Source organism: Anas acuta, chromosome 8, assembly GCF_963932015.1.
Source record: "Anas acuta chromosome 8, bAnaAcu1.1, whole genome shotgun sequence".
In the NCBI taxonomy this organism is placed as follows: domain Eukaryota; kingdom Metazoa; phylum Chordata; class Aves; order Anseriformes; family Anatidae; genus Anas; species Anas acuta.
In genome coordinates, this window is record NC_088986.1 from 7,104,028 (window position 1) to 7,230,145 (window position 126,118).

At 41.7% G+C, this 126,118-nt stretch overlaps 2 protein-coding genes and 1 long non-coding RNA gene across 4 annotated transcripts in view; all 3 read left to right on the top strand.

The window, feature by feature from the left end:
• Nucleotides 1–22,179, top strand: part of FAF1 (Fas associated factor 1) — a 159,308-nt gene extending 137,129 nt beyond the window's left edge. The window contains exons 16-19 of the mRNA XM_068690190.1: nucleotides 928–1,008; nucleotides 1,601–1,678; nucleotides 5,786–6,001; nucleotides 18,972–22,179. Of these exons, the coding sequence (XP_068546291.1) occupies nucleotides 928–1,008; nucleotides 1,601–1,678; nucleotides 5,786–6,001; nucleotides 18,972–19,055 (459 nt within the window). The 3' untranslated portion in view covers nucleotides 19,056–22,179. The remainder of the gene's footprint in view (nucleotides 1–927; nucleotides 1,009–1,600; nucleotides 1,679–5,785; nucleotides 6,002–18,971) is intronic.
• A 13,560-nt stretch (nucleotides 22,180–35,739) lies between these two features.
• DMRTA2 (DMRT like family A2) lies at nucleotides 35,740–37,581 on the top strand. The gene is made up of 2 exons (XM_068690787.1): nucleotides 35,740–36,375; nucleotides 36,556–37,581. The coding sequence occupies exons 1-2, from the start codon at nucleotides 35,883–35,885 to the stop codon at nucleotides 37,431–37,433; spliced, it is 1,371 nt and encodes a 456-aa protein (XP_068546888.1). The 5' UTR covers nucleotides 35,740–35,882; the 3' UTR covers nucleotides 37,434–37,581.
• Nucleotides 37,582–58,219: 20,638 nt separating this feature from the next.
• Nucleotides 58,220–121,572, top strand: LOC137860633 (uncharacterized). 2 transcript variants are annotated; one of them, XR_011099112.1, is made up of 3 exons: nucleotides 58,220–58,381; nucleotides 82,426–82,559; nucleotides 120,609–121,572. It is a non-coding gene; the product is annotated as an uncharacterized lncRNA (long non-coding RNA). The 2 variants fall into 2 exon arrangements; XR_011099111.1 differs by lacking the exon at nucleotides 120,609–121,572 and adding an exon at nucleotides 98,022–99,288.
• The last annotated feature ends 4,546 nt before the right edge of the window (nucleotides 121,573–126,118 follow it).

Below are 126,118 nucleotides of genomic sequence, written 5' to 3' on the forward strand. Positions count from 1 at the left end.
ATGGGTGACGCCTCACTTTGCCATTAGCATATTTTTCATAAACCCTTACTTTCTGTGCTGTGATCATTAATAAGACATTTTGCTAGGTTTGCTGGCTTGAAGTTGGCTTACTAACCTCATGTTTCTCGTCTGCCTGCATCTTTACATTTGAGACACTTCAGAGCACTACTTGTTACTGTCCCATCCTCGTAGAGTATTCAGTACGATATGAATTGAGGCCTCTGGATGATGTTTAATAGTATTGGCCCTGGATGGGTCCTGCTGACTGTGTTTTTACCAGGAAAGGTCCTGGGAGTAGGCCTCCTCTCACGGAACAAACCATTCCCTCCTGTCAGTTGAAGTAGATGATAAATTACAATCCAGCCTTGTCCTCCATACCATAATCTATCCTTCCACACTACAAGGCAGTCCAAACAGTCAGCTGCAGGAGTGACATCCCTGTGAGACCTTCCCCAGTGCTGGGCCACACGTGTCCCTCCAGTGTCCCTTGTCCTGCTCTGGCAGGCTGGATTCTCCGTGCGTGGCTGGTGCAGGAGAAGGCTTTCAGCTGCTCCCGGCCTCTGCCTAGGCCACAGTAAAGGTGGCAGGACAAAGAGCTTTGGTGCCAGCTCCAGCCCTTGGGCCGGGGCTTGGACACACTGTTCACCATACATAGCATGGCAATTGAAATGTAGCCTTAGGTAAGTTGTAATTTTTTTCTTTTTTAAAGCTAAGGTTGCCCTTGAGGCACTTCTGATTTTTTTTTTCTCGTAGCAATAGCTAGATAAGTAAGGCAGTCAGATATATATGTATATTTATATTTTTATTAAGTCATGAGGGTAGAGAATGCTGGTGAACAGAGATGTAAGATATATGTCATGATGGTCACCACATGCTGGTGGTTTCATTTTCTTTTCTCTTCCTTTCTTTTTTCTTTTTTTTTTTTAGGATGAACGTGAAGCCAGAGAAAATGTGAAAAGAGAGCAGGATGAAGCATACCGCATATCACTCGAAGCTGACAGAGCGAAGGTGTGTGGCTGGTGAAGTGATTGTGTGAATGCCAAGATGTGAATCTGTCCATGACTGGTGAAATCTCTCTGGTGCATCACTTCAGTTTTGCTTTTTAATATGAGACCATTGCAGAAAGAGCCATAAGTGGTTATCAAATGGCACTAGATACATTCACAAGATTTGACTTTTTGATCTTTTTTATCTTTTTGCTAAAGCAGTACTGACCCTACATAATAATAGAAGCTGCCAATGGAATGATAGGAAAAGATCACTTAATAAATATCCTATTTCTAATGTTAGTTTCTAACTCACAATTAATGATCATTATCAGAGGTTTCTAGGCCGGGTGAACCTTGGGTCTAACCATATCTGGAATCTTTTACAAAAGAGAAATTCAAGACATTTCAGAATATATGTAACTAATTATGTTAATGTGGTAAATTCTTGAGGACAAAAGTTGAGTTCAGATAAGTTTCCATTAACAAGCTTCATAAGAACTGTGAAGGTTTTATTCACCTGGCTTTGTATTGTGCAAATACGTCAGTCATCCATGGATCTGTGGAAAGCGAAGTGAGTACATGTGTATTTACTATGTGTTTCTTTTTATTAGAGAGAAGCACAAGAGAGAGAAATGGCAGAGCAGTTTCGCTTGGAACAGATTCGGAAAGAACAGGAGGAAGAACGTGAGGTGGGATGTTTTACCTTTTCTGACAACTTTTTGAATTCATGAGGCTTCTGGAGGTTGCAGCTTTTGTTCAACATACCTTGTAACTTTAATTCAAAGTATACTTTTCATCTGAACACCAAATCAGTATTTTTATTAATTTATTATGATATATATATAACAATATAATGCAACTAAATAATTTTCATCTTCACTTAGTTTTTCTTTTCTATCATCTGGCTCTGAATTAGAGCCAGATATTAGATAGGCCCGAGAACAAAAGATCTGTGAAATAAGTTTCATAAATAGTGGAATCTTTGGGAGTCTCAAATCTTGTGTCTGAAGGCACTGCTTTTGAAAATATAATGCCATGGAGCCTTTTCATTTTTTCCAGGAAGTAGCACAAAGCCTAACTGCAATTCTGATCAAACAAGTTGCCAAGTCTTATTTGGGAGACAAAAGACTTTTAAAAAAAATTTTTGAAGAAATCAAAACAAACTAACAACAACAACAAAAAAAAAGTCTAGAAAATTGAATCAATTGTATGTCTTAAAATGTCTAAACAATCTCCTACAGAATCTTCCTTAGGTTGAAAATTGTATTTAAACAAACTCTTGAGGTCTCTAGGCCTATATAAAAATGTAGAAACCATATGCTGTGAAGAGTGCTTGCTGTTCCTCAAACCCTGTTACTTTGTAGATTCTCTCAATTTTGTAGATTCTGCAGGCCCCAAAACCTGCCAGAGAGAGCTCCTGCAGCCTCTTGCTGGATCTAGGCTGGCTCCTGTCCTAGCTGTGTATCACTGTAGGCGTAAATAATCATGTACATGAATTTTACAGTGGCTTCCTGTTTTTCACCTGCTGACAAATAAGTAATATGGTTTAAAAGAGAAGAAAAAAGGCTTTGTTACAGCCATGTTTCTTCCCTTGAAACCCCACCACATTTCAAAGGATAGGTGAAACAGACGAGTCATTAAAGTATTTTCAGCTGTTCTGTGAAGTGATCTTGAAATAGATGTCCTTACAGAACTGCTATGAAACACACCTAGCTCATATTTGAAAGGGACTTTGAAACCCTTGAATAAAATGTTCAAAATAAGTGACGTACACATAAATGTATTGACTGAAATTAGAGTTGACTGAGTGTTGTCCTTTGACTTCTAGGCATATAAGATTTTGTGAGGAAGTTGCTAATGACTACAAAGCTACATCGACATCCCTATTGAATATGTATTTCCTGAGTATATTTCCAGTATTACTGCAAATATAGATAAAATATATTTTCAATATTTATTCATTTATATAAAATATCAGAGTTTCGGTATTTTTAGTGGAGTTTATATAACTCTTCTGCTCTGACTCCCAGCAATGATGGAGATTTGAAATTTGGCATTATATTCTCATTTAATTTTCCATTTAGTTAAAAGTCCTTGGAACTCACGGAATCCTGATAAATCACAGCCTTCCTCATCGGCCCCCCGCCCCAGACTTAAATATATATTTGACATTTCAGTCTTGTGTACTTTGCTGATGTATGAAAAAATTGCATTACACAACTGCAAAAAGTTGGCTACCAGTGCAGCTATTATTCCCAGAGACAAACCCAATAAACAAACTGTATAAGCAATGCATTTGCATATATATTTTGACCAAGATAATTGCCTTAAAAAAGTCTGAACCATTTAAACATTCAAGAACGTTTTAAACAGTGCCGTGTTGTAAATACTGCATTCCATCAAAGCAGTAGAATTCAATGATTTAGTAAAAATGCAGTCCAGTCTTCTATATTATTCCACAGTATCTGATGGCTTTCTTAGCTCCTGTTGTTAACATAAGCCAAGAATAAGAGGATAAAAACACAACTGGATGAGCCGTGCACAAAACTCAACTGTGAGAATTTTGTCGAGTAGTCGAAAGCTGGCAATTCTGTAAGGTCAATAGCAATTAAAAATAAATCAGTACTGTAGCAATAACAGACTATTGGGCAATCGCTTATAATCAGATTCAAATAATAAAAACATTTTTGTTATTTAAGTAATTTCATATGCATAGAAACAATAATTCACTCTGCTTTAGTATATCTGCTCCTGAACCCTTTCTAACACCTTGGCCTTTTGAAAAGTGTTTTCTTACACAAAGCCTGCAAAGCTAGTCCATGTTATCAAAATATATCTGGGCTTCCCTGTTTCACTGTAGACTGCAGTAATGAAAATAATAGGATCTGTTTGCTTAGTAGAACAAAAGGGATTTTAACAATAATGTTTACTAACACTCCCATTTTCAAGTATACAGATTACTTATACTGAATTGTTCTGCAACAGTGTTTACTTACAGAAGTGCCTCTATGTTCAGTTCCTATATTTAAAATCAGGCTACTGAGCTATTCACATACTGAACATCTTTTTATCAACAAAACTGAAATTGCTTGTTCAGATCCAAGAGTTATTAATGTGATCCATCTCATCATTGTTTTCTGACTTGGTTTGCTGGTACAGAATATCCATTGTAAACTGCCGTTTTACATTGAAGCCTGGGAGACTAGTTACTTGAGGGAGCGACGCATTCTTTGCACAAAGAAAAGAGCTCTAATGAGCTACTGTTGTTTATTTTTCTATAATATAATTGATTGGGTTCAGTAAATAATGTAGCATCTGTTGTTATACTGTGTGGGGAAATGTCAAAACAGAAAGACAGTAAGCAGGTGGTTGAGTATGGAGAGAGAGAAAATTAAAATAGAATCTATTTAAAATATAATCTCATAGTAGATGAGCAAAAATGAACTCAAGTTCTATGTATAAATATTTATACTGAGCTATAATTTGCTCAGAGGTTCGTGTGCAAGAAGTAGACTATTTAAAAGGCTTCTTAATCTTGCTTTTGCCCATTCCTTTCTCTTTACTGCAATCATCCTCCATCAATATCTGTTACTAAATGACCTTGGGGAGATTTTCAAAGGCATAAATAGCAACTGTGTATTATGAAAGTGCCTTTAAATTCTAGGTAAAGCAGTGCATGACTGCAGCATTTTGGAATACTGTCTTTTAGGTGTATTGGGAAGGAATTGTTATTCTGCTTCTAGCGCTTGTTGAGATTCTCATTAACTGCTGCCTGAAGTAAGGTGATACGGTAACAAGGCTGCTTTCTAAACATGATCTTATTTTTAAAAGAAATCAGCCTCTGTCTGAGGGCGCCAACAGCATTCAGTACCCATGAAAATCAAGCCCACCTATGGCAGCAGTCTAATATTAGGCTTTTGTTGCTGTTGTTGTTTCTTTGTTTTTAATTCTGATCAAAGTGTAAATGTTGTAGTTCCTGGAGGCAAAGGTCAGTGAATACAGACTTGGTTCCTGCTTGTAAAGTCTTGACATCAGCAATACACGCAGTGTTAGCAGGAAGGCAAGCATCTGCATTTTTAGCTGTGGAGTGCAGCCTGGGCATTACAGTGCTGGCTGGCTGCGTGCAAGTTGTTTCAGAAGATGTGCACACCTGTGCTTGGAGTAGTCTTCCTGCAAGTAGTAATAATAATTGCTTTCTTTAAACCTTAAAGTTCCCATGTCTCTCCTCCCAATTTCCTTCTTTGACTGTTCCAAATTTTGTATATACACTATATTTAATACACATTTGTGATATTTTTAAGCACATCTAACAGTGTTTTAATTTATTTATAGTAAATCTCTTGCACATATTTCTTTTTATTCTGAACTGCCACTGAGGGTCTTGTCTTTGGTACAAATGGTCAATTACTCTGTATAAGAGGAAGGCAATTTGATAATAAGTGCATTTGAAGAAATACTTTTACTGCCTTCAATTTATACCCTTTTAAGGAAGCAATTGGCCACTTGACAATTATTCTCTCTTTCAAATTTTTCAAGGCTTTCTGCCAAATGATTAAATTACTTATCCCCATCGTGCATTAACTGTACACCTAATAATATGTGTTATAAAGAAGGATTTATTTTAATTAGTTGTCTGGTGAGCTGTTATTAAGGAGTGAATAAAAATGATTTTGTCGTTGAGATATAAAGCACAACTATGGCACATCATGAAATTCTAGAAGACATGAACAGAAAAGCTCTTTCCTTTTCTTCTGTTGTTAAGACTGCAACCTGAATGGTTATTTTTCCATCCTCAGGCTATCAGGCTCTCTCTTGAGCAATCTTTGCCTCCAGAACCGAAAGAGGAGAGCACCGAGTCAGTCAGCAAACTGCGTATTCGGACACCCAGCGGAGAATTCTTTGAGCGACGTTTCCTGGCCAGCAGCAAGCTGCAGGTTGTCTTTGATTTTGTAGCTTCCAAGGGATATCCTTGGGAGGAATACAAGCTGCTGGGCACCTTTCCAAGGAGAGATGTGAGTAAATGCACCTTCCAGGAATAATATCACTACTTCTTAATTGTGTGTGTTTGGATGACCAGTATGTTTTAGCATAGAAAATAAAAGCTGTGCCTGAATATGTTAGAGTGTGGCCCAAGCTCTGTGGCTGTGAGCAAGCCAGGTGCTAGCCTAACAGTGCTATCATATGTTGCATACAAAATTGCACTGTGAAATCTGTTTCCAGTGACATTTTAAAAAATCCTTCATTTCTGATACAAACAAGTTGTGGATCACATTCAGTGAAAAATGTCCATGTGTTCTGACTGTGAGCCAGCATCACTCGCTTCATGTTGCGAAGGAAAGAGCATCAATATTAGTCTGCTGTTTAGGTCTGATATAGATTAGTATTTCTCTGGTCATTGTTTTTGCCATTTTATTCCAATTTTATGTTATGACCAGGAAGGCTCAGTGTCAGATAACAAATGGTTACGAGCTAATCAGTATGCTGTAATGAATTATTCATCCACCTGTTACATCATACAACCAAGTAATCATTTATACCTTCTGCGTCCAAATTCTAGTGATGTACTTGCTGTGACTGATTTTCAAAGTCAATACCACTTACTGCTTACAAAAGCAAGTTCAGTTCTGTTGGTTTATCAACAGATACTTATGTGCTTGTTACCAGGTTTCGCTTAAGATAACTATGTGTTGTCTGCTCTTTTGCAGTTTAACTTTAATTTAACTAGTCATGGTTACAGCGAAGGTAAAAGTCAGTGGATCCAACTGTGCAGCAATTAATATGAGGGCACTGCGTAAAAGGGGGAAGGTAATGGGGTAATGCAGAGGTGACAGTACAAACTGAGCCAAGCAGTGATGGGTGAAGTTCAGCAGCTTTTTGGCTGTGCTAACTCCGGTACTGCAAATGAGTTGGGCAGCTTTGGGCTGGAGCAGGGGTTTTGTTGTCCGGGGGAATCTCCAGGTGACTGGTTAAGCCATTTTTCATCAAAGGAGCTCAGTATCTGGGTTGCTTTTCCATTTTCTTTCTCATCACTGCCTGTGGAGGAAGTTCACTAGGAGCAGAGCTCTGATTGGCGTGTTTACAGTACTGTTTTGTAACAGCAGCCCATTGCTTTATCATCCTATTTGTAAGTTATTTTAAGTGACACAAGTACTCCAAAAGGGGAAGAAAATAATGTCTTTAACAAGCTATGACCTTGAGAGTGGATGTGATTTCTGAAGATTCATGGCATAATTCTGTAAACAAGATTGCAGTGCTTACAGCTTTTCTTCCACCTTGTCTTATATTGAGAATCCTAATCAGTCAGACTGAAAAGAAGCATTTTGGGAATCTCATTAATCACTAATTAACTTTACTCCTTAAGCATGTGATATCATTTCCAGTGGAACCAAGGACTGGAAGTCATCTAAGTTTCCAGTATCATTCACCTTACTCAACAATCTTTCACAGTCTAAACAACGTTTTCATGTGTTTTAAATATTCTGCAATCATACCTTCCTGCCTGTAACATATTAATGTCCTAGCACATTAATACAAAAAATTGTTATTACAAAAAAAAAAAGAAAATCAACCTATGAATATATTACCTTTTTTTTCCTACACTTTAAATTCTCTCTGTTTAGACTGGCTGTTTCTGTAAATAATCACATCGTCATCATTATTAATTTTAGTCCTCTGTAAACTCAAAAATTGATCAGATGGCTCAAATGAGAACAAATGAAAAAAGGAATGGAAAAGAAAAAAGACCACTAAATTACAGTGGGATGGTAGTGTCAATAAATTTGTAAAACTTCAAGGCAGAAAATGCTGAGGCAAAGGAAGGAGAATTTTATGGCAGGATACAGAGCTGTTGGTCTGTTGCACTGGACGCGAGACCCTGTCATCTTTTTTCTATGATTCCAACCTAATAATGCCATGTATGAGGAGTCGCATAAATGATTCATGCTGATTTGACTCAGTGGCCGTGTATGAATCCGGTTGCCATTGTGACCACCAGAGCTACAACAGACAAAAAATAATCCCCAGGGGTTTGCTAACTATAAATGACATCTGCCATGTTCCACAGATTTGGAAAGATGGAATTGTGCGACTCCACAGAGAGAAGAGTTCTGTTTGTTTGCTTAAAAAAGGAAAAAAAAATCATGCTGATGAAAGTATTGCAAGTGTGGTACAAGTATAAATTTCTTACCTCAGGCTTCATGCTATACAGCCTCTTAAAAATACACTGTAAGTTGCAATCAAAACCCTTCTGCTATACGATATATATCACAGACGTCCATTCAAATTTGTGAAAGAAGAACAAAACACTTGGGATGCTTGTGCTCCAGAAAAAAATAGCATTTAGAAATATCCTTTTGTATTTAACGTATAACAATTTTGAGAAAAAAAAAAAAAAAAAGTTTTGAAAATGTCAGAATTTCTTTGCTCGAATTTTTGCTGCAGTAAGATGAAAACATTTCTTCTCAAGTTAATCAATTTTCTTCTATCCTAATCTATATTACAATAACATACACACCCCCAGAAGTGTTTGTCTTATCAAAATGAGGGGATTATCTTCAATCAGATGAGCATTTTCTTATGGGAAACTTGTCAGAACATTTTTTACTTGCTTTTCAGAATCTTCTTTTCAAAGCCATCAGTCCTGATACAATGTTGTTGAAGTATTTTTACTTCTTTGGTAAATAAAAATTCATTAGTTCTTGGTTCTATGTTCCAGTTGCTTACACAGATATCCTTAGCTAACTTAAAGTTGGTATCATAACCCTACTGTAAATACAAACTTCTACACATGAGTAAATACACAGATTAACCTTTTCTAGACACTACTTGTAGTTTTTAAAGCAGTAGTGACATTCCAAAGCATTTAAGCACATGCAGTGACTTGTTATTGGGTCTTTGTCACTTACTGTGTTCTTCCTACTAGCACAGAAATTAGATATTAACCACCTCCTTTCTCAGTACCTTAACCAAAGCAGAACTACGTACTGTACTGACAAGCATATTCCACACAAATGACCCTGTGTCAGCAGGTAATTTCTACCTCTAACTTTGAAAACATTTGGTAAGCACATCTTTCTGAGTAAAAAGCTGTATTACCAGTCCTTAGCCATATTCTTAAATGCACCTGCAAAGGCTTTATGGAAGCAAGCGTATGTGCCGGTTAAATTTGTGTGCTGATTTTAGAATTATAGTTCTTTTTCTTCCAATGGTCACCCTAATCTTCAAAATGCATTCAACTCTAACAACAAAGAGCTTACACCAAGCATATTAGCATGCTCAGTCAACCTTCTCCCTTTCAAGTAAGTCCCTTTCTCCTGAAAGACTTCCCAAACACTAATTTCAGTAGTCCTCTCAATCTGCTTTCTGCAAGGCCTATCTTCTCCCAGCACCCTGTAGACCTTCTGAGTGACCAGTTCCTCGCTTCCTTCAGTGGAGGTCTCCAGAAGTCTTCCAAAAAATTCTTTAACATCTTATGGCCTGGGCATTTGACCACGCTGTAGGAAAGGAGCCAAAGTGTCCCATATCTAGTTGAAACTGAATGTGCAGAACAAATTCACCCAAACTGGTGCTACTAGGATTAATGACACGTTTGTGGAAGTTTTATAGTATGTGACAGAAAGTGAGGTCCTGGCATGCTCTGCCGAGTCCATCTCATTTGAAAGTCTGTTTTTGAAAGACTGAGCTTGCTGATTTGGTCTGAAAAATCAAAGCTGCAGTCTTCAGTTTCTTCTGCTCATTTCTCCTTGAGGTGGAGCACTAGTTATGTATTTGAGATATGGCTTTGCAGACGCTTTGTTAGAGACTTAAGCTTTTTATTTACTGTATCTGGAAGCCCTGGTAAGCCAAGACTTCTACAGTATTTCACATTTCATTTTTCTGAGCCACAGCTTAGGATCAGGTGGCAGTTAAGTCACTTAAGGTTATTTAAATGCATCTAAAATGTTGCTTAATAATTCAGAACCAGTTTGCTCTGTTTAGAGTATTAAGATTTTTTAAATCCTTTTAATTAACCAATTCCAACAGCAGTTTAAATAAACAGAAACAAAATCTGTCTCCCTTGAAACCATAGAAAATGAATTTAACTCAAATTGCACATCAATTTAAATTAAGTACAATCAGGATTTCCGTAAATTCAATGCCAGACTATTCTTAATATTATACAGAAATACAGAGTAAGATATCCCCCCAAAACCAAATGTAATTGTTCATTTCCTGCATTCTGGCAGGAGTAATCTTATTTTGACACCCACAGTGGTGGAAATAACACCAGGGTATGGTGAGTTTAGCTGCAGTGCTCTGCACGCATGATCATCCCAACATGTGACTGTGCTCTGGTGTTGTAATGTTATGGTCATGATGCTTGTATGACTGAGTTAGGTGTAGGTTAGCAATTCTGTGCATCTCAGTCCATTCTAGCCTTTGTAAGGATTTTTCTGCATTTCACCCCGTGCAAATAGTACATTCAGATAATCTAAACTCATAATGTGGCATTCAAACTCACTGAACAGGTTATGAAAGAAATACATGTTCAGGACCATGTCTGGCTCTTGATGTTCTTTTCCCTAATCATCATCTTCATGGAAAGAAGGAAGAAAGATGTGCTTCTGAGAAAGGATTCACGCAGTATCGTAGCTGTACCCAATAGCATTATTAGTAACTAGTCATTCACATAAATTGGGAAAGTAGCTTGAACAGCTGTCAAGGGCCAAGGAGGATTTCAGAAAAATAAAGTATTTTTCTGATAAGTTCAGAAACTTGGATACTGTTTTTATAAGTTCAGGGAAAGTTTAACATAATTCACCAAACTTATCCAGTAATCTCAAGTTACTGGTATTTCTATCTCCTACTTCACAAAATAGTATCCATCTGTTTAATTGCACAATCCTTTAGAATTATTCAAGGCAATGCACCTGATGGTGTCATGTAATTATCAACTATGATCTAGTTTACAGAAGGTCACAGCCACTTACAAAGGTAGGCATCCCTCTTCTTGTTGGCTGAAGCTGTCATTAAGTCAATACTACCCGCCCTTGCCTTTCCTCTCTTTCAGGATATGTTATTTTATTTATTCCAGCAGTTGTGTTTAGTTTAGTTAAGACACAGAGAATTTGTCTAAGTAAACTGACCATACCAGACTAGAATATTCCCGTGCCTCTTCTAAGAGCATGATTTCTGATCGTTCTTCTGTTGACTGGTAACAGTAGAACAATTAATTGGACTGATTAATTTTGAATTCCAGAGGACTGGAGCACGTATAATTGCAAGCAGAACACTGAAGTGTGCAACCCTTAGGTTTTGTTGCTTTTGACAAGTTCGTTGCTCACACAAAGTAGTGTCCTGTTTTGGTCAGCAGCTACAAAGAGAGTAGTTGATATTCTTGCCCCACTGAAGTTGATGGCAGTACTTGTAGGACATCAGAAAGTATATTTTCGTCCTTGAAATGTAATGTCCACTTTTGTGCAAATACAATTTCTATGTATGTAGTTAAAAAAAAAAGTATTGCAGAAAGGTTTTTTTCATAATATTTTCTTCCAAGAAAGAAAGACTTGAAGACTTGATCTGCCTCTTCAGACCTGGTGTTTGCTTAACTGATATACAAAGAGAAAGATTAAATTCCTTCTTGTATAAAGTCACTGAAAGGATATGGAAGGGAATAAATGCCTTCCTCGCCCCATAGATGTAAGTTTCCTCTAAAAAGAATTACATTCTATACGTGAACATAGTTTCTGATCTTGTATGACAACTCTACTTGAATACAGGGAATGTTTAACTAATTTCAGCAAATAGGTGTGTTTCAGATGAGCTGCTTTACTTAAGACTCACTGAAGTTAGCATTCAACAGAGCACTCAACACTCAATGCTGTTTGTGAGCTCTTAGTTGAGTCATCCTCATTAGTTAACCCAGTGACTAATGCCAACCACGTGATTAATATATTCCACCCAAGCACATCCCTCTGACCAAAAGTGTTCTTTTATTCAGCACTGCACCATTTTACAAACATTTATTTCAGGGAAGGCATGTTATTGTTCACAGGAAGATGCCTTAGTTAAGCAGCAGAGCTTTGCTGTTGGGTATGGCATCATCCAGCATAAACTAACCCTAAGACATTTTGTACTTTTTTTCCCAGAGTTCATGCTTTATGTCAATTTTGTGGTTTTCTTTTTTTCCCTTGTAGGAAGAATATGTAATGATAAAATACCAATAAAGAGCCTTTGTAGTAGTATGATACTAAGAAAGCTGTGTCTGGTTACCAGAAAATTTAATGATCTCCTGCTGTTTTGGTAATTGCATAAGTAATACATCAGACTCAATCACCAAAGCACTCTTAGGCGCGCTTTTCATTCTATTTACCTATCTACCAATCACAATGTTATACTGTAGTTATCATTGTGGTATCTGAACATCTTAATCCTTTGAACTTGATAAAAATCCTTTTGGATCGTTTTTCCATGCAGTTATAATTACGTGCACATGAATGCAATCATGGATCGCTCTCCGGTGAGTGGCTGCGTTCCTATCCATTCCCTTTGGGACCTACATATGCAAAGCAAAGTTCTTGTAGTACATTAGAGGCACTAAATGTATTTATATGTTTTCAGACTTCCAGGAGGTGTGGCTGTCTTGCTTTCATTCAGCACATCATCAATATCCACAGTGAAAGCTACAGTATTTCTGGGGCCAGGATCTGTCGTCTCTGGAGCTAGCACGTTTTTAAAATAATTAAATGCATGAATTGTTTGATAAAAGCACATTGGCAGCAGTGCCCAGAAATAACAGACTGTTTTGCTCCTTGGCACAGCAGAAGGGATGGTTAACATACAAATGCTCTGATCTGTAAATGCCACTATTTAAATCTTTCCTCTGCTCAGCAAGAAAACTGAAAGTAAATAGTGTGAAGGTGATGGAGCTCCTCTGCCTGTGGGTCCTTTGTCAGGGAGAGGGTTCCATCAGCTTCTCTTTTTTTCTGAGAAAAAAAAAAAAAAACAACAACAAAAAACAGATCATCGATATCAAACCAAACAGAAGGAAAGGAGGAAAACAGAAAATCTGAGGAGAGCTTTACAGCATCTTCCTCTTCCCTCAAAGTCTGGAGCCCCGTGGTGCTGGTGTCAGCATTGTTGGGGCTGGGGACAGCAGCACGGGCTGTGCCCTGCTAGCAGCTCGCCCCTACCACTACCTTCTTCCTCCATGCAGAAGGCAATTTCGGTGATATTTTCATGCCACTAATGCTGCATCAGCAAAAGCCGTATTATTCAAAGAGAGTGTAATTAGTTAAAATACCTGGATGTTTTCATTTCTCCTGCCAAGAAGAAAAAGCCCTGTATGTATGTTTGTTACTTTGTCACTGAAAATATGGCTACAGGAAGATGCAGTCTTCTAGTAGTGATTTTTTATAGACAGCAGTTCTTAGAAATAAATACAAATAGATACTCAGTAAGGTTAGTACTTGGGTGTGTTCTGGACATAACAGGCCAGGCCAAAAAGGGGAAGGACTGAACATGAAGCAAGATTTCAGATTTTAGGACTAAGTCACATAGACACTACAGCTACCCAGGTGGGGTTGCATTTCCTAATGGCTTTTATTGGAAGACAGAGCATCTGTAGTCACAGCTCTCTCACACTCTCAACTGTTAAAAAGCAATACGATTTTTGTAAAACATGTTATTTTTTAAACATAATTAGCATCCAGGATTTTATTTGGTGTAATAATGATTTGTGTTTGTGTTCTCTTAAACTTTGCTCTACAAACAAAATAAAAAATAGTTTTCCCAATTAAAAAAATCAAATTTTACGTAGAATACTGAATTCATAATGTTGAACTTTTAAAAGCACCAAATAGTCACTACAGAAACACAGCAATGTCAGGGTTATTATTCACACTGCCCTGTCATTATGCTTGTTACTTTTTAAAACCAAGGAGAACACAGTTGCTATTTTTCTTAATTTACTTTCTGAAAAGACAAGTAATGCAAGTCAGGTTTATCATATAAGCCTTCACTGCTTAGAATCTACACAGCAAATTCTTTTCTTATATAAATGATGTTAAGTCACTGATGATTTCTGCTATGTAAAGATAAATGTTGTCTCTGTACGGCTTTTCTAAGAGTGGAAAGCACGCTCAGAGTACAGGATACAACATCACAGTTCTCTGTTTTATCAGTATCCATTACTTTGCTTAGTAAATATACTTTTTAAATATGCTGAATCTGAAATACTGTTTTTCTCTTCGGTGAAATAGGATCAGGAGTGTGGCATATCAGGCTTAAAGCTTTGTACTTAGAACGAGACTTGAAGTCTTTTACTATGACATATTTTTCCTTATTTGTGACGGCTTTCTTCAATTCAGATGTAAATTATCTTGAAGTTTATTCAACTAAACCAGATCTAATTGCATATATTTCTGTGAAGTAACCCTACTTTTGTTTGTGGCACCAGTTGGGCATATTATCCCTATAACCCGTAGATATTTCAGTATGTGACAAGGGTTCACTGTATTTGTTTGTGTCATTCTGAAAATATAGTTTTTTAAACAGATCTGGTGCTTTACCAGGTGTGCCTTTAAGTAATTTCTATTGCATTTATACTTTAGGAGGATTAGGAAACAGAGTAAAAGAACTCTTTGTCCGTTAGATTCATTAAATGTATTCATGCGTGTGTAAGTGGTATAGAGGCTGTGCTACTCAGGAATCAGATCCTTGTCCTAGGGTGGAGAGAAAGGTGAAGGGTGTGATATTTACTGCTTGTGTAAGTGTCATAATAATTGTGTATTTGATTCTTTATTTTTAAATGACCTTCCTGGGCATTAAGCCATTTTTTCTTGTCTTTATCTTCTCCCTGCAGAGTTGGGAAGGTAAGGAACCACACCTTTGAAATGGTAAAAGTACAGCTGTGCAGGATGTGAGCGTGTAGTAGAGCAGATAGGTCAGCAAAGGTGAAGAGAGAAATAATACAAAAATGATTCTGGAAGGAACAAGATGTTGCTACAAAGATCCATTAAAATGTTGTTTAGTAACAATTTTCACCATGTTTAAACTAGTAATAATTTTCACTATTGGGTCCTTAAAAAGGGGGAAATTTGTTGAAAAAATCAAGTGTAAGTAGCTACTACAGTCTTACAAGAGAAATACAAGAGGTAATAGTGCTGTCTTTTGGTTCTGTGCAGCCATAAATCATGCAAACTTCAAAGTGCTGCAGGAGTACTTTAAACCGACTAGCTAGTGCTTAGCTGGAATAATGACCACAGAAGTCATTTAAACAGATACCTGCTACAATAATACATTTACTGTGCACCAATCCAGCATAGGTTATGTAATGAAACTCTTTAAATGAAAGTCTTAGCTGCAAAAAAGCAAGAGGCCCTGTAAAACTGTATATACAGTTGGAGGAAAAATACCATTTAACCAACTGAAACATATTTCAGTGAAAGTGATTGCGCAGTGGCAAGATAAAATGCCGACAGAAATAAGGGTCTGTTACCACTCACTGGTCACCTTGCTAGAAAGTCCATCCCTGAAGAGTGTGTCAAAGTTTGTGTAGAAAGTCATTTGCCCGGAGATACTGTTACCTTTGGCTCTGGGACAACCCTAAATGTGTTATTCTACAGAATCCTGTGAGCTTGCATATTTAACAATTTTGTTGTCACTGAAATCATACTCTATCAGCATCTGAACATCATGTCTTTCTTCCCTCATCCTCCACACTGTGTAAATGTGAAACAACTTAGAGTCCCTTTTGAAGGGTTATTATTTTATATTTCATTATAATGTAAATATAATACAAAGCATTCAAATTAACAAAGCCACAAAATATGTTTTTAAAATACATTCACCTCACCAGCTGTTATCACTGTGGGATGTATGAGCAGGCTCTGAGAATGCGTGTGACTGGTAGGAAGAGAGACATTGTAGGACCTGAAAATACAGAGCACCATTAGGCTTTCGGCTGTTGATTAACAAATGCCTAACTTGGTGAATTTTGCAGCCTTAATCAAGAAAGCGTGTAGCTGAGCACCACGGGTGAGTTCAATAGGATCAAACCCGATTCAATACGTAAACACATGCTTAAATGATTTCCTGCATAACTGCCAATAATATGCAAAAAAAGAAAATCTTTAAATTATAAAGGTGTGGGGGGTTGGGGCAATGTAACATATAACGTGCAAGGCTCTTTAGGAAAGAGCACCATGCAGTGACATCAGAGCAAAGCATCATCAGCACCAAAATGGATTCCAGAATTTGTCCTAACACTAATGCAATGAAGTAGACAAATTTAAAGATACTTTAATACTTTGCTTTGTGAAACAACCCACACAAATTTCCTGAAGTGAATACAGTTCATTAAGACACTACACTGGGCACACCTTTGTGGGTTATAGTTCTTCCCTGGTCCTTTGATCTCTATTTTGTATCATTCTTTGGTTTCTAAGTCTGTTCAAAAATACTGTAAATTACAAAGCATCTTAGGTCTTACATTTCATACATATACATGAGAAACCATTTCTTTTGGTAGGAGGTGGATTCGCTAATAAGGCTGCTATTCTTTGTAGTAAACATCATATTTACAAACCACAAATAACAAAGTAGAAGCTGCAGAAGGGTTATGGTGTGATAATTAAGTACAATGGCGACCCATATGAACAGAAAATGCCAAGGAGCTAAAACAAAGCAACAACAGCTTTGTTTGTTGACAGATGCAGGAGCCATATTGTTAGTTAATTGGGTAATGGTGTAAACATTTGCAAACTCTGCTGTCCCTCAGTGAATTAAGCAGCACACTGAAATTATGGTGCAAAGCTGCACAATCCTTTTGCTGCAGGTACTCCACAACGCTTTTAACTACCCTTCTAAGCTTAAAGACTTCGAGGAAAGGACATCATGCATTGTTATTGAAGTACTTGAAGCTTGTGAAGCTCAGAGTTCAGACTAGGGTATGCACCTTGAACTACACTTAAGTGAACAGTAGGTTTACATATGGTTACAGTCTGGAAGTTTGTGTTCATTGCCTACATTTGCTTTTCACTTCTGTGTGTGTATGTCAAATGTAGAGAAGACTTATTTTGGTTCTCTCCTGCCTTCCTTTTATTGTAAAAAGAGATTGCAGGATTTAATATCAGAGAGGTCTAATTAGATAATAGCTTTAACTGAAAAGAGAATGAGAATTGCTTCTCTTAGGTGCCCAGTACCTCATGTGCTGTGAATTGCAGAGACCCCTGTTTACTTCCCTCCCTGTGCTGAAGTGCAATGGACTGTAGCAGAATACTAAAACATAAAAAAATGCAACAAGATACTTAATTAGCATACTTCTGTAATCACAAACTTAAATGCACTACTTTGGCTGTTTTTTACATAACAGATTTGCTTTCTAAGATAATAACCTTTCAATAATTTAAGCAGCATCTGTGCAGGAATGCATAATTGGACTGTAGATAATAGGAATCTAAAATTGAGCCTGGTGTTTTTACAAATTATTTTTCTCTTCAGCCACTTAGCAATAGCTCACCACGGTACATGAAGTATAAGAAAATATGTTCCTGCTTTGGGAATCAAAGTAATGCATCTATTATTACTATTTAATTCTGTTGCAGAGGGGTGAAACTACTTTGATTTCAGTGGACTTAGGAAGCGATAAGCTCTTTATATTTGTTTAAATATTGAGTTATCTTGAATTATCCAATAAAACAATGGAAATAGAAATATGTTTTAAATTTGCCTGGTTTAACTAGGGAGAAGAGAAAGGGATGTGGTACTGTTTTCGGTAATCGGTGACAGGTTTAGTAAGTTATACTTTTAAGAAAAAAATACATTTAGCATTTTATAATTCATAACGTTTGGTTCTCTTTACACATTTTTTGTTCCAAAAAATAATTTTAGAAATCAATGGCATAATATGATCATAGGTATAAACAAATTTAACTTCAGAAAAAATACTTATCAGTGTGGATTTGTGTTTTTTATACTCGTAGCGTGAGACTAATGATCTATTACTGACAGACAAGCTCCTGATAATTAGTGTGCTCACACAGCAAGGGAAATTAAAACAGAGTTACCAAGGAAAACAACTTTAACAATGAAAGCGAAGTATTTCAGAAAATGGTAAGATTGAAAGAAACAACGTTCAGCTTTCTACGTGAAGCACTGCAGTAATCTTCTGAAAGGTGTCACAGTGCTGACATGTAAACATGAATGTCTGAGGGACCCAAGGAAGACACTTGTCTTCATTATTTTGCATGTATAAATAATCATATTATGTAATATATATATATATATATATTTTTTTTTTTTTTTCATAGAAGATACTTTTCCTATAGGCAGCAATCCAGTTTCTAAATAGGATCCTCAACACAAATTTTTCTAACTGTAAACTGGGAATTGCTCATGTACCTGAAGTGAAAGTTAGTTAACGGTGATGAACAGCTTGCAGGGTTTGGTGCTACAATACAAATTATGAGGAATTCTACCACTAGTGGTGCCAATAGTGCCTGTGTTAGTATTTTCCAAGTTGCACAACATTTAACTCTCAGTGGAATTCTGCTGTGTGCCCGCCTGCACAATGATTGCCTGCATACCTTTACAAATCTGCCAAGGAGTCAAGACTCAAGTGAACAATGGAAATTTTAGGATACTTACCTGGGACTATGGTTTGATTTTTCATCTCAGTTTGTGATCCAATTAACCTTCCAAATGACCTTAACTTTCCAAAAACAAATATATTCACATGTTGGTTTGTGGGAGAAAAACAACTCTTCTTGGAATTAACTTGATGGATTCTGCTTAAAACACGATATGCAAAATAATATTAATAACATTAACAGAAAAATACAAAATGCAACACGTTTCTTCACCACGCTCTGGGAATTCATGCTGACAATTTCCAGTATCACTGACTGGAGGGATTCAAAATTCTCTGAGTGAAAATCTGCACTGTGAAGATAAGCAGTTCATAAAAGTCTACTTACACCTGTATTTTCATTCTTATCTTTACAGGTGACCCAGCTGGATCCAAATAAATCATTACTGGAGGTAAAACTGTATCCTCAAGAAACCCTTTTCCTAGAGGCAAAAGAATAGATCAAACAAGATTGTAGGACTAATCATCCTTTGACAAGCCAGAGGCACAGCATCGAGAGGAACACATCTATCAACGCCATCTTGTACTATCATCCAACTCAACTCAATGTCACAACTTGGCCTCTCGCAAGAATCCTGAAAAAATTGAAAAAAGATAGCTACTTAAAGTTTCAAATACATGAGTATATGTTTCCAACCTCGTTTAAATGAGCAGAGGATAAAATTCTGCTATGAACACTGAACGTTATGACTATGTTGCTCACTTATCATCCAGCTTTTGTTATAATTAATGCACTGTTAAAATGTGAGTGATTGTTAAGTAGAATTTTTACTCCTCAAATGCCCCTTTTTCACCAAGAAATCTTGGACATTTCTGCCTGTACTTTTGACACTAGAATGCTGTATATTTGATATCTCGCCGAGCCAGTGCTCTCATATATATGCATTTTATTTCTGTGTTTGAATTTCTACTTTGTCACCTAATTTAAAAAGGCAGAAAAAATTAACGGGACATTCTCAGCCATGGAAATTTAACAGTATTATAGTAGAAAGCATATAATTTTTGTTAGTACTTTCTGACTTCTTTGATAAGATGTAAGGTTTTGTTTGAAGAATATAGTTTGACATATATGCAAGGTATTTATTTACTGGTTCTGCTTTGGGTCTCAATTCTGATTCAGTTTAGGAAGTATTTTCCATTACATTGCAGTGTGTGAAACTGCTTATTGCATGATGTGAATATTTAAATAACATTAGAAATGGCCAGTACCAGAAACCTGGTATCTCGCCAACACTTCAGGAATCAGCTGATATTGAATATCAGCTGTTAAAAACCTTTCAAATACCAGATACAAAAGTTCTTTATTTCTCATTGTGAAAGAAATGGCAGTTCCCATTTTAGCGGTTTTCCTTCATTCTGGCACTTGTTTGTATCCTATTACTCTGCTGTTTTAAAGCACCTTGTTTGTTTCATCAAACAATGAGTATCTTAAAAGATGGTGTAATAAGAAATCTGCCTTATTATTGCACACTTCGGACATTTTAACAATAGATTACTGATCCCGTCTCAAATTAAAGAAATCCTAGTTCTGTTGTCTGAAATGTATGCACCAACTACCTACTATCTGATGTGGAAAAATCTGGTACTTTAAACAGCACAACCAGAGAAAAGCATACTGAGGCTAAGATCTAAAGTACACTTCATGCCAAACCTGCATCAAAAGTGGTAGGGTTTTTCGCCCCCCCCCCCCCCCCCCCCTTCCTCCTCCTTTTTTTTTAAAACCTGGGCTTACAGGATAGTGCACAATAGCACTACAGAATTGTCATCTGCTAATCAAACTTCCTTTGTAGCGCCTGGCGTATTGTTTTCCACATGTTTATATGTTGTAATTCACAGTGCTTATCGTAACAAAATGAGTTCTGATTTGAAAGTTTTCTACTAAGCAAGAAGCAACTGCACACATCTTTTAGTCTTTATTTTTTTCTTTGGAAGGATGGTGATATAAAATTCAATGTATGCCTATTATTAGGGTGTTAGTGAAGCTGATATATTGTTACCTTTACCAAAAATGCAAATTTCTGAGCAGGGGAAAGCCTTATTCTACCTTTTGTAATTCTGTAATTAGTGAGTGCTACATCAGACACATTTAGAAGTGAAGTATCTATGACAAACAAAAGGCTTGGAAGTGTAAGCAAATCCTAATCATTTGCAGCTCACAAATAAAAGAATTCATAGCCAATAGAACGATAAATGTATGCGTAATGGAAACCTGAATGCAGGTGCTTCGTTCTCAACTCTTGTTTTCTTATTAAAAAGATCTACTATGTTTATTAAATACGAAATTAACATAGGTTGCAAATTGGGGTGACTCTGTTTCTGCAAACAATCACAGTAACACATACAGCAGGATTTGAAAGTGACGCATATCTTTTTTTTTCAGATGAGCTCTTCCTTCTAAGCTGGCTGTAGAGGAAAGGAATTGCTGTAACTGCTACACAAGCAAAGCAACCTTTCAGTGAACTTGTTACATTAACTTGTTCTGTTTAACTTTTGTTTGATCTCATCAGGCTGTTTTCTCTCGCTCAACTTTATTTCTGTATTTTGACTATATATTCTTTACTTTGATACTAGTTTCATAAAGTTATTAAATGTGGCTTGAATATTTGTTGACCTTGTTGAAGTCAGTGCTCCCAGGGTTTGTTTGGCCTTTCTGTTCTAAATTCTGATTTAGGGCTCTTTTCCCCCATTTTGTTCATATTGCAAAATATCCTGTCATTATCACAATGTTCTGGTGAGAATTAAGTGGAAGTGTTTGAAGGGGTGGCATTACTGCCCCCGATACAAAGATACCAAGATCTCTATATAAGGATCATTCTGCCACAACAAGTGTATCACTCAATTTAAATAAAGCTTTTATGGTTTTGGTCCTTAAATACTTTGGGCCTGATTTCAAGAAGCAACCATCTAGTCACCATTCCAAATTACACCTGCAGTGCAAACCAGTCCCTGTGTGGAAACGTTAATGTTCTTTGCCATCGTTTTCTGCTCTCCTAAACCATGGTATTCACTTCGTGTGCTCTGCTGACATGGTTAATCCTCTCATCATTTTACAGGCTAATTTTGTAATTATTATTACCCCAAAACTGCAACACTTGCTACAGAGCATATGCCTGATTCTGCCTTTTTTCTTTTTTTTTTTTTTTCTTTTTTTTTTTTTTATCTCCAGGTTCTTCACATTAGTGGATTATCATTAATGTGGTTAATGCATTAGTTTTAAGTCTTAGGAATTACTGTTAATGAACGGAAGGAATCCTGTACGATGTGTTGGCTTTCGGTATTGGCCTTCAGAGCATGGTGGTGAAGGTGGGGCTCTCTGGCTTCGGAAGAAACGTCCTGCCTGTAGACATTGCTGTTCTAAGTCTTCATTGGAGAATGCGCAGAGCACTGGCGTTTGCTCTGTGTTCTCTGCATACGCGCTCTTAAATTTAGTGAGGGGGGTTTCTAATGGAGCTGTGTTGGGGGTTTGTTTATTCTTTTTAATGTAGCAGAAAAAGACTTTGGCTTTCATGAACTGTACGTACTCGGTGACGTTAGAAATTTAAAATAAATTTTCAATTACAGTAATATTTCTACTAAAAAGTGATATGATTTCACTCTTCCATATGTGGGGAAAAAACAAATCACCGTGACCCAGGTTCCCAGAAGGACTGAAGCACTTTGTTATTGAAGCCTCATGGCCAGACTCCCTAAACAATTCACAGGAAGATTTAGGTGCCTTAGAGTGGGATCCACAACAAACAACAATTAAATAGGTTTCCAAACAAATCAGAGCAGCCCCCCCACAGAATACACGTGATGAGTCCCTGCCAGGCAGAACCAGGAGCTGGTTGCGCTGGCTGATAGGAAGGCTCAGGATGGAGATGGTTTGTGGGCACCGTTCCTTGCTGGAGCTGAAGCTTTGGGCTCTGTGCTAGCCCAGGGGGCCTTCCACCACTCGGGCTCCACAGCCTGGAGGTCTTGTGTCAAGGTAAGCACCGCGTCCTTTCTTCCAGCATCTGACGAGGCACATGATACCTCTTTAATACATCTTTATTTCAAATCAGTGGTGGTCATCTTTGCCTGGGTCTCCCCTGGGGTTTTTAACTGAGCTGTACTTCACATGGAAGGTTTCCTGCATTGTGACTGGCACGGGCCTGAGGAGAAGAAATTCCGAGTCTCCAACATTTCAGAAGACTTCTGCAAGACCACTGTAGCACAGGCTGCTTTAAGCATGTGCTCACTCCCTGCCATCAGCGCTGTTTGACTGCCAAAGGATGGAATTATTTAAGCTTGTTCAGAGGGAACGTGCGAGCAGGGGCATGAATTCTCAGACAAGTGGCAGGGCACTTGCCTGGGATGAGCTCTCCTGTCCCTTTCCAGGGACTGTTCATTGCAGTCACTGGAACAGTGAATAGTCACTTCATGTTCACTCCCTCAACACCACCCATGGCTTTGAAGACCTCTGTCATAGCCTCGTAGTTGTCTCCTCTCCAAATATGAGGAGCTCCGGGTATCTTCTTTAAATTAGTCCATTTTGTATATTTGAATGGTTTTGTTGCCTTCCCTTTTGCCCTTTCCATTTCTAATATGCCCAATGTCATGTGAACAGACTTCATGCCATCTTCCAGGAGAGAGAGGACTCATCAGGTTCCTCTGTCCTCGTGACATCTTTTTCCTCTCAATTTCTTCTCCAGTAATTCCTTATTCTATTTGCCCTTGATTACTACTGAGCCTCCTCACTGGAATAGCCATGACAACTGCAAGATCTCTTCCTTAGGTGGTAACAGCTGGTTTAGGAGAGAGGCCCACCTGTAGAATCAAGGTTAGTTAGACTGGGTCCCAAACACACAGCATTTAAGCAAGTATGCTACATGATTACTACACCTCAAAATATTATTAGGATTCCTTGTTATTACCTTTAAAATTAACATTCACTTTTGAATTTCAAGCAAATCAGACAAGTTGTATAAAGGTTTTGCCACCTGAAGTTTCGGTGCGTTTTGTGAAGGTAGGCAGCCCAGCTGCTGAGAAGTAGGAAGCTGGGAAGAAGATGCTGAGTGTCTCCCATGAGGGCAAGGCTCACTGGATCTAACACTTAGCAGTCATTGAAGACTTGAGAGAGCAGCCTGAGTGTCCTGCCTGCAGGAAAAAGTTTCTATGGCATCTGATGCCTCATTAGATACCAGAGAACTCGCACCTTAGCCAGGGTTTTTCTCTGTGTATTCTTTTATGTGTAATGTAAAGATAAAAGTCACACTGCAGCTTTAATATAATTCAATTAAAATGTCATTCAACTGCTGGTTATAAGAGTAGGCTTCATTAGTTCCTGTGCTTGCAAAAACTGCTGGTTAAGGCAATCATTATTTTGTACTTACTACCAATGAATTTGATTTACTGATTTTCCAACTTTGTGTTGTGACAGCCTTCCACAGTTCATTGCTGTTCACTTCTGATCCAGCCATCTGAGTGAGGAACCCTCATCAACAGCAGCACCTCACTGCTGGGAGCATTTCCCAGTTATTGGACGAACACCCCGAACAGCACAGGTTCCCACAGAGACCCACGGGAATGCTGCTGATAACCTTTCTCGCTATGAACTCTTGGTTACTGCTTCCAGCTACCCATCTCTGAGCAACACTCCCTTTTCTCACAAGAAAAGATGTTTCCACTGCAGTAAACATTGCTGCAAATGACTGGCTTAGCTCACCTGCAATTGCCCTACTTTCGTTAAGTACTCCTTTTACACCCTGAAAATATGTGAGTCCAATTATCTTTCTGGCAGGCTTCCTGTTTCTCATAATTTTAATTATCTTTTGCACCTTTGGCAATTGTTCCTCAAGGTGTGCAGATTGTTTAGTTTTGCTTCTACATCTTCCAAGAGTTGACGGTCATGTTCTGTTCTCCTCATATGAGTCTTTCAGTGCATCCTTCAATGTGCTGGCTGATGTGGCTCAGGTACTTCTGGTGGGCCTTCCGGAGGCTTTTTAAAATAAGATATATGTGTAGGCTGAGGATCTAAGCCAGTATCTTCAAACAGGTTTGAAGACGAGCTTATTCTTTCAACTGTGGTTTAATTTCCCTTTGGTATCTTCCTCTTCACACAGTTTTATTTTCTACTGACAAATTAAATGTGGTGATTTTTTAAAGTAAAATACTGTATGTTTTTCATTTACCATAAAATGTGTTTGCTATCATTTTTTTCTGCCTCTGTGATTTATTTAAGCTATCGTCACAGTCTCTGAGCATGACTAACATTCATAGGCATTTTACAACTTGTAACTACAACATCCTATTCATGATCTTGCCTTTCCAAAATTTACTGAGACTGCAAATGTATTGCTGTTTGAAGGCTCCCATTCTGTTTAAGCCATCTTAAAACTTTTAAAATTATTCTGATGTGTACATAGAAACACTTTGCATTTTGTCAGGTCTGTTTGCCCTTTTCATACACCCTGATTAATTAGGACTTCCGCTTGTATAAGGAAAAGCAAGCATTTCCAAAAAGAGGTGGTAACTGAGAAGGGATTTTAGCACCACAATTACAAATTCACATCTATGGAAGAAGTTAAGTAAATTGTTTAGTGGATCTAGTTCCAAAAAAAAAAAAAATTGAGTTTGAATGTTTTGTTTGTTTGCTTGTTTTATTTTATCAGGTTTTTTTCCCTTTGTTTTATTTTAGAACTTAATTATAATCTGAGGGTTGCAGAGAGCATTAGTTCATGAAAAATACTTATAGATTTTTGTGGTTTAAACTAAAGCGAATACTGAGGCAGTGTGTGGCTGTTGCAGTATCCTATAACATAGTGGGGGAAAAATGAACAGAGGTTTTCAAGATTCTGGTTCCTTGTAAAGTTTGTTCAATCCATTTTGACTTTTAGTTTACCGATGTTCACTAGTCACCTGTAAAAAGATTTTATGCATACGAACTGACAACATTAAAATACTCTCAGCTGGAAAGTCTTAGTAGATACGAGGCATTCCTTTCATTGTAAGAGCAATTTCAAGGAAAACGTGGTTTACTCTTTTAACAGTTCTACTTTGGCAGGCACAAAATTCCTTTCTCATTCCTTGTATTTTAGATGTTTTCAAGTGTATTTTTCCCTTCAGCTAAACTTATTATCATATTTGCCTTCTTTTCATCCAGTAATCACTATGCAGAAGCAATATTTCTTATCAAGCAAAAAGCACCAGATTCAGTAGAATATACATTATATTAACCTGTTGAGAATTCCTAATTTTGCTTCAAAAGCACCTTTCTGGTTTTATTAACATTTATCTAGCTCCCATTGTAGTCTACTTCTGGTATCAAACCAATTCCTTCTGCACAATTACCACAACTTTTCAAAATTAATCAAAATCCAATAATGCTGTGTTTTATTGAAACAAAAAAGCTACTGGTAAGATAAATACCTGTTAAGCAAAGGGAAGTTATGTTACCACCAATGGATTCCATAATCCAGTGGCCATTTGATGCCTTTCTCACTGAGAACATACCAAAAAAATAGATCAGGAGCTTCTCAGCTGCTCTAGAAATGACATGGCAGTGCTGAGTGCCCTGCACTCATGTCATGCTCTCTGTGCTGGAAGAGGTGATAGTACTAGGAGTTGCCTTTACACCATCCTGTAGTAAACTAATTTCCCATAAGCAGCCCCCTCTCCTTGGGAGACCAATTAAAATAACTTTATGGCAGCCATGCACTACTCGGCTGGTGAGAAGGGGCTGGTCTCAGCAGGGTAAGAATCAAGCTCATAAATGAAGAGCAGCCGAAGCAGAGTTGTACGGGAGAAGCACAATGGAAATTATACTGCCAAAAAAGCTGCTAAAGAATAAAGTGTTGTTACAGAAATATTGTTTGATCTTTCCCTTTAAAGTCTTCTGATGGGTTTCTTCTTTCACTGGTTAAAAATGGTTAAAAACATAAAATAAAGATATTCTATAATTACTTGCTTACAAGAATCTTATCATGAGGAATTTAACTTCCGAGAGAAACTGGAATTGGTTGCCCTCAAAGAGTATGTGGATTTAAAAAAAATATCTTAAAAAAATATCATAATCGCAGATATTTTTAATTACAGCCAATTCACTTATTTCAGAAAAATGGGTTTTCAGGATATTTATATGCCACTAAGAAAAGGGACTAATAATTATTATCAAAGTTGGTAGGATTCGTACGATTTTAAGCACAGAATAAGCTTGAAGACTTTACACACTCTATGACATATTGCATCACTGCTTAAGCACTCTCAACTAAAGAGGGAATAAACGATTTTACATAGGAGAAATCGTTATTAATAACGAAAAAGAGGTCCGGTTCTTACAAAACAGACCTGGAATGGCATGAGATGGCTACATTTAAGGATAGACCTACTGTAATGTTATTCTCAACGAGAACAATAAATTCTTAGCATGTTTCCTGAGGGGAATAACATCGTTACTGCAGCACTGGTCCCACAGACCCCAAAAGCAAGCTCCCCGCCTGTGGATGGGGACTTCTCGGCGGGCAGTGTGCTGACAGAAAGCTCCAGAGCCAGGAGAAATAAGCTTAACACTTCTTCACCCTAAGGAAAATAACGAAAAAAAGGGTTTGCAGGACTTCTTCAAGTTGTCCTGACTTGGTTTGGTTTGTTTCGGTTTTCTGTGGTGACAATATTGCTCAGAACCGCAGGAATTCACCTTTTTTGGAGCACCCCTGAGGCAGCACGCTGTGGGTGTGCTTCAGGGGAGAGCGCAACTTGGCTGCGGCCGTTCCCTCGCGTTTCGTCTCAAGGGTCCACAGCAAACACCGTCTTGCCGCGTCTCCCAGCCTGCAGGAACCAGCTCCAGTTCCTCCTCCTCTTAATTAATTAATTAATTAAGCTCCCCTTCGGCAGAGCCCCGCACACCCCGAGCCATCGCTGCCGCCTCCACTTCCACACCCCCTGAGGAGCCGCCATCGGGGCCTTCCCGCCCTCAGCCGGTGCGAGGCCCGGCTCCCGTGTGAGGAGCTCGACGGCGGCGGCCACCGGCAAGGGGAAAACGGCCCGGGGAGCCCGCAACGGGACGGGACGGGGGCCGGCATCCGTGTGAAGGGCACCGAGGTGGCCGCCGGCTCCCTACCGGGAGCTCTCGGCGGGGGAAGCGCCCGGGCGCTGCGCTGAGGAAATGGCGGCGGCGCCTCAGGCGGGCTCCTCGCCTCAGGCGCCCCGCGGGCGGCGGGCACGGGACGGAGCCCGAGGGCTTCGCACCTCGCTGCCTCGCGGCATGGCGGCGGGCACGGAAAACGGACCCCGGCACCCCGGGCAGGACCCGGCCGCCTCCCTGGAGCCCCTCCGGGGCTGGAGGAGACCGGGGGGAGCCTGAGGGGAGAGCAGAGAGGCCGTGGGTGACTTCTGAGGGAGAGCCTGCGTGTGCATAGGGCCCCGTTAAACAGCGCGCGTTCACCGAAAAAAAATAAAATAAAATACAAGATTTTTTTTTTGGTCTTTTTCCCTAAGCGCCCGTGGTTGTTGATGGTGCTGCTAAAGCAGCCCTCTCCTCCCGCCCCTCCGCCGCCGCTCGATATGTCTCTTTAACGACATAGGTTGTATTTATCCATCGCATTCCGGCAGGGCTGTTAAGCTCCTGAGCTCCTAGGGCAACAAACACGGGGCGGGGGGTTGGAGGGGGGGGTGGGGGGGAGATCCTCCGGCAAATCCGACCGGAGCTGTCATCGTCATGAATAAAAATAAAAGGCTTAATCTTCTGCTTTCGGCTAATGGAACGATTTAGGCTCCCAAACGTGGGCGCGCTGCGAGGCGCGGGCAGGGCCGGGCCGGCAGCACCCCGGGGTGCCCGCGCCCCCCTCACGCCCTGCCCCAGCAGGCAGGAGGGCTCCGGGGCTTTTAATTACACTCCTTCCCTTTGCTCCCTTCATTTTTTCGGCACCCTTTGCAGCGAGACACACTTGGAATCAGAGCGGTTGTGACATTTTGGTGGCAGCTTATTGTGCGGAACACTTAAAGTTTAAAAAACAAGCCCCATAGAAGTTGAGGGGCTTAAAGCAGCCCCCTTTGTGGGGCAAGACATAGAGTTTTGATTCTGGACAATGGTGTTTCTCAAATTTCTTCCAAAAACCTGCACCCCATCTGTGATCTCAATGAAATCGCTTTTCTCTCTCCCTTCAATTCATTTGGCAAAGGCGAAGCAGATGCATGGGACGGGGTCTGAATTTTAATTATTAGGTTTTACCTGAAACAAAACGGCAAATCCTTTTTACCATGTGTTTGAAGTTAGGGGACGGGTAGGGGAATATAAAATATAATTAAAACGCTCTCGGATCGTTAGGGAGCTGACAAGAGCCGTTTTAATGAACCTCTCGGAGTGCCCTGCAGTAAATTAGCGGAGCGGGGCTTCCCCGAGTCCTGCGGGCTCCGAGCTGCCGGCTCCCCTTCACCTGCGGGTGCGTGCGTGTGCATGGCCGTGGGTGTGTGTGCGTGTGCACGGCCCTGTGAGTGTGCACGGGCGTGTGCACAGCCCTGTGAGTGTGCACTTCCACGCCGCCGGCCCACGGCTGCCGGCGAGGATGCAGCAGGCGGGGGCTCCCCGCGGCAGGGACCCCTCTTGCAGGTCGTGGGGGGACTCAGGGGGCCAGGGCCGCTATCTCGGGGTCCTTTTCTCTCCCCTCGCCCCCCATCCGGTGCCTGGGGAGCCCGCAGAGCTCCAGGGAGCCCCCCCCCTCCCGCTCCCCGCCCTCCAGCATCCCCGAGTGCATTTAGCCATCAATAAGGTGCGAAGGGAAAATTGTCTGCCGCTGTAATCCATGCCCGAGGGGCTGGGGAATAAAAAGGGAGAGAGAGAAGGAGGGAGGGAGAGAGAGAGAGAGAGAGAAGGAACGCTCTTAAAGAGGCTAAAATCCATACAATAGCTGTGGGAATGCCGGAGCGCAGGGTCCTCTCCCGGCCGCCCCTCTACGAGCAAGGAGAGCCCTGGACGGGGCAGCGCAAGGGGAGAGCATCCTCCGCCGTGGCTGCAGCCTTGGACCCCTGGGACACCCCCTGGGGTGTCCCCTTTTCGGGTCAGAGCGGGGCTCCCACCCGGGTCCTCCTCGGTGATGAATCCCTAAAGGCACTTAGGGAGAATTAGGGCGGCCCCGGCCCCGCAGCATCCCAAACAGGTCTGCCCCCACAAAGCTCACGGTCCCTTTCTGCCCCTTTGGGGACCCCCGGCCCGAAAGGGGGGCACCAGGCAGCACCAGAGGTCCAGGGATTTCGGGTTTCAGCTCCAGCAAACGGGGTGCAGGGGGAACAGGGAGCGGGGGGTGGTGTGTGTGTGCTTTTCTTCTGCTTTCCGTGTGTCTGTGCGTGTGTGCGGACGGGCACAAGCTCTCAGAGAAAAGAAATTTTAGAGTAACAACTAAAGGCTTTCTTGTGCAGTTATTTTAAGGGCTTTGTTCGGTGCCTGAAGGGGGATGCGCCCATTTGTTCGGGAGGGGATTCATCACATGCCCCTTTCATGTGAACCAGAGGTTAACAACCTAATGAGCACTTGGTGAAGAGATGAAGCGTGTAAAGAGCCCGATTTTCCCAAATCCTGGGCTGCTGTCTTGGGGATGTGCTACTCTAACCTCTGCCGGGCTAATAGTCTCCGCACTTCCAGCGGGGAGGCCCCGGGAGGCAGCCGGGGCCGGCAGCGCTCCGGCAGGGCAGCAGCAGCCGGGCAGCCCCTTCCCAAAGCCCCGCCGGGGAGCCGGGGGGGGGGCCCGGCCCCGCCGCTACATATGTTGGGTCAGGTCCCCCCATTGTGAGCGTGTAAAAAGGTGTAAAAACTCAATCATCTGTAGCTTTTTTTAAAGGGAGGGCTTACCCTGGATTTGTTGCATAATGGATTGTTAAAAAAGTAGAGGGTTGAATTAAAACTGTTCCCTAGTCACTTTTAATTAGACCGCTCTATTTAATTAGCAAAGTTGAAACATGCAATTAAAATTAGCTCAGTTTAGCACATATTAAAGGAAATGGGGGCCGTGGCTCCGGCTCGCACCAAGAGCGAGAGGCAGGGAGGGGACGTGGCCGAGGAGTTGGGGTCGTAGCGAGGTGACCCGGCGGAGGAGGGGGGACACATCTGTCCGGCCACTCGCCCCCTCCCCAAATTCGGACCCTGCTCCTCAGCCCGCTCCTCCGGTGCCGTGGGACGGGGAAAATCCTCGGAGGGGCAGCCCTGGGCTCAGCACCAGGGCTCTGGGGGCTTTCCAGAAGCCCCCGGGGGGGCTCCGCGCCGGCCCCGGCCGCAGCCCCGAGCCCCGTTTTTCCCGTGCTTCGGCCTCAAACCTCTCTCCTCGTCTCTCTTTCCTCCCCCACTGGGAGCGGGGAAATGGAGTTAATCACGTCGCAGCTACTCGAGGAGCCCGGGCCGGGGGGATCCCCTGCAGCCGCTCCCCGCGCCGGGCTGCGGGAGCTCGGCCGGGCTCGGCGGAGTGTGCCGCCTGCCTGGGGGGAGGTGGGGCTCGGGCTTGTAATATTGGTTTGGGGATAATTACTTTTAATGTCAAAAAGATTTAGTTTAATATCATCTCTATTAGGCTGCTGGGCGGATAATTAAAAGTGAAGATGATAGCAGCAGGGAAACAGATGGCATTTGCTTACTTTGATTCAGTAGGTAAATAATGAAAAAGTCAATGGCAAACCCCCTAGAACAATTGAAACCTTAAAGAGCACTAACATTAGCAGGTACTTACAAACTGTCTTCCGCTAAGAACGAGATGAAAATACACTAATCAAGAACTATATTTCTCGGGGATGCTTCCGGGCGCTGCGCTGCCTCCGGGCGTGCGTGTCTGCCTTCCCCCGCATGGCAGCCAATAGCCGGGCTCTTTTTAATTAAGATTTTACTACTGTAATTGGGGGAAGATGCAGCGGCACCGTCGCATGCAGCCCTCTCAAAGTTTTGCACGGGTGCAGCGATGCATAGGGAGGCTTTTAGGGAGATCAAGGGGGAGCGAGGAGGGAGATAAACACGGGGAAGATTGGGTCTTTCTGGGAAAAGAGGGAAAAAAAAAAAGGAAAGAAAGGAAAGGAATAAAAGAAATAAAAGCAGCGTTTCGGGTTGTATCGCGCAAGGCGCCGAGGCTCTCCCGTCCCGCAGCCCAGCGCCCACTCGCGGGTTGTGCGTGGGGCCCCAAATCTGCCCAGCCTCGGCACCCCACGCCGGGACAAAGCGGGACAAAGTCCCAAACCCCCACCCCACTAAATGCGGGGCTGCTGGCCCGGGCTAAGCCGCACCCCGGCTGGGTTTTGCTCGGGTGAAATGCACGAAAGGTGCGCAGCGCCTGTCCCGCTTCCCAGGGCTGGGGGACAGGCAGAGCCTCCGAAGCGCACCAAGGATGGGGTCGTTGCTAAAATACGCAGACAGGAGAGCCTCGGGGGGCCGGGCTGTGCTGGCTGGAGGCACTTTGTAAAGAAAACGGCAGGAATCGTTGGAAGCCGCTCGGAAGTGGCCGCTCCGGCGGCCGGAGCTAGGCAGGGGCTGGAGCCGAGGAGTGGGGGGGCCCGGAGCCGGCAGCAGCTGGGGCTGGAGCCGGCGGGCTCCTGCCAAACGTCCTCAGCACTTGCTGAACCCCGGGGGTGCCTTGTGTGCTCTTGCGATAAACATTTTATTTATTTTTATTTTTTTTTACGGGGTGGGGGAAGAACCCCTGTGTGTTTCCCTGTTGTCTGCGTGCTGGGCGTGATGCTCGAAAATACAGCATGGGGGAAAGGGGGTCGGGGCCAGGGGCTGAGGTGGGACACACGGAGATGCTGGGGTGCGCAGCGCCGGGACGCGGTGCGTGAGCCCGCTCCGAGCAGGGCGGTGCGGGACCCGTGCGGGACCCGTGCGGGACCCGTGCGGGACGCGGCGGGGTCGGGGTGCTGCCCGCTGAGCGCTCCGAGTGCTCCAAACTTCCACCCCGTCCTTTGGGGTAACGCTAACGGGACGAGGCTCTGCGCAGGAATCACGGCGTTTCACTGGCTGATCAGCTGCTCGGTGGCTTTATTTTTTAAAATTTATTTATTATTTTTATTTATTTATTTTTTGGAATTGGCTGCTTGCAAAATTTTTTGTCGTTTTAAAAACGCCGTGAAAGGAAAGGAGGACCCAGCCCTTTCATTTAAATCGAAGCTGAAAGAAAAAGGAAGCGGGGAAATCGGCGGAACCCGTGTCCCGTGTCGGTGGTGATGGCAGGCTGCCTCGGGGCGGAAAGGAAAAGGTATTTGCAGGAAAAAAAAAAAAAAGTCACACAACGCAAAACCAAACAAAACTGCTAGGAAGAAGGGAGAACCTTTCCTCCGTGCTAAGCCCACACAAAGCAATACTTTAATTGTTTCTCTTTCAGTCTGATCGAGTTCTACGAATTCCCAATTAAACCAGATGATCTGAGTAATTCTCCCCCGAGAGTAAAATTAGTGCTTGCAAATAAAATTAAATCGGATATTTTGACTTCTCGACTGTATTAAATAAAGGTGTCATAACACCTTCATCACGAGGAGCGGGTGGCAGCTGCACACACAGAAAGTCGGGTGGGGAAACGCTCATTTCGTAACAAAATACAAGTAAAAAATAAATATATAGGAAAGAGGAAGAACGACGTAAGTGCAACAGCAAGAAATATCAGAAGTTTGCGGGATCTGCAAATTTTCTAAGCACAGGAAGGGGACAGAGGGGACGGGGCAGCGGCCGCGGCTTGTCCTGCAGCGGGGAGCGGCCGGGGGCCCTGCGCGGAAAGGGCACGGGTGGGAGCACCCCGGGGGGAGCCGCGTCCCGAGCAAAGCAGGGCAGGGCAAGGCGAAACGAAGCAAAGCAAGGCAAGGCAAGGAAAAAGAAGCAAGGCAATGCAAGGTAAAGAAAAGCAAAGCAAGGCAAAGCAAAGCAAGGTAAAGCAAAGCAAAGCAAGGCGAAGCAAGGCAAGGCGAAGCAAGGCAAGGCAAGGTAATGCAAATCAAAGCAGAGCAAGGCAAGGCAAGGCGAAGCGAGGCGAAGCAAAGCGCTCTGCTTCTCCCCGCGGGCGCAGAGCGGCGAGCCCAGGGGTGCCGATATCGGGAGGGAGCCCCCGGAGCTCGTCCCGGGGGGCTCTGCCGAGTGCCGCCGAGTCCGGAGGCGTCCCGTGGGAAGGCAGCGGAGGTGAGAGCCCTCGGGGAAGCAGGCGCCGTTATTTGCCCCCAAAGCTCCCAGCCCGTTACCTCCTCCCCAGGCGGGCCGGTTCCCCGCGAAGGTGACGTCAAGGCGGGGTGGTTAAGGCTAAAACAAAAGCTTTTGGGTTCACGCACGGTGTCCGGCCCGAGCCGTCCCCCTCGCTGTAGCTGTCCCCGCGCAGCGCCGGGCCCGGTGGCGGCGGTGGCACCGGCGGGGGTGGCCGGGAGCGGGCTGCGGAGCGAGCACGGAGCGGAGCGGAGAGGAACGGGTCTGAACTCACCTCCGGTGGGGCCTGGGGCGGCCGGGAGTGAGGGTCTGGGGAGAGGGAAGGGAGAAGGGAAAGGGGAAGGAAAGAACAGGAGAGGGGGAGAGGAAGGGGGAGAGGGAGAAAGAAAGAGAAACAGGGGAAGAAGAAAAGAAAGAAAGAAGGAAAGAAAGAAGAAAGAAGGAAGGTAGGAAGGTAGGAAAGAAAGAAATAAAGAAAAGAGAGAGGAAGGGAGGAAGGGAAGAAGAGAGGAAGAGAGGAATAGAGAGAGAGAGAGAGAGAGGGGGAAAGAAAGAAAGAAAGAAAGAAAGAAAGAAAGAAAGAAAGAAAGAAAGAAAGAAAGAAAGAAAGAAAGAAAGAAAGAAAGAAAGGAAAGGAAAGGAAAGGAAAGGAAAGGAAAGGAAAGGAAAGGAAAGGAAAGGAAAGGAAAGGAAAGGAAAGGAAAGGAAAGGAAAGGAAAGGAAAGGAAAGGAAAGGAAAGGAAAGGAAAGGAAAGGAAAGGAAAGGAAAGGAAAGGAAGCAGGGAGGCATCGTTAGGTTCTGTTAAAACACCAAATCTCCAAGGGGAGGGGGAGACCATCAGCTGAACGGTCACCTTGCACACTGCATTTCCCCTCCACCCTTTGGACAAGTGACACCCTGGAGAAAAAAAAAATAAAAAAATAAAAATAAACCCGAGCAATTGGCAAGGCGACTGCGGCTTCAAGTGGGATACGGGGAGGAAAAAAAAAAAAAAAAGAAAAGGAAAAAATGAAAAAAAAAAAAGCCAAACTCTCAGGTAGCGAGAAATCGGCCACATTCTTACACACTCGCACAAGCCCTGCGAGTGACAGAGTGACACTCCCAGTGACACACTCCCAGTGACACACTCACTCACACACACACACTCACACACACACTCACACACTCGCACACCCCCGGCCCCGCCGGCCGCGCTCTCCCCGCTCCCCCCGGGCGCCGCCGACTCCCCGCGCTCCGGCAGCCGCCGGGCGGACGCGGCGGGCCCGCGGGCGGCCAATCAGCGCGGCGCTTCCCGCCCCTGGCCAATAGCAGGCGCCACATTGTTGTCAAATGTTGCCTAATGGCAACGCGGGGCGCAACAATAGCGCGAGTGGCGGCGGGCGGCGCGGCGGCCACCGCGCTCTCCGGGCAGCTCCGGCCGCGCGGGGCGCGTCCCGAGCCCGGCCGAACCGCGCCGAATCCTTCCGAACCTCGCCGAGCCCAGCCGAGCCCTTCCGAACCGGCCCGAACGGCTCCGGCCGCGGGTCCCGCTGCCCGGTGCCGCCGTCGGCTCTGCCCGCTGCGGGAGCGCGGTCCCGGTGCGGCCGCTCGGGGCGGTTTCTTTCTTTTCTTTTCTTTTTTTTTTTTTCTTTTTTTTTTTTTTTTGTTTTGTTTTTGCTTTTTCCCCTCCTGGATCGTTGCCCTCGTGGCGAGGGGCCGTGCCGCCGGAGGAGCCGGATTGCTCCGTGGAGGGACGCTGCTGACCGGTGATAACAGCGCAAGGGGGGAGCGGGGAGCCGAGCCCGGCGGTACCGGGGCTCGCCGGCCCCGGCGGGCGGCACAGCTCGGCGGCGAGCCCGGCGCCATGGACTCGGCGCTGCCCCGCCAGGTGCGCCCGGGCAGCGGGGCGGCGGGGGCGGCCTGAGCTGCGCGCCCAGAGCCCGGGGGCGCAGCGGGGAGCGAGGAAGGAAGGAAGGAAGAAGGAAGGAAAGGAAAGGAGGGGGGCGGGAGGGCGCGGAGGGGCTCCGGGAGCCGCGGCGAGAGGCGGGGGGGGCTCGCATGCCGCCCCCCGGGCCCCCGCCCGCGCCCCGTGCCCGCGCCTAGAGCCCCGGGGGCGCTCCGCGGGTGCCCCGGCCCCTCGGGGGCCGCCGTCGGGCTCGCCCCTTCCCCGCGGCCGGCGGCATGGAGCTGCGCTCGGAGCTGCCCAGCGTGCCCGCCGCGGCCCCCCCGGTGCCCCCCAGCTCGGTGGCGGCGGCGGCGGCGGCCGCGGCGGCGACGCTGCCGGTGAGCGTGGCCGGGAGCCTGCTGCGGGCTCCGCCGCTGCTGCTGCGGGCGGCCGAGAAGTACCCGCGGACGCCCAAGTGCGCCCGGTGCCGCAACCACGGCGTGGTGTCGGCGCTGAAGGGCCACAAGCGGTACTGCCGCTGGAAGGACTGCATGTGCGCCAAGTGCACCCTGATCGCCGAGCGGCAGCGCGTCATGGCCGCGCAGGTGGCGCTGCGCCGCCAGCAGGCGCAGGAGGAGAACGAGGCCCGCGAGCTGCAGCTGCTCTACGGCACCGCCGAGGGGCTGGCCCTGGCGGCCGCCAACGGCATCATCCCGCCCCGGCCCGCGTACGAGGTCTTCGGCTCCGTCTGCGCCGGGGCCGGCGGCGAGGGAGGCGCCGGCGCCTCAGGTGAGGCTGCGAGGGGATAGGGCTGAGGGTGGGGGTGTGGGGCGGATGGACGGACCGACGGACGGGGGGTGCGTGGCTGTGTGTGTCCGTCTGTGTGTGTCCGTCTGTGTCCGTGTGTCTGTGTGGGGCTGGCGGCCGCGCTGACGGCTCTCTCCCTTCTCCCCCCCCCGCGCCCCGCAGACGCCAAGGTGCAGAAGTTCGAGCTGTTCCCCAAGACGCTGCTGCCGAGCCGCGCCGTGACCCCGCAGCAGGCGGCCGGGAAGCCCCTGTCCCCCGACGGCGAGGCCGCGCCCGGCACCTCCTCCCCGGAGGCTCGCCACGGCTCGGGCTCGGAGAACGGGGACGGCGAGTCCTTCCTCAGCTCGCCCGTCTCCAAGGGCCCGAAGGAGGGCGAGGAGAGCCCGGGCTCCATCAGCCCGCTGGGCTCGGACTCGGGCTCGGAGGCGGACAAGGACGAGCAGGACCCGTCGCCCTCGGCCGGCGGCCGGCAGCGGACTCCCATCGACATCCTGACGCGCGTCTTCCCGGCGCACAAGCGCAGCGTGCTGGAGCTGGTGCTGCAGGGCTGCGGCGGCGACGTGGTGCAGGCCATCGAGCAGATCCTCAACAACCGCGGCCCGGACAAGGGCCCCGAGGAGGGCTGGGCTCGGGAGGGTGCCCTGCAGGGCCTCCCGCCCGCCCCGGCCGCCGCCGCCCACCACCACCGGCCCTTGATAGCCGGAGCCATGGCCCCCGCCATCGGCACGCTGGGCAGCCGCTCGGCCTTCTCCCCGCTGCAGCCCAACGCCACGCACTTCGGGGCCGAGGCCAGCGCCTACCCGCTGGGCACCCACCTGGGACTCAACCCGCTGCGCCTCGCCTACTCGGCGCACAGCCGGGGACTGGCCTTCATGACCCCTTACTCGACGGCCGGGCTCATGCCCACGCTCGGCTTTCGGCCGCCCGTGGACTACGCCTTCAGCGACCTCATGCGAGACCGCTCCGCCGTGCACAAGGAGCAGGTCTACTCCGGCGGCCTCTACGGGCCCATGGTCAACAACACCCCCGAGAAGCAATAGCGCGGCCTCGGCGGCGGGGTGGGGGGTGCCAGGATGGCCAGGGGGCTCGGGTGCGGTTGCTGCCACCGCCCTCGGTGGCACTTGGGGGTGGGCAGGGAGCTGGGCAGAGCTGGGTGCCTTCAGAGGGCCAGAAGGTGCGCTTGGGTTGGGGAGACGCGAGTCGCTCTTTGTTGCTTATGGCCATAAGCATGGATATACCCTGGGTGTGCTGCGGGGTGGGTACGCGCACACATACCGCGCACACACACACACACACTCCCCCCATACATTTATATATATGTATACTAGCAAGTGTATAATGTTATAAAATGGAAATCTAAGTTATTAAAGTAACTCGTAGGTGAACTTGGTATTAACGTTAAGCTAAAGGTTAGACAGCTCATTGTAATACTTACCAGGCATATAGATGAAATATATTGTCAAATTGAAAGCCCTTCTCCTCCTGCCCCCGGAAATGTTACGACCTGTATATAACATTGGAAAGTAGATATATTTGTAACTGTCCGTAGGACCCAGGCGCCAATGGTGTATGACGGTTTAATAAGCCTCCTTCATTTGTGACCTGCAAGAAAATTGCTTTCTCGTTCCAATGTAGCAAACTTCTTGCTGTTTCTAACAGGTAATTCTGTGTTTCCATTTCATAGAAATAAATGTTATTTTCTATTAAAAAAAAACAACAGTGGTATAAGTGGCAAGTGGTATTTGATCAGGCGGTGAGGGTGTGTTTTGGGAGACTGGTTTGGCAAGCATGGTCTGAAGGAGTTTACAAAACTAATACAAATATGTTTATTACATTTTTATCATCGTTAAACCAGGTAGACTCCGGAAAATTTGCAAATAAAAGCGAAGCCTACAAACGGGACCAATTTCCGTATCAACTGAAATTGTTAAAGAACTTTATTTCCAGTTCTGGTCTTTATCTTATTCACGCCAGAAAAAAAAATAATAAAATAAAAACCGGAGATGCAAGTTGAAGCGGGAAATTTTCCTTACAAATCTTGCCGATTTTTTTTCCTTTTTTCTTTTTCCTGTGATTTTCAGAAGATCTGCCCATGGTGTGCTGGCACTGAACGGCGCGGGGGCTCCCCGGGGCAGCTGCTGACGGCCGCCCAGGGTGCGGGGGCGCGCCGGAGGCGGGGGCGCGCCCGGCTGCTGCTTCGGGAGCACATCTCCGCTTTGCTTTCGGGGTCTGGGATGGCTCTTGGGTGCCGTGGGGCTGGCGCTGCCCCGGCCCCATCCCACTTCGTGCCTGCGCTCGGGTCGGCCGGAGGATGCTCACGCACCCAGAGCGGGCGCGGTGCGGGGCTGCACGAAACCCGTGGAGGCTCCTAAAGTTGGTTGGTATGGAAACCTAATCCCCCCGAAGCGCTCCGTGGCACAGCTGGACTGTTTGCTCTCGCACTGCAAACAGACGCGGGTAAACACGGGCTGCCAGCTGCCGGGGGCGCCCCGCAGCCGGGGACAGCTCCGTGTCGCCGGGGGCTGGCGGCCAGCCCCGGCCCCAAAAGCTGGAGGCAGCGAAACGCCCTTCTGCGCTCCCCGGCGCGATTGATCAAGCTGGATACAATTTTCAGATTTTCTTCGGGGAGTAAATATTGCAGATTACACCTAGGTAAATACTTTTGACCCCGATCCACCCCGGGAGCAGCCAAATCAATATCACAAGGGAAACTTTTTAGAGTCTCGTGTTCCAAGAGCGGGTGAAACTTAATATTACTACAATAAAACGGTTTAATAAAGAAGGGCTTTAATAGTGAGCTAATTTGATTGAGTTTCCTAATTCCACTTTAATTGGAAAAGGAGTTGTCTGTTTGGTTATAAAGTGCCAGGGTTATGTTAGACTGGAAAGAAAAAAAAAAAGATGGACTTTGAGCATCTGAATAAACTTTTTTTTTTCTTTTTTTTTTCTTTTTTTTTTTTTTTCTTTTTTCGTTTGGCAGCTGACTTTGTGCAGGATGGGTTTCCATATCTAGCATTATGAATGGGCTACAAAGAGCTGCTACTTAAAGAAATCAGGTCGCCACATTTCTCCCATTCTAGCCCCGTTGAGAAGGGCTTAGGAGGTGTTGATTTAACTCGACTCCCCTTTTAATTATAAAAGCCATTCTTGTGTAGTTGGCCGGGCAGGACGATTTATCCGAATTGTTGCCGCGTCCTGGAGATTGGCTTGAGCTTGGATTTATACAGCCGACCGTGGGGATCACGACGATTAACTTTCATATGGATAGTTTAGGATGTCAAACCGGGGGGAGCAGCAGGAGGGGGGAAGAGAACCTGATACATTGTCCCTATTGATGTAATTCCCCTAGATTAAAAAAAAAAAAAAAAATCCCCTGGGCTCGAAGCTGCCTCGGAGAGGTTCGTGCACAGAAGCCTCTGGCAGGCCATAAAATATTCAGGTCCCTTTTAGAGTAAAATAAAATGCTGTCACTTGAATAAAAATCCGCGGGACCGAGTATAAATTATTTGTAAAGCGGCGAGGCTGCAGGCGAGCGCTCCCAAACTTCCCTGCTAATTAAATCTTAATCCATTGGTCGCGGGCAGCGGCGGGGCTGTACCGGGGGCTGCCGCACAGAGCCGGCCGCGTTCCGCAGCGATATTAACGGCACCGCTGCTGGATGGGAATCAGCCCTAATCCGCGCCACGATAAAGATCAAATTAGACTAACAGTTTAGTAGCGAAACCACATTCCTTCACCCAACGTGAACCTCTCCGCGCCCCGCTCGCTGCCAGGCGGCCTCCGAGGCCGAGGCCGGCTTGGGAAGGCTCCGGCACCCCCCCAGCCGGCTCCCCTCACCCCGTGGGCCTCGCCGGCTTGTCGCGGGGGCCCTGGGGGATAAAGGAGCCCCCGGGCGAGGTCGCTTCCCTCCGGCTCCGGCCCTGCCTTTTGCTCCCGGCTCTCCCCCGCCTGCCGGTGCCCCGCTGCCGGCCTGGGGAGCGCCCGCGGCACGGCGCTGCCTCCGCGGGGAGGGAAGGAGGCAAGGAGGGAAGGAGGCAAGGATGCAAAGAGGCAAGGAGGCACGGAGGGAAGGGAGTGCGGGCGCTGTGCGAGCAGAGCCGCTTGCCGTGCCCGCCTCGGCACCGCTGGGGTGGTAGCGGCCCCCTCCCCGTCCCGCCGGCCTCCCCTCGCCCCGCTCTCCGTCCGGGACATCCCTTCCTCCCGACGGCCAGCCCGGGTATCGCCCTATCCCGACATGTGTCCAGCGGGACGCCGGGCGAGGCGCCCCCCAAACTTTTCCCCTGCCTCCCTTCCCCGAGCGGGCATCCCCCCCGCGCTGTCATTGCATCCCCATGGCAACTGCGGCAAGCCCTCCCGTGCCGGGACGACACCGGGGAAGTATTCACTATATCGAGACGTGAGCCAGCAGGTGGAAAAAACGAGGAGGAGCGGCTCCGCAGGGCGAGGAGGCTGCAGCCGCTGCCTCCGGGAGCCTCGCACCGGGGAGCGGCGGCGGCGCCCGGAGCCGGGGCGCGGGGACCCGGCGGGGCCGGAGCCGCTCCGGGGGCACCGGGGGAGCCGCGGGTTCGTTCCCATCTCGGTCTCCCCGATTCAGTCGGGTTTCGGCAGAAATGCTCTGCTGCAGAAATGATTCCTGCTCCGTTGCTGTTCCTTTGCAGACCACCCCTTTCATTTCCCCTCATCTTTTTACTGGAAAAATGAAGAAAACGCGATATTGGGTTTGAGGTAGAAAAAAGAGACACGAAACACGAAATAAACTAAAGTTGCACAACGTTTTTCCTTTTTTATTTTTAAAACAAGCTTTTCGTTTTCAGAAGAAAAAAAGAAAGATTTTTAAGTGCTTTTTCATCTAAAACCGATCCCTTTTCAGCCAGATCCCCTCGTTTCTGCATAATCCAACAGTAAATGGAAGAAACACTCTGGAGCTGTGGCACCCTGTGCATCACCAGCCCCTGTGCACGGCACCATCCGAGCATCAGTGCCAGCTGAGCATCCTGCCCTGGCCTTGCCTTCGGGATTTGGGAGACCCATCGAAGGGAAGCAGGGTGTGGGGAGAGCGAGGTATTTCTTGGGGGGATGGCCAAGAAGAGCCTGGAGGGCAGGGGAAGATGTTGGCTGACCCCAGGCAGGTGTGAGGCCCTACCTGGAGTGGGGTGATGCTGGGGGTTAAAGGAACAGCGCGCAGAGGGCAGGCAGGGCCTTCACACAGCTTGCAGGAACCAGGGGGTGAATTCCAGCACACCAGAGGGGGCTGGCAGGGCCTTGGGCTCATGAAAGCTCACAGGGAGCTCGGTGCAGGAGTGAGGGCTGTGGAAGTGCTTGGGAATCCCTGGAATAAGGTTTTGGTGCCCGTATTATGAGAGCGCAATGAAAGTGCTGTGTCAGTCTCTGGGCTGAAGGGCAGCCATTGCCATGGGACATGCCAGGCAGCTCCTCAGCCTGCCTTCAAAGCCTGTTACAAAGCACCTTTCCTGAGGGAGCCTTTGCACTGCACAGGCTAAACAAGAGTAAGAAGGTACTGCGTGGCAGGATTCACATTTTCAGGGAAAATACGAGAAGCTCTTAATTTCTGATATAGTGATAAGAGGAGATCAGGAGATTCAATTACATGCATGCTCACAGTGCTGGCTGAGCAACTTGCCATCGGTGTAGAACGGGGATGGGTGTTTTTACAGTGACTCATTGATTGTTCATGTGGAAGCGAGTAAGTCAAGGGAGATGGAAATGCTTAAAGACAGGAAGACATTACTAACAGTCCAAACTGCAACAGGCTGATTGCTAACCACGTCTAACACTAACAGAGGCTGAGGCTGGCTCTATCCAAATGGGATAGTGAGCTCCTGTTCGGCTCTACCCCAGGTGTGAATTCAGCAGACACGTGGACAAGGGCATGATGAGACACACGCCTGGGGGATAATTCTGCCTGGAATGTTGTTTTGTGCAGTGTTGGATTTACCTGTATGTGGGAGCTAAAGTCTTGGATTTTATCTTAACTCCTTGCAAACTTTAAACTAGAGGGAAAAACAGTGCTTCCTGACAGGCCTGTGTTGATGGAACAGCAAAATCTTGTCACCTACAATCTGTGGGTACCTTTTCTGTAAGAAGTGGTGATGTGTGGGATGCACTCTGGTCCCTGACTTCACACAGAACATTTCCTAAATGAACTTTGCAATGCAGATCTGTGTGTGTGGGTAAGGATGAATCCTTTCACATGACCTCAATGTCTGTATACTTTCAGTGAGTCAGGATTTGGATTTTATTTTTTCCCTGCCTTACATTTCCTCCTTTCTTTTATAACTATGGTTTTGGATCTTAGTAGCATACTGTAAAATTTGTAAGAGTAATGAAAAAGGTTGTTTCTTTGTGGTGGTGATGATGATTTTTTTTTTCCCAATTACAGGAAAGAATGAAAAATGTCTGGAGAGAAAACCTAGATGAATTTAAGATTTTCAGAAAACAATGTAGAAATTCATTGAAAACATTTGCCCAAAGTCCCACTGCCCATCAATAATTACAGATCTGCTGTGCATATTTTCCGAAAGTAGTTGACCATTTAAGTTGGTATATATAACAGATGAGAAGGATCTGTGCAAATCTGTGTAGGTTTGTGACAGCAGGGAAGACTCTTGGGGGGAAGAGGGAAATGGAAAGGAAACCAGAAACAGAGTGAATCTTTTCGTGTGGTCTGACAGGCAGATGGAAAGCATGAATTACAAAGGCTTTTAAAAAGATCTGTTTGGGGTTTATGTTTACAAGGAGACTTAACAAGACTGGTTGGCCTTAAAATGCTGAGGTCTTTGCTAAAATCAGATGTTTGGAAGTGGAATGGGTTACTAGTCCTGACCCAGAATATAGAAGAGGTTCACAGAGATTCAACAAGATAGGAGCAGGGGCAGTACACCCATAAACCGTTCAGCAGATTTGGAAAAGGGCTTAGAGGTCAGCAGGACGTGGAGTTGGGGAAGGGAGGAGGGCATGGCCCTTGCTAAATGGAGCTGGATCCAGAGACCAGTAAGACCAGGAACTTCTGACTGAGAGCAGCCACGGCACCAGGAGAAGACACTGCCAGAACAAGCTTGGATTTGTGCAGCAGGGACTGACTTGCTGATGAAACAGATTTATAGGGAACAAAGGTATCAAAATATCACCTCACTTTCTTGTAAGTGGGATACGGGATATTGATTTCTTCTCATGGCCTGGGGAAGCCCGTGATCTACTTGGGTAGAACCTATGGATTTCCCCAGTTTCCTAAATCTCCTGCTTGAAAGGTTAGCCGTAGATATTTACAGCCAAATGAATGGAGCTAATAGTGGAGATTATAATTTAAAGAGCTTTTGCTTTGCAAGGGAAGACTCGGATATCTCACGCTGGTTATGAGAATTTAATTAAAGACCTGTTCAATAGGAGTAAATGGCACATGTTCATGCACACAGAAGATGAAATAAAACTGCGGTGCTCAGTCTAGTGCACTAGAATGAAGTTACAAGATGCCTGGCTTTTTCATGCTTGGAGGGATGAATTATAGTTAATTTCTCTAATAATTCTTTTTGTCCACATGATGAAGCTTTGCTTTGACACAGAGAAGATAATCCTAATGCAGTGGGGCCAGGAGTCAGAAGATGTTCTCACAGATCTGGCAGGCAAACAGGGCTGGCCCCTCACTAAAATCCATACCCTTTTTTTTTTTTACATCCATCAGAACATAATTTTGAACATGCAGAAAATAGTATAAGGCTTGTAGATTTGGGGATTCATACATCAGGTAGCTTACAATCTTCATCTCCTGCACAGCAGACTAATGAGTTAACCCAGCTCTAAACTACTGAGAGTGTAATGGTATCAAAGTATCCAGGACCTACCCCACAGCTCTGGCAGATACTGGAGAAACTGGAAAAGGCATTATGATGTGTTTCACTATTATTGTGTTATTCTTTAATAGTTACATCAAAATGGCTAAGGATTCTGATGTCAGGCTGAAATGTATGTTAACTACCCCAGTGGGAATCTGTGAATCTTTCATTTTGGCTTCCTAATTCTCTCCTGGGAGAGCACTCCTTTTTTTTTTCTTTTTTTTTTTTTTCCTTGTACCTTGGTCACCAAATAACTTGCCTTATCTCAGCATGGAAAGATACGTACATCTTTGATTTGCAAAGAGTTCAAAACCTGTGCAAGATGTGTTCATCGGCATGCTTAGCTAGCAGAGTTGTTTCGAGCTGTAGAGCAGAGCTGGCAAAATTGTGTACTCAGCTATCAGGTGGGAGATGGCTCTGTTAAGCTGGAAGTCTGTGGTGATGGGGACAATGAGCAATAGTGTGTTTTTAAAATCAGGGATGACCTGGGAGCCTTACCTCCTGTGTTATTTTATTAGTCATCACTGAAATGTCAAAGCAAAGTTAGTCCTGATTAGATGTGCTGAACTGAACAGGAGCAAATGATGTTTCATAAACTGTAAAAAGCTGAGGCTGATCTGGTGAAGTCATTGGTAAAATCTCTGTTTTTCTTGGATGCCTCAGCAGGGTAGATGCTGCAGCTGATGGATGTCAATGATATTGGGCAGCAGCTCTCTCATTAAGAAATTGCCTGCTGGAACTCCCTCCAGCCATCTGGCATCCAAAATGCAACAGCGAAAGGGATCCTGTTGGTGATTTTCAGTAAATGTTTTGCACAGAGCCATCTTTGTTGACTGTGTCTATTGTTTTGCAGATGTTTATGGTATCATGAATCTTTTTTTTTTTTTTTTTTTTTTAACCCTAATTGAAACTCATGCTTCACCAGTCCAAGGATTAACTTCATCATAACAAAAATAAATTTTGCATGATTTTTTTTTTTATCCCAAAGTGTACATTTGTACATTTTTAGATGGCTTCTCAGATCATGTTTGATTTTAAACATTTACATTTTTAACTGTTGTTAAAAATTAACTAACTACTGTTGTGCTTTAAAAAAAAATATCAAAAATTATGTATACATATGATAACCTTTTCATGGTTTGTTCTCTGTTTTTTTTTTTTTTGGAGATTTTTTTTTTCTTAAATAATAGACTGTAGTTATTTTTCTTAAAGTTTCTGAAGGCTTTATGAGCAACAACAATGAAAATATTAGTGTACTTCACCCTGTCTGGCTGTAATCGGGTTTTATTTTGCCACAAATGACAATCACTTAGTCTCTTTTCCCCTCAGTTTAAATTTTGGTGCAATTGGGGGTCTCAAAAGTTACATTTATAGATTCTGGTCTCACCTGGGCAAGTCTTTGTTTCTTCACAAAACCAAGCACTGAGTGTTGTCTTGAAGCAGGATGCACAGCACAGAAGTGCTGTGGTAGCAACATGCTGCTGGTGCTCAGTGGGTGTGGGCCCCCGATCTGCTCAGAGATTAATCTGAAAATGAAGTGATTTATGAAATAGGTAAAATTGACACTTCAGCTGAGTGTGGTACATTTATAGCAAAGCATATTTATTTCGTATATCAAGTCTTTTGAAAGGTACAATTATCCCTTATCGTTAGAGGTTGGTTTGTTTAACTTTCAATGGATTATTCTCATGGAATAAGAATGAGACATTGCTGTTGCAGAGGAGCACTGGGACCTTGTAAATGAAGGAAGCTGTGAGGTTTTGTAGTGAAAACTGCACATGGGTCTCAGAAGACTTGGTTTGTGTACTAAATTCTGCTGCTGATTTATCAACACTATGTGACCTTGAGCTACTCAAAACAATTTTTATTTTTTAAAAGTCACTACTAAAACTGACAGTCTCCTGTTTTAGTAAGAAACACACAGGGCTTGAATTGCAGACTTTTGTACTACTTGAGTATTTATTTTTAATAAGGGTCCTAATTAAGTGTGCAATCTCTGTTGCAGGAAAGCTCTCCTGGACTCTGTCTTCATTCATTAAAATGTGTCAAATTCCTCAGAGTTTAGAGCAGAGCTCTAACAATGGCAAAAGAGACCCTATGTCCTGACTATATACTAACATGTGCCAAAGAATAAGCTTGTTAATAAGTACTTGTTCAGTGATAAAGTATAGCAACAAGGGGTTATATATTTCCTCACTTCCCACTACATGAGCAGAGCCCCTGAGTTTGCTCAGGAAGCTATACTGTTGTGAGACATGGAAAAGTAAAATATGCTCTGCTTTATAATAAGTCATTCCAGCTCTGTCTAATTAACACTTCCTAGTGTTAATTGTAACCCCCTGTTCTGTGTTTTTCAGGGACAATATTTCCCAAGTATTGCTGATGAAATGTCAGGCAGAGGTAATAATTTTGTTTTCCTTGCTATTATAACATTGTGCCATAGATATAGTTATATACAGAGATACATGCCAATCAACCAACAGAGCAAACAAGATGAAGGAGTACAAACCTTTTCCTTAGAGAGCTCCTTAGGCAGACAATGAATTATGAGTTCTTCTCTGCCTAGAGAACTTGCATTGAAAATGGCTATTCCTACTGGTGTACCTCACTGTGATTAAAAATGATAATTGTAGGTGGCTTGTTTTATTAAGTCAATAGACTTAACAGGATGGAACATGGAGTACAAAAATAATAATAATAAAAAAATATATATTTTTTTACATTCCCACAGGTTTCTAACATTAATGCTACATAAATACTTTTGCTCAGTTTCTGCAGAAAGGCATTTAATGAACAATAAAGGCATTCATGTTGTTGAAAGGGGGAAAATCCTGTTGGTGCTCCAACAAACCTATCTGTCTTGGTTTTGTAGTCTGAAGGAAATAAGAGAGTGTTCAGAGAAAGTAGGAACAGGAGAGACACTGTTAAAACATCACTTGAGTGCTGGCAATGCCTCAGAACTATTGCGAAAGACAAGTAAGAAAATAAGGATATGGGGCCATTGTATGCCACTGAAGCTAAGTAGGATTTTTCTTACAGAATAAGACTTAAAAATTGAAAGTGGAGTTTGGTCTGCTTAAACAGAATGTAGAGAAATCATTATCTCCTCCCAATAATCCTGTGTGTGATGGCTGCTGACAAAATGGATGCTTGCTATTAGACTGTAACTGAACTAAGCATTGAAAACACTGTTTAATTTCTCTATGGCACCTAATGTAACAGTTGAAATTACTGAAGATTTAATGGCCCAGTGAAATGGGCCAGTCTGGAAGCACTCTGAAATGTTACTCTTGGAAGACCACCAGTGTTTCTACCTTTATGGCTATTTTGCAGAGTTTTATGATGTATTCCTGAGCATCGGGGAGAAAGGAAGGAAAATGATGAAATTATCTTTCGCTGATATAGCTAATAGGCTGATGCAGCTAATGGGAAATTAGACTGATATAGACTAATATAACTAATGGGAAAAATTCAACACAACTTTTCGTACCTACACTTAAATGCACTGTTAACTGTGAAATACAGAGTAGTTTAGAGGATGAGAAAAAACCCTACAGCATTCATTTTTGAGTATCCCAGGTGACTGTTACTTTATCATGAGAGACATTTTCTTCACCTCTAGAGAAATTTATGTTTCCTTTTTGGAAATTTTTGTTTCCTTTTGGCCCACCATCCTCAGTTTCTGCGGTTATTCTATGGTCATGTTATCATGAGGTGAAATAAGTCATCAAAAGGAATACCTACAGATCAGGGACAGCAAGAGTGGTTTGAAAGAGGAAAACAGTACTAAATGCTCAAATGCCATAGAAGTAGAACCGAGAGTTCAATTGCTTCTACGCTTCTAATAGTATTAATAATTTCAGGTCTAGATACTTCATTATGACCACTATTTTTTTCTTTCCATGATATTTTTGTTTCCTTTTGGGGATGGTGGTGGTGATTTTTGTGGGTCATTTTACCATCTTGATGGAGCCAAAGCAACCACTTTGCTTTTGTGAGGCACAAACGTGTGGAGGCCGCCGCGTGAAGCTGAGGCACGGCAGCAACGTGCCCACCCCCAGGCTCCTGCCTCAGGAGGGGAAGGCCCCTCAGCGACACCCCACCGGACTGCACCTGACCAGAGTCCCCTGTGGATGAGGGTGGCTGTGGGTCTCCCAGCAGCATCCCAGTGCCTCCTGCTTGATTCAGCGACTCAGCCCCTGGTCCAAAGCTACCTCCACACCCCCTGATCAGGCTCTTGGAGGAGCGGCGGCCATGGCCAAAGCATTGGGTTCGTTTGGAATCCGATGTCTTGAGTGAAACAAAATGGCGGCGAGGAGGCTCTGGGCCTTGGCTCCCTCAGCACCTCTTGCCCCAGACGGAAACTTCCACCTGGATAACACCAACCTTTGCAGCCCAAAGGACCCACTCCCTCCTCTTGTGAGTATTTGATTCATTTTCATGTGCATTGGTTCATTTCTAGGTTCTGTTAAGCAATTTTGCTTAAACATGGGTGTGGTTTCTTCACAGCATTGTAGAAATGTACTGGGGACATTCGACTGCAGAGGGCATTGCTTGGGTTGGACATAGAGGAGCTGGTGAAAGCAAGATGTGTGGATCCTTTTATTGGATATTTTGGGATACCATTGTCACACTGTTGACTTAAAAATATCTTAGAGCATCAGCAAGCACACTTATTGTATCTGAAATAAGACAAGCCTGGTAAGAGAAATTGACTCTTGAGAGACATTGAAATTACATTGAAATTACATTGTTAGTTTCTGTTTTCATTTTAATTTTCTCTTGTGAAAACCACTGAAGTCAGTGTGGGTTATTGCCCGTGTCTTTGTGTAGTACATTTCTGAGAGACTTTGTAACCAAACGGTAAGTTCTATGGATCCTTGCAACCTCATGTGGATGGTCCTGACTGGATTCAGTGACAGGAGCTAGCACCCCTTGAGGATATTGTAATTTCTTTTTCTTTCTTTCTTTCTTTCTTTCTTTCTTTCTTTCTTTCTTTCTTTCTTTCTTTCTTTCTTTCTTTCTTTCTTTCTTTCTTTCTTTCTTTCTTTCTTTCTTTCTTTCTTTCTTTCTTTCTTTCTTTCTTTCTTTCTTTCTTTCTTTCTTTCTTTCTTTCTTTCTTTCTTTCTTTTTTTTTTTCTTTTTTTTTTAAAATGTATTACTGCCAGTAACATGAAATGTAGTATATGTGTGCCCATGTGCTGCTGATATAAATTGGAGTATAGCAAGGGTCTAGGTTATAACAAATGTATTCTCAGGAGATCAGTGAGAAATAGACGTTTTGTAAAAGTTTGTTTTGTGTAGATTAGGAATGTAACATACGAGAAATTAGAATGTGACAATAGTACGAAAATCTATACCTGAACTAGATCAATGAGATGCACACTGCAAAGGCAAGACACAAAACTAGGTCTCAGACCATATGCCTCTGTAGCTAATAACCAGTTTTAAACTTGAAATACCAAAGGCAGCGTGTCAGACATGAGCTTGTGAACTCCTATCTGTGGTATTTTTTTTTTTTTTTTTGCATGTGAATGGTCTGAGTGACTTTCATACTGATGTATGTCCTGTATCTTTAAAGAATTCACAGTCCAGACAATCAGGACTGCTTTTTCTGTGTGTCTTGGACAGCTCCAAGTGTTCACCAAAATGCAGTAACAAGTTAGAAATCGCTTTGTTTGAAATACTGATGTGGAAAAGCAGGTTGGATACTAGCCTTGTAAATATGCTACTTGAACATGGAAAGACTAATGTTATAGTTACCATGACAGTAGAATTGCTAGTGAAGAAAGAAATAATTTATAAGAAAGAGATTATTATTATTATTTTTAAAGCTCCCTTGGGACAGATCATGTTATTTTTCTGCCAGCAAGGAACTGAGAACCATAGTCACTGGTCTAATTTTTCTTGCATCCTTCATCCAGTTCTTTCTCAATGACCAGTCAGGTTTATATGAGAATAACCCAATGGGTTCCTTATCCTTCCCAAAATGTACCCCTGTGTATAACCAAGGGATGCAAAAGGGATGCACAATATATATATTGAATTTTATCTTAACGGGAGCTCTGTAAAAATGAAATCTGACTTATTTAGGAGAAATAATTCCTCACTAAGGAAAAAAGAACAATTTTGGCAGGCCTCGTAATACACATCTCAGGATTATCTACTAACAACTAGAAAAACTCATGTGTCTATAAACAGTATAAAATGAAGTTATGGGCATAACTTCTGGCTATGGTCCCTATAAATGATCTACCCTGGATTAAGCTGAAGTTAAGTCATCTTAAATCTTATGTTTGTCTTTCCATTACACATCTGTTGTTTAAAAAGTAAATTTCTTCATTGTTTTTACAAATATTTTTCTCTCCCCTCGCCCTTTTTTTTCAAAAACAGGAAACTGCATTCCTAGAAAAATACCATCTAAAAAAAGGGGGATAAATCTAGGGAAAAATTTCCTTCAGATACATCACAGTTCAAGAGGAAGGAGGTTCAAGAGATCTGGAACCCCAGGCCTTTTGAGAAGTTTGGATATAAGCATTGTAGTTTAGACCTTTCTTAATTTTAAATTATCATCATCACCATCATCATTATTTTGAATAATATTGCCATGAAAGTCAGAAAACTCCATGTCATGTTTTAGACAGAAAATTTTTAACAAACAACTCATAATCTGACCAAAAGAAGGGATTTCTTTGTCCTTCTGCAGCAGTTCTATTTTCTCTTCCACATGGTTTGTACTTTAATTGGCACATCTGTCTTTAACAGAATCTCTTCCAAAACAGCATCCCTTGCTCTGCCGCTTAAAACTTCAGCCCTTCTCTCTAGATTAGGTAGCAGATTCCTGTGATTGCATGTGGTACACATGTAGTTTTCAAAGTGTCTTCCACCTAATTACCATTAAAATCCTTTTGAAAATCTCACTAGGCACTGTGCGTCTTCAGCATGTTTTTCCTGAGATTTAGTCACCAAGTAGTTCTGCAGGATGTTTGAAAGGGCTCAGGAAGCAGCCTCTATCCTGGGAAAGGCTAAAAGGGTGATTAGGAGAATGCAGGAGATTGGGTTTGTAATAGTGGTAGTTTATCCTAAGCCTCTTTGTTTTAACAATCATGTCTAAAACCTTAAAGGTGCCGGCCACGCATGCTGAGCTCTTGTTCAAATGTCGGTAGTGGAAGTGCAGAGGTTAAGAGGTGCCTCTCTTGCAAGTAAATTCAGAAGATGCTGCTGTGGTCTGGGCATCTGGCTGCAACTCAGAAGGCTTTGGTTAAACTTCCTCTTTGATCAAAGAGTTACCACGTGCCCAAGGGGGGTCGCTTGGGGCTCAGGTGAAATACCATGTTCTCAGCCCAAACTTCTGTCATGTGCAGTAGCTAGTTGGAGTTTGAAAGAGAGAAACAAGAACAAACACTGCATCTGGCAAACAAGAACTGTGAGTATTGGCCAAGCTTAGTGACTTACTGAGTATTTTGTAGCACTGAAAGGATTTTTGTAAGATCTGATTCTTGGAGTCCTGGTGTTCCTTGGAAACCTAGGAGTTTGCTTTTAAGCAAGCTTTTAGCCATCTGGGTGAGGAATTAAATATGTTGTCACCAACCATAGGGGCTTGACAAAATGAAAGGAATTACACTGCTGGTCAAATGTTATGTGTAAAGCAGCCCAAGACCAGATCTGGTGTATTGGTTAGTCTTGGTTAGGCCTCCAGAATGAGCACCAGAAGACAGGCTTTGACCAGCCATCAGGAACTGAAAGCAGTCAGTGTCTCACACTGACTTCCAGGATCCATAGTCTTAAATTTAAATAATTGATGTGGTTAATGAATAATAAATTTAATAGTAATGATTAAGGCAGATGATTCCCTGTTCAGTTAAATGGTCACAGCCAACTGAAAAGGTGTGTGGTGCATACATGCTGCTCTGCTCCTCTGAAGTTTGCATGCGGTTATTCCCCAACAGCCTCGTTTAACGCTGTGGCAAAACGCTTTGCCCTTAGACAGTGCTTCACCACTTCCAGCCTCACACCTGGCTGCAGCAGTGTGCTTGGTGTAGAGGAGAACAGCTAATTAATGTACAGTGTTTTGCCCTTTTGTGCACGGAAGCTCTGAAAGCCACGTTTTTTCCTTTCTAAGAGCTGTGGAAGCTGGCGTGCTGTACCCTGCTCTCTCGGGCGATGTTGCCTGCTCAGTGGCAGTTTTCTAGGAGAAGCACAGCATCCTAGACACTCTCTCCTTGTCCCTGCAATCTGTTAGCCCTGAAGCCTGTCCTGGTGGGAGCTGGAGCAGCTCAGCAGGGGTGCGCAGAGATGGGCAGTGCTGGCTTTGGAGCAGGGTCCCTGCAGGGCTCTGGAACAAGAGGGAAAATTCCCCCTCTCTTGTCTCGCCCTCCCCTCCCACCCCGGCCATTCAGCCCACTTCCTCAAAGAGGCTTTGTGGAGTCCGCAGACCGCAGAGCTTTTTTCTTCCTCCCCACCCTGCTCCGCCATTCCATCTGGTGTTTGTTTTGCTGTGCCGCCTCTTGTTGGCTCCATCTGAATACTGTAGGAGTCTCTCGCTGGATGTTTTGACAAGTGGATGCTGTGGAGCGTGGGCCGTGCAGCCCGGGGAGGGGACCTGCAGGCTCCAGCTACATTCATTTCTGCTGGTGTACGACGGCGGGGATGCGCTGCTGTCATGGGTTAAGATCTTTGCACAAAGGGACTCTGGGCTGACCAGGGACATTGCTCTGTTGTAGAAGAGTGGCTGCCTGGTGGCCAGGAGGGGGCCCTGTGCTGTCATTTTCTGATGACAGCAAGGAGTGGGCCAGGGCTGGCCTCGCGCCTTTGCGACTCCAGGTTTGTTGTTGTCCCATCAGCTGTGGGTGGCACACAGACACCGAGATGGTTGCTCCTGAATTACTCATGCAAGTGGGCTCAGCCCCGCTGCTTATTCTTCTTGTCATTGCTTATTTATTAATTCTGCTCTTAAGGAAGGTCGGATTTTACTTTCATCCACTCAGCAGAACACCTTTTAAGCCACAAGAGCCCTGTGCAATTAACTGGCCTGGAGCCTTTTGCTCCAGAACATTTCTTGAAGGCTTCCAGCACAATGGTGACAGGATTTCCCTCTGCTTATATATGCAGTAGTTTGTGAAGAGAGTGAGGACCCACGTTTTATTTTCTTCACCCTTTCTCTGGAGCACCTGGGAGGCACGCAGTGGCTGAGCTTGTTCTTTGGCACAGCTTTCAGTCAGGCCCAAAACAGACATGGGGTCATTACAGCAAATGGTCACAGCAAATCCTCAGGTCATGCATCACAAGTCAGAACTGAAGAATTTAGAGCTTAAACGCTGGGAAATTCTCTGCAACTGTATGTGATGCATCGCCTCTAATGTGGTTTTGCAGGGCTATTTCCATTTTTCCCAAATAAGAGCTAGTGAACGTTTGCTACTGTGGCACTAACAGTGGATCACATTTGGATAAGGACTTGTTTGAGCAGTGTCTTGATTCTGCTGCCACTGTGTGGTCAAACCCGGTCTGGTGCTTCAGGTACTCCAGTTTCTTACCAAGATTTGCGTGGAGCCAGCAGAATCCTGCACCCAACCTGTGGTTCTCCTCCACACCGCTGAAGATGAGAGTAAGCCCAGGAATTAATGCCCTCTTTATTTGTCTTACTGGAGCAGCCAGATGCACCTGCAGCAATAAGGGGCCATTGAGCTGCGGAGGTATTAGGGCAGGGAAAAACAACAAACAGTCCCTTACTCAGCTCATAATTTGATACTATGACCATATGTAACAAGTAAATAAAACTGACGTGGCAAGGATAAACCTGCTCATAGACATGTGCCTGAACTCAGGGCCTTGATGAATAGCTGCTTTTGACCGAGCTGTTTGAAATATAAGCAGAAAGGAAGGACTGTTAGTAGGATTTCAGTAATCCCACAACTCTCCCCCACCCCAAGATGATGGCTTCTGCTTGTGTTTTTAGGGCTGAAAAGTTGTAGATCTCTCACAGCCTTTCACATTGTTGAGGCTTCAGCAAAGCATGCTACAGAACCTTTCCCACTGAGCAGCAAAGCTCTGTAACAAATAATCAAACACAGGTTACTTTAAAAAAAAAAAGAAAAAGAAAAAAAAAACCATTATATTAGCTTTCCTTCAGAAAATAATATAGTAATCATTTACATTTTGCCAGTTCAGTAATATCCAGGAGGTTTCTCAGTCATTAGTTCACTTGAGTGAATTAGAAATGTTTTATTGTAGTAATAAACAGTGATATGTCTTCAGGGACTTTCAAAGCAAGTAAAGTACAAAACGTAAATTATTCTGTGGTTTGGTTCTGCATTCCTTGTTCATTCAGGATTTTTGCTGGCTTCAGGGAATGAAGGAGCAAAGCCCAAATATTTGTAAGGAAATCAGGTTGAAAAAATTTGCCCTGAGCGCAAAGATGAAAAAGAGTAAAATGTCAGCAGGAGAATTGACAGAGGGAGAGGATTCCAGCTATTAAGGGAACAGTGTCTGAGAATGCCATGCGGTACTTTTATTAACACAGTACAAAAGGCAATTTAAATAAGTAAAAAGGCCTCTTTCTGCAGTTTTGGAAAGTCCTTCTTTAATTTAGGTGAAACAAACATATGTTAAACTGACCCACAGTCATACGATGACCTCAGGTCCGGTCTTGGCTTCACACTTAACAGCAAAGCATGTATGTACTCTCTCTCCCACCTCCTACGTTCTGTGCTATTTAATCCATGCTGCTTTGGGGAAGGCACCACTTCTGGGGGGCTGTGTGATGTCTAGGCTAACACAGACCTGGGCTAGGGTGGGATTTCCCCACTGCTGGGACACTACCGGCAACACCTGGCCCTCTGCTGCCTTCTGCCATACCTCATTTCTTTCTTGTGCTGACCCATTTGCTCTCTCTCCCCACTGGCTTTGAGATAAAGCGTGTTTATTGCTCTGTGTGTTTGCAGCATAATGGCATCCCGGCACAAATTGGTAAGTTTGATTCTTACTGATCGAGTATTTTTATTTATTTGGCATCTACATGGACTGTAGACTTAAGCATGCAATGAGCTGCAGATCCTGGCTGGAAATTGTGTTGACTGCCCTTTGATATTGTAACAGAAAGAGAAAAGGAGGAGTTAGCACCAAAACTGCAGCCTTAGGTGCAGGTTTGCAAATAAGAGTCACTTGCAGGGACTCTCTCTTCTGTCAGCCTGCCTATATTAACCAAGTTCCCGGGAATTTCCATAATTTATGAGGCTTGGTCTGCAGCTGGCTGCTTAGGCAGAGCAGTGATAGTAGTGAGGGTGACAGGCACACAGCATTTGCACATAGGATGATTGCATAAGCCACATTTCCTTTGGAAATTGAGCTAAAAATAGAAACACTTTCCAGTGCCAGACCTGTCTGTCGTAACTAGTAAAGGCTTTTTGTCCATTCATGAGTGTGCTGAGCTCCTCATGCCTCTTCTGGGCTAATGTGTTTACTTGGCACCTTGGCTATACTTTAACGGGATTTTGTGAAATACTTTTAATTTACCATGATAAGGAATATTGGTGGGCGAGTGAATGGAAACGTGAATTTATCACATGAACCACTTTCTAGCTCTTTTAAAAGAAAATCACTATTTTTTGTTGTTTTAGGTAAGCTTTGGTCTCATCTTGTGTAATATTTCTCATTTCATGGATTGAAATGTTGTATTAAAGCGTAAATGGGTTATAATGTGTTGTGTTATCCACTGAAGGAGGTGCAGGCTTAAGGCATGCTGCAGTCAGGGTGTGTCTGTATGCACAACAACAAATAAATATTGCACTGACCTTGCACAAATTCTTGCATGGAGTCTCTTTGCCTTTTCCCCTCAGATCCGAGTCTAGGAATGGAAGACAAAGGGTGGGAAAGAATGAACCTGTGCTTTGGGACACTGAAAACCACCCACTAGGTCTGAAAATCCACACACTTCTAAGTTAACAATATTTAATAACAAAAGTTCCTAACTGAGGCTGAAATGCTGCTGCAATGACCATTTCTCCTCTGCACCAGCCCGGGCTGCTGAGCTCCGTGCCTGCTGGAGACGCCACGAGAGGGCAGCAGAGACTGTGCTAAAGCCACCGCCGCTCCTCCCCTGCCTTAAATGACTTTGAAACTAGGACAGCATCTGACAGTTGAAGGTTAGATGGCAAAAACATGCTGTCTCTTTTCTAAGAGACCCATTTTTCCCGTTCTTTTGCTTAAGGGTCAGCTTTACGTACGGCCAGGTTTCTCTGGCAGTGTTTTCCCTCTGATGTACACTTCAGCCCTGTGCAGTCCATCAGAGCGTCTACCTTTCTTGGCTGGGTTTTAACTGCAAATAACAAGTTAGGGAAACTGCTCATCTAAATATGCTTTGGGGCGTTCATGATGCAGAACCCAAACTGTATTTCTTAATTTTTTCCCTTTACTAGAAATGTCTTGTGTGGTGGCTAGTGTATTCTCACAGTGAGTCAGCCTGCAGTGACACCTCAGGGATTTTTATCCCTTCTGTTGAGTGTTCTCAGCAAAAAGACAATGAAAGAGCCTGAAAGGAGCAAGAGTGTCCGTACTTCTAAAACACCATTGCTGCAATTGCAGGGGCTGTCAGTGTCTTTGGCAGCAACCAAAGAGACAGCAGGTGAGTGCAACAAGCAGGGAACGGGAAACAGTCCTGTGTCTGCCATGGTGTGGGCTCTGGACGGGCAAGTAGCATTAATTCCTGGCCCCAGTCTTGCAGAGGTCAGTTCAGACTTCATCACAAGGGGCAATCTGAGGTGCTCTTTTATCTTATTCCTCAGTGTGCAGAGAGTGGGTGAAAAAGGGTCAGCAGGGCACATTTGGGTTTGGCACGCAGAGATTCTGTCCCATTGAATGATGGAAATGAGTGAACAAAATGGAATCAACAGTAATACCATGCTAACCAGCTACACTGGGCCCCTTTCTTGATGCAGACACCGGTTAATTTCTTAAATGGCTCATTATGGATTGTGTGGAAGAACCAGATACTTCTTAAATGGGTTTTGATGTGGCAAGAGAGATTAGAGTGGGTGAACTGATCAAATCTTGTCCAGTATTTAACTGATTAAAGTAAGTACTATTATAATTACAGAGAAGTTATTGAGCATTTTGGATGACAAATCACGGTGCTTACTCCCCCAGACAGCGCATTGCTGTACCACCATCCCTGTGCAGAAGGATTACTGAAGCACTTTTAATACAGGAGATGTCACAGACCTTGTAACCTGCTGGGGGTGATGCCACCACAATATATGTGCGTAGGTCTGACAAACTAAGAATTGATTTACAACTCCTGTTGATTAGGTGGGAGTAAGAGTCTGGATGGTTTTGAAAGTCCCTACGAGCTTTCTGCACATTTAGGTACTTCAAAACCTTTGAAAGTCCACCCTGTAGCATACTATAACTTGAGATATTTGTTTCAGTTTTGAAGAAAACCAGCTCCAAAGTCTGCAGAAGGTAACCGTGGCAGCATTATTATTGGTGGCATTTATTCTGTATGAGCAGCTGCAGATTACATTATTTAATATCTGTTTTATCTGTGTTTCAGAACTGATTTTAGTGTTACAACAAAGGCAGGCTTGTCTTATGAGAATCAAAATTATGCTTAATTGAATTCTGCTTTGGGAGTTTCTGTCAATCACACAGCTGTGTGAATTGGAAAAGACACATGATTGCAACTATGATTAACTTCTCTGGAGTCGCTCTGAGTACTGTATATCACATTTCATAAAGAGATGTAGTATCTCCAAAATAATTGCATTGTTCTGAAGGGTATCTTTTGAATGTCAAAAATAACTCCATTTTCTTTGAGGGGACATAACGGGGATAAGAGGAAGAGACATTCTTAAACTGAAGGTTGTGAAGATTTCTAAAATAGGGTCAGCTGAAATAGGGGGTGACTTGACACATGTAAACAATTAAGGAAGAATTAAAGAAGGGTGTGTGTGACAGCAGGAAGGAACTTAGGGCCATGTGGTGCAAATTTTCAGAGAGATGAGTGTTTTGCTTGAGGGCAGAATGGATTGTTGCAGGGATTGACTGTGACACCTGTGTCAAATGAGAGTGAGGAGAGCATAGCGAGTTTTATGGGCATTTGTAATGCTCTGAAGATTACTTGATTTAACTTTGGAAAAGTCAAGGTGAGTGGCTTTTTTCCCCCCTGTTGCATTACATGGATTCACCAACAGAAGTTCTGCATTTGTGTCTTAACTGATTGGAACATCAGTAGAGACAGTGAAGTTAGTAAGAGGCAAAGAGGTGCCCCATGTTGGTCTTCGTCACCATTTAAAAATTGGCCTTTTAAGTGTAAGGGAGAAAAGTGTTCTAACAAGAACTTAACTTCTGTGAGCAAATCTCCCTAAGGCAGGGCAGTTCTGCAGAGAAGCACCTAAAGGAGAAGCTCCATCTGAAATAGCCTTGACCACCTTCCTCCATGGGTGCTTCCTGCCACCACATAACAGCAATGTAAGCCAACAGAGGGTTCCCTCCCCAGGAACAGCCTGCCTGCAATGCCAGCCTGCATGTGAGCTACCTTCACAGCATCTAGAGGTGGGCAGGTGGTAAATTAGCAGGAGGTACAAACTGTCAGTGAGTAACTGAGAGTGAATATTCATGGAGCTGGGGTTTTTGGGCCATGCCCTGGAAGTACACATCAGTGCTATGAGTTTTACTGTGCTTATGCAGTCAGGTAAAGGAAATCTGTGATGTTGCAAACAAGGTTAGTCCAAAAGTCACTGCACTGGAGATCTCTAAATTTGGAGGACGGGCAGTAGGATTGTGCACTCCTGTAGCTAGTTACCCAATGCTAATATTCACTTTGCTCTTATCTCTAAATTGCATCAACTGTCTCCAGTGACATTTAACTTACATATGTGAAGGGATTGGCATTTTTAGATTGTCAGAGTGTTATTGGATGAAAAAGCTGATTTTGTCACGGGACATCTGTTTTATTGTTAATTAGATGAAATAGGAAAGACATCAGAAGAGTACACACAGAAACTATTTCATAGTTCCTGCTTAAAATCTTGCTCTAATCCCTTGAAATTAATGATGCTTTGCAGATTTTCACATTTTGATGTGAATTTCATTTAGGAAGTTTCAGGAACAAATGACAGAGAGTTGTTATCCATCTGTGCCTCTGTCTTTACAATTCAATTGCTCCCTGCCATTGTACAGTCTCTCCTTTCAAAACTATCAGAAGAGAGAAGACAACCAAGGAGTTCACTTATCATTAAAAAACAACCGAAGCAGCAACTTATATCATCATCACAGATCATGTTTTGTGCTTATCAAAGTAAGAATCACTATTTACATTGTCCCATCAATCTGCGTTGATCTTTTTGATAGTTGTGAGTCTGTGGGTGTTGAGATCCTGTCTTCTGGTGATTACTTGGCTTCTTCTGCCTTCCTGCTATTTATTTATTTATTTATTTTTGGGCAAAGTATAGTGTAAAGACTCAAGCAAACGATCTTTGTTTTCAGTTGTTAAAGGTCTGTTGTGTTGATGAGCTGCAGAAGAGGAAGCAGGTATAAAATATGCTCCCCAGGAGAGACAGAGAAATTGTCATCTGTGATAGCTGGTGATGATATGTCATATTATTTCAGGATGAAAGCTGATGAGGTTTCTCAGGGGAATAAGGGAGAATAAGGAATTAAGAGCAGCAAATGGGACTACTGTAATGATGTGGAAGGTAAACAGAAGATGGGGAGAGACACCAGGTAAGGCTGAGGTGGTCGCACCTTGCTCAATTCCAATAACACATCTGCCACTCTGGTACCGAGTGCTGGGTGGATATGGAAGATCAGGGAGGTGTGCTGTCCTGCAGGAAGAAGCAAAGGATGCATACCGCCTTCAGCAGGTCCCTGCTGAGTAACTTCTAGAGCTGGAAAGGAGAAAAAGCTCTTCTGTGGTCCCTGCTTTAAGAACTGTAAGGAAAGGAATATACAGAGACTGCAGAGCGAGTCGTGGGCTGTGCGCTTGGCGTTAGACTCTGTTCGCTCAGTGCTGGTGCAGGGAGGAGATGAAGTAGAAACTAGAAAAGTAGAATTTGACTGGGGGGGGAATGGATTTTAAATCCCTAAAGTGATGTTAGCAGAAAAGTGAAGTGACTTTAAAAATGTCATCCTCAGCTGTGCGCACACGGCTCATATTAAATTAGGATTACAGGATGGAATTAGACTTTATCACTTTATTATTTAACTTTTTTTTTTAATGTAGCATCTGGCCATAAGATGTGCAGTGTATTAAAATGAGAATGTTAGACCATGCTCTTGGAAATGTCCTGAGCTGAACAAAACTAGGCTGACTTTTCCCATTTGCCTAATTAACTAATAAATTAAATTAAAAATGGATCTTTGGGAAGATAAGAAAATATCTGAAAATTGGAAAATACCTTCTATAAAAGAAAAAGTGACATGAGAGGAGAAATTTCAATAATGTCAAAACAAAATATTCTGATAAATAATAGATGAAACTTTTTCAGAAATACCAAAGTATTGTGGCATTTTAGCAATTTCTAAAATAATTCTGTAACCTTATTTTGGAAGGATACTTTAAAAATTGAACTGTTTTTTTTTTTTTTTTTTTTTTTTTTTTTTTTTTGTCCTCCAATTTTGTAGAACAGCAGAATTTAATGAAACCTATCAGTAAAGCCAGAAAAAAATCCCCTCCCCTCCCCCCCCCCCCCCCCCCCCTTAAAAATGTGGATTGAATAAATTGTTTCAGTTGAATTCAAACTGATTCCTTGTAGTAGATGTGTAAGACATAGGGACAAACATTATTTGGCTGCTTGTACTATTGTGCATTGCATCTAGTAAGTTCTGTGCAGCAGGGGAGAGGAGACCCATTCCAGAGCTCTCAGGTATGTGAGCACCTGCTGAGGCACAAGGAAGGAGACAGGGTCAGGGTTGCAGGTGGAAACCCTGATGCAGATAGGACAAGGTCCATGGATCTGTGGTAACACCATGGACCTGCTGATGCTGTTCACTTGCTCTGTTGTCTTTTCCATCTTGCCCATCATCTTGTCATTCCACCCCATAGTTTGTTCATTAATATTTATGCCTCCAAACTCCTAATATCAGGTGTACATGCACATCTTTGGCACTCCAGCTCTGCTACGTGTTGTAGATTTCACTGGCTTCTGTAATGAGAAACAGTCAAACAGTCTTTGTTTTCATTGTATTTTACTTTTTTTTTTTTTTTTTTTTTTTTTTTTTTTTTGTGTGAAGCTTAAAATCTGCAGTGTGAGTGTTTGGTAACCTTGCTATTTACTCAGTAAATCACCCCCTTGAAATCCTCGAACTAGAATATAATCACAAAGAAAGCAGAGCTTCTTGCTTCTCTGCATGTAGATGTTTTGCAGTGAGCGGCCTGCCCATCCTTGGAAGTAAACCCCTTGTCTCCTGAAGCAGTTCACAGAGGCTCTATCCCTCCTTGTATTCCAGGAGCTTGTGTGGTTATTAGAGGGAGGTGCAGTTCTGGAGTTGCTGTGCAAACAGAGAACTGTCCCATTAGGCATTTATTTTGTGATAAATATCAATAGTGGTTACTTTGGTGGAATGCGAGAGAAATTCTGAAGAAGGATGTCTGAGCTAGCTATGTGCTGTTCTCCTGGCTTTGAATGTATAAAACCCTTTTAATTATGGATCAGAATTCCTACCCCACCCCTCCAAGACTCTCATAGAATAGTCAGGTAAGAGTTGACTTCTACACTGACCTCATGAAAGCATTGCAGAGCCATTATGTATGCCACTTAGAGGGAGGGTCCTGGCCCTCTGTTCCAAGTACAAAGTGCTCATTATTATCCTATTCCTAGCCCTGGAAAGGTTCTTACTACTTCTAATATGTAGTATCCATTAACTAAAAATATAGCTCCATTATTCTCAATGCTGTACCCCGTCCTTCCTCACTTTTTGGTCTGGGACTCATGCTAGGGATAAACTTGGCAAAATACTTTCATTAGTGTGACTAAGAGAAGCTTACAACATGTTTCATTTAAAAGGGAGCAAGATTGATACCCTTTATTAGTGAGCTGGAGCAATCTCTGCCTTTTCTTCTAAAACAGCTCCATATCTGTTTGGCTCCGGAGTGCACAATCTTGATGAATTGTGAGTTAACTTAATGGAGAGGAAAATGTGTGTAGTGCTGTGTGAGGGCAAAAGGGAGAAATACAGAATAAGAATCGATGGAAGAGAAAAGAGACTTGATGGAAAATGAAATGGCCTCTTCCCAAAAAAGTTGATGAAGAGAAAATAAACAGACTGGCAAGCAGGCTCAGAGAGGGAATAAGAGAAACAAGACAGTCATTAAGGTGAGAGATGGATCACAGGCACAATGTATAGATTTTGATTTTGAAGAGCAGAAAGTGTGGGAATACTTGGATCACAGGCTTTGGTTCTGGCCCATCTTTGCTCAAATTAAATAAGAAAAGTTCAGAACAGGAAAAAAAGTGGAAAAAAAATCCCCTCCTCCCCTGAAGTATAGGATCTGAAATAAACAACACTAGAAATTTAAACTCTATTGGCAAAATGTCAGGATATTTTTGAACGTTAGTGTCTTTTCCTGTTGTTCCTGATTCAAAAGCAATTGCTTATGAATGACAGTTTCTTTATTTTATCTTTTTACCCTATAGATGTCAGCTAAATCTGTGTTGTTACTTCTGCCAGGACTGCTGTGACAGTTCAGACTGTCCTGATGGCTTATTAACTAACCTCTGATTTCACAAAATCTACCGCTACTAATAACACAAGCCAGAAAAGACCTTGCTTGGCTTTCAGAGCTGGGCAATTACCAGGAGTGCCTGTTGGGGCTGAGAGGGGAAACACGTGAAAATTGAACTGACTTGATGAGGAGATTGCTGAGAGATGGAGCAAAAGAGCAGGGCCCTAAATATCAACGTGCTCTCATGGCTGTTCCAGGGAATTTTGCTTGTAGGAATGAGTAGAATATAAAGACACATCCCAAACTTTTAGATGCAATAAATCAATCTCAAATTCCTTTTACTAACTGATGTGTATGGGACTGTTCCTCAGTAGGAAAATGTATATAGGGGTGTTCCACAGAACCTGAATATTTGGCTGTTCACATGGGAAGTAAGGACCATGGAGGATACAAATGTATTTTATGGAAATCATAAAACATTTTACTTTTTTCCATTTTATATATGTGTACTATATCTTTATATATAGTCTTTGAAATTTAGAGGTTGTGACAGGAGACTAAAACAAAAACTATCAGCTACATGATGTTCAAATAAGTGTACACGTAATGGGCATTAACACTTATCTCCATGTTACACATAGAAGTTCTGCACCTCAGTGGGATACATTTGTTTATATAGGGAGAAATATTTCTCATTAAGTTGTGCTGGGGCAGGTGCTGGTGTAAAACAGTGGCAGCTGTGTTTCTGAATCAGGGTGTTGGATATTTGAGCCCGCAACGGATGTTGTGTTTGTGTCCAGTGCTGGCCAGTATGCCGACATTAGGAGCCATGCCATGGCTTTTGAGGTTGAAATTAAATCCCACAGAAATCACTTCTATTTCTTTTCCTCTTTCTTTTCATTTAAAAAAAAAATAATTCTGGACATTTTTCAAGACCCTTTCCTTTGCAGCCCTGGGAACTAGATATTAAATGTGGTGAGATTCCTATGCAAAACCTAGGAATTTAGAAGTACTAAGTACTTCAAGATCATGATAAAATCAGACTTTTGGCAACAGAAATGTTGTTGATCATCTAGTATTTGTGCTCAGGAAGTAAGAGCTGCTCCTTGAGCAGCAGCATGGCTGAAGGCAGTGGGGAGGAGGGCACGCTGTACGCATGTCTCAAGCTGCAGTGTCTGTGGTGTAAGGAGAGATCCTGCTCTCCTTCTTAGGCTCGTTCTTGATTTGAGTTGCTGAGACTGGAAGAACAGCAGGGATCAGGGACTGCAGGGGAGCTGTGGGTGCTGCTGCGTCTGCAGATTGCCCTGACCAGGGCTGCCATGAAGTCAGGGCTGGTTACAGCCGATTGCTTGGGACTTTGAACAGAAGGGAAGACAGCCCTGAGCCTGCTGGGCTGAGAAGAAAATCGCCCCACCATCACAGAAGTGGTCTGTGCATGTCGGTTGTCACAAACATGGATTTCTAAGTAATGGGAAATTGATGCATGAGTTTGAAAGCCCTTTCTTCGGAGGACTAGCAGCTATCATTCAGTAACTCTGTGGGTGTATGCGTGTAGACTTGTGTGTAGTGCAGCAACGTTTAACAAGCTCTCTAAGAAACATGGTAGGAAAGAAACAGAGCTCAAAATAACTAACAGAAGGTGGAAAGGTTTAAAAAAGGGAAAAAGGAAAAAAAAAAAGGAAAAGAAAAGCCTACAACCCCCCACTCCTCTTCCAACCACCCCCAAAGCAGATGAAGAGAAACTAAATCTTTAAAGATAGTCTTAGATAAAAGACTAAAATATTTATATCACCTTTTTAGCCTGAATTTTATAGCAATGAAGTTTAACATATATCTTCTATTACCTTTGTCAAGTTTATGACTATCTCTCATTTATGGATCCCTTAAATATGTATAAGACAGTTTTAGTTGTCTTGTTTACACGGGTTTTCTCTTTGGGCATTTGTCTCCATCACTGGGTAGCATGTTTATGGTAATTTACTGTAATACATGTATATCAGAGGCAGTTTAAATGACACTTAGCCTTGAATATATTTAAGATTTTTTTTTCCTTTTAGCCACTAGGAAGTCAAAAGATATATGAAAAGCTATTAATTTTCAAATGATAGTAACATAAACAATATTAAAACTTGTATTTGCTCTTTGAACAGTGTGAGGCAGAAATATATAACAAATGGGGCATCACACAGTCAGTTATTAAAGAAGTAAATTAGAAGTAAATTCAATCTTTTCTTTTCACTTGTCAAAGATAATCTGGACAGTAGCTTGATGATTAGAGAACAAAATGTGTCTGATTATTTGGGTTAGCTTTAATCAGTGAACAGACAGCTTTGACTCCTCAGTAAATGTTTGTTTCCAGCCCCGTGGAAGGAGACTCCCCTGTGTTGTCCAGAGGTGTCCAGCTGTGCGCACAGCAGGTCCTTGCATCATTGCTGCTGTGCCAAAGGGATCAGAACAGATTGCCTCCATGCTAGGGGCTGAAGCTGTGCATGGCACGCACCATGCCCATGTAGCAAGGAAGAATTGTGTTGCAAAGGTATTTCTGTGAGTAGACATGGAATAAAAACCCCTGCATGGTTGGGAGCCTGTGCACAGAGTCCCAGCACTGTTTTCCCAGAGCTGTGTTGTCTGGGGTGGCTGAGCTGGAGCAGAGCACAGGCACCGTGTGGGCCTGGGATGTGCTTTACCAGTAGTCTGCAGGGCTTTTGGCTATGTGGAAGGGTATGATTTGGCCTGAGGGTCAGTGTTTTGGGGTGGATGAACTGTACTGCTGCTGGTTTTGCACTAGTCTAGTTCATTCCTGCCTGTAAATAACATTTATGTATCTTTATGAAATATAAAACAATGTCTGGGAACAATGGAAACTGGATTCCCTGATGCATCGAAAAGTGCCTCCAGATGCTTATCTGCTCTTCTTGGTGCTGGAAAACCTTTAAAAACCTGCTCCCTAATCTTAATCATTTAAAAAATATTGCCGTTAGAGAGAGACTATTGAAAGCTAACAACTCGTCCAGCAATCAAGCTCTGTGGCCTTTGGTGGAGTGATCAAGAAAGACTTGCTGGCACTAGGGAATATCAGAAAGCCCAGCTGTTAATGATAATGGAGGTAGGAAGCCTACAGTACTACTGAAATTGCACAAAAACCAGTACTACCCCTTTACTCCAGCCCAGGCACTTGTGCACGCCGTGATGCTGACAAGAGAAAAGCTTACTATTAGAAGTCATTTCCCTGGGATGTGTGTTTAGAGCAAAGTATGATGCCTTTGAACTAATAAAATTAATTTCTGCTGTTTGAAAGTAAAGGTGGATACAGCATCCACACTGCACGTATGCAAATATGTAATTGTGGATCATTGAAATATGCTATATTGCAAGCGCAGAAAGAGCCATCGTGTTGCTTCAGAGGAGGAAGCAAGGAATGAAATTCTTTTTATGAATAAACCCCAATTGAATGTTTGTGCATATGCATTTGTATTTGCTTTCTCTTTGTCCTTTGTTCTTCCTTTAGCGCTGCATTTCCATGCAGACTGCTAGTGATCAGAATGCAGAGCTCCCGTACGGCGGAGCTGTGTGCTGGCATTGATCTAGTGGTCTGTGCCAGCTCAGTGGTGCAAGATTTACTTTAATTTCCTCTTCCCTTTGTTCTTTTGCCTCTGTGCTTTAAATAAAGACTGTTATTACTTCTGGAAATCTTGAGCAGTCGTAGCTATTTTGTATCTAAATAACCATGACACATTTCTCCCCGATCAGTAACTGCAGATCTCCCAGTTTGGTGAGTGCCATTCTTATACATGTTTCAACTTCTCAAAGCTGTTAGCAGCTTGGGGGAAGTTTGAGGTTTGATTTTTGGTTAGACTAAATGGAGAGTGAGCATTTTGAAGCTATCAGGGTGTGCAGCTGGAGACTGTGTGCTTCTGGGAAGAAACCTCTGACATGGTTTTGATGGAAGGTCCCAAAACAGAGTAAGGACAGACTAGGAATGTTTGCTCTTCACTTAAATACCAGAGCTGATCAGGATCATGGAGGAAGTTCATGGGAAAGCTCTAGGGAATGATGTAGCACATGTGGCTTGGCCATCCTCTTTTTGTATTGTTAATAACATAGGGCAGGCAAATAATACACAGCAAAAACTATCTTTAGGTGTCTCCTTTACACAGCAGGAAATAGAATAGAGGTTGCCTTTTACTTACTCATTTTCCTTGGCAGGAGCAACACAAATTCTTTTATAAAGGAGGAAGATTTCATAAGTGCTGCAGTAGTTGGAGTGTATTTGGTATGTGCTTTTCTTTCTATACTGTAATTGCATAACTGTGCAGTGGTGCAATGTGTATTTACATGGATTGATACAGGGTCAGGGGTTTCAGCCCCTTTGCCTGCTCTCGGCGTGGCTTTCTCCAGTGAATTTATTTGGAAAATGTCCTGTTAAAGAATCAGTAGAACTCATTAGTTTCTATTCTTTAACTTCTTTACAAAATGCACACGCGTTTTCTGCAGGAGCAGAATATGAAGATTGCACTCATTTTCCAACTACATTTCATAGTGATCATTTTCAGAGCTGCCTTTAATAAAATCTCATACAGGAAAAATGTGGAGAATGTTCTTGGGCTGCGGTTATTTTCTTTTTTCTCTCCCTGAATTTATTTGTAAACTGTAGTTTTCTTTGTGCTCATTTCCTTTATGCTGAGATGCTGACAAGCTCTTTTAATATCCTTGCATAGAACCCTTCTCATCACTCCACAGGTGTGCAGCAGCTCAGTGAGCCAGGCCGTGCAGAAATCCTCCCTCCAGCTTTCTGTATTTTAGGAGGTTATGTCAAAGGCTGGTGGCCTCACCTCATGTTTGGAGCTTTCTGACCTCCTCTTTTGCAGCTGGGATGCTCGAGCTGTCAGCTGGTTTGTGGAGGGGAAGCAGATTCCCCTTCTGAGCTGACAAAAGCACAAACCAGCATCTCCCCACACAGCAATACCCTCGTGGCAGCACGGCACCAGGCTTCCGGCACTCAGCAGCGTTACGGCCCCGTGCCGAGCTGCACTGCCTGGCTAAGCTGTGGTTGTTCCTCTCATTGCAGGACCCAGTGGCAACTAGAGGGACTGTGACCAGAGTGGTGTGCATCTCGGTGTTGTGATGCAGGTGAGCACAGCGAGGAGGGTTGTCTGCTAGGCAGTCTGCAGTGAGGGGGAAGGAATGCTGCTTTTAATGAAGAAACTGAGTGGAATTACAAGCAGCAGATTAATTACTTTCCTCAAAAGGAAAATGTGCTTAGTTTCAAACTGGTTGTTCCAGTGAGCCTTGTATTGTATAACACTCACCTGAGACAGAGGCTGACAGGCTGTCCCAACCTTTAATTGACTAATTAATAGTTATTAATTAGTATTCCCTGCAGTTGTAGTCTCAACCATGAGTTAATTGATTCTGATGGGGAATTAAATGTCCCATGTCAGAGATGAGTGCCCATAACAGCATCTGAGGCAGTTATTTCGTGTAATAGACTAAAACAAACCTGTTTTATATGTGTGTGTACACTGATACCAAATTGCACAAACCCTTGGTTTTGTTTATTTAAACCTATTGCTCTGTGCCTGTTGGATAATGTGGTTTGTAAACACTTAATGGAGACACTTAATTCTTATGTAATGGGGAGAAGCGGGGGGAAATGCTATTTTCAAACCCTGTGCTCTGGTACGGGATCTATTTCTCTCCAAAAACCATTGTAAAACCATCTGCTTTTCCAATTCACTTCTGTCATGAGCTAAAATCCTCTGGAGATGGGAGCTAACTGGTAGATTTGGTAGTCAAGTATTCCAGCACTGACAGGCTGCAGTATTTCACAGGAGCATAAATATCATCGTGTCTATTAAGTTTATTAGGTTAAGAGATTTTGGAAAATAACCTCTAATGGGCAGCATGACTTGACAGGCAGGTGCAGCTGACAGAGCAAACATTAGTTTTCCTGTTCAATTTACACCGTTTTTGATGGTTGAGCCCTCTGCCAGGCAGCAGCAGCGGGATGGCACTGGCTTTGGTTTGCTGTTGTTGTGCTGTCTGAACCTTCTTTTGGAGCAGTAAAACTTCTGAAGCCAAAGGAAGCCTTACTAAAGGCTTTTCAGCTGAGTTATCTGTAAGCTTCTCATTAAATTCAAGCTGTCTGCTCTTATTTATATAAATAAGTAAAGCTGATATTTATATTTATCAGCTTTACGGTGTTGTAAGATCTCCTAGCACATCTTTTAGAGTGTAAACATGGCAAATATACATTCATATATTAATAGGAACTATTCAAACTCTGGAGCAGTGCGGGTCACTGTCGTATTCTAGGCAATGTGCAAAGCATACAGGATAAAATCCTGACCCTGTCAAAGCTGATGGGTGTTTGCCAAGCAGTGGAACCAAGATTTCACTAGGAACATGCAAAGAATATCTGATAACCTGGTGTGCCGGAGGTGGTGCTTGCTGGGATGTGGAGCCTCATGACTGAGCTGTTATACAAGAGGAGAGTTGATTCCTGGTTTTCTCATGACAGCTGTGAATGGTAGACCCAGAAGTGAAATTGTGCAGTCCATCCTCCAAAGTCTCAACAAAATCTTTCTGTCGCCCAGGCACAGAGTATTTTATATTGCTTAATATCCTTGGTTATTGATTAGAACTCTTGGTGGAGGAGAACCAAGGACAGTTTGATCTTCTCTAAAATGATGATTGAGAGATGAATGGGGGTTGAGAGAAGCTGATAAATGGTTCTGAATTTAACACTTTAGGCTAAGACACTGAACGCCTGATTTCCATTTAAAAGGAAGAGGTACCCTGCAGGTGAGAAAACAGGGTTCTAAATTATTTTGAAAAATTCAGGTGTCAGGCAAAGATGGGAAGATTTACATGTTAATGGGATCCTCAGCAGGGGGATCCTCAGCACCTTAGAGTGGTGATGGCAGAAAAATAGATGCACCCATCTGGACCTTCAGATGTTATCCCATAAGTTCAAATAGTCCCATACATTTCTGAGACAAAAATAAAAGTGAGTCAAAAAAGATTTGTGGTTGGACAGATGGCCCACAAAGGAGCCTCATGTTACTTTCCAAACCTTTCCCTAGGACAGGCTGGCCCACCTGGCCCAGCACTGCAGCAGTTCAAGCCATGACCTCTGTAAACTGCGGTGTGGGAACCAGTTTGGGAGCTTTGGGTTCCCACTGCTAAGGCTTGAACTCTGGGGAGGGTGCTGGCTTCTGTGAGCTTGAAAAGAAGTGACAGAGACCAGGAGCGTTTCTGATGGGACGTGACACACGCAGCTGAGCCCAGCTCAGCCTGGCTCCAAGTGAATACTTGCTGCAATTTCTGTAACCGAACTGCAGGAGAATATTGATCTGGTGAGACTTTTTTGGCCATAAACCATATATGTATGAGCTGTATATCTATACAGTTTATTTATGTGTGTGTGTATGGCTTATGTAAATGTATCAAAAACCAGAATATGTATATTTCTACTTATTATTTCACATGTTTTTTTCTTTTTTTTTTTTTTTTTTTTTCCAGTTGGAAATTTTTAGAGTGAGACAGGTTTTACAGTGAAACAATGCAGACTGCCTGTGTCTCTTCTTGAGATGTACCTTGTCCTGAAGCATCCCATCAAGGGAATGTATAAAATAGTTGCATTTTATGAGTTTATTAAATTTCTGACTCCAGCTTACTTTAATAAACTTTGAATTAAACTCAGGCTGGTGACAGAAGCAAATAGCAATAAAGCATTCTGCTGTCATCTTTGTCCTGAAAAATGTTTTACATGAAGGATCCAATAGCCATGGCAATAGTTTTTTTTTCCCCTTTCTCTGTTAGTACGCAGGGCCTAATAAGCTTGCTAAACATTTCTGCAGAATTATCCGCTATAGCTAATTCGGGCTAGGCAAGGTATTTGGGCCTGTGGAGAAGCTCTTAGAGATGTCAAGCATTTTATAAATCAGATAATTTTCTTGGTCAGTAAAAGCCGTGGAGATCCAGTGCCTGGGCAGATTGCACTCTTCAATTGAGACGTTAAACTTTGTTTCCTTTCAGAAGCAGTGTGAGTCAGCTCCAGGCAAATCTAAGCATTACGGCGGAACTAAAACAAACATAAAGTGGAACCAATCCTAAATATATTTGCATCTAGATTTTGGCAGACATTGTTATGGCTTTCTGTATTTTATGTGCCTTTTTAATTTCCCTGTGAAATATTTTTTGGTAAACTTATAAGTTTTTCAAACCACTTTAAGTTGTTGACTCTTCCACTTATGCAAATGATGTCTCTTGCTCCACGACTTTAATTTTAAAGGGAGAGAATGACTTACAGCTTTGCCTCTGCATTAACCTAGACATCTGCTAGCGAGAATTTGTGCTCTTGTGAATGCAAAACAAAACAAACAAACACAGATTTTTTTTTTTTCTTAACATGTGAGGATGTGTAATACTGGAGAGAGATTTACAGAGTGACCCAGCACTTCTGACATTGAAAAGTCTAGTATTTAACTTCACTATAAGTGGGACAGGAGCTTGGCTGAAAATAGGAACCTATCCCAGTTGCGTGCACCTTGTCACTATAGCAAAATTTGTAGGAGTTGATACAGTTTATATACACAGGAATGTAGACATTCCTTCCAAAGTGAGTTAAGATAGCTTAAGGACTGCTCTGAGCTTGTCTTCCTCCTTGCTTAGCTACCCGCACAGCAGCAAACAGCTCACTGATGGGAGTTTAAATTAGTTTGAACTGACACTAAACTGAGCCTAACCTCTGAGCAGGCCCAGAGTTCTTAGGTTGAGCTCCATTATGTCTGTACTCATGAGATTAAATGTCTTGGGCTATTAATAAAAACAACAAAACAAAAAAACTGGGTGGTTATCCAGTTTGTTAGAATGACCTTGGTGACAGTGCAGCACAGTAACGCACACTATTGTTAGCATATCTTCTCAGATCACACCCTTTTCTTTTAAACTTTCTTTAATCTACAAGATGGCATTCAGCTAGTGCAAAGAAAATGGCTAAAACATCTCCTTCTCCCCATATCTTTTAAAATAAAGATGCATCAGGCTTTTGGATTATGTGAGCTTTTGATAGTGATAGGAATATTTTTCAATTATTATGAAGAATGCATAAAGAACACTTTGATCTGGTCATCTGAGTAGGTACATAAAATACCAAATCTACTTCTCTTGTGATGATGAAGTGGTTTCGAAAACTCTTGGTGATGTATTTTTCTTACAGCTTTCAAGGGCAAAGCTAATTAAGAGTGCCATGTGGTTCAGGTACCCTTAGTGAGAGATTTTGTTTTATTGTTGCTTCACTTTTTGGAAATATGTTGCTGGCCATAATTTGCATACAGTTATAGAAGCGTCTAATGAATATACCTTTTTTGGGGGGTGGGGTGGTAGTGTATATAATAGCTGAATGATTTGTCATTGGCTATATGTGTTGTCTTTGAAGATGGCACAAATACAGGTTATTTTCAGTTAATATTTTAGAAGAGAGCTTCAGTCCTTCAAGCATTAGGTGCACAATCTATATATATTTGATGAGTGGCCTTGTTTGACTTTTGGCACTACTTGTATGAGTAAAATTACTTGTGCATGCCTGCTGGCAGGGTAAGAAAAACACAGGATAGAAGTGTTACATATTTATAACAATGTCATTGTAGAGATGCTTGGTTAACATGTAGACAATATTTCTCTAATAAATAGAGCAGTAAGAAACAAGGATACTTTCCAGTTTTAGATGATCAATGACAAAACTTTAAGCAAATATTATAATACAGTCCTGTCACTAGAAATAGCCGTGCTAATAACTGGTGATTTTTAAAGGGGGAAAAAAATATAAATATGAACCATAGCCTCAAAGTTTTGCTTAGTTAAACCAAGCCTTTGCAAAAACGACTTAGAAGATACAGTTACCTGAATTCCTTAGAGTTTTCTGTCAGAGAGGTTCCAGAAAACTGAGCTTTTACTCCACTGTTCTCAAGATTTCTGTATTTTTATGGTTAGGGCTGGGAATATGGATCCCATATTATTCACCATTGAATACATAGGAGGTAGTAGTTGACATGTATACTGTGAAAAAAAATCAGAGGTGCTTGAGCTACCTATAAAGGAATATTAAAATATTTTTGCTGTGACTCTAATACAGATCATGTGCAGGTTCTAGCCATTAATAAGGTGCATCCCTGGATAAAACTATGGCAAACATACAGTCCACAAGACCTCTTTATGCAATACCATCAGGCAAGGCTCGACGTAGGTTACTTGTATGCACTGTAGATTCCTTTATGCTGCTAGGAATGTGCAAAGGAACTGATATAAATGATAATACAAGTCTAATGTATTTGGCTCTGTTATATCTAGGAAGCTTTTTGTGCAACAGAAAAAGTTCTTTATGGACATGAAAGCTTTATTATTAAAGATCGCTCTATTTTGGTACTAATTTATTACTTTTTGACATCTTAATTATATCCTGCCCCATAAAGATGTGATTGGTAGTGTCAAGATTCCTAATCTGTGTCCATAAAATACATTTTCCTGTTTTTTCCTCATTTTCATTTCTGTGTGAAACTCATTCATGCAGTCAGACATCAAATTGCAGACAGGAGGGCCACATCCAGTCTTCCTTGTGCAGGAGGTGCAGAGAATACGGTGGAAACCTTACAGAACGATTCAGCCTCCAAAAGAGTTAAGGGGAGCAGACTGAAGCAGTGCCCTGTCCTCTTTTCAGTGGTGTGAGGGATAAGAGGTAGTGTACAAAGTCATAAGAAATTTTGTATGAGAGTTAGTGTTATTAGGTGCTACTTCAACCGTGTCTGGTGTTCTGCTTTATGCCCCAGTGAAAAGTCCTTTACATCCCTGAGAATGCTTTGCGGAACAAGGGGAGAACAATAAAAATGAGCCTATTAGTTTCTAAAAGGCCTTATTCCCACGCAAAGAAAGATTTTTAAAGAATTTGGCTTGTTCCTATGAAAAACTGCTCTACTGAAGTTTCACAGATCAAATGTACCGGTCTACAGCTGTACAAATTCTCTTTCACAGAGTATGAATGCTGCAATTTGCTAATGTACATTTTGCTTTTCATAATATTCACAAAACCAGTTTACGGTTCAGAACATTCACAAAGCTGCCATTTTTAAACTTTGCTTCTGAACACATGGCATGGTTTTCCCACTTTTTAAAGCCTTTTTTTTTTTTTTTTTTTTTTTTTGCAGGTGTCTTTTTTACATAAACAGAATGCTCTTTAGCCTCAAATGAAGCAAAAGTTTGAAGGGATGATCCAAATGCCTGAACTCCCTGGCCAGAATGCCACACTTTTCTATTTTTATTTTCAGTATTTCTGGATGTCCCCGAGAGCATGTTTACTGTGACTTTATATCCTCTGGGTTAGTGCATGTTTTAATGCAGTTAACAGGACGAATGAGGGATGACACAGTTAATACCCTAGCACTAAGCAAACATTTCTAATGTCTTCCTTAGGTTACATTGGCCATTGTATAAAATAATCAGTGTGATGGTCTTTGTGCAGATCAAGAAGAGTTAAGTCCTGTTTGGCTTTCTTTTAGTTGATTATGACTTACCACCATGAATTCCAAGCGTAGATAACCTTGTAGCTTGCTGTGAAAATAGCTGTAGTGGAGAGAAACTTCTTCTGTGAAAACATAGATGAGTATTTTCCATAAATCTATACTTGTCACAGGAGAAGATGAGCAGTACCTCTCTACTAATGCCTAGCAAAAGATAGTGGAGTGTTTTGCCCTTACTGTTGTTGCTTCTAACAGCAATAAATAACTATTGCACCCTCTCACAGTTCATCCCCGTAAGTGCTTAGAGGCAAATGACTAAGAGGAACATGAACAAGGCAGAGGAAATAGTTCCAAAGCAAAGTACTGCAAGAGCAGCTGCTTGGATGCCCCATTGCAGGAATTAGTGTATTGTTTTAATGATTCCAGGGTTTGGATGCATTTCTTTGAAGCGCACGCTTGAACTGTTGTTTACTAAACTGTTGCCAAGGCGTTATGCATTGGGGATATTGTTATGGAGGGAAAAAACACATTGCCACAGATGCAGTGTAGTTTATTTTATTTTATTTTGTCTGTCTGTATTGACTCAGCACCATGGCAGCTGTTCTCTTTTCAAATAGCTTTGTTTTCCTGAGGCATAGTCTATACTTATTGCAGGAAGTTGTAGGGGAAGGAGAGCAAGTAAAGGACTCCAGATGAATTTCTGAACACAACCATTCTCACACTATTTCAGAGTAGATTTTACATCTATGCATGCTTTGCAGATGGCCTGGAAAGAAGGGGAAACTTGAAAGTTTTAAGACAGAGCAGAGTTCTGAAAGGATGTAGTGCCAGCACCTTTATCTGTGTGTGTGACCCAGGCCTTGAAGTGCTGCGTGCACAGGGGAAGTGTGCCCATTTCACAGGTGGGCAGCAGAGGGGTTGCATTCTAGTGGTTTGCCCAGCATTTCAGAAAGCCTGTGACGAAGTCAAAAATGGGATAAACTCAGCCTAGCCATTAGTAAACAATTGTGGGGAGTGTCTTTGGGGTGAGATTTGCATTAATCCTGAGGCAATCTGAGTAAGGTTTGTTAGATCTGCTGCAGTGATTTGTGCTCTCACTGGGCTGTCTGCTCCGGTCTTCCAAAAACATGGTACCTTCTCACTGAGGTAAAACAATACAGACTTTGTTGAAATCTTGTAGGGGAAGCTCTTAATATTGGAAGGGTACCTCCTTGTCTGTATAGTACATGCTCCAGAAAGAACATTTCGTATCTGATTAAGGATTATTTTTTTATAGTTGATTTTTTTCTTCTTTTTGTCATTTTTTGCTGTTCAGGGGTTTTCCTCATATGCACACTTTCTACATGGATACAGAATTCCCAAGAAGTTGCTGTTCTTCCTTGGAGAATATTCTGTATCTTGCGGTGGGCAGTGAGTGTCTACTGGGCACTACTTTAGAGATGTCACCAACAGACACCCAATTTTTTAAATACTTGTATCAGTTAAATGTCTCAGTAAATCAGGCAAATTTGAAGATGCTTGTGCTGAGCTCTTTGTTTGAAAACAGGGAGAAATGCTAGGTAGCCTCTCTCTTTAGGTAATTTGTATTCAGTGAATTCTCCCTCGGTGTCCTGTTATATTCCGCCTGAGACACTTGTCACAAGTCAGCCAACGGATTAAGAGAGAAAACTTTGAGTTGCTCAGAATTTTCTAACCATATGCTTGGCCTTAAAGGATGTGTTAAGTACCAGGTGATTCAAATTGAAAAGCTCAGCAGCTTTATAATCTCTTGGTCTCTAAAGTCACTCCAACTACTGATGCCAGAAGCAGAAGCTCCAAGACTGGCTCATTGCTGTGAGCATTCAGTACATCTCACCACTGCTGCTTTAGGAGCAAAGATCCAAAAAGGAAAGCTCTCAGCCATTTCTTTCCTGTCATAGAGTAAGTACCTGAAAATAATTATACCCCCTTACTGGAAACATTTGGCATCAGTGCTGTGGCTCCACCATTAACATTTTCTGCAGTTTCTTTCCAGACTGCCAGTTCTTTTTTATTACTGCCTTGTTAGCGTGATGAAATGATGACAATCTTCTATCCTTGCTGTGGATGCAGCCAAATGGCATAAGAACATTTGTCTACAAAAGTAACTGAATAAAAGACTGAAATGGCCAATTAATAACAGCATCTGCCTTATATTATTTGTAGAGACTGGCCATGCATTCACCACAATCTCTCAAGATTTTGTACACTGAATCTAAGGAGATATGCTTCTGTTTTAACTAAATCCAAGTACAGTTCTCCAAAATATGATTTATTCTTTAAGCCCTCCAACTTCACCCGTTTCCAAAATTTCTAGTGGTTTTGCTGTTTGGATATCAAGTCTTTGGCAAATCTGTCTGTGTTTAATGGGTCTCCGAATGGAGGACAATCTATATAATTGAGGGCTGATCTTAAGCCATATTCTCTTATCACCATCACAGAAAAATACAGCAAATACCCAAGGAACGTTGAATGGGACTAAATCAGAGTCTTGGACAATGCAGGTCTGGATCTTACCTTTTATAGCTGGTTTTTAATCTGTATACCATTCTTACAGATAACTTTTAAATTATTCTTGACTTTGGAGAAGCTCGTGCCTACTTCATCCTGGACTCTATTTTATATGAGCTAAGCACAAATGACTGAACATCTCCGTTAGCATGGCTGTACGTCTCTACATTAGCTGACTCCATAGGTAAACAAACCCAATGCTATTGAATCACTGTCAGGAAATAAAAAGTCATTTTACCATCTAGAATGACTGTGTGTGTACCTTTCACTCTTTTGTGGCTTATTCACTTTGCTGATCAAAAGCACGTTGAGTTGTAATGTGAAGTCAGGCATCTGAGGTGTCCCTTTTTGCTTCTGTTAGCTCAGTGTTGTCTAGCTCTTTATCCTTGTTCTACCACAGATACTAATATTAAAAAACAAAAACTGACAAAAGGTGTATGACTTGCTTTATACTACCCAGCTTTTGTCTCTTCTCTGTTTTTCTTTATCTACTCTCATGTTCTAGATTTGTCCAATTTAAACTGCATACCCTTAGGGCAGGGCACGTCTTAGTGTGCATTAATTAATGTTTGAACCTTTCTATTCACTGCAGCACGTCGAGCACATCTTCTACTGGCTGGCTGAGACCTGATGAGCACTAGGAAGGTTATAAAGCACTGTTTCAAATGGGTCTCTGTGTAGTCATTAAAGTGCATTGTCTGTCTATCTGCCTATCTCTTTTCTTACTGTTTTTTCCTTCAGTTCTCCTTGACCCAAAATTACACTCTCATTTTCCATCAATTTTCACTTCTCTTCGCCTGGCCAACTTCCTAATTTAATTCTGCAACAAAATATTCAGTGGAAGAGAGAAACATTTACCCTCCTGTCTTGAATTCAGTCTAGTTCTCTGAAGGCCTCCTGCTGGCCCTGCCACTGTCTGCTTGCAGATGTAGGGGAGAAAGACGGATTTTTGTGCTAGATTTTCTTATTTGTAGTAATTTTCTGTAGTGAATGCTTCTATCCTGCAGATCCTCTCCTGAAGGATATCTTCTGGAAAAAACGTTTTCTTGGGACTGCTGGACATACCCTCTTACATTCCTGTTGTTGGTAGAGGTTCTGCAGAAGCAGGCTTGGGATGACGCCTTCTTGCACCTCTGCTGGCTGTGAGAAGCATCTGGTCTGCCGATGCTTTCTTCCTCCTCGCTGGCATTTATTTCCTCATCTTTCTCTGGGTGTGGTTTTGGTTATTCAGCCAGTCATCCCAGGCACAGCTGCATTCCTACAGTTGTCAGGCACTTTCCAGCTTTCTTACAGTAACGTACTATCTCAAGAGTTTGTTCGAAGTGTTGAAAACTATAGCAGTGAAAAATATTTTTCTGTCTTTTATTCATTTTTGAAAGCCTCCACAGAAGTAAGAATCCTGTAAAACTGAAGCAATCATTATGCAGACTAGATGTGTGTTTTGATTTGCGGAGAGGAAAGGACCACAGAAAGAGAAGGCCAATTTAGCTGCATGATGCTTTTTGTTAACTAGGTCTGCTGCAGTATTTTGATGTAAGCCTAGTTAAATGTTATCACTGAAGCCTGTGTGCCTTCGATAATGTTTCTTGGACCAGAGTGATATTTTAATTGCCCTCCTGCTTGTCTGATGCTTTGGCCAGGTATTGGCAACGAGAGTCAAAGGTACTGATTTGCCAGTAGTGATGCAGCTGACAAGAGAACAACTCTGCTTGTCTGAAGAAGTAAAAATTGGGTTTCCTGCCCTTAGGAGTGTGGAAGAGGAGAAAAAAAAAAAAAGTTTGTTTTGAGATAAAAACGTAGGAAGATGTCTCATACCTGGCTTCACTGCATGCTAAATAGTCTGCTCTTGACCTGCGTCCCCAAACACCTTCACGTAACTGTCTGCCTCTGTAAGTGCTACAGTCAGTCCTCCATTTAAGGAACACTTTTAAAGCAGAGTAAGCAGAGTTGTTCCCTAGCCTTACAGGTGCCTACTTTTCCTCAGGCTGGCATTCCCAAAGCTGCTTGTGTGGTGATGCCATTCCACAAGCTACCTGCTGCTCCTGGTCAAGCCCTAGCCCCAGCGCCCTAGCCCAGGTTTCTGAAATGCAACAGGAAAATGCCTGTCTTGGGAATAGGTGCAATTTCCATTCCCTGCATCCAAAAATATAAAGACAGAGTGCTGAGTGAAAGGACAGCAGTGTGGCTGCTTTGAGAAGGGACATGTAAATACAGCGAGGGGAAGAGGGGTATTGTGTATGCCAGGACATGGTCATCTGAAGCAGCTGACTTGGCCTGAGCATTGAATTGTGAAATAATGGATGCTTGGTGAATGATTCCAGGCCAAGGGCAAGGGGAGCGGATCTATTTATGGCCCCTCGGTCTGAAATATTGAATCACCTACTGAAGCACTTCAGCCCCACTCTTCTCCTCCCCACCCTCTCCGACTCCCCAGCACGATGTGCATTTTGCAGAGCCTGAGTGCCCAAGCTGGCACTGAGTCTTCTAGGCAGCAGCCTCAAGGCTCACAAGTACAATGCTGAGTGGGAGCTGGGTCTCTTCTGAGAAAATGGTGAGGATGAGGATGCTGATTGTGCTCCTCATCAGATTTGCAAAATCCTTTCAGTATCTGCAGCATAAAACGTGCAGTTGTGCTGTGCTGTGCTGGGTGGAGCAGCCTCGTGTGGCAGTCAGGCGCTGATGTGTTTTCCACATTCGACAATTTGTTGGTGCCTAGCAGATGCACTTCCTGACTTCTCCACTTTACATTTTCTTGCAGACATAAATGAACTGCTAAGTGGCAGAGAATGGGTTTATTTCTGTTAATTTCAACAGAATTCCCTCTTCTGCCATCATCTGAGAAAGAAATCATAGCCACTAGATTTTATCTGAGAATAACTGTAAATTGAGTCCTTTAAAATTCGAGCCAGTAGATGTCAGCAGCTCCTTTTCAAATGCCTCTGGAAATGCAGCAGTAAAAAAAAACTGACTTGTTCGTATCCAAACTTCTCTGTGATATAAAATATTTGCAACCAAAATGAAGAACTGTATAAAATATAGCCAACGGATGAGGATGAAGTGTCCTCCTAGTTATTTGTGAAGGTGGCTTGAAGAATTGTGGAGAAATCTGGACTTGATAGCAATAAAATATTAAACAGGGTCTATTTCAAAGAGTATTATTATTATTTTTTGAAGATAATCTTTGATTGGGCCATTGTATGATATACTTTTGTGAATGTGAAAACTCTGGCATAGTCTTCAAATTGTGATGGCTGTGATTTTACATTTGTTTTTTAGGGTAGGTGGTACAGTAATCCAGGTGTGTGTTACAGCTGATGAAAGAGATGGTAGGTGTCTGCCTGCAGTCGGGTATATATTGTGTTCATACCAAAATTGAAAGACAACATCCCATATTCTTGTAGTGATAACAGTTTTAATATTTAATATTTCTATTTTTTGGGAGCATGAAGTTTGTATGAAATGATTTTATTCTGTTACTCTGTAAATCAGGAGGTTTTTCACTGAAATCAGAATTGGTAGCTGCTGTAAAAGCATCCTAGTGGAATAAAAATAAAGCACAGACCATCCTTGTTGCTAGCTTTCAGCCTGTGCTGTTAACTGTGCTTAAATTAACATCCTTACACTGGTCCACTCCTTTGACCTTGAGCCAATATCAAAAGGCTTTGCAAAGCCTTCTGAAGAGGATTCTTTATTTTGCCTTCTGAGTCAGCAGGGGGAGCTCGCACCCATTTGGTTCAATTTGTCAAATATTGGTTATTAAAGACATTTTAAACTAGGCCATTTTATTTACACACGCACACCCACCCACACACCCACTCGTATGTGTGTATATATGGCATTCGCAGAGCTTGTACGCTGTACCTCAGCAGACTGTTTAAAAAGTCTCGTTCTCAGAGCTTCATCACAGACGTTGCATCTCAAAAAGAGGGGTCAAATGAAAGCATGTTTAAAACAGTCCTGTGAAATGATTCTCTCTTACTTATTATCTCAAGGCAGAGGGAGGGCAAGAAGGTTTTACCCCATCCCATGGTCAGGAGTTGATGCTCGGGCGAAGAAATGCCATGAGCCTGGATCTCTAAGGCAGCTGGAGGCTTTGGCAGCAGGCATTGAGAAGGAAGTTAAAACTAGGCTGTTGACAATATTTTAACGTGAGAATAATAAAATCAGCTTCCCCCCTCCCCCTCCATTTACTTTATTTATTCTGATTCATCTGACTGCATTTATGCTAAGCTGCTTCTTTTCTGTTTTATGTGAATAAAAATTAGACTTTCACTATAGGTCCACAGCATTTTCCAGAATATCAGTTGGATGAGTTGGTGCAAGCTGGAGAAATCTCTGGGAGATCTTTTCTACTACAGCCTCGTGCTAAATGGTGTCATTTTATTACGTTATGCATACATTCCTAATGTTTAGAGGATTCTTAACTAGGCTAGAATTACTGTACATAGGAGAAATACAATTCCTACACACAGATTGTGAGGCAATAAGCTAAAGAAAAATTTTTAATTCCTGATGGCAGGGGGCAGCTAAGTGACTTGCCCAAGGTCACAGAGCAGCTAGCTGGCAGCGCTGGGAGCAGCCACCCTACCTCCTCCGCTTCCTGCATGGTGCTCATCTATACTGCCATGTCTTTGCCTTGGGCAAGCAGAGAGATTTTCTATTTCCTGATGGCCTTTAAGTTTTCAGATGTTTGTTAACGTATCATGTATTATTTCCCCAGATACTTTTTCATTGTAACTGAGAATGTTTTAACCTGTTGATTGTATTGATTTTTGATGTGGAAATAGCAGGCTGCTCCATTTCAAACTAAATTTCAAGGGCATGAAGATTGTTAGAATGGAAAAGCCACTTAGCTCAACACGCTTGTTCCTTTTATTTTTATCTCAGTCAGGCATAGAAAGAGCCGGAGAGGTCCTAGCCCTATTTTCTCTATCCTGGATGGAATCCTGATTACTTTAGGTACTGGTAGAATTGGGAGGAAAAAGTAAACCTAATCTGTGGTATAAGCAGCCATGTAGTTGGCTGTGTTGTGCCAGTGCTACCTGAGAATATTGTGTACACTTTCGGCTGCCCTACCTTTGCATTATCCTGGCTGAGTGCTGCTGCTCCACTTTGAAGGCAGTTGCAGTGACATATTCCTCTCTGAAGCAGTGACAAATGGTGACTCCCTCTGAGGGTCCTGCTCGTACCTTGTAAAGCAACAACATCCTCATGTGTTGTATATTCTTCTCAACTCTGAAAGCATTTCTATATCCTTTGTCTGCCAGCAGCTATTTTAATTTGTTACTATTTCAATATTTTTTCTTTAGTTGAGTTCTCTAAGCTAGGACTATAGCTTTTAGGACTAGTCCTTAAGTCCTTTCCTTTGGCCAAATGCTGCATAATTTTTTCATTTAATATGGATTTCTTGTTTTGGTCAATTGCTCCTAGTTCTATTACTTCATAGTCATCTACATTTGATATATATTTCTCCTTACAGGCCCAGTCATCTCCCTCAAAGTCATTCCCTGTGCATGGCTGGCCTGAGCCAACATACTGCGTGGCAACGTGCCCATTGTTTGCTGTGAATTTAGAACCTGAAGCTAAGGATGAAAGCCCTTGTCAGCTGTGCAGGTTAGTGAACAGCTTTCATGCAGACCTCGGGTTCCTTCGTGGAGAAGGAAAGAACACTTGGTCCTGTCACCTTGGTGTGTTTCTGTATCACTGCTCATTATCTGCTGAAGAAGCTGCAATGATTTTTTCTCTCACCAGAGGCTTTTGCAGTAGTTTTCCACACACCCCTTTCCTGAAGCCACAGGAAGAACCACTGGTGTAAACACAGGGCTCTGCTCTGTGTAGCAGAGCTATTGCAGTTTTGCTGTGCATCTAGAGCTCTTGGCCTGCTGGGGGCAGGGTTTTTCAGCTACAAAGGTCCTCAAGATAGAAATGTAGGAGAGTGTTATGCGTTGGTAACTGTCTCTAGTTCCTGTTGATCTCCAGCTGCTTTTGGTGAGCTTGGTTCTCTCCCTGATGACAGAGAAGTTTTATTTTATGACTGTAAAGCAATCAGAGGGAAGGAGTATGTCAGGTGAAGGGGCAACTGTAGCTAGTCTGGACATATCTTCTAGTCTTTTTTCATTGTGTACAGCATTGCCTTAACATTTAAAATACAGACAAAAAAAAAGTTGGTAGGTTGTGATGGTGGATAACGTACCATTTACAACCCCCCCCCTCAATCCTAATCCCCATCAGCCAGTTCTTAAGCCACTGAGCTGCTGGCAGCTGTGGTGTGAGAAAATGATACTGTTCAGGGTAGCTCTCTGGCACAGGCTGGGATGATATTGGGGAAGACATGAAATTAAAAAGAGCTTGTTTAAAATTGACTGCTGATTACTCACTTCCATAAATACATTGGAGCACAAGAAATTTATTGCACTTGGACATATTTGCAAGCTGCTTTTTGGAAATGGACACAAATACACTCTGAATAATACACTTTTGCTGCTTGATTGGCAGGCAATCTCTCTATGGTTCTACTGAAAAGCAACTTAGGCTAGTTTTTTCAGTAGGATGGATGTCAGAGCCTCATTTTCATTCTTCCTGTGATGCTTAAGAAATTTTGGAAAGTAGAAGAGAACAAAAGAGAGTGATTCTACTGTAAAATGCAAAGTCCTGGTATTTTTCATCAAATTAGGAGTATAGAAGGTGTTGGTCTGGATGTTAAATCACAGAGCAGACTGAATTTCCATATGCAGTAGGATGAGTGAAAAGGGTATAGTAATACAGATTAAAATGTTCTACATAAAAACTCCTTCTTGACCGTAGAACTATTAAATCAAAGAAGTAGATATCTATTAAAAAAAAAAAAAAAAAAAAAAAAGGCATAACATTTCAAATCCCATTGTAGAAAACTGTGAGTGGGAGAGTCCAGAGTTCTGAACACAGATACCAAGATCTTGGTAACCACAGGGTAAGAAGTCTGTGGTTTTATTTCCCTCCCCCAAAAAAGTGATACTGTTCGTGAACATTCCAACTGAAATTTGACAACAAGCAGGAAATTAAACAAGTTATCTCTGAATTGTGTGCAAAATACTCTAAAATAAAGGAAGAAAACAGAAACCTAATTACAGAGTGACATTGAGCCTTCTGATATCACACAAGACATCATTTAAAAACAAAACCTAACACGGGTCTATGATGGACCACACTGTAGACTGAAAATTCTTCTTTAATTGCCTCCAGAGCATGAAGAAAGTCTAAAACTTACCCTTTAACACTGCCATATTCTTAACCACTTTGTCTTCGTATGGAATGCTAAAATCCCTTATTTTCTGTTTTTACATAATGCACTGAATTTCTTCTGTACTTATATAAAATTGTACACAAATTATCAAGACATGATAATTCACTTTGTCTGGAAATTGGGTATAATCTGTATAGGTTTTCTGTACATAACTAACATGGATCTGTAAATGAGGGCAAAGAAGACTGAACATAAAGGACAAAGTCACATAACTCGTGCAGGCAGTGACAGAACTGGGAACAGAACGAGTGGAGCTGCGTGCTCAGTCCCTTCACACTTGGAACAAACTGTTCCACTTAAAGGCAGGGGAGGAGCCTGCCACTGAAGTGGCTTACTAGAAGTATTACAGGCACTTAGTGCAACTCTGATAACACCAAAAAAAGTTGGCATTTTACCTATTCCATGACCGAAGAGGTTTTATTTAGGTAGCACTCTCTGATTTCATCCATTTCACTGCTATGAAGGGAAGTAAAGGTGGAAATATGTCCAGTAGCTGCCATGGCCATTACATGCAATTCATCTGTTTATCAGAGCAAGTACCTTTTGAAAGCTCTGTTAAAGTGCAGAAATAGAGAAGATACATTTCTACCAAATATCAGGGATGTCAGCTGATATTTATTAATGACTTAAATCCACGTCTCCATCTGCATGATTTAAAGTGTTTATGCAATTGAAGTTCTAAAATTTGTTTTAAATCTTCTGCAAATTATGGCTCCATCAGTGTATTTGTTTTCCATTTGACCTGTAACGTCAGGTATCATTGCACTGAGTCATGCACTGCATCCGAGCAAGAAGGCAAATTCTGGCTCCCTATTTTTCATTGACATTGTTTAAACGTAATAATTTTCACCAGCCTGGTGCTGCTGTTTGTAATACTGAATGATATTTGAAAGATAACTCAGCTCAGCATCTCACATCCTGTTAGATCCCACGTGAATTAAACAGTTTCACACAGCAGTCAAAAGAAATGTAAAACTACCGTGATGTACTATACAAAAACCCAAGAGAAAAAAAACATCAGTTCTCTGTCCTGTGGTGAAAATGCCAATGCATATGCATGGTATAGATATTTTGCACATTTTACAGACTGGGAAACCTTGGTGTATTGTGATTATTTGCTGAAGATCACAATAAATTAGGCCCAAAGACAAGAAAAGAAGCTGCATCTCCTAATGTTTCCTCCAACCCACTGATACCTGTAGCTCTTTGTAATGGTTTGGATAGGCTCATGACCATATCTGATCTAGCCTTGGTGTAAGCATTGATCTTAGAGAACAGAATTCATTTTTTTATTCCTCACTGCACCTTTGGCAGGCTCTGTGTCATGTGGCAGAGCACTTCAGTTCTGGAGAAGTCATTTTCTTTTTTTTCTGTTATAAACTGCAGTTAATAATGGTTACCCAGAGTCATGACATGTTCAAATTATGTGGAAAAAATCAGAAACAAATGCCAGGTGGTATTACTAATTGTTAGGCTTTTATTTTAAATATTGCTTGGATATTAGTAGAAAGTACTTCAAGCTAAGTGAAAAAAACCACCTCTGTTAACAGAAAAAGCAAATGGTTCATTACAATTTGACAGATTAAAAGGTGCATCACTAAAACTGTGTGGTTAGCCTACTTGAAGGTAGCATACTACTACCACAGAGAAAGAATGTTAATGTCTAAGCATATAAATGACAACGTTCCAGAAACCTTCAATTTCACATACCCTACGTATGATCTTCCATTCAAATGAAAATGAGACTAAGGCAGGAAAAAGTACAGATTTCCTGGGTTTCATTATATCTGTGAGAAAACTGAGCCAATGGCAAGAGCTACAAAACCTGTTGTATAGTATCAGTTATACCATATAATATTGAAGAGATTAGAGAGCAGAGAGAAATGATTCGTTGCTGAAGGGTAAATACTCTTTTGATGTGCCAGGAGAGTGCTTGAGCAGCTTTCTAGCATTAGGAAAGGACCCCTAATAGGTGAAATAATTTATTATTATTTTTTAAAACCACATGATTGACCGTGCCCTGTTTATGATCTGTTGTAGTAGTGATTAAACTGATCAGCATACTAACACATCTGGAAGAAGTAGGAGGTTCGGACCTGGGAATAAAACTGGGATATTCAGGTCAGCTCAGTAGCGTGCTGGGAGCTACACAGAGAGAAACAGAGTGCTATTTATACGTACCTACCTTTTCTGGGACAGGTAGTGATTTCATTGCTTTCATTGAAGGAAAAAGCATGTGCACAGGTTAGTTAACTCAGGGAAATTTGCATCCTAAAATCTCCTTTGATGTGAATGTAGATCATTGGCACAGAGATCTACTCTTGGTCTTCTAAAGGTGCTGCATAAATCAAGCAAATGACACACTCTTTCTATAGTACTTTGAAAAGCTGAATTTATATTCACTCATGCTCAGGAACCAATTTGTTTCAACAAAGAGGTAAATTGTAGTGATATTCAGTCTGAGTAGTTTCTGGGGTGGAAAAATATTTTTCCCAGCTTTCTAGAGAAATCTGCCTTTTTCTTCATTGCTTGGTTGTGCTGCTTGTGCCAAAGGAGAGGATGCTGAGGCCTTTGGTGGAAGTTTCACTAGAGCAAATTGTTCAGAATCAGAGAGCAGACTGCCAGTGGAATTATTTGCTTTCTTCAGTGAGCATAAACAGAAGCAAACCCTTGACATTAATTTGAGAGTGATGGTTAATGTCTCCGATGAACGTACCAATGCTGTAATTGTGTGACTCTGACTTGTTTCTGGATTATTTTCCAAATGTTGTTAAAGGATAACTGGGGCATCTTGCTGTGCCTGTGTTCTGCTGGAAGCTTCTATGAGATACTTTATTGGTGAAAGTCTGAAGTTTCTTACCTACTCTGTCATTGTCTAGAGTGCTGACTGTCTTCATCTGGGATACGGCAGATATGTGTAAAGTCTCAGAAAAGAGAAGGACTCAATGCTTCAGTGAGAGTAGCATTTCTTAGTAAGGAAAATGAAGGAAAGATAGTCAAAAAGAGAAGAAGAAAAGGGAGAGCAGGCAAAATAGTCAAATAGGAGACCTTTCAGTAGAAAGGTCTTGGTCTGAGCTTTGAAGACAATCAAAGAAGAGGCTCTGCTGAACACATGGATTTTCAGACAGGGACTTGAACTGATAAGACCCTGCTTGCAGCTTTAACTTACCCAGTCTTAATTTCCTTTGAGACAGCTAACAAGATAGAAATGTATCTGAAGAGATGACAGCAGTGACCTGTGTCTGGTGTTTGGTGCCAGGGCCCCAGCACTATCAAGGTCAATGTCTGCATGAGTTAGTTATCCATCCCATAACTTCAAACTTTCTGGAGGCAGCTTTAACTTGTGTGTTTGTCTTATATATATACACACACATATATTCATATTCATATATATATATATATATATATACACACACACACACCTGTATTCGTGTGTGTATATATATAGATATACACACATGCCTGTATTCATATATCTATATATATTCTCTAAAATATGCATACATACATATTCATTCTTAACATTTCTTTCTGGACATTGTGCTTTCCTTGTTGATGTGTTTGTGTTTTCCTTACCTCTTTGCACCGTTTCCTGCAGCAGGTGCCCCTGGGGCTGTGTTGACCTTGCTCTCTGCATGGTGAAAAACTTCTCATGGTGCTGTTCCTTGTGCATGGGGGGAAGTCCAGTGGACAATCTTTACTGGACCTAGAGACAGTCTCCTATGATGCCTGGTGTATGCCCTGAATGACATATTGTTGCTCTGGCTTAAGCAAATCTGTGATAAAATATAGCAGTTAGGGAAAAACAGGTAAAATGGCCCAAAATTTTCATCCCCAAATGACCCCCTCTCCCCCCATTTAGAATTGCTTTTGATGTGGTTGATTGTAATGTTTCAAAGGCAGTAGCTGGTAGCAACTGGGAAGAAAAGCAGCAGTGAATTAAAGAAGATTTGAAGAGATAAAAATGGTAATTTATAGGTGAGAAAGTCTGATTAGAGATGTTGTTACTTTTTAGTTAATGAAATGACCTATCTAGTCAAATTGGATAATTCTCATAGTGAGATATTTTTTCTTTATTGTCAGTTTAGCAGAATCTCTCTCTTTCCTCAGTGTAAATGAAATGGCAATTTTAGCATTCTTAATTGGTTTGGTTCTTTTCCACAGTAACAAGTGAACTGAAAAAATACTGCTTATGAACAGGTTATGAACTTAAGTCTAAAACCCATGCACCGTCTGCATCAAATAAAAAGTAGCTAATGAAACAGTGTTCAGTTTCTAATTTCACAGAGAACTGATGTTGCTTTAAGGTGTAGTTCCTGCGTGGAATGCATGCAGTGAATGAATATTAGTAATGAGAAGCGGAGGTAATTTGTGGTTGAATGGTGTGTCTGTACTCAGTGACAGAATGCATAGCCAAAACTATATATTATACCAAGTTCCATTGAAAGCAATAGTAGAAGTGTAGGAAAATGTTAAAATGGCTTCTTTTAAATAATCTTTTTGTTCCCAGATAAATCTGAAGGTGAAGTAGAGGTAATGTGTAACACACTTGCAGTGATTCATAAGAAAGTTAGGCACTAGGAAGAATAGGAAATATTAACAGTAAATTTTTAATACAGTAACTTAACTCATGCAAGGAGAGGTGAATTAAGCAAATTAAGCTATAGGTGCCAAGTGGGTATTATTTAAGAACAGCTAAGTTTGTCTAAGATAAAAATAAAAGAAAACCCAGAAAGACAAGATTTTTGCTGTCTAGCTGTTCCTCCTGGTGACATGTGCAGGTGTCACTTGTTAGACTTCTGTGAGCTTCTTTCTGGCTGTGGAGTCATGTATCTCATTCATTTCTCTGATGTATTCCAAAATTCAGGCAGAAATGATATCCTTCATCATCTAGAATACTTTGTTCATCATGGATTATTTTTTCTTTGTACTTGATACTAAAGCTGACCCTGTACTTCTTCTGTTACCCCTGCTAGCTCTGCTTCTCTCCATTATGACAGTTTAAAAATTCACATGAAAGCCCTATAGTTTTGTTCCATTTTCCTCCTTTTTTTCCCAAGCATACACTTCCTTTATCACATTTCTTTCAATGAATTTATCTCAGACAGGAATATGAGATTTCTAGCAGTCAAGTTCTCCTTATAGTTCCATTTCTTAGAGTCTTACAAATGTAAACAAATGATTAAAATTACACTCAAATACACAAAGTAACTATGGGAACTCTGGAGCACAGCTTATTTTTTGATGCCTTTGTGTCAGACAATGCTCTGTGTCAAGACTCCTTTTTTCCTTGGAAAGAGGGTGTTTGAAATTGGATGCTTTTGTTACATAATGTCTCCTTCCAATGGTTTGTCCTCAAAACTACTCAATTCACTGCAGTGTGACAGTTCTCCACTAGCTCAGGTTGTAGGGAGCTATATTGGTAGTTCTGAAAAATGAATTCAATTTCTGTCAACAGAAAGAATAAATGTGCATCTGTGCAGGTAGTCATGGATTACTGCATTGTCATAAGCCATTATGGGAATGTGGATATGGTAAACTTGAGAGAGAGCGCTGTCATCATGAACTGGAGAAGATCAGGTAGAGTAAATAGTCACATAACCATCTATTGTCTGCAACACTCTGACAGGCTGGCACATTTTGTTTATGGAAGGAAACTACGCTTTTCTAACCCTCACTGCACCTATCTAACCTCAAAATCCTGGTAGGCCAGCTAAGGAGGTAGGTTGTTTCTTTTCTACCCATAATGTCAGCACACATTCCTGATTCTCCTAGTTGCTGATGATAAAACTCAGCTTTGTTAGTTTTTATCCTCTTTTGTATAAGAGGAATAGATGGATACTACCACTTATTCTGAAATGTGTTCCTTGCAGTATTAAAGGATATTAATTCTATCTTCTTGTTGCCTAAAATATCCACATAGCCATGGGAAGTGAAAAGAAAATACCATTTGTATCAATCCAGTGTTTTTGTAAATGGATTTGTTTTTCTTGCTATGATTTGGCGGGGGTGTTGTCAAGTTATCTGATTTATGGATTTTAGTAACCTAGAGACAACTCATCTCTTTCCTAATTTAACCAGCTGAGAAAAAGTTGACCTGTCTGCTAAAGAGTGTTTTTTTTTTTTTTTTTTTTTTTTTTTTTTGGCACGAATTCCAGAAAGCACTGCAGCTTTTCGAGGGACTGGGTGATAAAGTGTTCTGCACAGTATAGTAATAGCAGAGGAGAAAAGAAATGCACACATCCTTTAAAATACAATTGTTTTTAGCTTTCATTCTGAGCCTCTCTTGGTCATATGTACAAGTGAGGCTGGCCCAGGTCCTTTCTTGTAAAGCTGGTTTAACTGATTGATGTAAAAATAATGCTTTTGTAGATACTGGTGCTGTAATTCCTAATTATTATTATTATTATTATTATTATTTACCATGAGGAAACACTTTAAATCAATGAAAACACAGCGAAAGGGTCTTTTTGTGTTGTCTGATGCTACATCAACACCCACTTCAGATACAGAGTTGTGCTTTGGCTGCTACAAATTGTACAAGTCAAAACAGACTTGGATTGCAAAGTGTTCTCTGATCTTGTTGAGTGTAACTCCTGACCTCAGTTATCTCTGTGGATCCTAGTAGATAATCCTGATATTTTTGCATTGCATAACTTTCCAGAAATTTAAAAGTATATGACAAATATTTTAAAACATACCTCTGTGTTTGGCCATATCTGAGAGCTTCAGTTTTTACAAGCCTTAAGGAAATCATGCAAATTTCTCTAATAAGTGTAAAAAGTCCCTCTATCTCAGGGCCAAACTGAGACCCACAGAATAAATGACTTTCAGAGTTGTGCTGTGACTGGCACATGGGGGTTTGAGAAATCTCTGAGTACTACTCAGTTGTTTTTTTTAATGAAAAAGCACTACTAGATGGAGTTAAACATAGTAGGAAGAACTGAGCACTCTGGGTTATGATTAACAATATTTGCCCAGTTTCTTTGTATTCACTTCTGTGTGCAACAGCCTGGCATTCCCTCTGCTTTTTCTTGTCTTTTTTTAGATTACCTGTTCTTTTGGGAATTGCTTTTTCTACCCGAGCTTGAATGGCAGCTAGCAAAAATGGAGTCAGAATCCTGAACGTGGTGTTTGTGGATTAGGCTAGCACAAAAGCTGACAAAGAGGATAACATAGTTTGAGAGATTTGTCCTGTGATAGCTGGTCTACATTCTCACAGTTTTCCCTTTAACTTTGATTTATAGGGCCAAGCTATCACCTCATGCTTACGTTTTGGGTGGGTTTGAGGATACAGCAGTGAGACCAGATAGGCAGTGATGGTGCTGGTTTCCCAGTGCAGTACCTCGTAGGAGCTGAGGCCGTCAGTGCTGTCAGTGGGCACCATTTGCCTGCGCTAAATTTGCTGTTGAAAGAATGAACCCACTATTGATCCGTATGGATCTGTGCTGCAACTGGAGAGCTATACGTTCAACATATGAACTTTCCTTTCAGTTTCCTCACTTTGGTAATGATTAGTGATGAGGGGCAAAAAAAGAACAGCATGAAGGATGCCCGTGTCTCAGAAGAATCTAACTGAATCAACATTAGTTTTCCTCCTGTTGTCTTGCCTGACCTGCAGGCCTATTATGGTAGTGACTGATGCCTGTGAACTTGGATTTTTAGCTAAGTCATAGCATCTGTTAAGTGTGAAGGATTAAATCATGACCTTCCCAGGTAGAATGGCCTCTACTTTACAGTGCTGTTCTAACCCTGGGGGTGTGGTGCAGAAATGTCTGATGTTAGGCATCTCAATCAAGCATGGCCCACTTCAAAACACATTAAATCAGCTTTAAAACATTTGTTGTGAATAGCAATAAATAAAAGGGTTGGTTTCTTATAGTAATTTTTTTGGGAAAAAAAAAAAAAAGACAAAAACTCAGCAACCCACAAGAATTGGTCGAGAAAAGTGGTGACTAAAACTGCACAGGGAGAAAAGTCAAGCCCTCACCTTGTTGCCTTTGACATTCTCATGTCAAATAGAGAATCAGGGCACACTGTGTGAGCTATGCAGAGGCAATGATTATCCTGACTTAAATAAGCATGGATGCTACTGTGAGAAGATTTGGCCAGTCACGCTCCAATCTTTTGAATGTTTTTATATTTGCAGCTTTACACTTAAATATTTTTTTTTCTGGCTTGGGTGGGAAGAGGATTGCTATGAATATTTATAACAAATCACTCCTACCAGAGGACACATTAAGTCTTGCAGCATAACAAAACTGAATTACCATGAAATAAACTTTCTTAATTAAACCAATTAAATTCCTTCCCAGTATGTAATTTAGAAACTCTGATAAACCCTGGTTGAAAAGGTTTGTTCTAGCCTTAAGCTGGCCTAAGAAAGAGTGAACATCTGGCCTGTATATGAAAGGCCTATTTAGGCCTTAGGCAGTGTGCAAAACATTAGCTGCTGTCCACGGCATTGAATACTTTGTGTGGCCCCAGGGCTTTGCTAAAGGACGGTGGTATCATTAGGACACAATCATGTTTATGGAATATGCTGTAACTAAGATAAGTCAGTCCTCAGACTTGTGCTGCAGCGCTTATAGCTGAATGAGAGAGATTTTTGCTTTTTCACATTGTAGCTGTAATTCTACCAGAAGAGATGCATTTAAAAAAAATTATCTTACACTTTCTAAATGTTGATATTGGCAAGCAGCATGAGGTTTTACAAAATAGTCTTTCACATTTCTTTTCCATTTCACATTTCAATATTTTTGCAGGTACTGGTACCCTCAGGGAGTATTCCTAGAACTCTTAAAAGATCTTTTTTTAAGGCTACCATATAGAAACAATGCCTACACATCACTGCATGACTTCTGTAACAGCAACTGTCAGTAACGGGGATGGTAATCAATAGGAAAGAAATACTCAGTGTTTAATGTGTCTGGAGGAAAAATAAAGAAAACATAATGTGGCAAAACTATGAAAACTACTCTCCAAATATTTTGGTTGGCCAAGGTCAGTGCCCTAATTTTGGATAGTTAGCAGGTTTACCCAGATTTGAAGAAAGACATGAACTGCCAGCACTGAGGATGTTTGTAACCGTTTCTCGTGAGTCTGTCCCCCAGATGGGACTTTGGGAAATGATATCGAGGAGGTCCTTCCCTTTTCCAGTGTGTCAGCAGGTGTGGGTTGGAGATAGTTACCGAGTTTCCTGCTGATAACCAGCTTGGGTTGGGAGGGACCTTAAAGATCTCCTATTCCAACCCACTGCCATGGGCGGGGATGCCAACCACCACATCAGCTGGGTGGCATAAGAGGTGTTTTGTTTTAGAAATATGTTCCGTGCTGTTATACATCTGAAAGTGCAATAACTTCTGGTTTACATCTGGATGCAGCTGTAATTATTGGCTTGGCCATTGGTTAAGGATCTCATTGTTGCCTCTCATCTTCTTCCTTCTGTAACTGCAAAGATGAACCAGCCGTTCAGTGAGGTGAAGCCATCACGAATCAAGGAGGATTTTGTTATTTGAGAGTTTCTGCTTTGAAGTCATGTTCTTGGTCTCTTTGCCAGAGTCTTAAATCCATTTTATTTAAGGGCACAATAAGAAGTGCCTTCTATTCAGTTTGTCCTCTATCCCCTTTCTTTCGGATTTTCTGTTTAAACATAAAGATTGGTAGTGTTAGAGCATTGTTCCTCTATTAAATAAACAGAGAAGCATGAAGAAAAACAAGCAGGGAGAAGGAGTCCCCTTAATAAAGATATGAAGGAGAGCACATGTCAGTGGCTGGGGGGCCAGCTCAGCCCTCCTCAACTTCTCCCCCCGTCCCTCCCACAAACAAAACAAAACCAACAAAAAGGAGAGCGAGAGAGGAGGAGAAAACAAAGATCTGTTAAGGGCTTTTGAAAGAAGCTGCCATTCCTTAGCTGACATTTTCATGCTTGTTTAGGAACAACTTTGTCAAGAGAGAGGAAACTCTAAGGTAAATGCAGGGACACTTGAAAATATGCTGTCATCTGAGATTGAAACATAATGTGACAACCAGTAGCCTGCTGCCTTAGGAGGAAGCTGAATGCTTCCACCGAGGAGATGCAGTGCCTCAAAACCCAGTACTTAAACACGGAAAATGCAGTGTTCACAATTTATTCTCAGAAGAGCCACATATATGTGTACAAAACCCTGCCTGGTAAGAGAGAGAAACAGCTCTTACAGAAGGCTGGAGTCTTGCTCATTAGGATGCAATAGTGCTGGAAAAAAACCCTGTCAGCGTGCCAGAAATATTTCAGAGGAGAACTGCTACAATGGTCTGTTCTTCACTAATCAGGAGATAGAAGGGATGAATATCCTCCTCTCAATAAATCTGTGATACATTTGATGAGGAATTAGTCTAGTTTCTACAAACTTAACTTATGCTGGTCTTATAACCATGGAGGTACTGAAATGCATAATGCCTGGCACTGCCAAAGCTGATGAATGATTTACAAGTATCTTTCATTAATTTCTATCTTGCAGCTTGAATTGAAAAATACTGGCTTTTTCACTGTTCCTCAGGATGGGAAAATCATCCTGTTGCTCACAAAAAAATCCCCACATTTTGAACAAAATCATAAATAAATCTTAACAACTCTACTGTTGTCTATTTCAGCTTGTTAAGCTCAGCAAATGCCTGAGACAGAATACAGTTGCATAGTCCAAAAGTATGCCTGATATAACTTGACATGTCTTAATATAAAAAGAATTTGTATTTCACCAGCCTATGTTTTCCCCACCAAATCTTGTCAATGATTTCCCTCAGCAAAACCAAGGTCAGTTTTTTGTTGTGTTTTATTTATTTACTTAGTTATTTATTTTTTAAAGAAAGGCTGGTCCTGCTCTGAGGCAAGCTGAGGCAAATGCATCACAAACAGTTGTATGGTTTACATTTTGGATTCTTGCAGAGCTGTCTTGGAAAGTCTTGTATTCATTTATTACTGTTGTGCCATAATGCTATTTAAACATTATGAAAGAATTGCTTTCTCATGGAAAGAAATCATCTAACATGCACTTTGTTTCACTGACCAAATGATTGCAGGCAACCTCATGGATCATAAAATAATTGGATGCTGTCTAATTAAGTAAGCGTTATTGGTTACAGTGGCTTTTGATTCCCACTTCTGATCCCTCTCTTTTGCCTTAAGACTGCTGTGAAACACCTTTGATAAATGAGTTAAAGATGGCATGCAGACATCTTAAAATAACGGCAGACACTGAAATGACAGTAATAATATTTTTTATGGAAGATGTCTTAAAGAGAACAGGAAATGTATATAAAAAAGGGTGGGGGGATGATAAAAGGGTGATACATAGATAATCCAAACAGATGCACATTAACATGGCTTGTTTAAGCCAGCACCACCCCTTGTCTGTGCTAGAGGCTCCTGACAACTTTCTCTAGCCCTACTTGCCCTCTGCCTTGGGCTTGTCTTCCTTTTTCCCAATTTCTGGCTGCTGCTGACTTCTTTCCTCATTGTCAAGAAATGCATCCTTGACCGTTCTCTTTCTTGAACCACTTTCATAGGTTGTATGTCATCGTATGGCTCCGTTACTGACTGCCTTCCGTCCTAATTTGTACAGAATTGCCATGCTAATGGTAATTACCAGAATAACCAGAGTTATTTCAGTCATGTAACTGGGGAGTTTCAGGCAGAGAGCAGACGACTCTGCAGATATACCAGTAACCTAACTCCCACTAAGGTGTCTTTTGAGCAGGCCATGGGAGGGGCAGGAACTCTTGTTCCGAATTTCTCTTCTGCAATTACATCCTGGCTCAGGACCCAATTCTGATGGACTTTTTCCAATATCTCAAGCAACCAGTTCTTGGCCAGCCTTCCATATCCAGCCTTCCTGATTTTTCTGTGTAGTTCTTAAGTCTTCTCAACATCCCAGCTTCCCTTGGCACTTGATGTTCATTTTTCCTGACCCCACTTAGCAACTATTTTATTCTTTATTTCTCTTTTCCTATATTTCCTTCTTAATTATTTTGCCACTTCTTTATTTTGTCTGCTTTCTCTCTGGATGATCTTGTCCGGTCGTATAATTTCACCCTCTCTCGTTACATAGCTGGGACGCAGCTCTATTCCTCTGCTTCTCACTGGTCTCCATCCAATCCCATCTGCTTGTTTCTCTCTCTCTGACAATTGCTCCTGGGTATCATGCCATCAGCTTAAACTTAATTGTATGCCTTTCTTTCTCCATCTTCTCCTTGCATGTCATTGTCGACAATGACAATATTGACACCATCATTGTGACTTGCAACCTGAGGCAGGTTTGTTTTTGTTTTCTGAGATTCTGTTTTCTTCTGTTGCAACAGACAAGTCCTGTATAGAAACAATTACAACTAACAAACAAACACAGAAAACTATATAAAACTGGGAGCACGCTGACATGATGTAGAAGAGAACAGTGCTGTCGTACCGCTTAAATTTCAGCAGATTATGCCTGTGGCAACCACAGTCAAAGAGAGAACTGTAAATGTGTTAAGTACGAGGACTTCAGATGCTTTCATTATTTAATTTAAGACTTTGGGAAGGCTAAGTCAAGTGGTTTGATGTTGTGCACAGTGTTATTCTAAATTAAGCAACATGTAATAAAGGAAGAGCAGGTACAAATTTGATTCCAGTAGTTCTTGTCCTTGCTAATTAATTCTGAGCATTGCATTAGAAGGGTTAGGGGATTGCTTGGTTTTGTTTGTTTTGTCTTAGACATGTTTCTTCATTTTATGAACACAAACTATTTTCAGAGTATTTGCCTTCTAAACCGTACTCTTAAATGTACAACTTCAGCCTCGCCAAGCTGGGGTGTGTTTTGATAATAAGAACTGAATTTGTCTTGACATCTTGTTTGGAATATTTCTAATCAAATATTAACATTAGCACTGCCACATGTCTCTGTTATTTCCTTTATCTTTTCACTCAGTCCCACAAGCCTTCTCTAGATAAGAATAACACTAATGCATTACTTAAGAGTTCTTTTACTGGAAAGCCTAAATAATATAGAGCCCAGAATGAGTAGCAGCTATGGATTTCTGCAGAAGAAGCATGTTTAAAATTCTCCCAAAAGAGACAGACCCTGTGGAGACTGACTTCATTCTTTGGCTTACGTATCTGTGTGTCAGTAATGATACGGGAAGGGCTCAGCAGTGACAAATAACTTTAATAGATATGGAAAAATCACTGTTTTATTGGGATTATGTGACAAAATTGAAAGTAAAACAGAATGTTTGATGTTGTTATAAATCTTTAATGAACGTTCCATGTTTTTGTGATGTGTCAAAGATAGGCAAATGCAAGCCTTTGCTTACACTAATAGGGAAGCAGAGATGGGTTTTGCATTTTAAATGTGGTCAAAAAGGAGAAGAATAAGGGTTAAGTGGTACTGTAAATTTGTCTTGCGTGCATAGAGACAGCCTTGACTTGGCTACAGTATGGATGGAGGGAGGTGAGGATGGCTAGGCTGTACAGCTAGCTGGGAGCCTCTCCTTGTTGCTGGTGCCCAAGGTGTGTATGATGCCCAGCACCAAGAGAACAGGAAGGCTGCCTGCCTTTCCCTTCATTATTCCCCTTGCCTCCACCGAGAAGTCTGTGCGTGAGATATGTGAGTTAAACGTCTTTCGTGTCCTTAAGTTCTCCCTTCGTCCATGTTTGAATCAATGTGTTATACTTAATTATTTACCGTTTGAATGCCTGTGTTTGAAGTGCACAGCCCTGAGTCTGCCTTTTGTAAGAGACTGCTGAAACCACACCGGATCCCATTTTCTCTCTTCCGCAGTACCAGTGGTCAGATGGTCTGTCGCATCTTGTAGGCTTAACAGTTTTGCTGATAAATCTAACTCGATGCTAATGGATGTGCTGTAATACAATATGGAACAGAAGCTAGGACCCCGTGGCCTGTCATGGACCATGTAATTTATGACTGAAACATCTCAGATATTTATGCTGACAAGAGAAATACTTGATATTTCCTGCTAATGTGCTAGCCCACTCTTCTGATTCTAGATGATTTTTTGGCCTGTTTTATTCCGTCTCCTTTACCACTCCTGCCATCTACTCTGTCACTTAGAGCTGCCAGGGCTCTTTTGCTTCTGCTGCCCCATTTATTTTAACAGAGAGAGCAACTGGATGACTGCAATGGTTTGCCTGGAAATAAAATAGATTCTATCATCAGTTAAAGCCAACACTGGTATCCTTCTAAAAGTAATGATATGTTCCAACTTCACATGACTGGGCACAATTTAGAAATCAGAGTGAAATTCTCTGGCCAACATAATGTAGGAAACTGGACTGGAGAACAGACAGTCCCTGGAGCCCCCAAAATCTATGAAAACATGTCAATCTTTTCTTCAGATGTAGTCACTTTTGCTCTCCGAATCTGGCATTAGAACTTGCATTTCTTCAATTTGCATTAATCCTAAGAAGCCTCTGTAAAAATATTGATTTACAATTTCTTTTCCATATAGACTGTAAATATTTTTTTTTTTCCCTCTCTCATTTCTGATGCCTTCTTGTGTGGTTCCAGCAATGTATAGATGGAGTGGCTTGGATTGGTAAAGCAGCAGTTTTCACTTGATTTCCATTTTATTATTTGAAAGAGTAGCCAATAATTTGGCACATTTTTTTTTTAAAAAGAAAATATGACATGAATTTCACCTTTTTAACACATTGTTCTAAGAATGAAAGAAACCTGGCTATGTAACAGTAGAGATAGGCAAGCATTGCACAATATTTGATAGTCTTTTCTGTGTTAAATTCTGCTTTTCTTTTAAAATAAGACAAGGACCACACTGTGTTAAAGTATGGTTGTGCAGGAACGTTAATCTTCTTTTCTTTTAAATTGTGTGTTACTAATGTCTCCCAAATTTTTGCTTGCTTTTTGCTTGTATTCATCAATGTTTTAATGGTTTCATAAAGTACAAATCCTCACTGCATTTTAACCATCAGTCATGTGTACAAAAATCCTTTAATTTTACCCTGCATAGACACTGAAATAAAGAGGAAATTACATATTTAAAAATAAAATAGGACAACAGAATTCAAAATTGCATCAGCCTCAATTTGTTTATATGAGCATGAAAGGGAAGAGGGGGAGACTTATCCGTTGGGACTGTAAATGGCACCTCCTGCTGCGGTATTAAATTCACCATTTGCAACCTCCTGTGCTTCTCTGAGTGTAGAGGGTGGCGCCTGACTTCTTGGCGCCAGAGAGTCAGCAAAGGTGTCTAATAGATGCAGACACAGAGATGAGGGCTGCTTACTTAACCTTGCCCCAGCTCAGCCCCACTGGGGACAGCCAGCTGATCCCCCCCAGCCTCGCTCAGGAGAGCAAGGAGGCTCCAGAAGCAGTTTATGGCTTTAATAATTTACATATCCTCCGTTAATCTCCCTTACAAGCAAGCAATTAGTTGGGGAATATTCATACTGCCTTGATATATATTTTTTATATACTGATCAATTAGTGGGAAAGTAATGAGGTCATAGACTAGCAGGTGTGACTATTAATCTTTGCTCTTGAGAAAAATACTTTTGTATTTCTTGGTAAAAAGAAACAACAGATTTATTTATTTATTTACTTATTTTTGTGTTTTCCGATACAGTTTAGCATTTCCTAAAAACACTTTAAGCCAGATACTCGATACCGAGTTTGATCATCAAGACTCTCACCACACAAGCGTGTGTTTAAGAGGCTTGAAGCAGGATTGCTCATGTGAGTAAACTTATTCAGACACATAAATCTTTGCAGGACTGGGTTCCTTAGTGATTTAGGATGAAGTACCATTGGAAAAAAAAAATGTTTATTCTGTTGCACCTGCATGATGCAGCAGATATTGTGAGAGCACCATTAGCTACTTAACGTACCAACTAATGACTGGCAGGCTTAAACGAGTGTAGCTGAATAGTGGGCAGCCTGGTCCAGGAGGGTTAATGACACCAAATGGCTTAGTTGGTATGAAAACTGGAGACAGCTTTGCAGTCACGCAGAGCTTCAGTAGCGCCATGTCATAGAACCATAGATGTGGGAATGACATGATGAGAATTGTTGACTGACCTTGGAATTGATATTAATACAAGGGGAGAAAAAAAACATTGTCTAGCATGTGAAGTTTTTTTTTTTTTTTTCTTTAAGCAGATAACTGCAGTGAATCTGCATGTGTTCTGGTGTGTTAATAGTGATATATTTCTACTGTCCATCTAGCCCTCCTTTGCATAATTATATTCCCCCCTCCCAAATGAGGAGAGAAAACCTATGAAATCTATCACGATGTCACCTACTAGTATGAAACAGAAATCTAGATAAGAGTGGCTGGAAGGAACTGCAGCTGTGGCAGATTTGTCTTTTGGGTGCAACCACACTAAAATAGGGTGAGAGAAGAAAAGCAAAGGAAAAGAAAACAAAAATGATCTTGGAATACATCAAAGATACAGCAGAGAAACACAGAATAGAAAGAAATACTTTAAAAAAAATTAAGATCAAATGCCAAGCCTAGTTTTTACCAGAAAGCACCAAGCTGATTTTTCATAAAATAAAAGAAGTCCCTGAATTGAGAAATATGTGTGTCTCTTAGATTGGATTGTGCAGTGAACAGTATCAAGAACTAAGCAATAATAAATCATCAGGCTGTATGTCAGAGTGAGCGCTACAAGATAAACCCCTGTTGGAATTGTCATGAAGGTGACCTTATGAGCAGCTACAGAAATACTAAAAAATAAAATAATAAAATGTTTCGATGTTCTCTTTAAAACTCCAAGGTAAATCTATTCATGCTTTGTCTTTCGCTATATTTGCTATTTTAATTTGCTGTTTATTAAATGAAATATTGCTCTATCTGGGGAACGCTGCATGATAAAATTATTGAAGATGCTGCTGGTGCAAAGCTATTTGTAGCAAATGAAATCCTGCTGTGTGCAATTCAGAACATCATATTGAACAGTCCAGATAGGAGCATCTGTGGATAGCTCTTAAGACTTGAGACTTGCCTTAGTTAACTTGTTTGTTTTTATCCTGTGTTATTGATCTGGACTTCATCATATGTGTGGGGAATGGCTTTTCAGATGCTGGAAACATATTTGGAGGCAGGTCAAGTGGATTGAATAGAGGCGTAAAATCTGCTGATTCCTAGAAGATGTCAACACATGACAGAAAGAGTCTGGAGAGTGGGAGACCTCTTAAACTGGTATTGACATTGCCCAGAAATTTGCAGCATAAAAGGGGGAAGAGTGTTCTGTCTCATAAACAAAGCTTGCACTATCAGCAATGCCTTTGTGAGCTTTGACAAATAACATGCTATCCTTGCATGTGCTCTGAAAGGTGCAGTCAGTGTTAGTTTTTGAACACTGCAGTTAAGGCTAGAGGATAAATAATGCTACAAGTACAGAATGTTTTACTCATTGCATATGTCAAAACTGTAAAAAAAAAAAAAAAAAAAACACTCCCCATGCTGCTAGGATAAAACATCATCCAGATTGATTCAATACCCTCTGGACTATGCTGAAAAAGAAATGTTAAAAAAAGGAGTATTTTGGCTACAGAGATGAACCAGGAATACTGAGCAATACCCTATTCTCTGCTACAGGCCGTGGGTGTGACCTTGGGCAAATCATTTATCTCCCTTTACCTCAGTCACTCATCTATGATAAAACAGAAGCAGTAGTTACTTCTCCGGTAGGGGTTTGGGTGCATACGATAAATGGACAAACCTGGGTAGCAGAGTTACCACGGGACACACCGAAGAGGATGTTTCAGATGCCGAAGTGGTTTACATTCACTTAGGAGAGCCTGGTTCTGTGCAGACCAAATCTGGGTATTTCTGCACTTGTGCCATGCTGGATCTATAAACTGGATAAGCTCTGTATGGTTTAATTGATCATTGACTGCAGTATTTTAGCATCTCCAGGGTTGCTTAGAGGCTTGATTAATATTTAAAAAGCTCTTTGAGATCCTGGGATGGAAAGCTTTTATTGAAATAGAAAGAACTTATTGCTACCACTGCTCGAAGATATTGTTTCCCAGGTTTGTTTTGATATAGTCTGCAACTAGAATGTCTTATCAGTACTCTTGCATTATTGTAGGAGAGACTACAGTCTAAACCCTTGTAGTGTGATTTTTTTCATTCTTATATTCAATAAAAAATGGTTACATGTCAAAAATACAATCAGGACAACACAAACTTTGTAGTTGTAATATAGATGCTGCTAAGAATGCTCTTGCACAAAGGGGTAGTTAGTATATACAGGCAGGATCCCGAGTGAAGTCTATGCGACTGCAATCCATAGTGCGCCACATCCAAGGTAACATCATTGCATTGTCAAAGACTGTTGATTCAACACCTCCCATGGATTCCTCTGTTCACCAATCCAAAATGCCTTATTAAATAGCTATCATGAAGTAGGTTGCATGAATCCTACTGTATGCATTTTCAGGGGATTCAAAAGATAAGTCAGGTGTCTGGCAGGAACCGAGGAATTCTAAGTATTTGTCACATCCTGTGCATTTCTTCTAAGAATTAAGTATTCTCACAGCATTTGAATACATGACTTAAATAGTGGATTTGTTGGTATGAATCAATGCAACTGAGACTTAGCAGACTTTGCAAATATACTTAATATATTATGAGATTTTCCATTTGAACAGTAAATGACTGACAATTCTTTGCAAGTGAAATGCTCTTTTCTTCAGCCCAGTTGCAGAGTAGACAGGACTTCTGCAGGACTTCTCCCCCAATAATGCCACTGGTCTCACTGCTAATAAATAATGTCAGGGATTTTATTTTTGTCCTGTCTCCTAAACCACAAAAGAGGAGTGTGCATATTTGAGCTCAGTAAGATGAGTTCTCAGGAGCAATTCACTTTGCACTAGACCCACAGAAAATGATTAGAGCAGCACAGTTATCCATTGAGCCAGCTGTCTGTTACTCTTTACTTCTTTTTTGTCTTAATTTTTTTTTTTTTTTTTCTTTTTTCCCCTGTAGTGGTAACTAAATGGAATCAAGCTACTAATTGATTTAGATTATTGTAGCTAATTGCTGAGACCTTGGGTGCAGAGACTACCTAAGTGACGTGCTAAGAAGCTTCCTACAACATAAGGGTACACAAGAAAACAGTTCTGAAAAGGTACACACAAAACCAGTTCCAGCATCTACAAGTGATAATGCAATCCATTTTTTGGATAGTTGAGCTGGAATTATTCCTGAACTCAGAAGTTCCAAAGTGAAAGCACATTTTCCAAATTAAGGAAGGCAGAAGTTTGCAAAAGTCCCTTCAAGGCAAGGAAAGACCATAAATGTATTTCATAACAAATCTGCATAGTCAATTTTTTGTTGCTGGGAGGTGTTATCATAAAGAAATTTTGTGTGTGCAGTGGAATCTTGTATGTTTGTCCATTTCTCTTGGCTGCAGACCCACCCTGGCTGACTAGGAGCAACTGTGCTTCCCCAGCAGCATGAACTGCAGGGCCCTGCAGTGGTTTCAGTCCACCTCCCAGCCCCATTCTGTCTTTCCTGGCAGGTTTTTGTTGATCTCTATCAGAGAGGTCTGTTAAAGACCTCTGCTGAGGGAAACTCACAGCCTGCCCTAAGCAATGCTGCCCTATTTTAATGCTGCACTGCCTGTACTGCTGGTGTGCTTTTTCTAGGTCTAACTTGACTATTTCTTGCTGCATTAGCTGAGTATGTTTTGTTCTATTGTCAAGGACTTGAGACATATATTATTCCTTTCCTTTCTGAACCGTGTTTTTACACAGGAATGTCTTTTAAGTACTTTCAACCCCTCTCAGGTATCTCTTCTTTAGTATCAAAACACCAGAATTTCTTTTTTAACCGGTCACATTTTGGAGTTTGCTCTTTGACCAAGTGAGCTCCGCTATGGCTTTCTGCTTGCCTGTTTGCCTGCATCTTTCTGAGCAAATGGCAACAGCATACCTGCTGGGAGAATGGAAGGGTTTTAGGATCATCTTTCCAGACCTTACTTTTTAAGTTCCTGTTTAATGACTGCCTTTTCTGGAGCAGTATGGTAATGCGAATTCGTCTGCAGCAGAGAAGTAATTTTAACCTCCCACTATGGTTTGGTATAGGACTTAGCTTCTCTTAACTAACTGGTAGTAGGTCATTTTGAACTGCTTCTGTTTTCCAGTAAACTAGTGGTCCTTCCAAATTTCCTGTCATCTGGGGGTGAAAGCAATATACCCTGTGACCATGCCATTAAAGAAAATATTGAGCATAGCAACATTCAAGACAAATCCTTCACAGAACTCAGTGATTTGCCTAAGGATGGAAAACTACAGAATAATTTCTCTTTCAGCATGATGATCTGAAAAGTTTTGTACCTAACCTGTGGTTAGGTACCATTTGGTGCAGTTCCATTCATGCCATATTTTTCTCACACTCTAATTGATTATCATATAAGATCATATGGCAAACTTTATTACATTCAAGATATAATGTTAACTGCTCCACCCTTATCTACAAAGCCCATTACCTAATTAACAAATAAACAATGTTTTCTTGGCAAGACTACTTCCTGACAGAATCATTTTTGGGTGTAACCCATTTTCTTATTATCTTGCAGGCACCTATGTTTGAATATTTAATTCCAGATTTTATTTATTTATTTATTTTTCCAGGAAATAAAGCTGACTACTGAGTAATTTTCCAAATCCTTTACATAGACTGGAAAGCATAATAAAAATCTAGTCCTTTATTCTACTGCAAGTCTATCGATTAATATCCAAAGCTAACCAATAATGTCTCTGAGATCACTTCTAACAGAGGTTTAAGCCTCCTAGGATACTCTTACCTTGCCTAAGCATTCCAGAGAAGAAACAAATTCAGTGGTAGATTGGTTTCTCATGTGGCTATGCACTATTTTTTTTTTTTTTAATTAGTGTTTGTAGTCTTGGGTCCACCTGTTAGTCAGTCCATCTGGATAAGCTTTGATCAGACTAGTAAGTCTTCTAAATCTTTTCCACTTCCTATTTATAAAGGTGCTCAACTTTATTCTTATGTTTCTTCTAAGGCTGGGGCTAGCGACCACTGTTGATGTACTAACACGTTAATGTACTAATATGTTAGACTAAGCCAAGAAGTTACTGTCTAGTAATATTCTAGAGGTAGTATACAGATCAAAAATCTCTTTGCTGCTGTCAGGGAAATGATGGGAGTCGACCCAGTAGTAGATTTTTCAGCCTTCCCAAATTGGTCTTTTCCCTACCACAGACAGGCAGAAAAGGCATTGTGCTGGACAGCGATTTTTCTGGAAAATACATTACTATGGCTCTGCCAGAATCAGACTTGGAGTTTTAGGAACTGAGTACAGCTGGCTTGCTATTGTAACTCATGCCTGACTTTACTGCTATCAGACATTCCCTTCCTCACAACTTACTTTTCTCTTCTGATTTTTTCAGTGAATTTTATCTTCAGAAAAACAATGCAGGGATCTGCCTGGCACTGGATGCCACTAACAGTACCTTCTCTGTATTTTAATAACTTTCTTCTGCTATCTCTCTGCCAATAGCTGAGCATCTCCTGATCTATTTCTATTCACTTGGTATAAACATAGTAATGATGCCCATGTATCTTCTTAGTCAAGAGCATTATATACCTTTTACATATATAGAAAACAAATTTTCCAGAAAGGCAGTGATAAGGGTCGTTTTGTGCTGTATGCTATTTAATCTTCCCAGTGTCAGCTCTGACCCTTGCCGAGGAATTGAAAAGATGTAAAACAGCAAAAAGTAATTTACCTTCCATTGTTTAGTCCATTCAGCTTTCAGAATCAGATTTAAATGGTTTGCATTAATTACTGTGAAACCTCATGAGACTTGAAGATCTATCTTTATGGGGTTGGAAAAGATAGAGGCTGTCTCAGCAGAATAAGGGTAGATTTTTTTTTATTGGTCTTTTGGTTAAAAATCTTTTCTGTTAAAAATTAGAAATAAGTAAAACTTTTTTTTTTTTTCCATTCAGCAAAAAATTGTGTTAACTTGCACAGAAAAAAATGAAAAACACGATAGAAGTTTTAGCCTAAGTCTGTTGAGCTTGGAAAGGACTAGTAGTTAAAATACAGAATTTCTATGTGTGTGTCTGCATAGACCAGTTTTTATTGCCAGAGCAGAAGTCATAGACAGAATATTGATTTTTGTTTCTAAGCAATACTCAATATGTTTTCATGTAGCTCCATATTTTGGGAAAGTTTTCTGAGGACTAATGAAACTGGCAAGCGTTTAGGCATTGGCAAAGTGATTACATTTTAAATGAAATGGACTTTCGGTGACGTACTACTGAAAGTTAGTGGAGACAACTGGCAAATTGAGGGTGGGAGAAGATCAATACACAGAATCTACGGGACTTTGGATCTGTTATCCGAATTATTGATTGAGTAGAGAATTAAAGCAGAGATGCAGTGAGTTTAATTCTGCTGTGTGACAGGTGGAAAATGGGTACATTAATTAGGGAGCCCCAGCAGGAACGTTCTCAGCAGGACTTGTGGTTGCTCCAGGGAATCCTTTAGTAATTGTGCCTCGTTTTGTAGTGGGTTTGATGATGTCATTCTTAAGTCTCAATTTTCTGTGCACTGTATTTTTTAATCTTTAAACATTCTGTCTTGTAGAGCCAGGCAATAATTCTGTATAGTGAATGTAAGTGGGGAATGCATGCAGAAGACTTTTGGATATTATAGGGTGGTTCTGTCAGACTTCATTGTCCAAAAATAATGTATTTTGGTAAAAGAAACCTGTTACCATTTGCTGTGCTTATCAAGCATCAGGCAATCTCCTCTGTAAGTCCATTATGTTGCATTTCAGAGTTGTCTGGCTGTCCCTCTCATGTGGCACTTGAGCGGTCACTCATAAAACCTTTTCTCTTCTCTTTATTTATTGTTTTCTTAAACTGAAATAAATATAACTTGACTTAAAATAGCCTGTTACATTCAGGTGAGGCAAAATATAGCAGCCTACATGAATGACAAGAGGTTACATGAAAGGGAAGTGGCGGAACAAGTGCACCCCACTACCCAGATGTACCTCACAGCCACACATCTGTGATTGCTCTCTTCCCTGATACAGATTCTGTAAAGTTTTTGGCATGAAGTGTGCCATTGGGGTCTGTATCAAGTGCTGTGCTCTAAGTTGTGCCTTTTCATGGCAGAAGGAAGCATCCTGTCCAGTACCAACTGCTGATGGTTTCCAACAGATCAGAGGCAAGCTGCCAATGAGGCTATGGCTTAGGGAGAATTTGGTCCTAACTGTGACAAGAAATGCAAACAAAAACGAAATTAACACCTAAAGCTGTCATGTAATACAAGACTGTCAAAACCAATTCTAAACCCATCAACCTCTACATTCATTTGGACTATTTCGAGCACTTTGTGGATATTTTTCCCTTGACTACATTCCTGGTTTCAGTCAGCAAGATTGGTGTCCCAGTTAGGAGACAGGGAGAGGTAAACATAGAGACCTTTGAAGTAAATTACTCCCCTGATTTATTTCTGTCTCGCCTCTACAGGAGGTAATGTTGCTGTTATTTTTCATCATGATGTTTGAAACATTAAAGTCTTAAAGTAGGCATTTAGTTCCCTATTTTCAAAATGTTTGCTCACAGAGGACTGGGGGTTCATGTTTGCTGCCTGAACAAGCTAGTCTTCTTTCATTAGGTTCAAAAAGTGAGGGAGGCAAAATTCCCCACCATTCTCGGTGCAATGCTCAGGTGAGGTGTCCCACCAGCCATGCCTAATGCAAGCACTTTATTTTTGATATAGAAAGAGTGGGCTGCCCAGGGCCAAAGGTGCTTTCAGGATCTGTAGCTCTGGACTTGCTGCTCTGAAGCTGTGAACGCCATGGCAGCTGCAGCTCAGACCAGGTCTCTTGAGGTTCATGGACTCTCCTGTGCGAAGCAGGCAGTCAAAGCCAGCAAGTCTGACTTGTCCTAGAGCCTGGTACTCTGGAAATATTACGCTACAGCTTTTCAAATTGACCTGAACAACCTCCATTGGGGTTGATGTCCCCACACAGTACAGTTCCTGCAAGGTCACACCTGCTAGCAGTGCCAGGGTTTGTGTCTCCAGCCCAGCCAGCCTGCAGGGCTTCCAGGCTTTCTCCTGCAACATGAAGTATGTGAAAGTCCTGGGGGACCTCTGCTTAACCCCCAGCCTGGCTCCACAGCAGAGAGTATGAATGTTGTGCTTAGGAAGACATCCTTCTGCAGATATGAGTTGCAGCTGTGGGCCTGGAGTCCTCTGAAGTGCTTCCAGTCTGCAGTTACAGGGCTGCGTTTTCATACAGTTCATTTCACCTTGTACTTTAGACTTTGGGGCCAAACAAAGAAGAAGATGGCTCAGGACTCTCTAGAAGCCCAGGAAACCTGTCCCAAAGCAGAAGGCTATGAAAATACTGAGCAGACAGATCCTGAACAGGAAGAAAAGGTGTTCTTGTCCCTTTCGTGCTGATTGTCTGGGGATGATTCCCAGCTAAGCTGGGAAATGTTGCGTTTCAGTCCTTTCAAAATGCATTTTTTTGGGAATGGCTCAAATCTTCATTTCAGCCCTATGTAGAACAAAACCTTAAAAGACATATTTTTTGCCAGTTGTTCTTTCTTTATTTTGGCCAGCTCTATTAATTGTAACAAATGATGCGTAGCACTGCAGTATATGCAGGTAGCTACCATATGCTGTCTCAATGGAAACCACCCTGGTGTGTCTCTGCTATTTCAAGTACATAAACAGCATGTTCTTACAGACTTATAATAGGTGCAGGTGATCTTTAAGAAAAGCTTTGTGAGTGTGGTTATAAAAATAAAATGCTGAGTGGAGATAATAACTGTTTCAAACCTTTGAAAGACAGGCACAAACGAACTTAGTATAAGCAATGTTTCTAAGCAAAATATCTAGAGAAGTGGCTATGCAAGTAAGGAGAGAATGGTTAGAGCTAAAGCCCATTGTCAAATCATCCTGTTCATCCAGCATAATATATTCCTAGCAGTGCTTGCTGTCTACTACAACTTAGGCTGGTATTTATTGCATTAAAATGGTGAATATACTTTAGTTGATCACAAATGAGCAAAATGAATGTGAATGATCATCTGAGTTCACACGTGGCTAAATTATTTAGCTCATGGGCCAAAGTACAGCAAAAGTCAGCAAAAAATTTGGTTTCTGTAACTAAAAAGAGGGTTTTCCTATGTGTCTACGAAAATGGGCCAAATATGTACTTTCAGTACAAGCAATTAACTGTTTCAAAATAACTGTTTTAAGAAGGCTTACTGCATCCGCAGTTGCCCTCAGAGTGATATGGTCATGATAAAGTGATATGATCTTGTCCTACAAAATCTCAACTTTTCTGTGTCCAATTAGGTAATGTGGCATTGCGGTCTGATTAGTGGCACTACCCATGTTGATTTAAATGGTTTGGCTCAGAAATTACTGTCCCTTTGGAACAGGATTTTTTCCTCCATGCTTTATAGTTTCAGGTAACGTGGTTTTGTGTATGAATCTTATTAAGCAGAGAGTAACACCAAATTGTATTATATGTGACCCAAGTGCAAAGGTTCAAATCAGATTTCTCTTAAACATTGCATTTGTGATTATGTTCATGATTATACAGTCTTTTAATAAAATGAAATGATTGGGATATGTCATATTCAAAGCAAAGGTCAAATAATTAATTCACACATCAGTCTACTTTCTCTCACAGCTTTCTAAAATTTCCCTGAGTTTGGTACATTTCTCTTTAATTCAAGGTAATCTGTACACTTGTGAAATGGTATTCTGATGTCTGAATTCTTGAATCCTATAATAGAGATTATTTTCCAGATTGTATGCACTCTACAGTACATAATTTGGCCATGGGTCTACAGCTAAATTTATAGTCTTTATAGTCTATGGACTGATTCTTCTTTGTGGTATACATGTTGTAATGAATGAACCTCAGGACATGTGGTAACTATTAAAACTTTGCATATAAATTATCCAAAGTCTTTGTTAAAGTTTCGATTATGCAGTCAGCTGAAAATCCCTGTCCTAGGGATCAGTAAAGAACAAGTAGAAAATTGACATGATTAAATTCGAAAAGTCCGTGGCTGATAAATGAAGATAAGGAGTCAAAGAACAATGGATCCAACAGTTAGCTCTCTGCTACAATACAAAGCATCTATTTGAGGCCCCTTATTTAAACAGAAGGGCAATTTAATCTTTAGGTAACCAACAAACTACAGCAATAAATCCAAGTCCAAACAGAAGTGTGCTTGTCACAGTGGATGATTAGGGCCATCATGAACAGGGCCCCAAAGCACTGTGGTATTAGGCATGATATATAAATAATAATGTAATATATTGTAGCCGGGGCTATTAGATAAGTTTTTATTAGGAGAAAAAATGACTTCCTTTAAGCAATGTGACTGTAAGAAGTAGAGAGATCATGTGGTCTTCAGTGATCTGTTCTGCTCTGAATATTGTCAACATAAGGAAATAATTTTATAGAGATTTGTGGATCCAAATAGTGTTGAGGATCCTTCTTAAAGCTGGTTGCCTGTGTAGTTCACTGTTCATTAACAGTTTAAATAGCAAAAATAAAACATAAACAAACAAACAAACCCCCAAAACAGCAACAACAAAAAACCTAACCTCAAACTAAAGTATGCAAAGAATTCACTGCCTTTTGACCATTTTACTTCTCTAGATGAATACTCTCAATTGTCACTTGAAAAACCTCCGGTGCAGCCTGCTCTGTGATTACAAACACATTCTGCTGTCAGGGAACTAGCAGCTTTCAGCATCTAAGCAAGAGCTTGTATCAACAGAGCAAGTGCACATTCTCATGTTATTCTGATGGTATTTTTATTTCTTCTGTGTTGGGTATTATATCACTCTCTTTCCTCCTACTCTTCCTAATAGCATCCTGGTAGTGTCTGTACATTTCTGCAATTGCCTATCCATGGTTACTGTCTTTATGGTGGTTAAAATCCTTACAGAAGCTTATTCATAATAACCCACTTGAGCTGTTCCTGATAGGTGCATCAAGGTCTTCTGTTCTCCTACTGCATTTTTTTTTTTATTACCTTAGATGAGATGCATATAAAATTTCAAAGGCATTTCTTTGCCTTGTATTAAAACTCAATGAAAATATTCCCTTCTGGTCCATTGCCCGTGTTAGTATGAGTGGACACAATTCCACCAATGAAAACTGAAGCCTTTGTCTCTAATGCTTCAGCATTAAACTTTCTCTATCTGGAAAGGTGCTGTCTTCAGCTAAGTGTTCACCAACCATTAGTTTTTCTAATACATTAGGCATAGTTTGGGGAAGGCCTGGATTACTTCCCTTTCATGTTCTGTTGCTGCATATTCATTTGGTAATTTTCTCTGCAGAAATCATGACCCAAAGGGACTTCACTTAAAACCTAGCTTAATGGGAACCTACGTATCAGTAGAATTGTTATCCTGTACCATAAATGTATCTTCTCCTCCTTCCTTTCCTCCACCCATTTATTTGTTTGATTTTGCTGCCTTTCCACTGTGTGTAATTTTCAGGAGAGAACTTTTATTTATAAGTGCAAAAATAACACTTCCAGTATTTTGCAGGAGCTGAGGATGAAAAGGAACTTTCTCATAAGACTTTTTTTTTTTTTTTTTTTTATTGCCTGGCTTGTTCTGAAATTTCACAGCCTGAGATGAAGTAAATCTATAAGCAATAACATTTGGTAAAACACAAGGGTATGATGCCAAACCCTTCCTTGCTTGCAGCTACTTAAATCCAATGCAAAGGAAGATATTTTAGTTCAGGAGTACCAGCTTTAAATTAATCTATGTTTTTAATGTATGTTTTTTGTTATGGTACTTGATCAGTGTAACATTTGTATTATTGCCAAAATAACCTGCCAGTTTGGTTTTATGTGAAAATAAGTTAATGATCTTAGCATCCAAGCAAAATTGAAACCAAAGAAGCAATTGTGAGCTTAGTGTGCTGTAAGGCTCCCCTTGGCTCTGAAATGAGAAGTACGAGAGACATGCCGCCTCTTGTCTCTCTTCCTTGCTAGTGCATTCGAGTTCTCAGAGGAACGCTTATGTAACTTATAACTAAAATCAAGCGAACAGGACGACAACTAGGAACAGAGTGAGTGGAGGCAAAGCAGAAATTTCTGCTTTTTCACGCAGACACTGAAGCACCAAGCTTGAGATGGGGTCACGTGTTTTAGCAAAGGCAGCTACAGCCAGCAAAACGGTAGGCATCTTCTCAAGAGAGGGCAGTGAGCCTTGCTGATAAAATAGGCAGGTATTATCCCACACTTAAATTATTGCTATGTGCATGATGATGATATTGTTTACCATCGTAGTTATTCATGGCCATGTTTATTTTAGGTGGAATAATGTCTGTTTAAATGTGTTTAGAATGATTTTAGTTTTGATTGCTACAACCCTGTGAAATTGATCTTACCTGCAGTTAGTAACATGACTCAGAGGATCTGACCTGGTGGAGAATTCTCTAAGAAAATTGATAATCATTGTTTCCATCTAGCAAAGATGTCTTTATGAAACCTGTATATTGTAATATCTAAACTAAAGTGAAAATGTTGCTGGTATAGCTGTAGAGGCAGGCCCTCCTGGTGGACACGTAACCTGTAATATAGTTAGAAAGGTCTCAGTTGTACCAGTGTAAGCCAGAGCTATACCAGAGTTTTAACTTCCTCAAAAATGTAAAAAATAAAAATCATGAACATAGCTGATGTTATGTGATACAGCATGGTTACAAGTATCTATCCTAGACTTGGTCTTAGGGAAGATTCAGGCTGCATCCCTGGCTGGAGGTAAATTGCAGCGGAAATAGAAATTCCTCTTTGTTTTTCTCAGAAGATTGACCTCAGTGCTTCCTGGCACTTGTGCTGTCCATACCAGGTCAGCTCTTCCTTACCTCTGCTTCTTACTCTTTGCCTCCTTCATTTTCTCTCAAATGTATGCCAAGTGAAGTGTCCAGTAGGGGGAATAAAGGTGTCAGAAGTTGGTCTGAAAAATTCCCCAATCATATCTTGATTCCACTCCTCTCAGTCCACTACTGCAAATCCTAATAATGTTTGCTGATGCTGGGGAAGCACAGAATCTGACCCTACTTCTTAATCCTTCCCTTATCAGCATTTCCCTCCTTCTTGGTCATGTAGAGAACTCAGCTGGAAATCTCTGCATCACTTATTTTTTCTTAAATTTATGGTGATATCAGTGGTTTGTTTCTTCACTTCTTTGTCATGTATATCCTATCAAATCTGGGCTGAGAGTCTGAAATATCTATCTTCCCAGCCTCCTTTCCAGCTTTAGAAGGCCAACAGTGGGTAGATTTCCAGGGATTAAGAAAGTAACTCAGAAACCCATCATCATTCAGTCTCTGTTCTGCTGCATGCACCATGATCGTGGGCAAATAACTTGGACACTTAGTGGCGTTTCTCATCTCCAAGGGGTACAGATGTGTTAAAGAGACTCTGAGGCTGCAGGATGGTGAAAATATAAGGTGCAGTGAAGATAGGAGGTTCAAGGGGTATTATGAAAAAAATATCAGAGCTTTGCAATGCATCTGCAGTCAGCAAGAAACAGTTAATACATTTCCTCAATCCTGACATGATGAACTTTAGAGTGTTATCTTTGGACAGTGACACATCCAGATTTTTTTTTTTTCCTCTAACACTTTAGCTTTATAATACAGCCTGGGTGAAAAATCAAGAAACTGCAGAGTTTATGAGGAAAAGTAAACAATGCTTGGTAATTACTTGGATTAACGTTGCTCTTACAGGCATGACTTTTCTTGTGTACAGGATTTTTAAAAAAAGCAGAAGTCACAACATGTACTGATCATCCATGCAATTAAAGAGTATTCTGTGCCATGAGATAGACTTTCCTTTGTGATATTTTTATATAGCTGGAGTTAATGCTGAATATAATCTACATCCAATCAATGGTATTGTGCATCATCAGATGAAAAACATATTCAACATAACTGCTGTTAGTTCCTGTTTAAAGCCCTAATCAGAGTCTATGCCAACATGTAATCACATTGCAGAATAAATTGTTGTAATATAAAGTATGTGGAATAGATACTAAGACATGCGAAAAGACTGCTTTCCATCTCCAGAAATAATTGCTGAGAGGTTTCCTTGGAAATGCCTCAAACCACATGACCAAGCAACTATAACAGTTATTGCAGAGAGCGTGCAGGGTAAGAATATGTCCAGCATAGGAGCCAATAAATGCAGGGAGGGAGAAGGTGGTCATGAGTTTGGTATCGTGTAATTCCCTTCTGTGCACGGGCCACACCAAGATCCAGGTACCACTGATATCACTATAAATTTAAGAAAGACTAAGTGACACAGAGATTTCCAGCTGCGTTCTCTACAAGTACATAAATGGCGTGACTGTAAGAGCATTTTCCATGCAGTTAATGATGCCTTTTAGCACTGCCTTGAGCATGAATAGTTTATCCAGGAAACCTACCTGGTCAGAGATACCCCTTTGATGCAGTCCTCTCCTTGCATCCCTCTTGTTCTGCACAGATACGTGCTGGTGGTGTTGCCAGTTTTGTATTAAGTAGCTACCCTTGGCTCAGCACGCTGCTCCATGTGCTTCCCCAGAGCCCTGTCCTGTAAGTGGGAGCTAAACAGCAGAGCAGCCTTTTTATGACATTTTTTTTCCCCTCCAGACCAGCTTCTGGATTGCCCAGACAGGTGTACAAGAATCTCCCTGTCTTCACATTCCCTTCTGGTTGAAGGTTTGCTAGTGTCACAACTTTCTCTTTACCATGCAGCCCTGCTAGCCTCAGAGGGGCAGATAGTACATCTTTGCTAGCAGCTCCTATGGCACTGCTGGGGAAAGAGAGGAGTTTTGTTCTAGCGCACAGCTTTGTAAGCTGCAGTGACAGCTGCAGGACAAGGGCGTGATTTACAAAAGCACTGAGTTAATTTTGTGTTCCTAATGCATTCTCTTTCTCTTATGTCTCTCCTAAATCTCTGTTGTTCCAAAAGCTCATTCTGGTGGGACCTTTGTAACAACCCAGAGGGCATTAAGCCTTGGAGGGAGCCGAGACAATGAGTGCCACATACTGTTTCTTAAGACCTGGCAGTTCATATATGCAAACATCTGCGTCCAGCATTTGAAGTGTTTGTGAATGATGCTGCTAAGTAGAACTATTATGTGGTATTTCTTTGGCAATTTTCTTCTTACAGTTGTTGGTACGTAATGACCAGGGCTTCAGCACTCAGCAAGCACTGGGGTGGGTCTCTGCTGGGCAGCCCTGCCACAACCCTGTGTCTCCTGGAGCATGGGAGCTGGATCAAGTACGTGATTCCTCCCCAAATGCACGGCCTCTGCTCAGTCCAAGAGGCTGCCAGGTCTGAAGGCTGGCTCTGCTGGGGGCCTGGCAGGCCTTACCAAGCCAGGACTGTTACCACCCATGGAGCAGTCTGTAGAGGATCTTTTACTCACCTGCTTCTAGTCCTTTCTTATCACGTTCTGGTTGGCTCGTCTCTCCAAAATTGGAGATGTATGGATCTGTCTTGCTTTTTCCTAAAAGTCTCTGCACTGCTTTAGAGAGAGCTATCAAGCATGTCCAGTGACTGTCACTCTCCCTTGTCTCCTGGAGCCTCTGGACCCATCTAATTAAGATGCTGTGTTTTGCTCTTGGTGTGTGCACACAGAGCACTCAACACACAAAAAAATCTGTCTCCTCTTCACAGCTTCTCTCCTGTTTGGACAAAATGAAAATCAAACGATGCAGTATAAACACAAGGGTTACAAAAGTCTTTGAATGTTGTGCCTATGGAAAATATAGGCCAGCAACAGAATTATGATTTAAACATTCTCCCCACCATGAATCTGCTATTGCACTGTTTTTAATAAAATAATTTGCAGCCGCTCCCAATCAGTTGTGTCAGCAGATTTAGTTCATCTTTGAGGCCCAGCAGGGATGACAGTCTATTTGTTATTAGAGTAATAAATAAACAAGGAACTTGTCAGAGGCAAAACTGGTATGTGTGCCTTTGTAAGATAAATGCTGCCTTTGAATAGACAAATATTTACGGTCTTACAGACCAAAATTGTCATCCTAGCTAAAGGCCTTGTATTGTGAAATTAAAGGAAAAAATGGTGATTTCTGGAGCTTTCCAGTGAAGGCAAAGATAGCTCTACCTAATGAAAATGTATCAAGAGATTTTATGATAACAGGCAGGCCATTTTAGTGAAACCATGGCCCTGTAACCCTTTGTCTTCGCAAAGAGAAATTTATGTTGGGTTTTTATGTCAACATGCTGTGGGTATAGCAAATATTAAAAAAAATTAACATCACCTCCAACTTTATGTCCCTGAGTGCACTACATATATGCTCTGAGGCTTGTGGCAAGAGGTTTTCTGAAATGCTTTAGAGGAATTAGGGGAAAGGATATACAGAAAATCAAGGCTGTTCCTGACATGAGTGCTGGGGAGTCTGAAAATCTTCAGAGGAGAATGCAGGTTGTTGGTTTGTTTATTCCAGCCTACCCAATATAACGTTGTATGTTTTGGGAATAACTGTATTCTATACAGAACTGGAAAGATATGCTAAATTTTAAAGTTCATTAGATGGCAAGCAGTCTCATACAACTATTCTTCTGTTGTAAGCCAGTCACTGCATCAACTGACAGAAGGAAGTATGGAGTTGAGGGGTCAAAACAAGACTGACAAGGCTCTTAAGAATGAAAAGATGCGAAGCGTGAAAGCAAAAGGATGCCAGCTGTTATCAACTTTTAGGAGTTAAAGTTCCTGCATTTCATTAAAAACTAGGGAGGAAATAAAAGATTCATTGAAATAAAGTGAAAATTCTCCTGTTCCTGAAAAGATTCCCAGGAGTCCTCAGAAACTCCCAAGAGGAATTAAGGCCTCTCAGCTCAGGAGGTATGGTACACTTAATTCAGTCTTATACAGAACATAAGTTGTGTGTGGAGTGCTCCATGTGGTCTTCAGACCCATCAAATCCCCGTGTTTATTTGCTTGAGTAAAATGCAATGACCATGGACAGAAACAGAGAATTTTGGACATTTCCGATATTAAGAGTAGCCACAGCTCCCAGTTCCTTGATACCAGCACTGCTTTTAATGGGAAACAGGAGTCTAAATGATAAATGGCATCAGGAGCCATGAATGGTACTGCTTTTTGGCATGAGTTATGTCAGACAGGAGATGCTGAGGGATGAAGTGATACCAGGACTGCCTCTCCTTGTATTTTTGACATAAGGAATCTGTAGCTCTCGCCAGCAAGTTTCTTTAGAAAATTCTAATATGATTCTCTTAACTCATGCCACCTCTTATGATCTTCATACTATAATTATATATTCAAAAAATGTTCAGAGGGAAATCACAGCTGGGGATTGACTTTAAGTTACTCTGTGAGCTGAATCAAATCTCATTTAGAAGCAGATAAGACTTATTGGGGACTATCTCAGTGTTTCTCTTCAGGCAAAATTTTGATTTGTGTCCTGTGTTGTTACGGTGTGATGACAGCCTGTGTCTAAGTTCAATTCTGATCTCACTTGCCTTAATTTGTCAGTCTTCTGTGACTATCGAATTTACCTTGTTTATACCTATGTACGTGAAATGAGAATCATTTTGCATTTCACAGGAACTACAATGCAGAACTTACTGCTCTTACTTTAGTGGTATTTTTATAAGCTGGATCCATCTTTTGGTGCTGTCATTATCATAGAGTTTATTATGATCTAGAAGCTAAATAGTCTAAGCAGCAATAAGAAGCAAATTAAAAACCCCAGAGCAGTATGATTTCATTCTTCTTCACTGTGCTCTAACTGTAATGTAAAACTTGCCTTTTTTTTTTAAAAAAAAAGGAAAATAAAATTTGCTCTTCCGTCACCTTGTTTCTCTTTTAAGAGACTACCTCATAGCCCAATTCACCAAAAATAATTTCCTAAGCCCATTCCCTGTGCTGTATCCTGATGTACACTCAATTTGCTGAGATCATTTTTTCTGACTGTCATTCAGTGAGCCACACTACAACTGTGCTTGTGCCCCACATGGGACACAGAGAAGCAAGATTAACCACCATCTAATTTCTACTTTTGTCATAAATGTTGCCCATAACACATGGCAGACAAAGTGTGCTCTCTGAGGAGTTTGACACAGCCACTGTCTGGCAGTCTGGGTGGTAGAGAATATATTATTTATCATACTCAATGGGATGAGGCGGGCACTGAAGCTACTTATTGGAGCAGCTGTGAACCCCCAATCTCCTTAATTTTCAAAACAGGTAATTAACTGGAAAGTCATTTATAATAACTACTGACATCTCCAGAAATCACGGAATGGGTTGTTAACTTTGCAGCTTTATTGTACTGATATTTTTGTTGACAGTTAGTACTGAAGTCTGTCAGAAAATTGCATATTCTTTGTACTGAAGGAAAAATATATTTTAACATTTCTGACATGTCGATATTAACCTTGAACAACAGAAGAAATGATTGGAAGCTGGATGATTCGGAGGACAGAGCAGTAGGACATTCTTGTCTGTGCTTGTTTTTAACCACTGTGTGAAAAGAAGTGACCCAAAATCTGAACAACGAGCATTTCATGTAGCAAGAGTTTTGCCACTTACTGTGCTTGGATGCTGGATTGAATCCTAAAATAACAATATGCATCGATGTAAAGGCTGACGCATCAGTGAGGGCAGTGTACCAGTGGGTGTGAGACTGCTGCAAACAAAAATCTGCTTTGTTTCACCCTAGCTTAAGCAAAGGGCCAAGGGTTCAGGCAACTGGGAAGAATGAATTGGTTCTAACAGGGCTGTCAGCCCGGATAAGCAATCAGATATTTAAAGAGGTAATGTTATGAGTACATGTATCAAAACTGACTAGTAAATGGAGTCACTTGTGGCATCTAGGTGCAGTGATAACGGTCTGGCAAATGCACTAGACAGATTAGATGCATCAGATAGGTGTCCTTACTTTACACTCTATTTGCCTACGATAAAACCTTCCATCTTCAAATGACTGTCAGGGCGTCTTAGGCTGAATTTTCTGCTCCTTTCAAGCAGGTTCTTTAGGGTGAAAGACAGCTGATTTTAGCAAATGTTTCTGTTGAACATTTCTGAGCTGTGAGTTGTCTTTATTATAGTTTGATTCTTGTTGAACAGAAAGCAGAATTCAGCGGAAACCTGTTCCTTGCTAAGTGAGTATCATTTGTCAAAATATACTTGATACTAATGAACTAACCCCTGAATATGTGGTAGTAAGCAACATCATAGACTATCTATCAGGACATGTTTTTCTTAAGTACTTGGAATATTGTACTGGAGTTTGGCTTCACCTTAGAAAATTACTGTCAGTGGTTGTTAGACAACAAGGGAATTTTTTTGTAACCCCACAAATCAAGGATCTAAGACCCTCATAATAGTAACAGCACCTTGTTGGAACGAGTGGTAACAAAGTATGGGGCAGGATTTGCCAGGATTTTCAAAAGCACTGGGCAATGAAGAATTCTGTATCCACTGACATGTAATTTCTTTTTTAGAGGGAACAGAGATAGACAAAAGGGGGGGGGGGAGGGGGAGGGTGCCTTGAAAAATCCATCCTGATGCATAAGACATAGGTACAAAGCACACACGTTGAGATGATGTCCTTTCAGCAGTATTCCCCGAATGCTATTTTTTTGTGTCTTAATTCAAAAACTTCCAAGATTAAAAAAGAAGGATGGAAATAGTCAAACAGGGAAAAGAAATGCATAAGTTGCATGAAAAGTCTATCCAAAAACTTGAATTTCTGAGGCAGATTCTCCTGTTGACTACCCCCATTCTTCATACTGACAAAATACTGTTCCCTGGAATTGCCAGCTCATTTGTGAGGGCTATGAACATGGGATGGACAGCAGAATTCAACTCTGAGATTCTATTTACTAAATTAAATTTTGTTTCTGTGTTTTTACGTTTGCCTAATTTAATTGGATTTTGTCTGTTGTAGTGGGAAGCACATCTTCCTTCTTTGCTGAACATAAAATTAGCTTTCATTGGTGATTTGGGTTTGTTTGGATCTATATAAGCTTTTCCTCTAAATGAGTTTGTTCTTTCTAAAGCAAATATCACTCTCATATTTTGGAGGTGCAGAAAATTTGTAATCTTGTTTCTTCGTTTTCCTTATTATGTTGTGTTAATTTATGTATACATTAACATGTATTTGCATGATTTATTCATTTAAAGCTGTACATGTTTATTTGAAAAGAAGCTCAAAGAGCTTTATCACAAAAATGCTAAATTCAACACCATTGACAGAGCGTGTGTTTTTGGACTTTAGCCACAAGAATAAAAAATAGGTCTATCATTTTGTTTGATTAAAAAAAACTTTCTGAAGCAAGATTTTCTATTGTTTTAGTGACTGAAGGTGAACTTCTGCAAGCACTATGAGGACTGGGAGATACTCTTTATTTCAAAGGCCCTGCTGTATATGACATTGTTTGGAGTATTTTCTTCCAGTCCTTGTGTAAGTTCACATAGAGTAGGCAACAGTAGATCAGGGTGGAAGTAATGATTGTAAAGTATAAGCAACCACTAACTGTTATAAAAAGAAATTTACCAAATCCATCTGCAGCAACTGAAGAAAATACATTTTTCCTCTAAAAGTTAATAAAAAAAATTAACATAATTTTCACCAGTAGAAAGTAAACTCAACATGCTCATATGCAAATATACCAGGAATCCCCTTCCATTAACTACAACAATGAAATCCATTTTATTCAGAAAAAGAAAGTAGACATTCAGAAAATTTTCGGACAGTGCTGATCCTCTTTCAGCCTTGAGCAAGATAGGCCAGAGCTAAGTCAAAGCAAAGCATTAACTCTTCCTGGAATCACGCCTGGGATCCAATCTTCAGTACACTGCCGAGCTCTGACCTTGATCCCACAATCAACCAATCTTCGAGGTGCAGCATTCAGTGCCATCAAGAGAAAGCAGTCCTGGGGCCTCATATCACCACGTCAGCACAGGAAGAGCACAGTGTAATAGGCTTGTATTTGTAGCATAAGAAAAGGCCATATGTCCACTTCCGTACAATACAACATTGTCTTGGATTTTTTATTATGGATATTGTAATTTCTTTAGTTAAAATCAAAATTAGAGAGACAGTGGTGCATCCTTCTTATTCTTTTGTTTATATAGTTCCTGCTGCTCTAATAGTTGGATATTTTCAATTCCTTTTGCCAAAAAAGATGAAATCACCATTTCAGCCTCTTGTTTTGAATAGTTGAAAATGATGAAATTAAACTAAAAAAATAAAAAACACATAGAGAAGCTGAGTGGAAAATTGAAAAATCTGTAGCAGTGCATGGTGCTGTGTAAAATAATTGCCATTAATTGTTGTTTGGAGCAGGAAATAAGTGATTTTCAGTTGATGTTACGTAGAAAATGACAATTGCTATTAAATGGGTACAATTGTACAGAAGTAGTCAATGTAAAGTATAGGGCATGGAAAATTTTTCTATTAAGGGAAATTTTTCATTAAGTGCCTTGATATTCAGCATATGGACCATTTATCCACAGCCATCTCACATTCTCTGATAGGTCATCTCAACCTGATTAAAGAGCACCATTAAGGCACTCCAGCACTTTACAAGTGTATTAACATGCTCTCACTGAGGAAGAGTCCCTCAGGCTCTCAGTTAATTGTAGTCCATGCCCACTTTCAAGTCCCACTCAGTGTCCACACTGTAAATCTTCATGCTTGTGCTAAAGAGGCTGCCTTAGCTCCAGAACTCACTGGAGGAGAGGTGAGGAAGAGCCTGACCTTGTTTTCTCTGGCAACATGGGACTAAATTCTTCACCGTGTCACCAGAGAGGCTGACCTTGGAGACAACTCAGCTTCAGGGCTGGACTGAAACAGTCAGCCCTGTGGCACAGGTTCACCTGCTCCTTCCATAGCGTAACAGTTCTTGACTTGCTCTTTTGCCTACAGTGTAGATAGGAGAAGTTCAGAGTTTTCACCTTGTGCCAGTGGGCATTACAAGCTGTGCTTCACCTGTCAATACAGATAAAGCCCAGTCAGGACTTCTAAACCAAAAATACCATCTCATTTCAGTTTGCTTGTAAGTGTTCTCTGAGATACCATCTCTTCATGTGAAGCTAATATAGGCCTTTGCTGAGAAGAAAGAGCATTTAAAATCTTTACAGATTTTCCTTTCAAGCCACAGTGCGTCTCTGACCACCCATTTTTCCAGGTAAGCATTATATGAGAGGCTTTCAAATCCTCAGGCTTGCAGAAACCAGCAGAACTAGACTGGAGCAGCAGCATGGGGCTGTCTACTTTGGAGACGTTTCCCTGATAGATAGCTCACGGTGTTTCCTGCAGAACTGTGCTCCAGTAGAGTCCTCATCACATTTGGTGATGCAGAGTGGGCAAGAAATTCAGTAAGTTGGTAACCAGACTGAGTGTGGAGAGTGCACACACAATGGATACCCCAGCAGCTCTAGGGCTGAACAATATTTCTGATGCCCTTTGACTTGGGAAAGGAGAACTTGCTCCTACAACTGTCTGAAGATCCCCTCCTCTCCAAATCCAGTCGTCTCTGCTTTACCTTGAGGTCAGGATTCAGTCCTGAATAATTTCAAACAGGAAGAGAGCGTTTTTTGCTCAAGCAATCCAATTTTAAGCTGCTCAGTCTGCAGTTCTTTTCACACATACCCACTCTTCACATGCTCTTGATGATCTGCAAATAAACAAACAAAAAAATCAACAGCCACCAGTTGTGAGTTGGCCAGCCCACTCTGTTGGATTGCACTGGAATTGTGTAGGCACAGGGATATTAAAAGAACTGTCTTGAAAAGGTTTTGTGTATAAGGCTGAACCTAGTACAGAAAACGTATGTGATTGTTGTCACGCAGAACTGGATTACACAGCTAGCTTAGACAGGAATAACAGAGCCTTTTAAAAATTCACTTCAGTCTCATTTACTTTATTCTGTGAATCAGAGAGATCCAAGGCCGAATAATGAAAATGGGAAGGAATTCCCCTAGTCCTGTGATGAGCATGAGACAGCTCAAATTCCCATCACTGCACAGAACTCCTTAAAGACCCGGAAGCAAAACACAGACCTGTAATCTGAGTGTTTAAAATACAAGGCACTAATTAGAGGTCAGATCTCAATTTCTTATGCAGTCTTGGCTTACGCTTGTTGCCTTTGGAAATCTTGGCTTCTACTTGCAGCATTGTGATGGGAGGTTCAGCAAAAGCTCCAGCACAGATGTTAATGCGTGGAGGTGAATTCAGATTGCACTTGGACTGGGATCAGAATTCGAACTTCTTGAAGCTAAGGATCCAGCACTCTGGGTTTTTAGCATTCTTTGCTCATGAAAATAATATTGTTGGAAAGTGACTTCTCTGGATAAGCATCCAAATCAATATGTATACATGTGTTGTAGAAAACATGAAAGGTAGGTTATTGAAAGTGCTCCAAAGGCACATTTTGCAAGGTGATAATATATCAGTTGAATTTCAGAATTGCCTAGTCACCCTCTTCTGATTGATTTCCAGTGAGCTTTTTGAATTTCATTAATCATTAGCTTACTTGTTCAAGTTCCTAAAAACTTTAAAAACCAGACCCTACTTGAGTTGGAAGTATCACCCATCTGCTTTGGGCCTAAATTTGTAAGTCAGATCTTTCTGATCAGACTGTAAGTCAGATATATTTGTAGAGCATTTGTAACAACTCTGGAGCTGGTGACAATGCAAGTGGGGGTGAAACTGAAAACAGAGCTTAGCGAGTGGTCTCTGCTGCATGGGTCTTATGTGTGGTCCTGGCTTGGGTCAAGGTCAGGGTTGGGAATTCAGGTACAAATTCTGATCAAGAGCAACGTGTGTGTGTGTGTGTGTGTGTTTGTGTGTCTCTTTGGGAGTGGGATCAGAATTACAGTCTGACAGAAAGTCACTCAAGAAGGCAGGTGCTTGTTACGTTTTGAGCAGGGCAGAAATTCTGAGAAATAATCTTGTGATATTTCTGCTTTCCAACTGCTCCTTTCATGTATGCAGTAGAAGACCAGGCAGCTTCTGATTTTATTGGAGGCCATTCACCCATCCCTAGGAGTTGTTGCCTATTAATTTGAGTGTAGCTAAGATAACTAGCAGACTAAAAACTGTGCTTTCTTTTCTATTTAATTTTCTCTGCATTTTCCTGCGGTGCAGTATCACTGTAATTCACATATGAATGTTGGTTTGAATGGTGTTATTGTTGCAAAAAAGTTTAATAGGAGCCCGAGGGTGTATAATATTATTGAAATGAAAGTTTTTTTGAAACTCATATTTCAGAGCTCATTAACTTACACAGTTCTGTGGGGGGTAAGGATCAGTAAATGAACAGCAATTATCTATAATCTGCTGTACATGTGCTGGTGTCTTCCTTAGCCTCATATCTAGGTCTGTATCTAGATAGATAACCCTTTATATATTCATACAGATGGTACAGATGGAGAATTTATCTTTCCAACCCACTGTTTAACACTACCAAAAGACAAGGTCAAAAGATTACTGCACATGCAATCTTTGACTTGAACTCAAAGTCAAGCCAGAACCAAGAGTCTCAAAGCTCGAGAGCAGGGCCGCACGGGTAACCTTAACTCTGCCCTGCAGTGAACCTGCCAGCGCGGCCGGCGTGCTCTGCTGAATCGCAAGCTCCGTGTCTGCTGACCTTCAGCCAGGAGCTAGTCAGTTTAAGCCCACAACAACGTTTAACAGTGGCAGCACAGACCTTAGCACGGCTTGTGAAACCCATCCCAGGAGCCAAGCGGGTTGTCGGGCTGTATTGAACCACGCGCTGCTATGGTTTCACTGTCAGCAGGATTCCCGTCATATAATATAGAGCTGTTTCAGGACTATAGCACATGTCACTCTCCAGCTGCTGTCCAAAGTTTGCCAGTTGTGGTAAAATGGATTCTTCCTTAGCACCTAGTTTGAAAGAGTTACTAAAGGGTCAAGCAAAGCACGTTTTATATTATGTTAGGCCTACAACATGGTCAAATCAAAGCCAACGTTGGTTTCAATTCTTAATGACACTTTTCTTTAGATAAAGCTATTTTTCAGTTCAGATTTCATCTTTTTTTTTGTTGATCAGTTTGGTTCCAAATCTGTTTAATTTCTTTTTCTTCTAGATCCATGTATGCATTTTGCTTTGCCTTTTCTTAGGAGTTGAATCATTTCTACTGAAATTTCCATAAACAGTAACCTTTAAGTAAAGACAAACCTTGGAAAAAAACAGCCCCAAAGAGGAAAATTTGAGAAAACGGTGGCTGAAAATAGGGGGTGAGATGAGAACTTTCTTCTGCTCTGATCCAAGAATAGCAGCTCAATTCAGTTCTGACTTGTGATGGCCTAGATATCAGTGACGGGTGCAGTACAAGAACCTGGTGAATATTGCAAATAGACATTGGAAGCCACATGGACACAACAGACTGCGCCTGTCAAACCCAAGAGTGAATTACCCTCAAGTAGTTTGTGATATTACTGTAGCTCTGGGGTATGGGCAAGCCTGTCTCTGAGAGTCTTCCTGATTGTAGGTTCCATGTTATAATTTAGTATATAAAACTGTCCCTCAGATTCACTGCCTTTATATTTTTCTTTTCCTGGGCCTTTTATTGCAATTTTGTTTTTAGGATTTCAAGGGCTATCTGCAGCTTTGGCCCTACAGCTCTGCCACTCTGTGCATTTCCTCTGCTATGCCTCACCTCTCTTGCTATTCTGTTCTCCCATAAGACTTTCCCCTCTACTGCAGTTCTGCTTCCTTAACCAAAATCTCTTCCTCTGATGTTTTGCTCTTCTTGCTCCCTTGGAATTCATCATCTTCGTGTCCTACAGGACCTCTGCTCCCGTCGTTTTACCCTGGAGGTTTTCTTGCCCCCTCT

Excerpts from the sequence above, each read along its gene's own strand:
- DMRTA2 (XM_068690787.1), top strand. The coding sequence starts at position 35,883 with ATGGAGCTGCGCTCGGAGCTGCCCAGCGTGCCCGCCGCGGCCCCCCCG. Across the intron at positions 36,376-36,555 it reads GGGAGGCGCCGGCGCCTCAG|ACGCCAAGGTGCAGAAGTTC; the intron begins GTGAGGCTGCGA and ends CGCGCCCCGCAG.